The 102,550-nt window shown below is 28.2% G+C and overlaps 8 protein-coding genes, 1 long non-coding RNA gene and 3 pseudogenes across 18 annotated transcripts; 9 read left to right on the top strand and 3 right to left on the bottom strand.

Moving 5' to 3' along the window:
- The first annotated feature begins 4,525 nt into the window (after positions 1-4,525).
- On the top strand, positions 4,526-5,831 carry LOC149886361 (uncharacterized). The gene is made up of 4 exons (XM_090093718.1): positions 4,526-4,702; positions 4,831-4,964; positions 5,142-5,246; positions 5,622-5,831. The coding sequence occupies exons 1-4, from the start codon at positions 4,648-4,650 to the stop codon at positions 5,724-5,726; spliced, it is 399 nt and encodes a 132-aa protein (XP_089949844.1). The 5' UTR covers positions 4,526-4,647; the 3' UTR covers positions 5,727-5,831.
- Positions 5,832-11,286: 5,455 nt separating this feature from the next.
- Positions 11,287-25,107, top strand: LOC145185040 (S-adenosyl-L-methionine-dependent tRNA 4-demethylwyosine synthase TYW1-like). Of its 4 annotated transcripts, none has more exons than XM_090093855.1 (22): positions 11,287-11,567; positions 12,045-12,134; positions 14,887-15,035; positions 15,361-15,435; positions 16,666-16,767; positions 17,246-17,440; positions 17,821-17,917; positions 18,633-18,766; positions 19,449-19,574; positions 21,489-21,513; positions 21,862-21,930; positions 22,011-22,063; positions 22,206-22,324; positions 22,502-22,611; positions 23,233-23,304; positions 23,510-23,615; positions 23,693-23,828; positions 23,921-24,031; positions 24,159-24,227; positions 24,333-24,431; positions 24,531-24,587; positions 24,878-25,107. In XM_090093855.1, the coding sequence occupies exons 2-22, from the start codon at positions 12,065-12,067 to the stop codon at positions 25,037-25,039; spliced, it is 2,136 nt and encodes a 711-aa protein (XP_089949981.1). In that variant the 5' UTR covers positions 11,287-11,567; positions 12,045-12,064; the 3' UTR covers positions 25,040-25,107. The 4 variants fall into 4 exon arrangements, with proteins under 4 accessions (XP_089949981.1, XP_089949980.1, XP_089949979.1 ...); XM_090093854.1 differs by having other exon boundaries at positions 11,298-11,449; XM_090093853.1 differs by lacking the exon at positions 11,287-11,567 and having other exon boundaries at positions 11,987-12,134.
- A 1,186-nt stretch (positions 25,108-26,293) lies between these two features.
- On the bottom strand, positions 26,294-39,867 carry LOC145185041 (proline dehydrogenase 1, mitochondrial-like). The gene is made up of 10 exons (XM_090093852.1): positions 39,539-39,867; positions 38,938-39,131; positions 33,002-33,030; positions 30,675-30,904; positions 28,701-28,832; positions 28,532-28,593; positions 28,360-28,444; positions 27,950-28,042; positions 27,709-27,855; positions 26,294-27,454 (listed from the first exon to the last, which is right to left on the bottom strand). Exons 1-10 carry the CDS (start codon positions 39,803-39,805, stop codon positions 26,885-26,887), a joined length of 1,809 nt encoding a protein of 602 aa, XP_089949978.1. The 5' UTR covers positions 39,806-39,867; the 3' UTR covers positions 26,294-26,884.
- Positions 33,939-35,204, top strand: LOC145186617 (uncharacterized; annotated as a pseudogene).
- On the top strand, positions 35,224-36,927 carry LOC149886360 (uncharacterized; annotated as a pseudogene).
- A 1,372-nt stretch (positions 39,868-41,239) lies between the features above and the next one.
- Positions 41,240-41,806, top strand: LOC149886359 (uncharacterized). The gene is made up of 2 exons (XR_016454079.1): positions 41,240-41,350; positions 41,544-41,806. It is a non-coding gene; the product is annotated as an uncharacterized LOC149886359 (long non-coding RNA).
- Positions 41,807-42,351: 545 nt separating this feature from the next.
- On the bottom strand, positions 42,352-53,821 carry LOC145184514 (kinesin-like protein KIF12). 4 transcript variants are annotated; one of them, XR_016454076.1, is made up of 26 exons: positions 53,542-53,821; positions 53,198-53,413; positions 52,650-52,733; positions 52,497-52,575; positions 51,908-51,982; positions 51,747-51,796; positions 51,143-51,218; positions 50,903-50,952; positions 49,981-50,071; positions 49,472-49,610; positions 48,588-48,679; positions 48,303-48,360; positions 48,118-48,201; positions 47,779-47,897; positions 47,468-47,572; positions 47,106-47,186; positions 46,850-46,970; positions 46,538-46,598; positions 44,976-45,047; positions 44,758-44,812; positions 44,523-44,585; positions 44,200-44,309; positions 43,834-44,037; positions 43,120-43,174; positions 42,821-43,032; positions 42,352-42,623 (listed from the first exon to the last, which is right to left on the bottom strand). XR_016454076.1 is itself a non-coding variant. In XM_090092920.1 (26 exons), the coding sequence occupies exons 1-26, from the start codon at positions 53,703-53,705 to the stop codon at positions 42,517-42,519; spliced, it is 2,613 nt and encodes an 870-aa protein (XP_089949046.1). In that variant the 5' UTR covers positions 53,706-53,821; the 3' UTR covers positions 42,352-42,516. The 4 variants fall into 4 exon arrangements, 1 of the variants encoding a protein (XP_089949046.1); XR_016454077.1 differs by having other exon boundaries at positions 47,468-47,546; XM_090092920.1 differs by having other exon boundaries at positions 44,523-44,575.
- A 3,779-nt stretch (positions 53,822-57,600) lies between these two features.
- LOC149886358 (uncharacterized) lies at positions 57,601-59,787 on the top strand. Its single transcript, XM_090094444.1, has one exon. The coding sequence runs from the start codon at positions 57,741-57,743 to the stop codon at positions 58,746-58,748; it is 1,008 nt and encodes a 335-aa protein (XP_089950570.1). The 5' UTR covers positions 57,601-57,740; the 3' UTR covers positions 58,749-59,787.
- Positions 59,424-62,421, top strand: LOC145185725 (uncharacterized; annotated as a pseudogene). The gene is made up of 6 exons (XR_016454608.1): positions 59,424-60,066; positions 60,228-60,352; positions 61,174-61,346; positions 61,504-61,568; positions 61,789-61,877; positions 62,151-62,421. The product of XR_016454608.1 is annotated as an uncharacterized LOC145185725 (transcript).
- A 2,688-nt stretch (positions 62,422-65,109) lies between these two features.
- On the top strand, positions 65,110-66,613 carry LOC145184076 (histone H2A). Its single transcript, XM_080059640.2, has one exon. It carries the CDS (start codon positions 65,943-65,945, stop codon positions 66,342-66,344), a length of 402 nt encoding a protein of 133 aa, XP_079915766.1. The 5' UTR covers positions 65,110-65,942; the 3' UTR covers positions 66,345-66,613.
- An 8,405-nt stretch (positions 66,614-75,018) lies between these two features.
- Positions 75,019-77,695, bottom strand: LOC149886357 (uncharacterized). Its single transcript, XM_090094113.1, has 2 exons — positions 77,622-77,695; positions 75,019-76,985 (listed from the first exon to the last, which is right to left on the bottom strand). Exon 2 carries the CDS (start codon positions 76,960-76,962, stop codon positions 75,301-75,303), a length of 1,662 nt encoding a protein of 553 aa, XP_089950239.1. The 5' UTR covers positions 76,963-76,985; positions 77,622-77,695; the 3' UTR covers positions 75,019-75,300.
- A 3,169-nt stretch (positions 77,696-80,864) lies between these two features.
- On the top strand, positions 80,865-87,862 carry LOC145185026 (coronin-6-like). Of its 3 annotated transcripts, XM_080060808.2 has the most exons (8): positions 81,665-81,700; positions 82,683-82,782; positions 84,876-85,313; positions 86,099-86,218; positions 86,299-86,406; positions 86,632-86,844; positions 87,027-87,347; positions 87,456-87,862. In XM_080060808.2, exons 2-8 carry the CDS (start codon positions 82,780-82,782, stop codon positions 87,726-87,728), a joined length of 1,476 nt encoding a protein of 491 aa, XP_079916934.2. In that variant the 5' UTR covers positions 81,665-81,700; positions 82,683-82,779; the 3' UTR covers positions 87,729-87,862. The 3 variants fall into 3 exon arrangements, with proteins under 3 accessions (XP_079916931.2, XP_079916933.2, XP_079916934.2); XM_080060805.2 differs by lacking the exons at positions 81,665-81,700; positions 82,683-82,782 and adding an exon at positions 80,865-81,365; XM_080060807.2 differs by lacking the exons at positions 81,665-81,700; positions 82,683-82,782 and adding an exon at positions 81,035-81,365 and having other exon boundaries at positions 87,459-87,862.
- The last annotated feature ends 14,688 nt before the right edge of the window (positions 87,863-102,550 follow it).

Raw genomic sequence — 102,550 nt, 5'->3', positions numbered from 1 at the left:
TTTTCGATTTCCTTTAATTTTCTAGGGCTTGTAATCCGTCCGAAAGATATTGCTATTTGAAGTTTTACAAAATTTTATAAAAGTCAAGTTAAACGTTATAAAAGTCAATTTAAAGCAACGAAGTGGTTAAAAAAAAAACATTAAGAATTTTTATTTTTAAGCAGGTGGTTACACAATTAAACTTGTCCTAATTTACTCTATGTATTATTAAAAATATAATTATATATTAAAAATATGTTTGTATATTAAAACTATTATTATATGTTAAAAAGTATTATAATATTAAAAAAGTATTAAAAAAAAAAGATTATAAAAGTAATAATAATAAAACCTAAGCAACATTTTTTAACTAAAACTTTTATGAACTCTGTGATGCAAATTTTGAAATCTTTTAATTTTGTCCGCGGAAAATAATTTAATTTGAATGTTCAAATTGAGTGAAAGTTTGACTTCATAGTGGATTAATAAAAACACCTGTAGAATGAGAACTATTCTATATAATTTGGTAAAATTGGTGCAAATGCAGCCTATAGCCACACCAAACTCTGGATAAAATTTCAGCTGGATGGGTTAACTAGTTACAAATTTATGGCAGTTTCAGTTTAAATTTTGATTGTTTTTTGTTACTAACAGCTCAAAACGTTACCGATTACTGTGATATTCGGTCACTGTTTTTAAAATAATGTTTACACGAGTGTTCTATTACGTAATACCAAAATTTTTTTATTACAACTGTTTAATTGGTTTATATTCAAAGCGTGGTTTGACTTGGCTTATGCATAGCGCGAAAATCTCAGTATTTCCTAAGGTATAAACTTCTGCTAAAAAAACGCATAAAAATGCTAAAAAAACGCATAAAAATGCTAAAAAAACGCATAAAAATGCTAAAAAAAAAACGCATAAAAATGCTTAAAAAAACGCATAAAAATGCTAAAAAAATGATCAAAAAGTTTTTTTTTAAGGATACATAGAAAATAAAAAATTATTAAATAATTTCTCTTAAAACAGAAAAACTGTGAGAAAACCAAATGTTTTTTATATTGACTAAGATAATTAACTTTTTTTAAAAAAAAAAATTAGATAAGATAACCGCTAAAAGTTCGGAGGGCTAGTCTGAGGAAAATCAATCTTCACAGATTACGGTTGTTTTGAAAGAAAATTTGTAAAAATTTTATAAAAAATAATTGCAGAGTCACAAAAAGAAAAAATCTCTATCAAAAGGTTTTCTAAAAGTGTAATGATTTTTGAAGAGAGAAATGTGATGAAGGGCAGAATAGTCCTTTGAAGAGCGGTAAAAATCGTTTGTAGGATTGTCGGATCAAATAAGATCTCTTCTAAATTGTCATTAAGTGTGAATCATTATCATTAATTTAAATAATTGTAAGTATGTTAATAATTATAATTATGTTAATAATTGTAAGTATGTTAAGTGGATTGTTATCCAATATAAATTTAATTTAAATTTTGTAAAAGGCAGAGTTTGATTTAGTGAAGTTAGATTTAGTGAATTAAAACAAGGCTAAATCAAGCAAAGATTCATGGTGAAAACCGAAAGTTTGTTTGCTTGCTTTGTCAGAAAAAATGTTTAAGACAGCTTACTGTTTTCCGAGCAGATCAAATATGCCAACTGTGCAAGACCAAGATCAATATCAGTGATTCTCGGGTACCAGAAGGGCTCTGCAAATCGTGCAGAACTACTTTGCGTAGGAAACAAGAGAGGAAAGAAGTTGCATTCCCCCTTTATTTGATTTCAAGGTAATACAAGTGAGACTTGAAACAAGAAGCAAGATGTGTTATTGCCTAATCTGCCAAATTGGCTGTTCAAAGCTGCAAGAAGAACCTCATCTTTGAAGAGCAAACCACCATTGAGAAAGAACCAAGTGTGCGCTGCAGTACATCCCTCAGTCCTTTAGGAAAAGGTTTGCCCCACCAATGATCTAAATAAAGTACAGGAAAAACCTTCAATCTTTTGCAGCAAAAAGATGCTAAAGGAGCCGAACAAAATGCATCTCGAGTTATTTCCAATAAAGAATTATCCTCAGAAGGAATAATTCGACTTGCTAAAGCATTGGGCGGGCCTCCACTTACAACAACCCCCGGTAAATATTTATACTTAAATAGTTTTTACATACGCAAATTGAAAGAAAGTCTTGACTATTAACAAATGAGACAAGATAGATTTCAGGAAATATATTTTTACAAGTTTCTAATCTCTTTAAAAACGAATAATTTAAAAGTGTTATCCAAGCATTCTGAACAAAGTTTTAAGACCACTAGCTTTTGTAAATATACAATTAAATACGGGGCGGTCAAATAACGGATTAAAAAAACTTGTCAAAACTGCAAACCAAACATCAAGCAGCAAGATGGTAGAGCTAAATTTTTACATGAATTTCCTAAAAGCAGGTCAACACTTAAGTGATTTCTTAATTGCAGTGACATAAAAATCACCCATGAAAAAAGAAGATTCTGTTAAAGTTCGGTTTGTTGCTCACTGATTTATTAAGTCTTGTGAATCATGTTATTTAGGCTTGCAAAATTTCTGGTGGCTAATTTTTTAAGCTCGGAATTGATGGTAGCAAAGGTTTTCTCTAGTTTTGTCTGGGCATAAGCCAAGTCAAACATCGCTTTAAATAGCAAATCAATACTTTGGTCTATAAAATGAAAACGGTACATGTAGCAATTAAACAAGTATAGTAAAACATGTCGGTACTACATAGTAGAACACTTGGGTAACCATTATTTTGAAAATAGTGACCGAATATCACAGTAATTGGTAACGCTTTGAGCTATAAATTTGTAACTAGTTAACCAATCCAGCTGAAATTTTATTCAAAGTTTAGTGTGGCTATAGGCTGTATTTGCACCAATTTTACCAAATTATATAGAATAGTTCACATTCTACAGGTGTTTTTATTGATGCACTATAAAGTCAAACTTTCACTCAACTTGAAGAGTGAAAGTTTGACTTTATAGTGCATCAATAAAATTAAATTATTTTAAAAGGTTTCAAAATTTCCATCACAGAGTGCCTTGATGAATACGTTATCACCCCATATAAGTGGCGTTCTTGGCTCAACTAGGTTGGCATTATCATGATCCATGATAACCTTGAGGTGTCTATTTCATAATTAATGGAAGTGTCGAAAATAGTTTTATGTTTAGTAATCAGGACTGTCCAAGGTCTTTCGGGTTAGAGGAGAAAGATAAAAAGACACTTAAAATGTATCAACAGTCGGAGGCCGGAGTTATATTTGTTCTAAAATATGAAACAGGAGGAAATGAAGATTTAAAACCAATTTGTATTTCTTTTGGCATCGAATAATTTTTCTGTGAAAAATAATAAAAGTTAGTCAAAAATGAAAAAAAGCGCATTAACTGAAAGGCATTGAGGGGAATAAGCCTTCTTTTTTCCCTCACTTTAGCGTCTCTAATTCTGCCAACCCTAATAATAACAAGTTATAATAATATTAACTAGATCAGACAATATAATTATATAACATATCTATACTTAAATTAAGTTAATGATAATTAATCTGTTAGTTATTGTTAATCCAATTTTATTTACTATTAATCTGGAAATTTGAATTTCAAACCATAAACACTAAGAATACTTAGTTTAATAACCTTTCTCAATAAAAATCTATTTTTAAATACTTTTAAAGTATTTTAAAATAAATAAAATATTCCTTTTGTACTTTATATTTGTTCTTGTATTTTAAATTTTTCATGAAGTATTTGTGTTTCTACTTAAAATACTTTTGAAAACTACTTTGCTCAGCATTGCTGGTCACACATACTACAAAATCTTTTTTAAATTCCCTTCTAGAAATACTTAATTTGAAAGACTTTTCTATTCTGTAACTAATAATATAGACATTTATGTAAAAAGCATATGTAAATACATGACAACTTACTATAGTTTATAATTTTTAATTTCAACGGAAATAAAGCAAAATTCATTTTACTTGAATATATATTTTATATATATATATATATATATATATATATATATATATATATATATATATATATATATATATATATATATATATATATTGCGCAGTTTAAATGCAGCGATTCTTAGATCAGCCTGGTTTAATTCTGGTCGTTGTTTCTTTAAAGAACACGAAGATGTGTTTAGGTAGTAAGTTAAACTCCTGTAAAACAAAAGACATCAGAGAAGAGCTTTAGTCTTAGATAAACCAACTGTTTTTTTATTTGTTAATGCCAAGTTACAAGGCTCCTAACCTCTTATTTAAGTCTGCTTTATCAAAAAATCGCAGTCCTGATCGCATCTGTATCTTTTATAGTTGCTCAATATTTCTCACTATCTTCTCTTCGAATTCTTTACAATAAAGTTGCAGAAATGATTTGTGAAAAATTTGACCCTCGATTGTAAATAAAACCGATTAATTTGTGAGGAAGATGCATAAACCTCGATGACAAAAAAAACTGATTAATTTTTGGAAAGTTTTATGACCTTCGATGATATGCAAACAAAACATTTCTTATGGTAAACATTTTTGTTTCAAGTACTTTGAAACAAAACAAAAAAACATGAATACAACTTTTAAAAATTTCATCGTTGCTTATTGCATCAGCATCTTGAATTAGGTTTAAAACAAACTGGAATCATCTGATACCATGAGAGCTTTTATCTTTTTCTCAGTTGTCGTTGTTAATCTAAACGCTTCATTCGGTACGTTTTTAATTTGTTAATTAAAGTATTTGTTTGTGATGAGAATGATGGCCGATTGTTTCAAAAAAAAACATTGACGTTTTTTGGGGGGGAAAATTTGAAGAGTTTTTGTTTTAAAATTTGTTAAGTTGAAGTAAGGGAACTTGTGATTGAAGAGCACGATGAGCGAAGATCAACAAATTCTTCAACCGCGGTACAAATGATTGAAGGGCTAACAATGGCCCCTCTCACAAAAGTAGTTTCGACTGATTCCCTAAGATTGGTAAATACCTTTATTATTTCGTTTGATGCTTTTTTGTTTGTATAAAAGAGAATTTGCTCTTTGTTGAAGAAACCCAATCGTTGATATTTATTACTTCGTTTGATGCTTTTTTGTTTGTATAAAAGAGAATTTGCTCTCTTTTATACGAACAGAAATCTAACCGTTGATATTTGCTAGTGTAACAAGAAGGTTCACGCATGCGTACAATCTACTCCATTTATGAAGTATAAATGTTTAATGAAATTCAAAAAGTGCGTCTGGAATTACTGTCCAACTCGAAAGGTAAATCAGTTTTTAAATTTTTATCAAATTTTCGTGTTTTTTTTTGCAATTTTTTAGCGTAATTTTTGTCTGTTCCTAAGTACAACGTACATATAACAAGCATACGATGAAACTAGGTAAATCATTAAGTGGTTGTTGTGTATTTCGTAATGTTGAAACTGTTATGTCTTTGTTTACAATTTTAACCGTGTTTATCATCTTTAGTTTTCCAAATAAAATATGAGTTTACTCTTCTATTTATGATGTCATCAGTAAACCATGTTGTGAAACAACTTAGTTTCAATAAAAAAAAACTTGTCGACAATTAATTAACACGCTTTTGTTTAATAAACGATTCTCGTGGTGTTTGCAATTTCTTTAAATTAATTTTTCTAGTGTTTCAGTAAAGCTAGAAAATGTACAATTAACGCCCGCTCTCCAAATCAGATGTTGACATGCATAAGAATATTGAAGAAATGCATGAAGAGAAAAGGTTGCTAATAGAAAATTGTGTTTTTAGATTTTTTTAAAGTATTATATTTTGGTAAATATAATTTTGTAAATATATTTTTATAAAAATATGTCTGTTTAATATACTTTAGAGTTAATTGAGCGCAGTTCAAAAAACCTCAGTGGTGAGGAAAAATTTTAAGCTGTGCGCGGCGACCAAAATAAATTTTTGTCGCAATAACTTACAAACTTTTTCATTGATCGTGAGGAAAATAAAATTTTTTAGAAATATTTTTTTTTGTCTTGTTTCAAAAAGACTTCAAAGTACTTACAAAACTTGTTCGCTAATTTTTGAACCTACTAGGTATTTTTTTGTTTTAATCTTTCGTTGAGTTCGATGTTTTTTACAAAGTAACAAAGATACTTGAACACAGTGACGATTTCATTAGGGGGGCTGGTTGAGCTTACGTTCTCCCTCCCTCTTTAAGGAGTGTGATTCTCAGGAGCCCAGCAAAACTTGTTCATTAAAAAAGCCCAACTGATAGAAACATTTTAATCATAATGTCTGCAGTGTACGTTGCCAACATTATATTGAATATTCCTATTCTCTTTCGCGTCACGAATATGAAAAAAAATTTTCATGCAACTTTCCAATGTTCAATTTGATAATTAGGCGAGAATTACAAATTTATTGTGTAAAATTGTGAAAATACAAGTCCGTATTTAAGAGGAGAATGTTAGCCATTGAACATGGTCATATATGCATCATTAATATTAAGTCATATATGCATCATTGTTAAGTCATATATGCATCATTTTTAAAAAGTCATACATGCATCGGCATTATTAAGTCTACCGGAAAAATCTCTCCGTTTTTCTTCACCTTAAGTATCCTTGAACTAAGAAAATGATTTTACCTTCAAGTGGAAATTTTAAAGTATTATTTTTCTTAAAGAAATTTTTCTTTTTTTTTTTTTTTTCTAAAATATTTATGATAATGCACATTAGTTTTTTTAGTCATTTTCTTAGTAATTTCTTACAAGGACATGAAGTTTCTATAGTGTCCCATCTAACAAGTTATAACAAACAATAAGAAATAAAGCAAACCCGTGCTAATCGTGGTCACACTTTAGAACAAATACAAGATTTTTTTTTTTTATTAACGAAGGAAATTGAAAAATGTACTATTGTATAATTTTTTTTTTTATTTATTTGAACAATAAGTTAAAAAAATCAAAATTAAATTTTAAAAAACTGACTTGTTAGGTAAACTTAAAATGGATAATTGCTTATTACATGTAAAAATAACAATGAAATCAAATTTGAAATTACAATTTAATTTTTTTTTTTTAAAAAAAAATCATCGCGGATGATTCTTTTTTAGAGCAAGCAACCACACTAAACGTTTTCACATGCTAAAATACCCTAGTTGACTATCTTACAGAAAACTTATAAGTCTTGTAGGATGGCAATATTCTTATATTATCCTATAGGATATCCTAAAGGATTCGTAAGATCGTAAGTAAAAACAGAAAAGTTGTTTTGTTAATGTTAATTCTGTAAAATATACTTTTTTCACAAATGAAAAAAAAGCGCGTTTCTTAACTTCACTCAGATAATTAAAGGAGAAATTAAGAAACGCGCTTTTTTAACAATTTCGTTATAAAAATTTCATTTTCATTTGTTATAACAAGGTATATCCTGTTTAATCTATAAAAACGTTTACATTTTGTTTGGTACATGTACATGTTTAGTACATGTACTAAAAAAAAACAATATCTGCTATACTATTTATTTAGTTTTTAATGTGCAAAATTTATTTTACATAGAATGAAATTTTATTTCAATAAGAAAATATTAATTCCAACTTAAACTTACCTATTACGAATCTAAAATTAAATAGCCTACAGCATCCTATGAGAATCCTATTTTGATCCTTCAAGATCTTTTAAAATATTCTTTTAGATCTTACCTTATCCTGTAAGAATTCCTTTAAATCCTACAAGATCCTTCAAAAGGATGCTTATAGGTCTTGCAGGGACTTGTGCAACTCAACCCATAGGATTCTTGTAGGATCTGTAAGATCAGTCAACTAGGGTACCCTAGTTGACTATCTTACAGAAAACTTATAAGTCTTGTAGGATGGCAATATTCTTATATTATCCTATAGGATATCCTAAAGGATTCGTAAGATCGTAAGTAAAAACAGAAAAGTTGTTTTGTTAATGTTAATTCTGTAAAATATACTTTTTTTCACAAATGAAAAAAAGCGCGTTTCTTAACTTCACTCAGATAATTAAAGGAGAAATTAAGAAACGCGCTTTTTTAACAATTTCGTTATAAAAATTTCATTTTCATTTGTTATAACAAGGTATATCCTGTTTAATCAATAAAAACGTTTACATTTTGTTTAGTACATGTACATGTTTAGTACATGTACTAAAAAAAAAACAATATCTGCTATACTATTTATTTAGTTTTTAATGTGCAAAACTTATTTTACACAGAATGAAGTTTTATTTCAATAAGAAAATATTAATTCCAACTTAAACTTACCTATTACGAATCTAAAATTAAATAGCCTACAGCATCCTATGAGAATCCTATTTTGATCCTTCAAGATCTTTTAAAATATTCTTTTAGATCTTACCTTATCCTGTAAGAATTCCTTTAAATCCTACAAGATCTTTCAAAAGGATGCTTATAGGTCTTGCAGGGACTTGTGCAACTCAACCCATAGGATTCTTGTAGGATCTGTAAGATCAGTCAACTAGGGTATCTTCATGAAGCGTTTTTTTTTAAGGGAAAACCAAACATGTTACATATTTTAATATCATTTGTTATCCTCCTTTTTTCCTACTTCCATTATCAAATATTGATCTTACTATGCAAAGAAATTGAAAAATCACCTACGTCACCAGTAAAGAGCAGTTAAAAAATATTGTATCCTTAGGAAAAATGAGGGGCTTTCAAACTTCAAAATCCATATTTCTCATATAAATTAAAAAAAAAATATTCTGCAAACGAATCAAGGCTTCGCCACACTCAATCAGTTTTTTAAATAACGGTTAAAGATTTTCTAAAATTTAAAAATTAAAATGATATTACCAAAATTCTTGCATTTAGTAGGAGTGTGATAAGTAGCGTACTAAGAGAGAGAGAGAGAGAGAGGGGGGGGGGGGTAAGCGATGGGCGGTGAGACGGTCCACCCAGACCTCAACTTCTAGAACAAACAAAAAATACAAAAGTTGGGAAAAAAATTAAATCGCTAGCTAAAAACTTTTCGAAGATATTCGAAGCTCGAAGTCTCTTCAAGACGTGGCTTCATTATTTTAAGATCGTGCAAAAAAACAGTTTGCTTTCGGCAAATACTTAAGAGTTGAAGTTAATTTCATCAAAATTTTCAAACTTTTATGATGAGGTCTCAGAAAATGACAGAATTAGGCTTAGCAATCCTGGTATGCCATAGAACACGAGGCAATACAAAATATAAATTTTGACGTCGTTATTTCAGAGTTTGTTGCGGCCAAAGAAGATATTTTTGTTATAGTCTTATATATAGATATATAGTTATAGTAGATAATTTAGTTATAGTCCAGAAAGAAGATATTTTAATTATGAAATAAAAACACAGTATAAAAATGTGTTTTTGCGTCTTCACTATCACTGTGCTTTAATATTCGTTCAATATTAGAAATGTAAGTATTAATTGTTCCATGAAATACCCAATAAATTTATTGCTTTTGATAGGGTGACACCGCCAACTTTCACCTCGGGTGCAACTTGAGCTAGCTACGCCACTGAGTGTGATAATCGCTAATTATATTTTTTCCATATTAAGAATAGTAATAAAAAATCACGACCAACAGTTGCAAGATATGTGAAGAATGAGCTGGAAGGCATATCAAGTGTATGTTATTATCTTGGCAAATCTTTACAGATTTGAAGGTAATATGTGTTGAGTGACCAACTAAAAGTGTAGTATGTTATCAAGATTTTTTATCAATGGTACAAATGCTTTAAGTAACCATGTAATAAATATATCATTTTCCATCCAAACAAAAACAGAAGTTTTATGTTTTGTACCGGTTGGCCCATTTTTTACTTGACTGTCATACAAAAAAATTTTCGATTTGTATATAATAAACACTGGTAAAAAGACGCAATCAGCGCTGCAGCATTTGCTCACAATGTAACTAGTTTTATCATTGCTACTAGTGAGTTTTAATACGTGCCCAGACTCTTGCCCAAAAATGACAGATATCTTGACTTTATCGCCATTAAAATCCGTTTCATCAGTGTTCCATATTTGCAATGCTTCAGTTGCCAGAAATTTAATTTACTTTAATAAGATTGTCAAAAAAAAGTTCATTGTTCAAGTTCATCATTTCAGTAGTACATGATCCAGGCCTTGATGAGGCTAAATTGCCGGCTTTTCATTCCGAAATTTCATTCGACCATCTACTCATTAATCTTTAAAACCAATCTTTGCTAGGTTCGTTTAAAAAAAAACAACTGTTTTTTGCATTTAAAATAATCAATAACAAAATGATCCCTTTTATTTTTGTTAAACCGTATCCCCAATCACTTACTAGTAGAAGTGTGGTAGCTATAAGCATTTATTTAGCTCTGAATGCTGTTGATCTTACGGAACCATGAAAACCATTATTATCATTATTGTTTGTACGTCTTGTCAATGTTGTTTTTATTTACCCCATTTACTCACGTTCTGTTTTTTTTTTTTTGCGCCATTTAACGCATCAATCACCTCTTTTTCTGTGCAGCTTGAGTTTGCTTTTTGAGATTTTTTTTTTTTAAAAAAAAAAAAAGAACTCTTGTTTGCACTATTTGATTATCAAGTGCAATACTTATTTGATCATAGGTGCATTACTGACAAATATGGAATCAGAAGCACCGCACTCTAACAAATTCTAACTTAATAAACGGTTATATAAATGACTCAATTAACCAGAAAAAGCAAGACATTTTCAATTTTTAATTTTTTTATTTATACTGTATCATCCGTGAAAAACAAACTATATTACAAGAATTGAAATTTTACTATGCAGAAAAGACTACTAAATGTGTTTTTTTGTCTTAAAAAAGTTTCTTTTCTTAAGATGAAAACTCAAAATAAAAAAAATTTTTCCTGAAAAAATAGAAATTAAATGAAATTATTTTTTTACTTCTACTTATAGTTAGAATTCTAAAAATCGTAAAAGTTAGAATTCTAAAAATCTATAAATTTTTTTAATTTGATCTTTTTGTTCAATTGTGAGTTAATTTTTCAATTGTTCAATTGTGAGTCAAGTCTTTAAAAACGCCATGATTCATTTAACCCGGATTTACACTAATAAACTTTAACGGACTTATTCACTTAATCAAGTCACTTTGTTAAGCAGCATCAATATTCGCTCTTTATTTTTTTTTTAAAGGAGAGGGCTTTACCTAAGTAATAAAAATTCTGCCTGAGAACTCTAGAATATTGTATCATTAAGAGTTAAGAAAAATTAAAAAATACAAACCTCTCTTAAAACTTTCTTACTCAATGCGCTAATGTTTACGATTAATTTTTTTAAAAAAAAACCCAACCCTATTTGGCTTCTTCTTTAATAGGACAAAATTCGTTCTCGTGGTCCATGTCAACGCGGTTCATGCATCTAATTAGTCATAATTTTCTATTCCCTCATTTTTGCAAGAGCAAAATAATTATAATAATAAAATAATACAAAACGATGAAGGAAAAAAAAAAAGAGAAAGGATTACAGTAATTTGTGAGAACTTTTTTAAAAAAGATAACGTGTAGATAATCAAGTCATTCATATACTATATGCATGTGTTGTCTTACATTGAAGAATGATAAAATGTATTAATTGATAAGTTTAGATGAAGGTAAAGTGGTTTTACTAGTACAAAACTAAAAAGTGATAAAATGAATCGTAAGCAAACAGAATGAATCTTTTTAACTACCCGAGTTATCAGAAAATTAAAAAAGAAAAAATAGTTAAAATAAAACTTAAGCATACTTTGAAATTATTCTTCTTAAATGTTAAATAAAAAAATTTTCAAAATATATGCAAGACTTTTATACATTAGTTTAAATTGATGATAAAAAAAAAAAAAAAATCTGTAACTAATTTGTATTGATGCAAAATCTGAAATATATTTGTATTTTAAGGTAAAATCTGAATAATTTGAATCTCATGTTTAATCAAGAATTTAGCTAAATTTATTATTTATAATTACTTATTTATTAAGAATTTAGTTATCTAATAAGTTAAATTGGTTTTTTAAAAAAAAGTTTTTCTTTCAAAAAAAGTTGTTTCATTTGTTGTTGTGCTATTGTTTTTTTTATTTTAATAATTATAGCAGAAAGATCAGTAGATAAGATGATTTTCAAGGCTTTTGGCATCGTAAGCCTTATGCTGATGTTTTCATGCTGCTTTTCACAAGGAGAAGGTAAAAATTTCATAAAATCTGTTTAAAACTGAAAAGTTTATTTGTGCATTTAAGTATATACATGTATGTACCACAGTAAGCTCAAGCTTGTGACCCTGATTCCTTAACCAATTACCTGGTACCTGGGCCTTCTATTCTTAAATAATACAAAGACTGTTGCTATATCTGTTATATATATATATATCTATATATATATATATATATATATATATATATATATATATATATATATATATATATATATATATATATATATATATATATATATATATATATATATATATATATATTAGGGTGGTAGTCAAAAATTAAATGTTCAGATTTTGTCTGGGACAACCTCTAGTCCTGTTCCTATTGATCTCATGAACTCATGTGCAAAATTTCATAAAAATATTCTTTCATTAAAGGGTGCCACATGCCAACTGATAAAACCACATGTACGCGATAGAAAAGATAGCCGTGTAAATTAATGTGTTGTTGAATATTATTGAAATCTTTAAATAAATTTTTTTATCTGTAAATCCATTTTGAACACAACCAGATGTCTTTTCAATGAGGTTTACTCTTTATGTTTTTTTTGAGAATCTGACCAGTTGTTAAATTTATCAACTAATTAATGTTCTGTATATGAAAAATATTTATAAATTTCCAAATACAGATAAAAAAAACAGAAATTTTACTTCATAGCATTTTTAGAAATTTGTTACATTCAAATAGTTAAATTTGTGAACTAAGTGAACTAGCTCTGAATCGCTGGTCAATTCGACGCAATAGAATGAAACATAGATACAAAACAATTTTGAAATTGAAGGAAAGTTTTGGTGAAAATATTAGGGATGTTCCACTCGTAGTGCATTGGGACGGCAAGTTACTCCCTGATATATCAGGAAAACATGAAAAAATAGATCGCTTGCCTATTCTTGTTTCAGGTCAAGGTGTAGAACGTCTATTGAATGTGCCTAAGCTCCCAAATGGCACTGGAGAGGCAATGGCAAATGCAGTTGTAACAGCAATCGACGACTGGAATCTTGCAGAGAATATAAAAGCCATGTCTTTTGACACTACAGCCAGTAATTCTGGGATTCGCTCTGGTGCAGCAGTTCTTATTGAACAAAAGATGAATAAAGAGCTGCTCCATCTTGCAAGTCGGCACCATATTTTTGAAGTTGTTTTTGGAGATGTGTTTAACTCATTAGCTGGACCATCTACTGGACCAGACATTTTGATGTTTAAAAGGTTTCAAACAGCATGGCTATCAATCGTTCGTGACAGATATGAAGACGGTATATCAGATCCTGAAACAGCTTTAGTTTTTAACAGCAACAGAGAAATGATGAAAGAAGCTATTGATTTCATTCAAAACTGCTTGCTGACAGAGAACCAGCCTCGTGATGATTATAGGGAACTTTTAGAACTGTCTTTGATCTACCTGGGTCATATTCCTCCTTGCGGGGTTCATTTTATGGCTCCTGGGGCTATGCATCGGGCCAGATGGATGGCCATGGCTATTTATTCAATCAAAATTTTTCTCTTCAGATCCCAGTTTCGCATGACAAAGCGTGAAATAAATTTATCACGTTTCTTGAATATTTTTGTCTGCTTTGTCTATCTCAACTCATGGTTTACTGCTTCGCTGTCCGTTCAAGCTCCACTGAATGATCTCATGTGCCTTAAACGACTCACACAATTCAGGACAATAAATTTAAATGTTGCAAATGTAGCGATAAAGGCATTGTCTTGTCATATGTGGTACCTCAGTGAGGAACTGATTGCCTTTAGTTTTTTTGATGATCGTGTTGATGCAGCTACAAAATACGAGATGGTAAATGCAATGAAAACAAAAACTGGAAATGGAATTCCTGCAAAACGTGTTCAACTACGTGAAAACAACATTTCATCATCAGAGCTTGCTGATTTCATTAACTCGAACACCATGAGGTTTTTTGTTATACTGGGCATCTCAACTTCTTGGCTCGAATTGGATTCATCTTTGTGGAACGAGGACCAAGTTTTTATTGCAGCTAAGCATTTTGTAGCCGGTTTGAGCGTTGTGAATGACAGAGCAGAGAGAGGAGTTGCTCTTATCCAAGACTTTAACCAAATTCTAACAAAAGATGAAGGACAAAAGCAAGCACTTCTCCATGTTGTGTCTGAGCATCGAAAACAGTTTCCAGATGCCAAGAAATCCACTGTTGTTAAACAGGACTAAATAGTCATTTTTCCATTCAAAACAAAATGAAAAACTAAAATGATATTGAAATTATAGTTATTTTTTCATGGTTTTCAATGTTCAATACTTTGTTATTTAAAAACTTTTAAATTAAAATAGTTTATGTAGAAAAAATTTTTTAAAGTGCTTACAGCCATTAGCGTCAACCTTAGTGAAACTTTCAACCCCGTGTGGCACCCCTTAATGATGAAATATCCTTCTCAAATTTTGCACATAAGTTTGTTATGCTAAAAGGAACAAAAATAGAGGTTGTCCCATCAATTTACTTTGAAAAAGTTTTTTGAGCACCACCCTAATATATATATATATATATATATATATATATATATATATATATATATATATATATATATATATATATATATATATATATATATATATATATATATATATATATATATATATATATATATATATATATATATATATATATATATATATATATATATATATATTATTCATGTAGCAATCTTCTTTTCTATTACAGTACACAGATAAAATTTCACAACATATTTTTTTTAGGGCTTGGAGAAAATGCTTATGCTACTGATACATGGCAATATGATTTTGTAGTTTGGTGGAGTTATGCAAAATTCCCTTTAATAGCATTTGTTCTTGGATCCACTTTGATGACATGGCTTTTTGTTTATTATAACAGAGATAGATTTCAAGTAGGCTTTCAATTTTATTTTCCTACACAAGAAAATTTTATTAATTTACATTATTAAAAGGTAGATGAAAACATAAAGACCATAGAGGAAATAATAGCAGAGTATTTTTATTTCTATTAAAACTTTTAAGCAATAAGCTCTTTAAAAGTTATTTGAAGCCACAAACTTTGTGAAACTTTGATTTTTTCCCTTGTGGTTGTTATTAAAAGAAACAGATGCATGAATTGTAAATTCTTCTCTTAACTTTTATTAACTATGTTTTTGAAAGACAAAAATATATATATATTTTTGTTAACTAATTTCAAAGTAGTTTAATTATCTTCAGTTAATAAAGGAAAGTGCTGAAACACAGAATATTCCTTTTAAAGTGTTTTATGGAACTCAAACTGGAAATGCAAAGGTTTGTGAATTTTTTTTTTTTTTTAATTATTGCTTTAGGAAATATTGTGTAACATTTACTCACTTAAAAGTTTAGGGTTTAGTTAGGAACAATTAAAAACAATTCACAGTAAAATCTAGAACAATTATAGATATATTTTTGAATCATTCTGAGTTTGATTAAAATTTTTGAGAGCTTAACATAATGTATATGGGTGTATAAGGCGCAGATGAATGCTTGAAGTGGGCAGTTTTTTGTAAAATTGGCTGGAATTCAGATATTAAGTGAAATTGCAACAAATCAAGAACTTACTTTATGATTTCTGATTGAAATACATACTTTATGATTGCTGATTTAAAAAATTCAGTAAATTGTATGGAAGTGACACACGTTATATTACGTTACCTGTCAACAATGTGTTATTAGTCATTCTAGTTAACCTAAGGTACACTTGAGTTCCAAAAATCTCATTATTTGTATTATTGATCCCTTTTACTAAAGCATTTTAGTATGCATACAACTCATTCTTTATTGCGATACCTTTAATTCAATTTTACATGTTCACTGTTTGGTCATTAGGTTTATTTTACTGTCAATTGAAAAAATGCTCCTGTTTAGAATACAGTTTTAAATCCAAGCCATTCTAATAATTTCCATATCTAATAATTTTTCCATATCTAATAATTTCAATATGTGACTTTCAAAATTTTCTAATAATCAGAATTAGGAAATCTTGAGAATAAAAAAAGTCATTTAACTTTTCAGGATTTTACAAAGGATCCTAAAAACAAAGTTCCACTTATGAGACCTGTTGAGAAAATATTTTGTAATCTGATCTTAAAATCAAAAGCTTCAGATTTTTTTGGTGTTTTGCTTCTAAAAGTGAAAATGTAGATTTCTTTGACAATCTTGGGAGACTTCTTTTTTAAGCAAAAAGAAAACAGTTGTAAAATTTTGTATTCTTTAGCTAAGTATTCAAGGCATTATTTTTAAACAATTCTATTTCACTGTAATTTTCAGAAAATTTGATGAAGGCGTAATAAATTTCTTTGTATGTAAATGTTAGGGAATTAAGTAACCCAACATAATATATGGCTTATCTAGAATACTATGTTAAATGCAAAAAAATTACAAAAGTTGTTTAAGTTTTTATGTTATTTGGTAAAGTAATCCACAGTATGATTATTTATGATATATTATGATACTTATATTTCTGATTTTTACACATTTGATATTTGCTTCTTGTTTTAGTATTTCAGTGAAGTTTTTAAAGAATATGCAGAAAGTAATGGTCTCAAAGTCTCTTTAATAAACATGAAAGATTGTGAACCTGAAGAAGTTCTTATCGAAGAGGTTTTTTGTTTGTATCTTATTAAGTTTTCACTTTAAAATGCTTCAACAAATTATTATACTTTGAGTCTTTTATTTATTTTATTTTTTTACTGTAATTGGTACAGTTACAGTGATAGTAGATGTCTGCTAAACAGTAATTGTTAATTAAAATCTTTCCATTCTGTTAAAATTGCGTTTAGCTACAGTATGAATAGTAAGACTTGGTTAAAATAATTGTACAGTAAGTTGAGAAATCATCCTACAGCAATCATCCTACAAGAAATCCAATTATCTATGGAAGCTAGATAACTTTCCATGGTCTAAAATATTATTTTAGTAAATTTAAAACTAAAAAAAGTGAATTTACTGTGTGTATATATATATATATATATATATATATATATATATATATATATATATATATATATATATATATATATATATATATATAGCTTTTTTAAGTTTGTTTGTTTTCATTTTATTTAAAAAATTTTTTTAGGCAGATGGTAGTTCAGTTTGTATTTTCATCATTTCAACATATATGGATGGTGAACCTCCAGAAAGTGCAAAATGGTTTTGCACTTACTTACAGGAAGCTAGTGATGATTTTCGTGTTCAGAAAAATTTGCTTAAAGGATTGCGATACACAGTGTTTGGCCTTGGCAATTCTATTTATGAAGAGCATTATAATACTGTAAGTATATGCAGGGGGTTTTGCAAGCTTTTTTTAAATAGCAAAATTGTTTTTTGTTATCTAAATGGAAAAAGTTAAAAACTTTTTGTCAAAAAAACAGTACAAGTTTGTATTTAGGGCTTTTTAAAATCTCTTAGAATGACAGTTATAAGTATTTAGGTGCTTCAACAAAAAAAATTTTAATTATTTTGAAAAAATTTTTTAATTGAGTTTTTTAAAAGAGTTTTTTGAAGTTAAAGTTTTTTGCTTTTTATTTTTGATGTTTCAAAAAAGTAATATATAATGCAGAGTAAAGAATTGGTGCAATGGTTTTCAAACTTCACACAATAATTATGTAACAAAATGTTCAAAAGAACCTTATATTGCATGTTTAATATTAGGTTGCCAGTAATTTGGACAAATGGTTGCATAAACTTTCTGCAGATAAAGTTTTTCCGCTGGGACTTGGCGATGAAAATGTGTCAAGAAAAGGAAAAGGTTTTTTTGGGAATTATTTTTTTCAAGTTTTTTTTATTCTTTAAAATAAAAGTGGTATGTAATAATGGTAAAAATGATAATGGTATGTAATAGTGGTAAAAATAATAATGGTTTTTAAAAATAAAAAAAAATTAAAAATATTTTAGACAGGAGGGAGAGCTTTTTTAAATTTAATTTTGTGGTTGACATATTTGAAGGAGAGTCACTGATTTCTAAAAAGCTTAAATCATCAGCATTAATTATAATATGGTAAAAGCCATCCTGGGGTGGTCACAAAAACCCTGTAACTCTTGCTCCAATGCTATTATATTGTGATGCTATAAAAATAATTTTGCTATAAATCTGCAGTGCCAAATCAGATGTGTTTTGGACAACGGGAACTGGATATGTTTGGTTATATTTGTTTTTTACATCTGCCCCATTATAACTTACAACTGGCCAGATTTCAGCATCGTGGCCACACCCACCTTAACAAAAATATAATTAGGTTTTAACAAAAATATAATTTTAAAACAAAAATTTAGTTTTAAACTTTAAAAATCTGAAAATTTTCTTTTCTTGTGGCTGTAAAATTAAATTAAATCTTCATTGAGTGGCTCCTTAGGCTAAACAGCTGCTTAAATTTTATTTTACAGTTTTTTTTGTATTGAGTTCCTTAATAAAGTGTTGTTGTTTTGTTCATCTCTAATACATATATATATATGTTTTTTCTCAGGAACAAACAGTGAAGATTTTAAAAATTGGATGAAAGCATTAGTTCTTGAATATCAACAAAATAACCTAAAAGCTAAAAGTGAGAAACTAAATGTGAGCTTAAGTGGTGAGTCAACGTCCAACAATATGGAAGAGGTGTGTTTGTTTATGTCATTGCTATAATTTTCAGATAAAATTATAATTTCAGATTTCAACCTTAATTTTTTTTTTTTTTTTGATAAAAAAAAAAAAATCATTAAAAGACAATTTAAAACTAAGATTTCAGAGCCTCTCACATTAAACACACCACATTTACTTGTAGAACTAAATAATTTTGATTGAAATCCATTAAAAAAGTTTATTGCTAAAAATATGTTATTTCCAGTTGAAATATGAAAGTTGGCTAAATTCAATGTGAAATGACTTGTCAGTCAGCTCTGACAAGTTTAACAAATTCTTCAAACCCCCTGAATTGTTTTAACATTTTAAAAATGTATTCAGTGACAAATGGAAAAAGAAAAAAAGCTGATTTTAGTAACATTTCAAAGCCTCCAAATTATACCTGTTGAAGTTCAAATATTTTAGCAGTTATTAGTGAAAAAAGGTATATCAGCAATAACATTCGACCAAATAATAAAGTGTTAATAATCAATCAAACAAACCAGTCAATTAATCAAAGACAATTAACCAAATGAGAAAGAAAAAAACTCTAAATCTTCTGCAAAGAAATAATTACTTTCCTAAAAAATTGATAACCTGTGGCAAAAAATAACCTATAAAAGGTATGGAAATAATAAAGTATTTTTAATAAAAATTATGAAATTTTTATTTCTCATAGAAAAAATATGAAAGTGAAAGTGAAGAAGAGACAAACAGTAGTAGTGGTGGATGCAAATCAACCGGCGGTACAAGTGGAGTGATTGATGTTGAAGATATTGGAAAAGTTATGAGTAACCAAACTCAAGTAAACTCAGGTTTCTTTTAAGTGAACTTATGCAGATTATGTTAATTTATACATATATGTTGATTGCTTAATTACTTTTAAATATTATGACAGGAATGTAATCTAATGGTCATCCAATGGGATGATATTTTCATAGGGATAAGTGAAAACTTTCAAATTTCACATTTCTGTTATCAAATTTGAGGTTCTTTTTTAAATCTAAAATTAATAAATTAGTTTTCAAATTGGAGTTTACATGCTAAAAGAAATCATTTTATCTAAATGAATATGCACATGTTTTAAGAAATTCATCTATTTGTTTGATAATAGCTGCAAAAAAAAAACAACAAAAAAAACAGTAACTCAGAATAATATTTAGTGCACTAATTATTATTGCAACATTCAGTGCAACTAAATATTATTATTTAGTGCGCTAAATAATATTCTGAGTTATTATTGCATATCTTCATAATAAAAAATAAATTTTACAAAACTTGAAAAATGTTTAAGTTTTTTTCAATTCTAACCCCTCTGACTCTTTGTTGCCCTATGTTGGTATATTTACTCTAATAATATATTATATCTGGGTATAGATTTTTTTAAATTTGGAATTTGGAAACAACTTTCAAATTTCAGAAGTTATGTTGTTGATGAATATTGCTAACCTCAATAACCAAAATATACAAGTCATATAGGATTATATATCATATATCATACATGAGATATGTAAAACACACAAATGGGACAGGCATGAATATGCTTAAATTTCAAATAAATAAATAATAAATATATGATAAATATATAATTAGTTGTTTTAATTATGTTTATTATGTTTTGTGAAGTGTAAATTATAGAGAAAATTTCAATCTTTTCTTTAAAATTTCAATTAAAAATAGATGACTTTTTTTTTCTCTTATTATATATGATTTTTGTTGTAATTAATTCAAACAATTTATTCTATATTTAAAGTACAAATAAATTAAACAAATAATTTGGAATTTAATAGATGAAATATTTGCTTCAAGTTTCAATCTGACTCAATTAATTTGGGTTAACTGTTGTTAGTACTGACAAAATGATTGATTAATTAATGATTAATTACTTTATTAATTTTCTCGCGAGCTTTTCAAAACTTCCAATATTAACGGAAAAAAAAGCTACAAGCCAATCCTCACTAACAAAAAAAAAAAAAAAAAAAATGTTTCATTTTAAAAGTATCCAAAAATTAAAGAATCAATCATGGTTTAGGATAAACATTTTTAAGAAAATTTTGAAAACTTAGTGGATTAAAATATTTGCTGCCAACCAGTTTAGAAGTTGGTAGGAGCACTGTCCTTTTTTTCAGAGGTTATTTTTAAAAATAAATATTAAATAATTTTGTTACTAACACTGCTAATGATTTAAACTTAATTTATTACAAAAAGAATTATTACAAAACAAAATAATTTCATCATAAAAATAATACTATATATTTAAATTCAAAAACATCAATGCAATAGTAAATATTATTACTAATAAATGATCTGAATTCATATAAAATTTAGAAAATCTCCATAAAAAGCCCCATTATGTTAGTGATGAATGCCAACAAAATTAATTGCTTGAATGTTTGTCACTAACAATATAAAAAATAAATTAATCTCTGTTTCTAAAATATAAATTCTGTTTTTAAAGACAATCAAGTTATAATAAAAATAGAATAAATTTCAATTTTAACTTTGAAATTAAATTGTCTTCTGTTGAGAAGTTGAATTGAAGAGAAAAATTTATTTGTTTTGGCAAATTATAAATATTCTAACGCTAAATTTAACACAACCTTTGATTTAATTTTATCTCTAATAAATGATCCTTCAAAATAGTCGTACAACTATTCTTCACTTTTGTGAGGGTTTTTTTTTTTTTCTTAAGTTTTTTTTCTTTTTTTTTTTTATTTAGAATGAATACGACGAGTCGTTTGTGGGTAAGTTTTTAAAAAAATAAATTCCATTTAATACAGAGTTATTAACCTATTTAAATTTAAACTAAATTTTAGCAGTCATACTGTTAACTTGGATTTTTGCAAAATATTTTTAAAAACAGCTAAAAAAATTTTTTTTTTTTTTTTTTTTTTTTTTCTCTCTTAATTAAAGGTAAACATTCTGTAATAATTTATTTTTCTCTCCATGCTAAAGTAATTTTAATAACTATTTATTATTTATAAATTAAATGTGAGTATATTTATGGTTTGAGGCTTTTAGCTGTTTTTATAAATGTGTTGTTAAAAGTTGGTGGATTTTGAATTGGAATTATGCGGTTCTATTGTTTCTAGGAGAAAAAAATGCACCAGCAAATCGTGAAATGGTTACACCTTTGTTAAAGAAATCACTGGAAAAACAAGGTTCAAATCATAGTTTAAAGAGTTCTGTTTTTGTTGATTGAAGGTTTTTATCTTTGTAAAAACATTTTCTTAATGATTAGGATACAAGATTATTGGAACCCACTCAGGAGTAAAAATTTGTCGATGGACTAAGGTTTTTAAATATTTTGTGACATTCTGTAAAATGTTTAAATTACAAAGAACCCTCCAACTATCTTTTACCTGCTAGAAATCTTAGATTATTGTAACAAAGAATTTTATAAGCAAGAATTTTATTTGAACCCTTTTTATTTTAGTCAATGATGAGAGGCCGAGGAGGTTGTTATAAACACACATTTTATGGAATTGAGAGTCATCGGTGTATGGAAACTACACCAAGTCTTGCTTGTGCAAATAAATGTGTCTTTTGTTGGAGGTCAGGTTTTTTCCAGTTTATCACTATTTTTTCCAATATATCTACATAAAATCCAAAATATATACTGTTAAAAATTCATGTTGTAACTCGGTTAAGAATCAACTACAAAAATCACTTGGATATTTTACTATAAATCAATAATAATAATATTATTTTAGTTGTCTTTTTTATATACAGGCATCATACAAACCCTGTTGGTACTGAATGGAAATGGGCAATGGATGAACCAAATATGATCATTGAAAAAGCCCTTGAAAACCACTACAAAATGATTAAACAGTTTAAAGGTTTGTAAATTGTTTTAATTGTGTAAAAAAAATTATAATAATTTATTTTACTGAATATCAAAAATAAGAACTGATCAAAATATTAACTTGGTGATGTTAGTTATCTGCTTATTTTCCATATTTTCCTTATTTTTTTGTTTGGTTGTGTTTAAAAGAATTCTCAGATGCTGTATATCATCAAAATGAAATTTAAACTTGATGTGAATCTCATTTTTGTTCCTTTTTCAAATTTCATATAATCATGAGCTTTATAGATCTGTTCTGCTTCCATTTTATTATGTAGAATTCTTACAATAAACAAAGCTAAGAAAGACTTCTTGTCAGAATAATAATAGTAAAAAAATATGCATAAAATCTTCTGCAAAAACTCAATTACAAGTAATAAAATACACTTAAACTAACTTGAGAGGCTATTCAAAGTTGACAGTATGAGATTAACACAGGGATTGCTGTGGTAGTGACAGCCAAAATAGTGACCATGATGTACCATGACAAACACTGTTGTTGTTTTGGTGGTCATAGTAATAAAGTGGAAGCAATTAGTTTGTTAGTAGAAATTAAAATTTTGTTTTTTTAAGTTTACTTTTATTTGCAAATTTGAAATTTTATGTAAATTTTCAGGGGTCCCAGGCGTAAAACCAGATAGGTTCCAAGAAGCTATGGATGTACAGCATTGTGCTCTATCTTTAGTGGGTGTGTAATCTAATTAGATGTATGATGTGTTATTTCGTGGTGTAAAATGTATTTTTATCCAACTCAATGTTTTCAATTTTTTTATACTTTTTTTTTTTTCACCTTATTTATCATAATTCACTCATTCTCATCTGATAGCATGGTTTTTGTCTTGTTTCGCTGAAATTACTCTCTGTTTGAGAGTCTCTCCTTATTTTTTCTTTAGGAGAGCCAATCATGTACCCTGAAATTAACAAGTTAGTAGAACTTCTTCACAAGAAGAAAATCTCCACCTTTTTGGTAACTAATGCTCAATTTCCAGATGCTATTAAGTATGTTTTATTTATCATGTGTGATCATTATTTCTAAAGCTTTCAAAGTTTCTTACTTGTAAATGTTTTACTTACAGGCAGTTGAAGCCTGTCACTCAACTTTATGTCAGTGTTGATGCTGCAACAAAGGAGAGTTTGAAAAAAATTGACAGACCTCTATTCAGGGATTTTTGGCAACGTTTTCTAGATAGTTTATCTGCTTTATCTGAAAAGGTTACTGTTTTTTTTGTCTATTTACAATTTGCTGTTAGAATAAGCATTACATTATGGTAAGTTAACTCATCTGAAAACTTTTTGCATTTTAGGGTCAGCGTACAGTGTATAGATTAACACTTGTCAAAGCTTTTAATACTGAAGAAATAGAATCTTATGCAAAATTAGTTAGTCTTGGTCAACCAGGCTTTATTGAAGTCAAAGTAAGCAAATAAATAGCAAAAATAATAATTTTGGTTAAAAAAGCTTGTTTTTAGTTATCCAGTCACGCTTTACAAAATATTGACAAAAGTAACATTTCATGCTATCCTTGCATTATGATTGATGTAGGGTGTAACATATTGCGGAGAGTCAAAAGCTTCAAGTTTGACGATGGACAACATTCCGTGGCACGAAGAGGTAAAATTCTTTACTTATTTCTATATATAAGATTCTCAAATTGACTTAATTTTTTTTGTGTTTTCTGATTCTATATAGATATATTTCTAATATTTTTTATTTTAGGTCGTAAGTTTTGTGAAAACCTTAGCTCAATCTCTCCCTGATTACGAGATAGCATCAGAACACGAACATTCTAACTGTGTCCTACTATGCCATAAAAGGGTTGGAATTTATTTTCTGTTATTTAGAATTTGCAATCATTAATTCTTGTTTTTTTTTTTTGTTTTTTTTCGTTTAATTTTTATTGATCGATTTGTTTAGTTTAAAATAAATAACAAATGGCACACGTGGATTGATTATCCGAAGTATCATGAACTGGTATGTTAATTTCGTGACATAAACTAAGATGCTAAACGGTTTTTCTCAGATAAATGCTGTTTGGTAAAACACACAATAATTTTTAACGTATAAGAATTGAATAGGTTTGTTTAAGGTAAAGCTCGAACAGCGTAATATTAGAATTCGGGTTTTTATTTAGATAAAAAAAGAAGAAAATATAGTTTTTTTTTCTTGATGTGTTGTGTTATGTTATTTTTGGTACATGTTTAATGTTATTTTGTTGTTATGTTCGGTATGTTTCATTTTAACTTTTTGACGTCTCACTTCAGATCAAAGCGTATGAAGATTCAAACGGGAAGAAAACATTTTCCGACATAGATTACTTGGCCCCAACACCTGAATGGGCAGTTTTCGGCGATGATAGGAAGGGTTTTGATCCTAACGAGAGCAGGTGGCATAGAAAAAAGAAAAAAGACATTAGCGGTTGTTAATCAGAAAGAGCTATGTTAACTTTTTGTTAGATTCAGTTTAAAAATGTAAATACTTGTGGTGCTTAAAAGTTTTTGTTTTCTTTTATAGCCGGCAATAGTTGTAAATTTTAAAATGCATTTAACGCTATCTGAACTGAAGCCATTAACATCTTTAAATTCGAACTTCAGTGATTATTTGGTTGATAACGTTATGTAAATTTAACACGAATTTTATACAGTTTTAGAAACATGAAAGTTTCGTGAGCTTTTTAAGAAGCGTAATTGAATTTATCGGAGATATTATAATTAAAAAGAAAATGCATTGAAAATTTCCCTTAAAAAGAGCTGATAATTATGTCACAAAAACCGATTGGGTTGTTATCAAAAGATAAAGATACGTTTAGTAAAAAACAGTTTAAAACAATCATAGCAAGATAAAAGATGTAGGAAAACGTGTCGCAATAATAAATTATAAATACACTCCTGAATTTAATTGTAAGGGAAAGAGGGTGGTGAAAAATTCTACCTACAAAGGTGTGATTTTATGAAAAATCTAGCTAGACCATCCCGCAGATTTTGAAAGAAATGCACCCGCTATTATTAGTTCCGAAAAAGTACACCATTTCTTACTATTATAAAAAGCTAAAAATTGATATTTAATTTTCGAAAGCTTTTGGCCAATCCCACTACACAAAAGGGTTCTATGAAGGAGTTTTTTAAAACCAAGAACAATTTTCTAAAGAAAAGGGTCTATCTAGAATCATCGCTATCGATTATTGATTTGTCTCCGTGTCAATTTCCCATAAACTCCCAAAGTAATAACCGAAAGAATTACATTTTAATCCTTCTATTCATGCTAATAGAATGTTATTCCGTTAAAAAAGCTGTCGCTGAGACTGGTTTTCACACGAACTGGCAAAAATTTGATAAATGTGATTTAAATGCCATTACTATTGCAAACTAATCTAATATTACGATAGTAAAAGAAAATGTTTAAAAGCGGAAACATATTAAAAGTGTAAATGCTAATAAACATTTACCCTAGATATGGAAGCTGTCTTTATAACATCTCAATATAATGTTGACTTTTCTGTAAACCACAGAGGAATAACTGCATGCTGCCCTGTGAAGGTAATTATCAAGACGATTCTTAACTTAATTTTCCAATAAAAACTTTATTTGCACATGCAAAATTTATTCTTAGTTCAATCGATTAGACAAACGATAAGGCATCTCTTGGTAATATAATGCTTTCTTGTAGACAGTAAGAATTACTTTCAAAGGGAAACTAAAACTATATTATCGACATAACTTAAAATCTTACAAAAATTCAATGTAAAAATATCGCTAATTCAAAACTAAAATTAAAAAAAAAATTAAATAAAAAATAATTTAAAAACTCACTTCTATAACCTCCCAAAGTTTATGAGTTACAATTTTATTTATTGTCGTATTCAAAATATCAACTATGGATATATCAACGATGCATATATAACTTATAATTTATTCTGTAGCTCATCCATAACAGAAATAAAAAAGTAACGAATTAATTTTGTTTTTTATGAGTTCGATGTCATTTGAAAATAAATTCTTATCGTCTTTTTTTTTGACAGGAAAAATTCGAAATTTTTAAAAACCTTTGAAATAAATTAAAAAAAACTTACTTTTAAAACCAATAAACTCTGAATAATGTATCATGGTCATTTAAATAATATATCATAATCATTTGTCAACTATTGTAAATGGGTTTCTCTACAACTTCAAAGCTTTCTATATTAGGCAAATTTATTCGTCGGATAAATGATTCATAAATCTTAAAGAACGGACGGATGGTAACAATTAAAGTAGGGAAGCCTAACCTTTTATTTATTGAACTGGGTTAACTTGAATGCTTGGATTATGCCACAAAATCCCTCTTCTAAGCCTTCGAGAAAGTTCTGACCAAAGCATTTTCCTTTCTTTTACAACTCCTTTCATTAAACTGCGATTTTCCATAGCGCGACGCGATAAGTATGGCATTACATCTTCAACTGGTCCGTAAGGAACGTATTTATAAGCAGCATAACCTGCACCTCCTAATGCGTAGGTGATTACGTCACACATTCCAAGAAGCTGACCAAAAAATACAGTCTTATCGTCTGGCTTTATATCGTATTGTCTCATAGTATTGATGGCATGAAGTACGGAAGCTTCATTATGAGTAGCTACCATAACACTTGCCTTTCTATCCCGAACCTCCTGTAACAACAGCGTGAGTGCATTGTTGTAGCATTCGTTTGTAGCTTCGTGGGACGCATGAACGGGATCAGTGTAACCTACGGTATGTGCTCTAAATCTCTCTTGTTCCATATATGCTCCACGAACAAGTTTTACAGCAAAGAAGAAACCTTCACGACGCGCAAGCTCCATGTCTAGGCGTATAGTAGGAATTGTTTCCTAAAAAAACAGAAAAAATTCAAAATAATAATAATAAATTTAAATAAAGCAAAATATCTAATAAAATCAATTACACAGTAAAATTAATTTTATTATATAACAGTATAATAAATAGTAAAATTAAATAAAAATGAACTAGATTTTTATCACCAAATATAAAATCAAGATAACGTAAAATCTCAGTAGAAAAAAAAGACATTGAAATAAAGTTAACTAAAGAATTTCAATGTATAAAAACAAAAATAGATAATTACTTTTAAATAACATTGATAAGTGTTGAAAATTACTGCTGAATCTTTGTTAAAGTTGCGCATCGCTTCAAGTGTCATATGCGAGATGGCTGGCTGAAAGTAAGTCTGTTCAGCGTCGACCATTAGGCGAACTTTCTTTTCCTTGGCTCTCTAGGAAGAAAATAGGTGCATAATAGATTAGTGACGAACTGTTTACATAGCTGCACAAAATATTTCTATAAAATCGTTACATGATTTGAACTACCTCAACTATGCAGTGAAGACGGTCCTGCATCTTCTCCATTTCCTTCACCTCGGGACTGCTCAAATAAGTGAAAACTTCCGCACCAACTTCACCCTGCAAAATGACGTCGCATAATATTTTATTGAATGCAAGATTTTCAACTATTCAGTCATACTAACACCTTTAGGAGCTACTTGAAGTAATGAAACTTTTTTTAAAAGAAGTTTGAAATTTGCAAGGTATCTACTTTCAACCTGCAGTTGAAAGTAAACATCATGGAAGACATGTCACCATTAAACTTTTCCTCTTATGCTATAGCATAGCTTTAAACATAGAATATCCTTTTCAATTAATTACATTCATTATAAATAAATTCTTTTTTTTTTTTTTAAATAATCGCACTTCATTATTCATAGCTATTTGCAATTTACCTCAGCAACAGGTTTAGCACGGAAGATCTTTGATAATTGGAGTTGAGGAGTCAAAAAGTTCTTCCATTCAATCACATCAATCCCTCTGTAAAAAAGAAAGAAAAAGTTTTATAAACAAAGCTTCTCAAAGATCTTAGTAATGTTACTAGCAATTTCAGTAACAAAACCACACCCATTGTTATTTGTGTCAATGATTTTAAAAATTCTGTTTGCTTCTTCTACGCTCATTGAAACCTAAGAGGAAAATAAAATTAACAGAAAATGTCTGATGACAAATAACATCAATGCATAACTATTGCTTTCGAAATTATTCAACATGTTAAAATTGCAAAGCATTTTACTCCAAGTTTGTGAAGTCCTTGAAGGAAACACTGCTCAGCGATGTGTTTTTCCGATAGAGCAACACTTTCATTTTCTGTAGCAATCAGATCAAAGTAATGCTTTGTTTGGTTCAAAATTTGTGACAGACGCAACTAAAAAAAAAAATTGTGCTAAATATAACTAAAAACAAAAAAATTAAAAACAAAAATTGATGTATAAGTGTTAATCTACAAGCAAAAACTATTTATAAACAATAAAAATAAAAAAAAGAATACTGTCATCAGCTTAACACACGATATCACAGGATTAAATCGTTTTGATCTGCTAAAGTTAAACTTTACCAACTGTTTTGAATGTCATGGCTAATTACTTTTAACTTCCTGAATTAAAATGTCTGAACAGTAAAATGTCTGATGCCATTGACATAAACTGGTGGTAATAATTTTATTAGCGGCTCTCAAATCAGAGTAATGGTATTGTTACAGTAACAAATATAAGAACAAATCAAGAAAAATAAAAAATAGAAGGAAAAATTTTAGTGTTAAAAGAGTAACAAGAAACATCCAATCAAAATCATGGATCATTTTTTTACTTAAGTTTTGTTAAATAATGCTCAAATAACATAAGCCAGTGATAAAGAATCTTTTTCAAAAATTTTGCTTGCTTCTTTGTTTTTTTTGAATGTGGCATTTTGTACTAAAACATGCAGTAAGTCTAAATGAAAATGGGTTGTCAGTGGCGGTAAATGGCACCTTCAGTATTGCTCTTTGTTTTTCTGTCTTTGTTCTTAACTTATAGCTGCTTGTTTTCTTTCAGTCCTTCACTTTTCAGCTTTTTGCTGATGTACTCTTTGTATGGTAACTATGGTCGTAAAATTTTCCTAACAGTTGTTTTTATATATGTGATGAGTTTGTTTTAGAAAGCATAGTGTGTTAAGTTAAATAAAATTTGCAGTTAAACAAATTTTAATTTTTTGAAAACTTTTTACCTCATTTTTAAATACAATTGAAATCATATTGTGAGAGAACTTTAGGTGATTTGAAAAAATAAACTGATGCCAGATATAGCTTCAGCACCCAAAATTACATAAGATTCAGCAAATTTACTTGTATTTTACCAAAAAAATAAAACAATAGTTAAAAAAAAAAAGCAAAATTTTAATTTAAAATATCATGTTTCTGAATTTTATGTTAGAAAACCTGTTAAAACTTTTGATATGACAGGTGATGCTGAATGACTACAAAAAAGTGTCTAATCACAAACAACATTTGAAAAGATCAGAGATTAAAGAACAATAAAACGATCAAATTTTAGATGAGTTGTTCTCTAATAAATGGGCAAGTTGAAAGTTTTTTAGACAAATAGTTTATCAAAAAAGCATTAGGTCATACACTTCAATAAGAAAGCCTTTTCTGGATCAAGGTAAATGAAAAATCGGACCTAAGAAAGATTAAATTTGACCATCGAAATTAGAATTAGAAATGTTTTCCATTTTTTATTTATTCATTAAAAAAATAATTGATTTCAAAAAACACCTGTATTAGAAATAACATGAAAAAACAGAAATAATCAGAAATAACAGAATTAATGTAGAATAGTATAAATGTTATGCAACATAAAACAGAAATAAAATGAAATGATTGAAGTATTATGAAAAGTATAAATAACATGAAATATACAACGTAAAGAATATGAAATAACAGAAGTGTTAATAGATGCAGTATAAAATAATTTAAAAAAATGAAGAGACAAAAAGAGAATTAATTCAATCTGCATCAGTTATAAATGATGTTTTCTGCATTTTGATTTCAAAAACTCAGAAATGATTATTTTTATTTAGTTTTTAAATGTTATATTAGTTTATTACCTTTTTTTAAGTACTTTAACAAAAATTTTATTCTGATGATTTTTTAAAGAATTGATTTTCGACAGAACTGTAAAAAACCATAGTACCACTGATTTTAAACTATTATTGTTATTGTTAATTAATGTACCAGCATTAAAGGTCTGCCCAGAGCAGTAACTTTTATTGCTGCAAATCCATTTGAAGAAGTTTCTCCAGTTTTATCTATGCACTTGATGAAAACCTTCATGTTTTCATCACATTTTTCTTCTCCTTCATAAAAATATGTGCGAGCACTAAAAACACGCTGACGTCGATCATTAAACTGCTTGTGTCTCTTAAACTTGTTTTCTATATCAGCTAAGTCAAGTTGAAAACCATCTACAAATAAGAAAAAACAGTAGATAATGAATAATAAGAAAAGGTAAAAAAAAAAAAAATCATAAATAAAAAATAAACTAAAACAAATAATTAAATCAAAGTTTTAGAACTTTGATATGAAGCTTTAATACTTATTTAAAATTTAAAAAATTAGAATATTTCATTCATTTATAAAAATTAAAATTTTAAAAAAAATTTTCAACTAAAAACATTTTTGTGTTTGTATTATGATTTTCAAATTCAAAAGTTGTTGGGATACTGAAATGTCCTAATAATGCTCTTGAGTAAGTGATATGCTACTAAAAATATGCAAAGGGCAGCTGCCACTAATTTCATGCTGTTTGTGAAATATTAGTAAGCAATTACAAGACTAAGTAATTATAAAACAATTTCCAACAAATGATTTAAATACTAAATTAATTATATCAAAATGTTCTAAACAAAGTATTTAAATTCTAAAGTGAGTGGAGGCATGTGAAAGTGGGTTGGGGTGGGTTTTCACTTGGAAGTTTTGAAAATGAGATTCAAAAGTCGTAATTCATTCTTAAAAATAAAATTTGTTGTGAAATGCACTTTTACCACATATTAAAATATTTTTGTGACATTTAAAGCTAAAATGTTAGGTTTTAATTTATGCATTTATAAAACATATTTTGAATATTTTGGATATTAAATGAAAAAAGTGTTCCATCATTTTTGTCTTCAATTTTTGTTGTAACATTAAAAGCAGTTTTATTAGTTTTTTATTCTTAAAATAAATTAACATTAAAATACAAAACGCATTAAATAAAAAAAAAAGAAATTTTTTTTTTTAAAAAAAGGTTAATTAAATTATGGAGTATGGACAGGATAACTCATATCTTTTTAAATACTAATATTTTCTACTAAAAAATGCCTTTAAAATAAGTTGAATTAAAACAAATATTTTGGGTAAGTGACTGATGAACTTCTTTGCAAGTGTTATGTTTTGTAAGAATTATGTTACATTTCTCTGATGCTAGTTGAAAGTTTAATTTTTCTCAACAAAAAAAAAACACTTTGATCTTGTAAATCAATATAAAAATGTAGAAAACCACTTTTTGATGCTGTGTTTTTTTTTTATTATTTGTTGTTGTTTACTGAAATAAGTATCATTTTAAATAAACAATAAAGAAAAACCAATAAGCAGCCATTATGTGCAACTTGATTTCCAGCCTAGTAACTTGACAGCCAAGACACTTGGCTATCAAGTTACCAGACTGAAAATCAAATGGCTAGAAACTAAGAAATTTATACAACTTTATTGTAAAATTTATTTGAATAATAGTTATCCAAAACTAATTAGTTAACATAACTTGAACCCAACAGTACATATTACTACACTCCTGTTATAGCATTATTTTTTCATGAGTCATGAACTCTGAAGTTAATTGCAACCAAGGGTAGATGCAGCTAAAAAATATAAGGTGGGGGAAAAAGAAAAAGAAGAGGAGAATAGTCTTGGTAACAAATGTAGATAAATTAATGCACTATTTTATTCAAAGTAAGTTTTTTTAGTGATTTATCTATAAATGAATTTAGCATACTTTAACTACACCAAGCAGATAAAAGTTAAAAATAGAAGTAAACATAAAAAAATATTGTTTATTTAGTTTATTAGGTTTATTTTGTTAAAATGTTCATTTGTATTTATTTGTATTTATTTGTATTTACGCATGGGTGATACTTGGCAGAGACAAGTCTAACTTGAAAAATATATTTTTAAAAATCATTTTTCTCTAATATTTTCCAAAACTTCATTTTATTTATTGCAGTGTTATGCTATAAAGTTCAGAGGTTCACAAAAAGTGTTTAGATTAATCACTTTTTTACAGTATAACTAGATTTAACATTTAGATTTTAGTTTAATCTTAATGACATTTTTCTTTTAATTTTTTTAAAAAGAAAACGTCATTTTTTTAAAATAAAACAACTTTTACAACTTCAATGTTTAAAAATTTAAAAAACCGTTTTATATGTAGGCTTAAATGTTTTACATGTAGGCTTTTTAAGTGAGATGATTTGATGATAAGATTTATGAGTTCTATGAATCTAAGATCTATGAATGGTAAACCTTACCTATTTTTTCTAATGTCTTTAATGGTGGTCTAAACATAAAAAATACAAAAACAAAAAATAACAAACAATTATTTGGGAAAAATGCAAATAAAAGTAATTTTTTATTTTTAACATTTTTTTAATTGAGAATTTATGTGAATACGTAAATTGTAACATTACTGTTTACTAAATTGAAACTTTAGATGTACAGTTAGCAGCTATTATAAATATTAATAAAATAATATAAAGTGTAACACAATTATAAGCAAACTCTTGGATTTTACCTCAATTAACACACAGAAAAAAACTGAGTTTGAAAGTGTTCAACATTCTAATTGGCCTACACAAATGCTTTTAAGTATTTAGTATTAAAGAGCGGCACACACAAAATTGTATGTAGTGAAAGTAAAGAAATGTGTTTTTAATTTTTAGACAACTTTAAGAATAAATTTTTAAAATTTATTCTTAAAATTGTCTAAATAAAAATACACATGGGTTCCAGAGATATCATCAGTTAAAATAATGCTGACTCAGCATTTTAGTGATTATCTGAAGCGAGTACAAAGCAACTTTGACATATAGTATCTTCATAATGGCTTGGGGGAAATTTCCTAAAATTTGGTACCCCAATAGATTTTAACTTGCAGAATCCAAAAAGAGCACTCTCAAGACTCAATTGTCTCAGGAAATGCCTCATTTATTCAATTTTGTTCAAAACTATTGACTTGTAAATTCATGATTTTTGGAGGTAAAATGAAGGCTGTGGCCCAAAATCCTGAATAAAAAGTTTAATTGTATATCATTATTTTATCTTAGGTCTACTGAAAAAAATTAGATTGATCAATTATCTCTCTAATACTTGATCAAAATTTGCGTTTAAAAATTGTGTCTTTATAGAAAAATTTTAATTTTGTAACAAAAGCACATGAAATGTTTGTGAAACATTTATTTGAATAAAATGTCAAATAGTGTTATTTATTGACTAGTTTAGGACATTTATAGTAGGCCAAGTGAGGGCCAGGGAGTCTCTGACCAATTTTGCTTTGCCCCCCCCCCCCCCCCCAATCTTCCTGGATTTTTTTTTTTTTTTTTTTTTTTTTTTAAATGCGTTAAATGATATATTAATAAATAACTATTAAAATTCAATTTAAAAACATAATTTTTTTTTTTTAGTTCAAGTTTCAGAAACAATTTTTTTTTCATTATTTTAATTCAAATTGGTGAATGCTTACCTCTTATTATATCAAAAATAAGCAAATGTTTTGTTTTGCTCTTTTCAAAGGTTGTACTTTCCTTGTTTGTATTTTTTTAAAGAATGATTGTGAATTTTATTGTTTTTGTATTTTTTTAGCAGGTAAAAATAAAACAAGGTTTTGTTCAATTCAAAGATCTTTCTTGTGAAAAACAAGAAGTAATAATATGGCAAGCAAATTTAAAGGAAAAATATTGTTCAATAAGAGTTATACGTTGCTATCATGAGCAATTCTATGGAAAATATTTTGAGAGAAAAATTACAAAGTGTTGCAATCCTTTTGGAACATACATGGAAAGTAAAAAAATTGCTATAAAAGGTAATCTAAAATTAATTACAACAGAATTTATATGGAAATTAAAATAAAAGAAAAACATTTTGTCATTTATAAAAAATTTTATATTTTCAATTATTTTAAAAACTTAAAACTAAATTTGTTTCTTAGGTAATATAAAGATTTCCCTAGACTTGGCGAAATTTTTGCAACAAAATAATGTTTATGTAACCCCAGGTTGGGAATTGTGCAGTAAATGTTACAAAAAAGCAGTAGAAACAGATGGAGATTTAAATTCACAGGAGGAATGGGAACCAAAAAGTGAGAAAAAGATTAAGTTAGATACCACTACAGAATTGCTTGGAATTTCACCAGTCAAACTAAAAAGCCTTTCAAAACACAGCAAATTGCCTGCAGCAAAACAAAAGTTTGAGAACACTATTGACAGAGTTGCGAAAATGGTCCCATTAGCATATAACATTAAAGAAACTTCTTTAACAACAGAAATAAAAAGCCCCATTTCAAACAACAACATTAACAATGACCATGATCTAGACCTTTTAATGTATGAAATAAAAAAAAAAAATTTCAGGGACTGACTCTTATCCCATAAGGTGCAAATGTTAACACTCGCACCAAAATCATGGACATGTAAAAAGATATCAAGCTACTTTGAAGTGCCTGAGTATCTTGTTTGAACTGCGAGAAAAGTTAAAAATGAACATGGAATTCTATCATTGCCCAAAAAAAAAAAAGGGAAACCCACTTTCACCAGAAACAGTTAATTTAGTGATTAACTTTTATCAAAGTGATGAATTTTTGAGAATGATGCCAGGAAAAAAAGATTTTGTAAGTGTTAGGAAAAACCAACATGTTCAAAAAAGATTATTGCTACTCAACCTTAATGAATTACATGTTGCATTTAAAAAAGACTACCCTAACATCAAAGTCAGTTTGTCAAAGTTTTGTACTCTTAAACCTAAATGGTGTATTACAACTAATGCATCAGGTACTCATAATGTATGTGTATGCATACATCACCAAAATACAAAACTTCTCATTGATGCCATTAGGTGGAATAAAAGTTATAAAGATTTTATGGCATTGATTGCTTGTTCGCTTGAAAATGCAGAATGTATTTTGCATCGATGTAACCAATGCCCTGGTATTGAAGCATTAAAAAGTTTTTTAGTGCAGGAGTTTATGGACCATGAGCTCGAAGAAGATATAGCATTCAAGCAATGGCAGAGTATCGATCGTACAACACTACTATTACAATCATTGCCACTAGATGAATATAATGATTTATTATGTGATAGCATTGACAACCTTACCACTCATTCATATATTGCAAAAACACAAAGTAGATACTTGAAAAACTGTAAAGAAAATCTTAACCAAAACGAATGCTTAATTTTAGCAGATTTTGCTGAAAATTATCAATATGTTGTTCAGGATGAGGTTCAAAGTTATCACTGGAGTAAGAGTCAATGTTCACTTTTTACAATTGTAATTTATTTTATAGAGAAAAAAGTTCTCAAACACAAATCTTTTTGTTACCTTTCAGAAGATGTTAATCATGACACAGGATTTATTTACAAGACTAAGGAAGATATAACTAGATATATTAAAGAAAATCTACCTGATGTATCAAGTGTGAAATACTTTTCCGATGGTTATGCAGCACAATTTAAAAATTTTAAAAACTTTATCAATCTTTGTCATCACAGTAAAGACTTTGATTTAAACGCTGAATGGGTTTTTTTTGCTACCAGTTATGGTAAATCCCCCTGTGATGGTATTGGTGGGACTGTTAAAAGAGTAGTATGTCAAGAAAGTCTAAAACAAATAACTACTGGGCAGATTTTAGATGTTAATTTAATGTACTGCTTTTGTAAAGCCAAGATAAATGGAATTTGTTTTAAATTATTTTCTAAAGATGAAATCGAGCAAACACGAGCACAATTAGAAAAAAGATATTAAGGTGGAAGAACATTTCCTGGCACAAGGACGTATCATCATTTTATTCAAATTGCTTCAAACACTATAAGTTATAAAAAAAAAAGTATTGATACATGTATTGAAATATTTGATATCATTCCAAAAAGCCAACATAACAAAGAGATTTCATTAAACATTAAAAAAATGGATTATATTGCATATTTTTATGACGGATTTTGGTGGGTAGGGATTGCTTAATATGTAAGTGAGCTTAATATAAAAGTCAGATTTTTGCACCCACATGGACCAAGTAAAAATTTCTTTTGGCCAATCAGAAATGACGAGTGTTGGGTGCTCAATTCTGAAGTTATATGTCTAATTTCTACACCCACAACAATATCAGGTCGTACGTACAATATATCTGATTTAGATTTAGAGAATATAAGCAGTTGGTTACAAAAAAAAATTAAATACATTTAAAATTTTGTTGTAATTTTATTTACCTATTTTGCATTTAGAATTTGTCTTTCTATTTTTCTTTTTTTCAAATCCTTGGATCGAAGCCTGAGAACGGTTTAAAAAAATCCCACTGTCCACCTTATTATGTCAATGACTATATTAGTAATAATACCATAAAGATATTGATTGTTAAAATGTTTTAAAAAACATTTCAATATTTTTGGTTTCAAAATTTATGACTTTTAAAATCGTGAAAAGATCTTAGTTTTGAGTGCTTACTTTGAAATTTGATGAATCTAATTTTTTTCAGTAGACCTAAGATAAAATAATGATATACAATTAAACTTTTTATTCAGGATTTTGGGCCACAGCCTTCATTTTACCTCCAAAAATTATGAATTTACAAGTCAATAGTTTTGAACAAAATTGGATAAACGAGGCATTTCCTGAGACAATCGAGTCTTGAGAGTGCTCTTTTTGGGTTCTGCAAGTTAAAATCTATTGGGGTACCAAATTTTAGGAAATTTACCCCAAGCCATTATGAAGATACTATATGTCAAAGTTGCTTTGTACTCGCTTCAGATAATCACTAAAATGCTGAGTCAGCATTATTTTAACTGATGAAATCTTTGGAACCCATGTGTATTTTTAACTAAAATCTTTGCAGTTATTATTTTTTTAATATGGATTGCAAGTGAGGTAAAAATGAACTAATTCTGAGACGAAAAATTCTGAGAGAGTGTCGAAAATGTTTTTTTTTGGATGATTTCATATAGAATTACCCTTGGACAAGGTGTGCCATAAAAGTTTATTGTCATCAAATATAAAAGGAAGTAAGCATTTTTCCTGTGAACTCTGCTAAATATCCGACTGTCTAAAGAGAAATCAGCAGTTATCAGCAGTTTCAACGAAAGCATAAAATAAAATGTGAACTAAAACAACCATTGATGCACCAAAACAGGTACTAAAATGGCTTCCTATGATTTATAATTGCAGAATTGTTTAACATTTAGAACTAGTTCTAGTTTTAAAAATCTACATTTGTAGAACTAGAACTAGTTTTACAAATCTACATTTATTTTCTTCACTTTTTCTGGGAGAACACAGTTCTTCCAGAAACACAGTTCTCCTAGAAAAAGTGAAGAAAATAAAAGTAGATTTGTAAAAAATGGTCTGTGATTCAGTTTTTATAGATATTAAAAACTAATATGAGATAGGACAAAATGTGCTAACTGGTGACCTCCAAAAAAGTGCTAAAGCTCTTTTACAATATTTATGATATAGAATAAATATTGTGAGACAAACCCAGCAAAAATTAAGAATATAAAAACAAATATAGAGGACTTTTCTTTAAACAAATTAATATAAATTAATGTAAATTAAAATAAATTACTTTCTGATTCATTTTTAGATGAAAAACTAAAAAATTGATGCTCCAGCCAAAGAAAGTTTTGAAATTTAAATGCATTCAAATATTTTACATACAATTGTATATTGTTGATACAGAAATACATATAAAGTGGAATTTCCCTGTTTCTAATTGCACATCACTTAAATATAAGCAATGTGTCAATTCAGAAATATACATGAGACTTTGGTAACAAAAAACCTACATATTTAGAATCAAAATTAATTTAAAGGAAAGTTCTCTACATTTATTTAATTTTTTTATATTTAAATTTTATTGAAAGTAAAAACATTTTTTTCTAACTAGTCTAAATGTCTTAAAGTATTTTTTGTGTTTGTTTGTTTGTCTTTTTAATGTATTGGCTTACAGCATTTAAATTCAAATAGTTTTACACGACTTTTTTGCATGTTTAGAATATTTTGCCACTCCATTACTTACTAAGCACTTAAAGATTGATTTTGAATATAATGATTTACTTGGAAAAAAATTCACTTTAGGATGATTAAACTTTCATGTAAACTAACATAAAATCCAGCAAAATATTGTTCAAATTTACTATTTAAGAGATTTTAAAACTAATAGAAATATTTTGTTCCAAACTTTGACAAGATAAAAAAACTCACGGTGGTTCTTTTTGAGGAATATCAGATTCAACTGCATAATCAAGGATTGCACCAACTCCAAACTTTTGCATAAGTTCCAGCTTTGATTTGATATCTTCATGTGATTCTCCTGCAACAAAATGGCCATAGAAAGAACTTTTCATTATGTAGTCGAAACCTTTTTTCCCAAAGATTCTTCGAGAAATTGCCATCAGCTAAATTTGGAAGAAAAAAAATTCAACTAGGGATTAAATGGTAATGACCATGTTTAACTACAAAGGTATCAAATAAAAAATAATAGTAAAATATAACAATATAAACAACAACACTAGTAGCAGTAACCACAGCAATAGCATAAACAAAAAAAATGGTACTAAATAGAAAGATGAAAATATTGTTAATAAACAAATTTATAGCATATTTATAGCATATTTATATTTTTATATTTTATAGACTCAAACAATAATTTATTAGACCATAAAACTAAGAAAATCAACCAGGAATTACTTGATGCATAACTTTAACTCTTTGAAAACATTTTTTTTTTCTAAATTAACATTTAAAGAACAATTACTCAAAATGCTGAAATAATATTTTTTTCTAGTATAAAAGACAAACCAACCTCTTTATTTCTGTTAACAAGGAAATCAATAGAGCATAACTTGTATACAATTAACGCTTTTATTATTTCACCAGTAGTTTTTGCACGAAATGCTTGCTCAAAATTAGTAAAATCAAGCTTAGCTTCTCCATTATTTTTCTTCATATTATCATTAATGTCTTTCTTGTCAGTAAACATCCTTTTTCTTCCAATTTTATTATGCGAAGAAACAGGTAGCAAAGAAAATTGAGTACTTTTCAGCTGCAGAAAGCTTATACATTTTGCCATGTTCTTTAAATATGTATAGCTATGTATTATATAATATACTTAACAAAATATAAGATAAAGTTTCTGATGCCTTACTATCATACTACTCTTACATATCATAAAGAAATAGTTTAAAGAAAATTTTAAATATTTAAAGTAATTTATTTCAAATATCTACAAACATTAACTGTAATTTTTATATACTAAAAATTTCAACCTTGGATTTAATTTATTTTAAAAATTTGTTGATTTTATTACTTTTTTGAAATTTCCACAAAACATATACTATACAATACACTACACAACACTTAGAATTAAATATATCTAAAAAAAAACAACTTTAAAACAATGCCAAAGATATTCTAATTTAAAACAGTGTTTTACTTTTACTGTACTCTTATACACTTTAAAATGAATTTTGTTCTCGCGTTTTTTTCAAGATGTTTTGTTGTCTAACATAAAACATTTAAATTGATTTTCATTAATTTAATTGTGCTTTTATTTCGCTTAAATTTTTTTTTTTTTTTTTGGTTGTTTGTAAAAACAAACAAGAACCGTACATAATGAACAATATGTTCATTGGTGAATAAGAATGCGGGTAGGAAGAGGAGGAAGAGGAGTATTTACTGCATTAACCTGAACAAATAATAAAATTTCATTTATAAAATAATAATAATAATAATAATAGTAATAGTAATAGTAATAATAATAACAATAATAGTAATAGTAATAATAATAATAATAATAATAATAATAATAATAATAATAATAATAATAATAATAATAATAATAATAATAATAATAATAATAATAATAATAATAATAATAATAATAATAATAGTAATAATAATAATAATAATAATAATAGTAATAATAATAATAATAATAATAATAGTAATAATAACAATAATAATAATAATAATAATAATAATAGTAATAATAATAATAATAATAATAATAATAATAATAATAACAATAATAATAATAACAATAATAATAACAATAATAATAATAATAATAATAATAATAATAATAATAATAATAATAATAATAACAATAATAATAATAATAATAATAATAGTAATAATAATAATAATAATAATAATAGTAATAATAACAATAATAATAATAATAATAATAATAGTAATAATAACAATAATAATAATAATAATAATAATAATAATAATAATAATAATAATGATGATGATGATGATGATGATAATAGTGATAATTTTTTTAACTGTCAATCTCTTTAAGTTTGTATTAACGTTGTAGTAACCAAAATTTAGTCCAAAGTCCGGGTTTTAGGCATTTGTAATTTTTTCTATGTTGATTAAAAAAACTTATATTAACTTTGGTAAACTATCGTGACTATATATATGCTAGTGTCGGTTTTACATGAAGACAAATGAAAGCGAATAGAACAGCGTTTATTGTGACAGGTGACTTTCCGGAGAGAAAATTCCTGCTAAAGTGTTTTTCTCAAATAAAATCTTTTTCAGAAAAATATTTTAGTTAAGTTTTAAAGTCTTCGAATTAATTGATTTTAACAATAAACAAACAAAGGTACGTTGAAAAATTCTTATAATAAACAAACTTATTAAATAATCATTTAGTCAGAAGTGAAGTTTAAGTATATAATAAAGATGGTTCGAGGCAAGTAAATAAGTTTCAGAATAATAAATATAAAAAAGTATAAAAATTAAATATAATCTAAAAATCATAATAAAATTTTTAAAAATGTACATTAAAATTTAAGAGTGGGCGGCGAGTAGTCACCATTTCTTCGAGATCGATCAGTAAAAAACATTACCGATAAGCAGCTGTTAGATGGTGATTACGAAAGATATAACGGTATTTTCAATTCATTTTTAATGGCTGCTTCATGACAAACCTGTCGGTATACGTACCTGCCCTTAATTGCTAGTCGTTCGTAATTGCCATCAAAATAATAAAGTATCCTGCTCATCATTAATCGTGGTGAACTCTCTTGCAATCAGCCTCGAATTCGCACTACCAGGCTATGTAAGTTGAACGAACAGTTTATAGATTAACGTAGATGATGGGACTCTTACATTTACTATAAAACACGTTGGCTTCCTTACATCTCGTGACGAAAAAAGCTAAAGATATTTTTAAAAACCTAAAGACAGTTTGTCATTATGTAGAATAGTGTTTAATAATTACTCTTTACCAAAAAATTAGCTGTTGCAATGGTTTTTACTCCATTTTTTTAACTGTGTTTTCTTGTCACAGTTGGTAATATGATCAATTTGTTTTATTACATTAGAGGTTAACTAAAATTATTATGATAGCAAAAAATTTTTATTTTTGTGACATTGTTTTTGAACGATTTTGTTCGTGTTTTTCTTTTCTGAGGATTAATGTGTTTTTTTTAGTAATGATCACAAAAGCAATTCAGGAACCACCTAAGAAAAGAAATCTTTCTTTTTTATTGGACCTCCATTCATTTTTGTATAAATGATTTTTAAACATAATATCGTTGTTCAATCTGACCATCTATGACTCATCATCGATCGATTAAACCAGGCGTTAAAAGAAACAAATGAAAACTTACGAAAAATTTTTCAGAACTTTTCACAGCGTAGAATATTAACAAAATGAAAATTTATTTTTATTTTTCGATAAAATTTTTATAAATAACTTAATAAATTGAAAGACCAACAGCTGAAACAACCATATCCGAAACTTTTTCTAGCTTTCTTCAATTTTTACGATGACCTTTTCCGGTTTTTCTTATTTTGTGAAATTTCTGCTCGGATCTGGCACGCAAGCGATTCTAAATCCAAATGCAATTGATGTGTTTTCTTGTTATAAACTAAAAAAAAAAAAAAAAAAAAGAAATGGAAACTGTTGAAATTAGAATACTACATGCTAAAATCGATATTGTAAAAAAACTCGTATGTAAGTAATAGGCGAGCAATAAAACTCGTATATAAGTAATTAGGGAGCAAAAAAAATCGTATAAACTTAATGAGCGAAACAAAAAACGAATCAAAATAAAAGAAAAATTACTTTCGGCTGATTTGCTCCCACAATAATACTCATAGCAGTTTAAAGGATCGAGGTGGTCAATTGTTGTTGGGGATGAGCTGATACTCACTGGTAATGAAGAGTGTTGAACTTTACCTGGTTGGCGTTTGCAATTACGAAGAAGCAATTCCCGGCGCAAAGCAAACTTAGCAGCATAACCCACAGGTTTATCGATTGGGGCTGAATTTTTCAAACTAAATTTAAATGATGCAAATAATCGTGGTATAACGTTATTAAATATGGTAATAAATTCCAAAAAATTAGAACACTTTAGTTACTACCTCTTCCACAAATGCTTGCTGACAACAGCTTTTTCTTCTCGTCTTCTCATGTCAACTACAAAATTCAGAAAAAGTTCCAAATATGCATCATATAAATAAAAAGTCATTTCTAATAAATATACATCATATAAATAATACTTATTAAATACTATAAATCATCGAAACCCAAAACGCCGAATCATTCAAAAGAAATGCCACAAATGTGCAAATAAACTGGAGTTGTGTTGCTCGAAGATCGAACAGGTTTTTAAGAATTAGGATTCTTTATCGATGCGAAAAAAGAATTTCATGAGCTTTTGTCAAGAAATCCTAACTTTATTAGACACATTTTAACAATTTAAAAAATATTCTTGAACTAATTATGTTATTATATCTTTGTATGGTTGACAGTAAACTCATTAATTGCTTTAAAGTAAAACAGATCAAAGCATGATTGTAAAAAATAAAAGGCTTTAAAAGCTTTGGGGTAACAATAAATGAATAGATTATTTCAAATGTTTAAAAAATGTATAAAAATTTTTAAAAAATATAAATAAAATTTTTTTTCACAAATGATACAAAAAAAGAAAAAAAAAAAAGAAACCTTTATGCAAAACTCTCTCACAAAGGTGCAAACAGAATCAAAATTTTGATACAAGACATAGAATACTTGCTGAGTATTAATTTTGTATTTATTTAAAAGATAAAAATTGAAAATCAAATTTAAAAGTTTACCTTTGTTTAAACTTGTTGATTTAGAGTCCATATTTTGGTTTAAATTAAAAAACCTGATATCTTCAATTTGTCTCTCTTTCTGTTCTTTATTGGTATATTTCTCAAATTCTGTTGCAGGTAAATTATCACAAACATAATTAGGATAGCCCTGCCGAATTTGTGGAAATCTATTTGTTGTACTAAGTTGACTCAATATTGAAACTTCTACAAAATGAAGTAATTCCTTTAAATTTATAAAAAGTTTGAAATAAATTCATTTTTACATATATTTAGACATTCAAAGTTTGTGTGTGCGCGTGCATGCTTTTGTGTACTTTTGTCATAATCTTAGAGAATTCTATTGCGCATATACATATCTTTTCATACCAGTCTGAGTCTGTGTATCAAGAGAAGCAAAGTGATTGTTGGGAGACATTGTAGAGAATATCATTAAAGACTCAGCACTTTGGCAAGAGGAAGTGTTTAAATTATCATTTCTGCAAAATAATAATATGACAAACTATTATTACGTTAAATAAAAAAAAAGTTCAAAACTATAAATCATAGATTATTTATAACAAATTAACGACTTAGATCAATTTTTTTCCTTCTTTTCAAGCAAAGATTTTCATATCATCTTTAACAAGACTTTTATTTGTTCAAAAAAATAATGCAAAAATTTAGAAAAAAAGCAAAAAAAGCTTATTTACCCTCCTAAAGCAGTTAATTTCTCAGATAAGACCTCATTTGCTTGCAACGTAGCCTGAAAGAATCTTTAAAATAGAATGGGCAAAAAAATAATAATGACAACTAACAATTATAAAAGTAATCAATCAAGCGACAAAAAATATTTAGATATTTTTTTGTAATTAGACAATTAAATAATTTGTAATTAAGATGATTAAATAAATAGAAAAGTACAAAAAACAACAGAAATATGAGAACCTGTTCTCTCTCTTGTGCTAAAGATTTTGTATGATAAAGCTCCATATTTTCAGCTCTAAAAAAATTTCTTCTCTCTTAAATTGTTAATTTTGAACAAAATATCTTGAAAAAAGTTGAAGAACGAAGAAAAAATTAAAAGTCTAATTATCTATGCACTAATCTTAATGATTAGGTAATGAAGATAAATTTATGCAAATTTATACAATTATTTTTCATACTTAAGTCTTTCATTTTCATTCATATATTCTTGAATCATCCCATACAAACCATTTCTAGCTCCGAGGGCACAACTAAGAAAAACAACAAAAATTTTGATTAACTTTATAAAAAGAACCTTAAAGATTTTTTTTTTTTTTAACTGATTTAACAAAACGCTGCTAATTTACAAAATAGCATAAGTTATATTCAAGAATGTGCACAATAACCTGATTCTTTTAGCAGAGATTTAGGCCTAAATAAAGTTAACTTTGAAATTAATTTCACTGGAATGAAATACAGTATTGAAGAGAAATTAAATAGGAGAGAGATTTTTTTGAAATCTTTAGATTTAATTATTCAAAAGTAATGAAGTTGTGCATTTAGAATAAAAGTTTCAATGGGGAATCCATTTTTAAGGCTTTAAAATTTTAAACACCTAAAGTTTTTCTAATATTACCAAAATACATATTTTCATGACTAACCAAGGTTGTAGATCACTTTGTGATGAAGAAAACTATACATGTAAAGTTTGATAAATCAATTTAAATTTATTTACAATAAGATTTATTTAAAGAAGAGATCATCTTAGTACTTACAAGTTACAAATTATTACAAGTTTTACACTCAAGTCCAGAAACTTTCCAAATTCTTAATCCCAAGAAGCACGTTTTGCCAAACACCTGAAAAGGTTTGTAATGATAGAATATTTTTTTCCACAACATGCTCAGTGTTAGACTTCATTTATGGTTTGTGTTCTTCACATGTGTTCTTCATCTTTATATGAACACAAACAAGGAACTTTCAAATACCTCATCAATGAAGTCTTAAACTTCACTTGTCAGTAAAGATTCATCGTCAATATCAAATTCTTCTTTAATTCTGTTACTTTGAAGCTCACAAAGCAAAATATAAAAAAAGTCAACAGAAAAAAAAAACTTCTGTAGTTTGCACAAAGGATCTTTTGGTATTATGGGTTACACACTGAATTCATTTGTGTTTATGCTCTGATTTCACACCTTTAAGTTGTTCTAACAAATTTGGGGGTTATTTGCTTTTTTTGCATCTTGCATTGGAGTCCAGATCATTTTTTTCCATTTTGTTTAAAAGTTCGTTAGAATATGTGATTACTGGCTGAACTTAAACTTTTTCAGCTACTGAAAAAATATTCTTCTGTTCATTATTTACATTTTAAAACATTTTTTCTAAAACCTGATTGATATTTGTGGCAAAAATGATAGACAGCAGCTTTTGCTTACTTGGAAGTATTAAGAAATGACCAAGCTAATGAAAATATTGTTGATAGTACTGAGTGTTGATAGTGCTCCTCACAATTAATAATTATTAAATATGATTTTGAGCTTTTTTTCCTCATGGAGTTAATCCCTGTTCAAAAATACAAGACTAACACAAATATTATGCAGAACAAATTTTGCAGAGCTAATTTTTATGGATATGAGAAAAATCTCCAAAAATAAATTGTGGGTAAACAAGTTCTGTAAAAACTTCTTCTGCCAACAATTTCTTTTCTTAAGGTAGGTAATCTCAGTTAGATAACAATGATTAAAAAATTAAATAAACATACATGGCTGTAGTAGCACGTTGCATTGAATCAAAGGATGTCTGATCACTACAGTTACTTTGATCTAAATATTCATCATCATCATCATCATCATCATCATCATCATCATCATCATCATCATCATCATCATCATCATCATCATCATCATCATCATCATCATCATCATCATCATCATCATCAATCAATCAATCAATCAATCAATCAATCACCATCAGTCACCACCAATCACTTTCAATCATCATCATCATCATCATCATCATCATCATCATCATCATCATCATCATCATCATCATCATCATCATCATCATCAATTACCTGAGGAATGAAATGAAGAAAAGGTCTCACTCCCCAACGATGGACTAAGTAAATCATTACAACAAAACTCTTTAACTTGCTTTGGATTCAAAATTTGAGCCTCAGAGATTGGAGCGCTATACTAAAATATAGAAAAATATGTTATAAAAATATTTATAAAAGAAAACATATTACCTATTTTTACCTTCTCCCATAATACTTAAACAATTAGACAACTCACTTAACTATTATTGTTTACTAATTTAATGAAACGTACCTGCTCCCTTAAGTATAAATTTTCAGCTTTCAGAACTTTTATTTTATGCTTAAGTTCCATTAGAAGTTGTTCTTTAGGATCCTAATAAAAAACAAAAGTTAGGTGTTAAATTACTAAGATATTAATATTAAATTACTAAGATATTAATATTAAATTACTAAGATATATTACTAAGATATTAATATTAAATTACTAAGATATTAATATTAAAAGAACATTTTTACATATCAGCTTTATTATCATGTGAGATAAAAATTATATGCTGTTAACACTTTGGTAAACCACTAATTTTTTTTTTTTTTTGTTACACACTCTCTCAGCATTTAAAATCTTTTTTATTTTTGAAGTAATAAAACTTTTACCAATTTAATAACAGGTTTATTTGTGATATTTTTTGCACGATTTGCATATCTAAGGGTATTGATTGAATCTTGAAAATCTCTAGATGCAGGAGAAATACAAGCAATCTAAAATTATAACTTATGTACAATCTAAAATTATAACTTATGTAGATTTTATGACCATAGATGTGCTACATCATTAAAATGATGAAGTTAATGTCTGAAGTTAAATTCTAAATTAAGATCATTTATTGTATTAATTTGATAAGCCAAAATCTGTTTTAAAGAAAATTTTAAAAAAGTTCCTAAAAAGGTTCAGAAAGAAAAATTACCATAAGAGAATAACCTTCTCCTCCAAGGGTATCTGCTAACAGTTTAGTAAGTTTGCTTTCACGATAAGGAATATGACGACAACGTTTTTTTCGATCACCAAGTGCAGAAATACAATTTCCTAAATAATAAGTTTTGGTCTTATAATCAACAAAAACAGACAGAAAAAAAAAGTGAAGTAATTCTTTGGAGAAAAAAAATTTTATTTTTTCCGCTTTGATATCACTTATCAATCACATAATCACTTCTAATGTTTTATAATTTTAGTGACATCACCTATGAATCACTTTTATGAAAAATAAGAAAAGAAAAATAAAGTTTTTATTTCTAATATGCTCTACCTAATGTAAGCAAGCTTTTGTTGATATTGTTGGATTCAACAAGTGCCTCCCCTGCACTTTTTGTAATCTGTACTCTTTCACTCCCTAACAATAATTTAAAAGTTATAAATTTCTTTATGCATCAATAACTAAAAGATATTCAAGTACCTGCCAAATCAACAAATAACTGTTAGATATTCAAGTACCTGCCAAATCAACAAAATTAATCTTTCCATGTTTTAGAACAGAAAAATTTGAAGTAAGCTGCAAAAAAAGGAACAAAATTTTAGAAAATCATAATTATTTGTTTATATTTTTGTTATCAGCATTATTGTTGCTACTAGTTATAACACAATTCTTATTATCAACAATTGTTTTACAATTGTATTGTAATAATGGAGTTAGTATACTATTAATTATTAGTAATGGCTGTATTAACATTATTTGTAGTATAAAAAAAAATTATGAAATAGACTCTAAAGTTTTTATACCTCTTGAGCATCTAAAAACACGATTAACATACTATGACTACGACTGGAATGATCATTTAAAACATGCTGACCAACTTGACGCATTGCACTACCTAATATGAAAAATAACCACTTGTTTATTTTATAAAAAAAAAAATGAAGGTACAAAAAAAAGTAATTTAATTCAAAAAGAAAACTAATTTTTTTTTTATAAAAATTTTAAAATACACTGTTTAACATCACACATTGCACTACCTGAAAAATATGAAAAATAATATGAAAAATAATATGAAAAAAAATTTAATCAAGCTGAAAAGTATAAAGAAAAAAAAAGTTAACTTTAAATGTATGGAAAATAAAAAAAAATTTCATATTTGATTATCTTCTGTTTTTATTGTTAATGTTTTTTTAAAACAAAAAATTATAACAAATTTACAAAACTGAATCTTTTTTCTTTATTGATTTATGTTACACATTTTTACTTCTTTTTGCTTATCACTTTTTAAAAGTAAACATTTTTTTTTAAAAAAAAAAACAAAAAAAAAACTGACTAGTTTTACCCTTTTGTGTGCAAATTAGTTTATCAAAACCCCTTTGACTCTCCTCTATATTTCATATAGAGGTGAAATAAAGATTTGATGATTATAAATATTTGATGATTATAAATATTTGATGATTACAAATATTTCAGAACTTTGAAACACTTGAAATAAATGTTTGGATTGTGTTATTGTTTAATTTTATTTCCCTTGTTATAAACTCATATCATTCTTGGATTTTCTGTAAGGTTGACTAATGAAGAATAAAACAAAATTTTGAAAACAACGCTATTTTAAAAGAAAAATTAGTTTTACATAACAATCCAGTGTTTCTGAACCAACTGCATCATCCAAATTCACACTAACCTTCAACCAACACATTAATAAGATCACTGAGCTTGTCACATTTGACTGTTATTAGATTTTCAGCATAAAATCCTTGGCTTGAAGACCATCTCACAGGAAGTGCATTACGGTTGTTTGAAGTGTTTAGAAGATCTTTAACCTTAATAAAGAATTTTAAAATATATTAAAAAAGGTATTTCTGTTTGAAGTTAAAAATGTCAGCTATCATTTCTTCATTCAACATTTGTTTCTACAAAAACTTTCTGCGAACATGTTCAATATACAAAAATTATTTAATTTGTTAACCATGCTAATAAAAGAAACTACACTTACTAAAAGTTAAATACTTACACTATAAATAAACAGAAGTTAGGTAAATTAATTTTTTGTAGTTATTTAGTAATGTTATAGAACAGTGATAACTATTTTTGATTTAAGTTTATTTGTTTTAATTCCAAATAAAACTAAAATATTTTTTAAAATAATTAAAGGAAATCAACAAAAATTACTTTTTAATTCATATAATTTACCTTTTCATTATAAACTTCAAGAAATGAAGCTTTAATTGAATACTTAACATCAGGTTTAGATTTAATTTGATCAAAGATGTATTTAAAAGATCTAAAGAAAAAAATATCAAGTAATAAATTTTGCTTTAGAAAAAAATTAACTACAGGATGCAACAAAATTACCCACACTAGATGATTTAAATTTTTTAACAAATATCTGAACATCCTGAAGACCAGTGTTTTACCTTAGGCCAATCTCATTTTGGACATCATCAGTGGATTTTTTAGCAGGATAGTGCTCCAAGTCACAATCCTCACTTTGTTTAATTGGTGTGCTCAGAACTTACTAGACATCATTGGTTTTAATGAATGGCCTCTCTCAAGTTCAGATCCAATGGATTATATGGTAGGGAGCATTCTTGAGGCAAAAGCCTGTAAAAAACCACACAAAATATCAATTCTTTGAAGAAACTGTTAGTCAAAGCATGGGATTCTTCATTATGGACTCATTCATAGGTTGTCTTAATACATGCCATAAATCACTATAGACTCTTTCAAAGGTTGTCTTGATACATGCCATAAAGCAAATGGAGACATCTTTGAGGTCTAACTGTTTTTTCTATTGCGATATATTCAATAAATATCGTTACTTTCAAAATACTGACTTTTGGAGTAACTGTAAAATTTTCTGAACTTTTTTTGAGTGCGGGTAATTTTTTTGACACACCCTGTATTTTAGAGCCCAAAAGAGCATTAGTTCCTTTGAAACAAAATTTATTTTTTCTACATTCATAAAAAGATTTTTAACATTCTATGACTGCAATTCTTTCATTTCCCTTTCACACTTAGAAATTGTCAAAAATGAAAATCAACTAGATCCTAAATAAAATTGTACTCAACATACTTTAACTTGATAAAACACAAAAAGAAAAAAAATTTGAACCTTGGTACAAGCCCATACTTGGCATGATCATTTAACATGGTTTCTAGTTTCTAAATTAAAAAGACACTTTTTAACCTTTAGTAATCACTTTGAACTTAAAACTTTTGGGGGATTTTTCGGGGGTAATTGAACTCAACATTTTGCTTATGATAAGCAAGTATTTTAAACAGAAAGAAACAGAAATATTTTAAACAGCCTATAAGATGTAGTCAAGGTCAAGTAAAGAAGGAAGTATTTTACTTGATCTTGAGGTCCAGTAATAGTATGTGTCTTCCCAGACCCTGTAGCCCCAAAAGCAAATGCAGTACAAGAGTAACTAAATTGAAAAATAAAAAGATTTATGTACTTTGCAAAAGAACAAAACTAATCTTAACAATTTAGAAAACTGTAAATGATTTTACAAAATGATCTCTTTGAAGATTCATTTTCTTAATTCATTTTTGTAACTTAACTTTTTGCATATACATAAAGATCTACTTTGTTTACTGAGTTATCTTAAAGATCTACTTTGTTAACTAAGTTATCTTAAAAAAGTTTAAAAAATTTTACAGAATAATTTATTAATAATTTTGGTAGACAAAAAAAAAAAAAAAAAAAAAAAAAAAAAAAAAAAACCTTAAACTTTTTTAAATGTTATTATATTTTAAAGGAATCGGCTGAAAATGGTTCGTTCATCAATTGGTTAACTTGTGGTTTATGAATATGATAAAGTTTGGCATATTAACAAACTACATTTTTAATGCTAATTAAAAATGTAGTTTGTTAATATGCCAAACTTCCTAAATTTGCTTTTCCACACTTTTGTCAGTAAAAATTTTTGCTCTAAAAAATTGTAACAACTTGCCCACATAATGCATGATCAATTAGTTCTGTAATTCCACATTTTTCAAAAAACTAAGAGAAAAAAATGCATCAAAAAAAACAAACAATAAAACTAAAAATGCATTTAAAATTGAAAATGGAAAACAAATTCATTATTTTTCAGATGAAAAAAAAAAAATCTACCAATTCTTGTGCAGAATTCTCATTAAAAACAGCATTAAATTTAAAAGCTTTTGTTTGATTGAAGCCAGATTTAATCTAAATAGGAACTGGAAAGATTTTTAACAGTAAATAATAAAACTAAGGAGTAACAAAACTAAATAATTTTACTTGTAAGCCTAAATATGGTTTTAACTAAAAAAAAAGAAAATAGAATGGTAAAATTACAAAAAGAACTTTTAGGCATTTTTATAACCCTTTGTTTCTGTCTTCAATTAACTTATAAGTATTGAAGCTCTCTCTCCTACTCACATCATATAAAACACAAGAAAAATCTTAGTTTTACAATGCACAAATCACTTTGAATGTATGTGAATGCATGGTTGTGTATAAATACTCCTATTGTTTAAAAAGTCATAAGCTAATTGACTTAATTTAGGGAGAGAAAGATAATAAAGGGGAAAATGTGACTAACAAATGATTTAGTAAAGAAGATAAAAATTAAATAAGGTACCAAAACTTTACAATTTGATAAATGCATGTAAAAAGTTTTAATAAGATAAATTAATGCATATAATACATAAATATCAACAAATATACAAATAAAAATTACCCACAATCCTCCTTCACCAGGATATTCAATAATGCTTCTTTCATTTGTTTCTTTTTCAATTTTCATCATTGGTCTTACTCTAATAATGTGTACTTACATAATTAAAAATGATAGAAAAGTAAAAATGCAAATGATAAAATGTGAAAAATATACCTGACAACAACATTGATATTAGATGAGATCTCAACGGCCACAGATGATGACTCAGAGAATGATGCTGCAATAATTGTGGAACCACTGGAAAGAAAAAATGCAGCTTTGTTAAAATTTGCTATTAAAATGGTTTAAAATTTTACGCTGAAAAATTTGAATTTTTAAAATTTAGACAAAAAAAATTTATGTAAGCCAATTATAAAACTTTTATCTTTCATATTAACTACAGGGTGTGTAAAAAATTTCTGTAGAAAAAAAAAATTTTTTTAAACTATCTGCATGGTGTTTTTTTTAGTTTTTTTTTAATAGATACTTTGTTTTTAATATTATTTTTTTTTTTAGTATTATGTTTTAAATTAAAGTGAATTTTGTTTGTTTTTAAAAAATAATAGTTTTTCTGTTTAGAATTTTGTACAGGAACTTTTTCTGAACTCTGTATTTTTGTATGCACACAAATTGAATTTTTAACAAAATTATGATTTTTAGGCAAAACAAAAAATCAGACATTGATAATTTTGACAAAATAGTTTATAAAACATCTAAACAACCTGTTAGTTTTTCTCTGTCTTTCACTTAAAAGTGGTAGAAAATGGGTAGTTGTATTATCATCTGCTTGTTGATATTTTAATAATTCTGTAGTTAAATTAATATCCTTCATGTAAAATGGAATATCTGTTGCCTGTCTGCTTTTCGATTGCTTATCATTTACCAGAGAATCATTATTCCAAACAGATGTAGGCTCATTTGTGATTAACTTTTCTGTGCTAAAAAAAAGTAAAATCAAGAAAACTCTATAGTGTTATGTAATAACATGCAATTGCAGGGATGTTTCTATGAGAGTAAATACTTTTCTGTATAGATGTATGCTTGTACAAAAAAACACCATTTATACCTCGATGATCTCTTAATGTTAGATGCAGCAATTGAGTTACTTGAAGTATCTTTTCTGGAGATAAGATCAAATTTATCTTTATTAAGAGAGCTATCGCTAAGACTACCAGAAATTCTTCTTTTATGAAGCTGCTGATTTAAAAATTGATAGTTTATTTCAGTCATTTGAGAATCTTGAATACTTGTTTGATAAAATTATTTACTGCCACATTGTTTCATATTGAATTGTTTAACTACATAAGCTTAACTTTTTTATAATTGAATGATGCTGTGCTTACAAAACTAAAGAATAGATAAAAGTCATTTGTTTTAATGAGCATTATGAGCATATACAATAATATAGGAAAGAAAATGCCAAGTACTATGAAAAAAAAATTTTTTTTTAATTTTATAGCCAAATTATTAAAATATTTAATGAAACATAATGAGCTAAAAAGTTATTTTAAAAAAGCATAAAAACAAAGAAAAAGAAAATTGAACTTTTTCTTAAATGTCAAATAATTAGAACTATTATTTCATAATCTAAACAAGTATACAAATAATTATTCATTATAAATAAATATTTGGAGTTTTCCTTTTCAAATTGATCTAATGTTAAAGAACTTGAAAATAATCATTAAATATTGAAGGCTTAGCTTATAGACAAGTTTTATAATCTTTTATTACTTTAAGTATTTCAAAGACAACACCATCAAGCGTAATTTGATAGTACTGTCTTTGAATTACCTAAATTATCTGATTATCTAAAAGTGAAATAATAAAACTTACTTACCCAAATTATCTGATTTTCAGCAAAACAATGAAAATCAGATAATTTAGGTAATTAACTTTTATCATTTCACTCTTTCCTGAATAGATCTTTTTATTTTATTAACAAGATAATGGTTTTTTAATTTAAATATTATTTTTAATGAACTGAAAGTGTCGTACAAAATAGCCGCGATTTCTCAACAAAAAGCAATAGAAAAAGAAATATCTTTGCTCTGTTCCGCATCAATAGAATTACCGGGTGAAAATATTGAATTGCGAGCTTGATGAAATGAGGGAAAAATTTATTATCGAATGAACATTTTTTAAAATAAAGTTAAGTAAAAAGTAATGACTTCATATTTTTAACGTAACAAAGTAATTATACCAATTATGCAAATATATTTTAATTGATCTATGACATATTTAGCAAAAATGTAGTTATGTTTTCAAGCAGGAAAAAAATTTTGCTCATCGAGTTCTATAGCTTTTTAAATCCAATACAAATTCAATTACCTCAAACTTAAATATTTTCAATCTTAAATCAATTATAACCAATATTTTATGGCGATTATAGTTTAAAGTTTGTCAAACTCTATTCTTGAAGGATCCATTGTTAAAGGGCAAACTTTCCATAGCACTTTTATGTTAAAGGCTAACAATAAAATGTCAACTGCGTGGAATTTCGACATCGTCACAAAAACCAATGCGAAATTGATCCGAATTTGACCATTTCATATTTAGAAACCTCATAATTGAGTTTTACGTTTATGTCTCCACAGCAGTGTAAAAAACCAATGTAAAAAATAGCAAACTGGAATTTTATAGCAAAATGTTTCATAAGATCGGGTTTCCTTTTTTTTCCATAAAAAGTCAAAGAACGAAAAGATTTACTTCAAAATTGAGTTTATAAAATCGACCCCAAAATGCCAGTGACTTGATATCCTCGTTAATCTCTTTAACAGCCTGCTTCAAGGAAGAAATCGACAAGAATGCTTTACTATTTTCAGATGCCATCAAATAAAACATCAGAGTGTACTGTGATTTGAACAGTCCAACCACTTGAAGAAATCTTAAATAAAGCTGCATAAAATGTTCTGCAGCAGCAGGACAATAGTATTCATCAGTTAAGTTTTAGCTTCGATGTAGGTAGTTCGAAAGAAACCACCAGAGACCATTATTATTATAAGCAAACCACTACTCATGTGTAAGGTAATATTGCTACAATTTTCAATTCTGGTAATTGTTACAAATTTTATTTGAAACTTAGTGTTGTGGTTGAATTTAAGTTCAAGAATTTCACTCGAATATTTAGTATTTCAAGAATAAAAACCTAAAGAGTTTTGTGTAACTCATTTTAGCTTTTAACTAAAAATTACTACATAACTACTTTACTACATAACTACTTTATTATTACAAAACTACTACATAACTACTACATAATTACTAAATAATTACTTTATTATTTCATAACTACTACATACTTATTACATAATTACTACATAACTACTTTATTATTTCATAACTACAGCATAACTACAACATAATTACTACATGAGTACTTTATTATTTCATAAATATTACACTCTCAAAGATAATTTAGATATTCAATTTCATATCAACATGTAATACATGGGCTTCTTAATTGATATCTTCATTTTCCTTACACTTTTTTAAATAAAAAGCAACAAAATTAGCTTTGAAGGAAATTCTTTCTGCTGTCAACTAATTCTTGTAAACATTTACAATAGCAATTCACAATCAAGAATTATAATAGCGGTTCAGTATGAACCAGACCCATCGAGGGAGGGATGAGGGGTGACAAGAATTTTGAATTTTGCCTGCCAGTTTAAGTGAAAGAAAAAAATTTTTTTCAAACTTTTTTTTCCACGAAATTTTTGTTGATTACCATTACGATAAGTTTTATAAACTTGACAAATACAGCTAACATAAAGAAAGAAGAAAACAAGTAAACATGCTTTATGCTGTTCGTGTTATTCGTGTTATTCGTGTTATTCGTGTTCGTATTTACTGTGAATTGTTTCAAAATAAACAAACTAATTGATATTAAAGAAAGAAGAAAACAAGTAAACATGTTTTATACTGTTCGTATTCGTATTTACTGTGAATTGTTTCAAAATAAACAAACTAATTGATATTAAAAACGTTAAAACGAAGTTGAATTTGTTATTAATATCTCATGTAATATATATTATTTAATGTTTCTATGAATTTATTGGAAATGCTTTATAAATTTATTAGCAATATTTTTATGCAATCAATCATCAAAGGAGAATTGTACTCATGCCTCAATTGGACGTTATTTGTCGTCAATCACACAAAAGAAAAATATTACAAAAAAGTATTATAAAACAAATAATAACAAAAACGAATAGTACGAAATAAATTACACCATAAAATCTTTAAAGAAATAGTGTTACAAAACATAGATATCAGAAAAAGCGGTCAACTTTACATGTGTTGATAACGTAACTTGTTGATCTCGCTCGTATTTATTCTCAATAGCCCAAATGTGTATAGTTAAAACTTGGTATGCACAAAGTTGCTATGAACAATTTTATCATGAACATAAAATCCATTTAAAGATTAAATATATCAGCTTAAAATGATCGCCAGAAATCTATCATTCTATAATGTAAGGTATTGTTTCTCGGCTTTTGTCAGGCACTTTCACACGAAATCTCTCCAAAGTTTATTCCAATCCAAAAGATGCTTCTAAGATTAGACATCTCAAATTCCAGATTTTATATTAATTGGACATCTTTTGATCGACAGCTCAAAGGAAGAAGACCGCCATACAACGATTTTTTTTTTACATGTTGTGAAAACCTGGAACAAGAGAACAATTGCTGTACATCATTTTATAATTTATGGACTCCATGCCAATTCGTTGTCAGGCTAATACTTTGTATTGAAAATGAAATTTAGACTGTTTGATTAAAAAAGAGACAATTTTTTACCTTCGTTGCAATATACTTGTTCGTATATAATTGGCCGTGTGTGATGGTCGCAGTTGACGTTAAATGTAATTAAAAGTTACGAAATGCTACCATAAAATCAAAGAATGCAATTAAATCAGTAGTCGACTGTTTTTACAATGTTTGTGTTTTAGCGTCACAAAGGAAAGAAAAAAACGAAATCACTACCCAGCGGGCACAAGAACATTCAATGTATGTACATTGTACGTCCAAACGTCGTTCGTCCGTTCTCGGACTAGAAATGAACCTTCAAATTTTTTTAAATAGTAGTACCAAAATAGCAACTAAACTTCAAATATATATATACTGAATGTTACTAAAAAAACAAAATTTAGCATTATCAACTATTATGTATTTTCACATGAAAATTGAAAGCGGACATCTTATCTAAATAACGTGGTGTTTTTTTTTAAGATTCAGCATAACTCACATTTGAAATTCAGTTTTTGTTTAAATGGCATCCAATGTAAAAAAATGGAAAGGTATCAATAGAAAAGTAAATGCACTTTTAGATTCACCAAATGAGGATGAGACAGTTGTTGAACAGCATGTTATTGATTTTTCTCTCCTTACAGAAAAATCAACATCGCCTGGTTCTACAACAGTTTCATCTTCATTTGATGACTTATGCTCAGAGAATAGTAACAATGAATTATTGGAGAGTATAAGTATGTCAGACAATATTTTTTTATGTGATAATGCTTACTTAACTGATGACTATTATCCGAACAGTAGTGAATCTGACAGTAACAAAACAGATTGTTACAGTAGTAATGATTCTAATGAGGGTGAAATGTCATCATTAAATAATGAGCTTGCTCAATGTGCAATTAGAAATTGTTGGACTTGTTCATCTATTAATGAACTTTTATCTATCTTTCGTGAAAATGGTTCTTCTCTTCCTAAAGATGCAAGGACTCTTTTTAAAACACCAAGAAAAATACCAACAGAAAGAAAACGTGGTGGGGATTATGCATATTATGGAATATATAAAGGAATTAAAAGTGTTCTAAGTGAAAAAAATGTTGTTGGTAATATCAAGTTGTCAATAAATATTGATGGAATTCCTCTTTTTAAATCATCAAGTATGCAGATTTGGCCAATTCTTGTATGCTTTGATAATTCTGATATATTTATTATTGCTATCTTTTATGGTGGTCATAAACCAGATAATATTAATGAATATTTGTTAGATTTTGTTAACGAATGGAATGAATTAAGACACACTGGCATTATGTTCAATGGAGACCAGCTAAGCATAGAGATTAAATCTTTTGTTTGTGATGCACCTTCCAGAGCCTTTTTAAAGTGTATAGTCCCTCATTCCAGTTATTATTCCTGTGAAAGGTGCATTATTCATGGAACACATGAAGAAAGAGTGGTATTTAATGAAGATGAACACTTTCAATTGAGAGATAAAATTACTTTTGAACAGTTTGGATATCACAATAGTCATCAATGATCAATGTCACCTTTAATTGGAATAGGAATTGATTGCATTTACTCTTTCACACTAGATTACATGCATCTTGTATGTTTAGGTGTAATGCGTCGCATCTTAAATTATCTGAAAAAAGGACCAGGTGGGAAAATATCTGCTGCTCAAATTTCAGAAGTATCTCAAGTATTGGTTGGTAATAATAGATGTATACCAATTGAGTTTGCTCGGCAACCTAGAAGTTTAAATGCCTTGGATAGATGGAAAGAGACAGAATTTAGACAATTTTTGTTATATACTGGTTCAGTTGCATTAAGAGGTATAGTATCAAAGAAGTTGTATGAACATTTTTTGGTCCTAAGTATTGCAATGACCATATTATTAGAGGATGATGACCATCTACGTGTTCCATATTTAGATTATGCAAGTGATTTGCTAAAGTATTTTGTGAATGAAGCTAAACATATATATAGCAACACATTTACAGTGCATAATCTTTTGCAATTAGTTGATGATTGTCGTAATCATTCATGTTCTCTTAACAGAATATCGTGTTTTCCTTTTGAAAACTTTCTTCAAAGAATGAAAAGGAACATACGGAATTCTCTAAAAAAGTTTGAAAACGACAATCTGAGTACCAACATTTTTTTGGAAAATTACCTAAAAAAACTTTAGAAACTAAAGTTTCAGCTAACAGAAAAGATGTTTTTTGCTCCATAACTCTTCTATTGCTTTTGTAAAGGCTAAGAACAATAATGGTACCTTTCAATGTAATGTTATTGCTACTAAATATTTAGACAACGTCTTTGATACTCCAGCTCCATCAATGCAGTTTAACATATCATTGTTTCACACCAAACATTTTAATAAAGTTGTTCAAAAAACATTAAGTTGTGCAGATTTTCAAAGGAAATGTGTTTGTTTGAATGAAAAAAGAGGTTTATCAATATTTCCATTACTGCACAATAATGAAAGAATTTAATTTAATTTTTTTTCTGAACTTGATATGTAGATCTATAAATTAGTTTACTTATATAAACAGTTGGGAGAAAAACTTCTTTCCATGTCTAGAACTCTTTTATATTTGTTTTTATTATGATATAAAACCGCTTTAGCTTCTATTATAGTAAAATAAGTATGTCTTGGTGCAGAGCAGTATGGTTGGAAGGGTCAGTTGAAGAAGAGCTGACAATCCCTTCAGTGTGGATTGAAGGAACTCCAAATGAAAAGCGTTTTGTACGATGGCCTAAAGGTATTAATGTTTTAAAAGCATGTAAACAGCAGCTAATACCTCAGAGTGATTGGTTTTGCTTTCCGCTCCTTAAGGAAAAGTGTCGTCATAGTAAGTATTGTGATATTGATATTTTCTCGATCCCATTTATATGTAAATGATCTATAAAATTTATATATATATATATGTATATATATGTATATATACACACACACACACACACACACACACACACACATACATTCAATTACATGTATCAATAAAAAATTTAGATGACAGAGCAGTATGTGAAGCTTTTGATTTCACAAGTGAAATCAAAAAGAATCTGAAGCACCTTCAAATAAGAAAGAAGTTGAAAATCAGAACATGACTAAAACTCGAAAGATAAATATAATACGTATGCTCTATTGTTTAATTGATTTATATTGTTTGTTTTCAAAATTGTAGTATATATATATATATATATATATATATATATATATATACTACAATTTTTTTTTTGTTTTCAAAATTGTAGTATATATATATATATATATATATATATATATATATATATATATATATATATATATATATATATATATATATATATTAAAGATTTATATATATTGAGAATATTTTTATTTATTTAGCTACATGTCCTAAAAAGCCCACTTTTAACAGAGTTAGGTCTCGATCTCCTTTTAATGTATCTTCCCATACATTAAAAGGTGCAAGTTCTAGAACTGAATGTCTAGATTTCCTCTTCCTATTTTCATTTTTATTTTTTTTTTTAATTTTAGTTTTAAAAAAAAAGCCAATAAACAAAAGACATATTGTAAATATTTATATAAAAATAAGCCATTAAGTTGTTATTGTTTTATTGTTAAATTTTTTGTATTCAACCTTATTTAATTTCTATTAAAACTTAGCCACAACAGCATCACAGCTGTTACACAAATTTGCAATACAATTCAGATTATATCTGGAAAGATAAAAATGCAAGGAGCATAAAATATTTAATCAAATTACATATTGTTATGACGAGCACTCATGAATTGTTCAAATTCCATAATAATTTTTTTTTATAGCAAAAGGTACTCTCCTGATATGCAATTAAAGCCAAAATTTTAGTATTTCCTTAGTATTTCAAGGTTCAATCCGATAATTTTTTTGATGTTTATGTGATTAATATTAATATGATAAATGTCTTTAGAACAATTCAATGTTTATTTTCAGAGTTCCAATATAAAGTAATTCATTTGCTCACACAAATTCTTGAAGAGCAGTGTAAGATTGGGGCACACTATGAACCAGAGCATTCTTCATATCATGTGAAGAAATTTGATAATTTAGAAGAATTTGAAAAGTTTGATGAGGAACTTTCTGATGTAATAAAATATCAGCTTCTAGTAAGTGATTATGTATGTATGTATGTATGTATGTATGTATGTATGTATGTATGTATGTATGTATGTATGTATGTATGTATGTATGTATATGCTTTAATAAGAAAAATTTCTAATATGTAATAATGTGTATTATAATAATGTATCATATTAATTTAAGAAAAAACAATTAACAATGGTTGGTGGCAGTTCCTGTCATGCAAATGTCAAAGCCATCCTCTTAATGTAAGTTTGTTAAATATTGTTCTTTAAAACCTTAGTTGTTAATACCTTGTTTAAAATCTTAGTTATATAAAATTATTTTTTTGCCTTTAAAAAATTTACTGATATCAATATTTTATCATATTTTTAAAAAATAAAATGACATGAAAAAACAGGTCATTTTTAGTTTAAATTATCCAAATGCAGTAAGAAATTTTATCTTAAAACAAAATTTATAAAATAGGTATATGACCAACAAGTTGATGGCTTGTTACAACATGGAGGGTAAACACAAGAAAGCCCTCAAGAAAACAAACATAAGAGTAATTACGGGTACATTATTTTCACATTTTTAATGTGAATATATTTATAATTAATATATTTTTATAATTAATAATTAATATAATGGTCTATTTAGTTTTGAGAAAGTATTAACAATTTAACAAAGTTTAAATATATTTTAAAGATATGCTCGGTCCTTTGGATATATTTGATGTCTTACATAATTAGGCAAGTTAACTTGTTCTCATCTTAAAGAAAAGTAAAATTTCGTTTAAAATTTTACTTGTTTATAATCAGTTAGTATGTAATTATTTTATATTTTAGATTCTATGACGAAGTACACTATAAATGAAGTGCACCATTCAATTGGCAATGTTCTGAAACGTGCTCCTGACAGAAAAGATGGTGGTGGTCGTGGTGGTGGTAAAGCTGTTTTAGAGGAAGACTTTTTCCATAATAAATCTTTATGATCCCACATGAGTTGTTTTATTTATTTTTATTTGTGTGAGTCATTTTACATTAGTCAAGTAAAAGAAAAATTAAAAAATAAAGGTTCTTTACTCAAAATATAATACAATACAGATATAATAAATAAAATATAATACAAGAATGGTTTAATTTGTCTTTGTTACTTTTGTTCCAAATAGGCTCAAAATCTGTTTTTTTCGTATATACGATAACGTACAATAAACGATCTTATTGGACATATGTCTAAAAGATCGTAAACTGTACGTTCTAATTCGGAAGTCTTTCAGTAAATCCATTATGAACCAAAATCGAGCTTAAAATTTACGTACAATTTGGACCGAAATTGTAAGTCCAATTTGAATATACATTGTACGTTCAAATTTGGACGTCATTCAGTATTTCCAATCTGAACCAAAACTGAACTAAAATTGTACGTTCCGTCCGGACGTACAATGTATGTACAATGAACGTACCCGTGCCCGCTGGGTACTTGTTTTTCTTCCACAATGAAAACATCGCAACATCATAAAGTAACAACCTCTGTTGCTGAAGAAAAGTTACAAAAAAGCCAATAAAATATTTGAGCACAACTATGTACGCAATATATAAACAAAAAAATTTATATAGCAATTAAAAAATTAACTAACAAAAAGAAAGAAAAAATGAAATAAATGCTTTTTTGAAGGCTTTGAGGACTTTTTTTGAAGGTGTTTTGAAGGCGTTTAGAAGAATTTTTTAAAGAATAGCAATTTTGTTTGCCTGGTAACATGCAAAGAATAATATTATATTTAGCAATATTTAGGCTACTGTGATGGCTGCAATAATATTTCCAGTATTTAAAAAGTAAATCAAATAAATTTTAATATATCTTTTAAAATTTTTTAATTTTTTTTTTATAAAAAGTTAAAACTTTAAAGTAAAGACTGGTTATGGGCTTACTTATAATTATCTTTATTAGTTAATTATTACTTAAATATTACTTAATTATTACTTAGTTATTACTGTGGGCTAAATTAAAATGACTGGTGTCTCCTGAACCGGAGCTTGGATTTAGATGTTGAAATTTTTTAAGATTATCCACTTTAACAAGTTCTTTAAAAATCAAAAACTATCAATAACAAATTACAAGATACATGGTAATATGGCCTCTACCCCATTTTTTCAAAATTAATGCAGATCGTCGTTTTAAATGAAGAAAATTGGTTTTCTGACCAAACAAAGTACTTTAAGTTAAAGTCTTTAACTGAAACTTAAAGAAAATTAAAAAGCAATCAATTCGTCATTTTGCTCAACACCATTAGTATTATTGCAAAAGGTTTATTCAAAGAAATTTTCTTAAAAAATATTTTGAAGCACTCAATAAACTGTTAGAATCTTCGAATCAGAATAGTTATTGATTTAATTTTCTTGAAACATATTGCAGCAAAATCTCTCTCTCTCTCTCTCTCTGTATATATATATATACATCTATATATCTATATATATATATATTATATATATATCTATATATATATATATATATATATATATATATATATATATATATATATATATACATATGTGTATATATATCTCGTGTTCGTAGAAGAGTGCTCAATATTTTGTATAAATAGAGCGATATATATATATATATATATATATATATATATATATATATATATATATATATATATATATATATATATATATATATATATATATATATATATATATATATATATATATTTAAAACCAAGAAGCAACAACTAAGTATGGTACTTAAAGTTTCATGCCTAACGGCAATCAACAGCCATGAAATGGCTGATGAAAATTTTCATGGCTGATGATTGCCGTTAGGCATGAAACTTTAAGTACCATACTTAGTTGTTGTTTCTTCGTTTTAAATATATATATATATATATATATATATATATATATATATATATATATATATATATATATATATACATGAATATATATATATAATTATGTCAATTGTAAAAAACAGAAAGTTCTCCTGCATGTGCCAGACAAAACATGCGATAGATTTATTTACTGGTTTTGGACTTTATTTAGAGCATTAGATTGTTATGATAGGGTTGATAACTTTCTTAAACTTTTAGATAAAAAAAAAAAGGCTGTTAACTTAGTCAGAAAGAATTTCATTATAACCTTTTACAAACATTTTAGAATGTCTAATAAAATCCATTTGTAAAAACAAAAATAAATAATGAAAAGTTAGAAGCGAATAATGAAATAATGAAATGAGACATTTATAATTGTTATAATTGCTAAAAAAGTTATTCAACTTCAAGCAATAAAAATCAGACTATTTACTGCTTAATATGTAAGTAGTATTTACTGCTTAATATGTAAGTAGTTTTTTGAGTTATGAAATTTACATTGATCATTGTTGAAAAAATGACGAATATTTGCGTTTCAGTAGACTTTTTAATTTTCTCTTCAAAATGAAAAATGTCTAACAACTTTTTTTTTTTTAGTTTAAACGATAATCATTTATAATCTACAATAAAAAGGGGGTTGTAAAAGTGCACTAGCGCCAAAATCAATTTTTATCATATTTTAAACATTCTTCAAGTTTCACTGATGATTATCTCTCTAACGGTTTTATGAAATGACCCCCATATTCAAAATTAGTAATGAATTTAAAATGATGATAATGTTCAATACTCGGCTAAAAGCTTTGCTTTTCTACATCCAATGAGTTTAATGAACTTTACCACTAACAAACCCTCTGGGTCATCTTGTTCAATGACGGCCCTTAACCGACGATCCGAGCTGAATATGAGTAAAATTTACGCGCGCTTCAAGACATTTCATTGAAGCGTTGGTTTGGACGAATATGTCAACCTCTCCAAGCTCCTCAAATCAAAAAGTGTTGCGGAATTAAAAATTTGATGAAAGATAAATGTTTACTTAAATATGTATATATATTTATATATGGTTTGTATCGAATTTATTTTTAAGCAAATCTCGTTTTGATTATCAGCAACATTAATTACGGGTATATTTCAATTAATAAATCAATTTTTGAGCTGTACACACAGAAAAAGTTAAATCGTTTTAATAATTGTAACAGAAAGGTGTAAAAAGAAGAAAAAAAAAAAAAAAAAGTGGCAAATCTAAACTTATTTTTAAATTGAAAGTTGCCTCCACTTAGTAATAGTACATTAATCAACAGTTCTGTTTATTGTTAAAACAGCTACTTTTTTTCTTTATACATTAAAATTTATTTCAAATCTTCATATTGACATACGTAGTAGTAGGATGGCTGATGCCTACCTTTCATTTATTACCTAATACTTTAAACTTTTTAATTAGATTTTATTTAATTTTAGGATTTGCTTTTATGTTTACAAAAGTATTATGATCAAATAGCAGGCTGGTGAACTATAAGCAGAATATAAATTTAATTAAATGTAACTTAAGCTAAAACAAATCTACTCAATATAAAATAGGGCTTGTGGTTTTTTTATTCATTTTTGTTAACTCATTTTTTCTCCCTCAAAAATGCTTAGATTACAAACCAAAATTTAATCTAGCTTTCATTGTAGCATGAAATATTGTTTTGTATTCATAATGTAAATAAAGTTATATTTTTTCTTGTCAAAATTATTAAATTAAACAGATAAATTAAAAGTAAATAGAATGAGTGGACGTGGCAAAGGGGGTAAAAAAAGTGGAAAATCAAAGACCAGATCATCAAGAGCAGGTTTACAATTCCCTGTAGGAAGAATTCATCGTTTTTTACGAAAAGGACATTATGCTGAGCGTATTGGAAGTGGTGCACCTGTTTACCTTGCTGCTGTCTTAGAATATCTATCAGCTGAAATTCTTGAGCTAGCTGGAAATGCTGCTAGAGACAATAAAAAGTCAAGAATTATCCCACGACATTTGCAACTTGCTGTTCGAAATGATGAAGAACTTAACAAACTTTTAAGTGGTGTCACTATAGCTGCTGGTGGTGTTTTGCCCAATATTCAGGCAGTCCTTTTACCCAAGAAAACCAAAGAACCCCAGGGGAAAAGCTCTCAATCACAAGAGTATTGATGTGCCTTCAACTCAATCACAACACCATTTTAACTGTTATTAAGCAAAGATTACAATAGGTTGACTAAAAAACTAAAGAACTAGCCTTAAACAAGGTTTTTGCTGTTTTTACTGTTATTTTAAGTTTGTTTTTGGTTTAATTTGTGTAGCAGTTATTTGATGTTTTGGTTTAAAAATTTATTCTTGTGAAAACTTACATCAAATAATTTTACGATATTTTAAAACCATTTTAACTGTTTTTAAGCTTTTGATATAAGTTATATTTTATATTTATTTTGTTTTTTTATTCCCTTTATATTTTCCTGCTATTATTTCTGAGACAATTTTAGTTACTTGCAATAGAAAAATTAATAAGTATTAAACATAACTTAATCCATGGTTTAGTGATTAAATTCTAAGCAAAGTTGTTTATCACCTAACATATAAGTTATCCACACAAAAGTAATCTAATATTTATAACATATCGTTTTCACTTAAAAAATTACATCCTTATAAGCAAAAAAAAAAAAAAACGAATTACGTTTCACTGCAAAAAATGCGGTGGTTGAAACAAAATGTTAATCTTTTGTAGAACGATATTAAATATGTCGAATTTTACGAGATTTAGAATAACCGTCGACAATTGGCATGACCAAACAGGTTGTTATTGACGTTTCATCGTTCCAACCAAACTTAAGCTATGCATTTAATAAAGGGGTTTAATTTCAAGTTTTTTTCAAATAACCGAATTGGTATGCTACATTTCTGGTTGTATTTTTTGGCACATCCATGATTAGCTAATAAGAATCTCTTTGTGTTGCACCTCGCTGTTTAATGTAGGCATTAAGCATCTGCGTATCGTCTCATCTCCATATCGTTATCATAGTGATATATCGGGAAAAAAAAGTGTCATCGAAATAATTACGACCTAATATCGTTATAAAAATTTTAACCAGCATTGTAGCTAGTTTAAATCTCGGAATATACCGGAACTCTAGTCATTCCGATGATTTTTTTTCTCCCGATATATCGGAATGATATCGATATGGAAATGAAACGATACGCAGACCCTTAGTAGGTATACACTGCATAAAACCTTAAATTTTCACCTTTTAGCATGAAATGCTAAAGAGTCTGGAATGCTATTACTGTCGAATGATATTAAAAGGCTTTTTAAGAATATATCATCAAGATGTGCTACAGTTATAAAGAATAAAAGCTACTTAAGAAAATATTAGTATAAGTTTTGATGTAAGAAGACAAAAAATTATGACAGTTAAAGGTAGTCGTATAGCTGAAAGGAGTTTCGAGAAATGTTGAACAGATCTCTTAACCTGTATATATTCATGTCGATAGCGCACGATTTAAATTCGGAAAGTGAAGAAAACGTTTTTTATGACGAAAGAAACACTTCCTAGCTGCTTGATATGTCTCAGAATTACATAATTTGCTGCTAAGCCAGTGACATGATTAGGCATTTTCCAAACGTCGCTGGGAAAAACTGCAGTTTCTTGTACCCAAGTGGTAACCATATTGTCCTGCAATTGGACGCACCAATTATTAAATAGGTGGTCTGGTTTGGGCTTCCATCATGAAAATGTTGTAACTGCAAGAAAACAGGAGTCGGCTGTTTCAGTTGCATAATGAGGTAGTTAATTAGAAACTTATTGGTATATTCAATCTTCATAGCCTTTAGAATTCCTATTTCACGTAAATACCATTCAAACTTTGCGTTCAACTTAGGTGTTTGTAAAAGTTGGTAATTCAGCGTATCGATTGTCAAGATAGAGGAGAGAGTGATGAACTGAGAAACCCATGCAGCTTCTTATTTTTCAGCTATTCAAAATTTTACAAACCATTTTACTTAGACTTTATTACATCAACTTTGGTTTGATAAAAAAAAGTTAGCATCTGCATGGAAGCTTCCATGCAGGTGTTAGCTTTTTTATCCTTTGTATTTTCTCCCCTGTTCTAGTTTTTCCCACCCTCTCCTACATGGATTTAACAATTCTGGTTTCTTAGAGTTTGTAAATGATCAACGAAAAAATCCACTTTCGTTAATATCTTTGACATCTACGTTGATAGTTTGAGCCTTACATTTCTGTTTTTTAACATCTGGTAGCTCTGAACTAAGTTAATTGTCCTACTTTCCGATGATTTGGGTACCAATTAGGTAACAAAATGATTATAAAATTAAATATTGTCGGGAAAAAAGTTCGTGACGTTTTTTTGTCGCCGTCTATTAGCGAAAACGCGAGGAAAACTTTTTCCCAGACCCAATATATAACCGTTATAATTCAACTGCATCGCACAACTTTACTTGCTGCAGGTAGGTCACTAATGGCATTTCTGTTGTTATTTTTTTTTAGGTAATTCAAAAAAACACGACAAAAACAACGCGACAAAAAAACACGTCGTAAACAATATTTTCTTAAATAATGATAAATTCAAGCACTTCCGATGACCGTTTCGACTAAATTTTCGAATTACTTAAATACAACACAATAAAGTTTTAATTTTACAATATGCTAAAATTAGAACTGCGTTCCATTCTGTCTTCATTGTCACGAGGGAAAATATTAATATTATTGAATTAAGAAGCGCAAAGGGGGTTTACGCTTCTCAATACGTTGGTTATAATATTTTGAGATTACTTTGAAAAAACTTTTAAAAAGTTGTTTATGACTTAAAATTTCTTATCGCAAAGTTTGTTATTTCTTTTTCAAACTAAGTGTTTTTTTATACAAATAAAATTTAACATTTTATTGCATTTTTCTTTTTGTTCCAAAAATTGGATCCCGTCGTTTCATTCAAAGCGCTTAACCGTAGCTTTATTTAAAGAGAATGTTTTGCACCCGTGTTACTTTAATCGTTTAGAATCAGTTAAAAAGCAAGACAGTATTCACGTTAAAGGCGACGATTTGAAATTATTAATCAAATTATTGCAACTTTTAAAAGTTAAATACATTAAAACGCAAGTTATAAGACCACCTAAATGCAACGCCGTTGGTTTGCGTTTTGGAGGAAAAGAAAGAGCGAAGAAGAAGCAGAATAATTTCGAGGAGTTCAAGAAACCAAGTTGTCGTCTTTTTTTCTGGAAAGCAAAAGTTTTCCCGTTTATAAAAATTGGAGAAAACAGAAAAAGTGAAAAAAAATTTTTCCAGCATTTTACAAAGAAATTTATCAAATTAAAAAAATCCTTATTCACGCATTTATTCAATTCTATTACAAACTACTATATACGGTTTCAAATTTCATATTGCCACCTCCGGAAAACTGTATAGAATTCAGTTTAAAACAACCGAATTTCACAGGGGGTTCTCATTTAGTTCAAAATCAATATTTAGGTTGTGTTACATTATAATGTTTAATTGTAAAGTAACAAGAGTTAATGAAATTTACGAGAATAAATGGAATTTCCGCAAGAATATTAACTTATAACAAAGCATTTTCAAGCGACGTCAACTGTTTAAAAACTATTAAAAAGTGAATTAAATCCCTCATAGGAATAAACTCTATCCTTCTCCGCGTTGATAAAAGCGCATTAGAAATAAAAAATACTAACAAGTTTAACTGCGCGGTAAGTTTTTAGTGTTTTTCGAGGAGAAGTAACGCAAAATCTGACTACGTAAAAATCATGTTTAATGCAATAACTAACACCGCCAGACTTGGAGGCAGTTTAGTCGAACTGCGATACAAGCATTCGCCGAAAGTTCAGAGAGCGAGGTCGCATCAAAGCTTAAATCCACCATTAAAGAAAAGCGATTTAAAGGCGTTTCAAGAACGTTTAGAATTATTTAACAGGTGTCATGCTAAACTCAAAGAAGGTTTATGGCAAGCCGATAAAATATATTTTGAATGCAAAGGTGAACTAAGCGTCTCGCAAAGGATGTGTACGAAGTGTAGAGACTCTTTTAAAGAAAATACAAAGACAGACTTTTATTTTGTGAATTTAGCAGAAGTAGCACACGAGAGGACTATCTTATGTTATGGGTGTATGGAAGAAATGCTAAAAGAATCATTCAATAACGATAGATTAACAAATATATCAGAGGAATTGAACCGATTAAGAAATTTACAAACAAAAGAAATTCTATTGGTCAAATAATTCGCACAGATATTTATGAAGGGGTTTTTTTTACTGTTTTTTAAGGCGTGAGAATTTATCGATCCGATTTACATAAAATAACTCGAATTCCCTGCTTGTATTTGTTAACTAACGAATTGGTTTGATAATCGAGCCCATTTAATCTCATCAACTATTTAACTAGAAATTTTTGGTTGTTCGTTTTTAACGATATTTGGTACTAACAATTATATATATTAACTAGATGTCTAACTTCACAAAAGTTCAGTAAGAAAAAGTGAAGCAAGTTTTTAAGGTTTTTAATGCCGGTAGCCGTTTTATTTATATTGACAATAACTCATTTTTGTTTTGCTGTGATATATCATTGCGTCATTTCAGGCTGACAAAACAAACCTGGCTGGCCTAACAAACCTGGCTGGCAAAACAAACCTGGCTGGCAAAAAATTTGCTTAACTGCGGAAGCGCGAGTTAGATATCTTGTTAATATAAATAATTGGGTACTAATAGTTGCTCAGCTTCTGTTTTGTATATACGCTGATCACTTTTGCTGGTATAATTTACAGGTGGTTTTTTCTAAAAGCTTGAAAACCTGTAGTATTTCTTTCAAGCATTTCATTAATTTTATTAAGGAAAAAAAAACAGAAGACAACTTGGAATATAAAAGCGTCCTTTGTGTAAAAATGTTAAAATTCTCTTTATTGTATTACAATACTCTATCTTAAAAATACTGAGATTAACGGATAGACGTCGAAGTAGTCATCCAATAGAACTACCCAATAATCCCTTTAAGTTACATGTCTGCTTGGCCGAGCAAGCCTTGCTGCATAATTAAAACTATAGCCCACTCTTTTTTTTAATATTTCTGACAACTGAAAAAAAAACAACAAGCAAACCCTTTGGTGGTATAATAGCGTGCACCAAGTGGACCAAATATTTACTTTCATTGAAATCCAATCTCTAAGAACGAATAAAAAAAGCTTCGAAATTTCTTATTCTATAGATAAGATAAGCAGCAAATGACAGCCATATTTTGCATTTTTATAGTGTACAAATTAAATTTTTAAAACAAATATTACATTGTTAGACATATTAGTGACAACTTATAGCTGTTATAATGATAAATATAGTATGAAAAGTAAAACAGAATACAACAAGAATAATAATGACACAAAAAAATTCGTTAAGGATAAATATAATCTATGTTGATAAAACTCTATTTTTTGATATTCTAATTTTGAGTTACTTTACTTTTTTCACTAATTTTGCCTTTCATATTAAAAAAAGAAGATGAGTTATTTTTTTTCGAAAATGTTTAAACAAAGCAATCTATTGCCCAGCAAGCACACAAAGTTGAAACAACGTTGAAATAACCTTGATCAACGTCAATCAACGTTATTTCAACGTTGTTTCAACGTTGTGTGCTTGCTGGGCGTTTTTCATTTCATTACATTGAAAATTCGTCAGGTTAGAATTATTTTGTTCTATCTCCAATTTTAAACATTGGGAGAAAATGAATTGTTAATTTTACTAAGTAATGATTACTTTTAAAACAAATTTTTTTTTTTGAAATTTTTTTTCTAAATAGTTTCTTTAAATATAAATTATTTAAAGAACAAGTTATTATTTCTTAAAAAAGTGATAGTAAAATTTTAAATAATTTTTACTTATAGAAAAAAATCAAAAACTTTCTTTCAACGTTTAAAATGGGAGATAGAACAAAATAATTCTAACCTGACGAATTGGCTCCAGTTAGAACACATGAAAAAAGTCGAAGAGTTGTTTGTTTTCTACCCATGAAAAAAGCAAATAGAGAGCTCATAGATATTCTTAGAGTCCTTTTAATATCAATTGATTTTAGTGATACCAGAGTTCTGTCTGGGATTTGCTTTGGTTGCTAAGCAGCATTATGAAAGGCCTCAAAAGAAGAAAAAGTAAATTTGTCTTATTTGTTCAACTTTTAAATGTATTAGACTAGCTAAGATTACATGGTAAAGCAATTTTTGTGAATGCCTCATCTGTGAAACTACAAGAGTAAAAGGCTGGTCAAAAAGCCCAATATCTAGTTATGAGTCTAAAAAAAAGAATGTTTATGACTAATTTGTTCAAAAAAGTTGTTCATATTGTTTTTCCGCCATTGGAGAAACAATTTGAATACCTTATATTTATCTGTAAATGATCTATTGCAACTTCGATCATTTGAGGCAAGTTTTATCATTTTATTTCCAACAATAAAACGATAAAACTTACCTCAACGTTGAATAATGTTTTAGTTCGAGGAATCGTAAGCCTAATTTTCATCCAAAGTTTCAGAAGATCAACAAAAACCTTTTTGACTATTTTACCATCTCCTTAATTTTAAATGAATCTAAATCAAAAACGGTTATGGATTATAAATGTTTGAAAGAACTTCTTGAAGAAATGATTGAAACTAAAAATGTCAACCCAAACCATATTGTCATCTTGGCCATTGATGGTGGAGATGGCTTTCTGAAGGTGAGTTTGGTTTTTCTTGTTAAGGAGCCGATGGGTTTAGCTCCTCTAATAAAACGCCTTTCGACAATAATTTTTTTGAAAACATCAGGTGTTAAAAAAAACTTCTTGTAGCAGTGTGTTCCTTCCAGAAAATTATGAAAAGTCATGTTAAGTCACGGTTGGAAACTCATTGATTCTAAAAAAGTTCAAAATGTACTATCCTGTGACATAAAATTGGGAAATATCTTGTTTGGTATACATCCATTTTGTATTATAATCCCATTCAAGCACACACACCCAACTGCATCAAGCACACACCCTTGCTGCTGATGTAACATTGATTCCTAAAACTTGAACAAGACAGGCCTGCCAAGAACACTTGAAAAATTGAAAAAAAGTGATGAGGGTTTTGTTGATTCGGGGGTTGGCAATATGAAAGCCAAAGAATTCAAAAATGTCATTCATCAACCCGTCGTTTCATCTGATTCCAGAAAATCATTTGCTCTTGATTTAATTCCACCAATGGAGCTCCACCTAATGATGGGAGTTGTAAATCAGCTGATAAGGTTTCTGGGTGGAAAATGGAAAGACCTCTCAATTTGGCCCAAAGAAATGAAAATTGTTTCTCAACCTTACCATGGTCAACGCAAAATATCCATTCTTTGTAAAAATTTAAGAAGGGACGTTTATAGTTGTAAGCAACTTTTATTCTATGTTCGAATGAAAAATATGCAAGTGAGAGTTATATATTACCGCCCATAATTATTCGAATGACATTTAAATACTTTTTAAAGTTTTCAATCTTTTACTTACAAATGAGGGGAAAAACTAAAAAGAAAAATCACTCGAAATATTATTACTATTAATTAAATATAAAACTATTAATTAAAGTTACATAAAAGATAAATTAATCAATTTAATTTATAACTTGATCTCATCTACGTCATCACCTTTAGCACAAATAATCGCTTTAAATATTCGTGGCATTCTGCTTAACAAACTTTCAAATTTTTGAAAGCCTATATTACTCACTTTTAAGCTTTGCCCAAATATCTGTTTCACTCTTGAGCATTAATTTTTTGGTACTTCTGTCTGACTCATTTTAAAAACATTCAATAGGGGAAAAATCAAGTGATTTGAGGAGGCCAAACACCTGATTTTTCCCTTATATATATAAAAAAATAATTCTCTCAATTATTTTATCATTTTCTAGTTCACTTTTAGGAAATTTGTTGGAAATTGTTCCTACAAAATTTTGAGGAAGGCTTTGGATCATTATCTTCTTGAAAAAAAGGAATGGTTCTCCAATTAGGAAGTAACGCCATGATTTTTTTAAATACCCAAATACACATCTTCTCTTTGAAACATGTTTTATATTTTTTTCGAACAAACACTCTTCTCTTGAAACCAAATGTTTAACTTAGACTCGCCGGTAACATGAATATTTGACTGATGATGACTAAAAACAACACGTTTTTAGTCATCGTCAGTCAAATATTCATGTTGTTTAGCCAACTGATATCTTTTTTTTTTATTTTGAGGCCGAACGAGTGGTTTCTTTACGGCTATTCTACCATCAAGCCCTGTTTCCATCAATCGCCTCTTTACTGTTGTACAAAGCATTAAAATTGCCAAACCGTCTGGTTAGAATTATTTTGTTCTAACTCTGCATTTGTTTAAACTGAGATAAATCAATTTGAAGTTTTACACTGTAATGCAGTAGAATTGGCGATATATTTTTCATTAATGAAAACTTTTTTCAATACTTGCCTGTATTCTAAAAAAAATTATTTGTTTTGAAAAAAAAAGTAAGTTGCTCAAATTGCTATTAAGGCCCGACCCTGTTTGGAGATAATTTCGATAGATACATTTCGCGTTAATATTGTTTTGTGCTATCTCCGTATTTTAGTAAATACAATTTAAACTTTTTGCGAAAAGCAAATGAATTACAACAAATTACTTTTAACTTAGGGATTTAAACGCAAATATAGAAACCTAAAACACTTCGTTGGAAAACTTAAATGGATGGGATGATATAATTAGCTTTCTTATTGCTACTTTGACAGAATTCAACTGATATTGCTTCTGGAAGGATGGGCAGCTTTTAACAAGAACTATATTATTTAAAGAAAATCATTTCTATCTAAAAAGATTTATTGAAAATAAACAAACAAAGTTAATACAAATAACATGTTAATAACAGTTTGAGTGAACCTTATACAAAATAAAACTGAATGTTGAAAAATAACATAACTAAAGTATATAAATAAAACAATTAAAATGAAACTTGCTTCCAGATGAAGAGTTGAAAAAAAACTACTGAAATAATATTTTATAGAAACAAACATCTACAGCTGGCATGTATGGGTACATAGAAACAATGTCTTTTACTTTCTCACTAGAAATTTTAATATTATGTCAAAAACAAGATGCCAATGGAATTGATGGTTCTTCAAGATTACTTCCTGATCCTCTAGTGTTTTTTGGCTTAGACAGCTGTACCTCCTTATAAATATCTGTAAAACAATTCTTGAAATACACATGACCAGGAGCATTAGACCTATATACAAGTGTTTTGACATTAAAGTATGGAACCTTTTTGTAGTTCATAAGACAGGCAATTTTTGAGAAATTTTTAATGTCTTTTTTTTGCATTTGGTATACAAAAAATGGTTTACATTGGTTAACATTCAATATTGCTTTTACCAACTCGGGAGGACTGAATATTTCTGCCGAATGTAATGATTTCTCAATCTGACTATGTATATTATCACATTCTTGAATGGAGCTATGCCCTGGCTCACAATACTTTTGTTCAATGATTTTAATATTTGGATGATCAATAAGAAACTCACGTAATGCAGCTGACATATGACTGTTTCTATTTTGTGGAACACAAGAACCAAACCAAAGTAAAAACTTGTCAATATTAGGAAGATCCTTGTAAACTTGATTTAGCATACATATCACACTGTTATTGGAACGACCAGACATACCTTCATGCCATAATACACAATATGCTTTTTTGTTCAGCGAAGAGTAACCTGTTAAATTATAACAACTGAGCTTTCTTTTATAAAAGAAGTTTCCCACATTACTTTTTGGCAAGCTCAAGACATTTTGTAGATCAATACAAACTATGGTTGTGGTAGGGGACTTCAACTTTTGATCCTTATCTCTCTCAATCTTTGTTTCATTTTTTGATGCAATATGCTTGTTATACTTTTGGATTTGTTCTTCACTTGCATTTTCAATAATGCAAAATTGGCATGTATCACATAGATCTTTTTTTGGCTTTTGAAATTCAATATTAAATTTGGTGTTAAAAATACTGCGGTACATACATTCCTTTGCTGGTAAAATTTTATATTGAGTGCAATATGTTAAATACAAATCATAAAGTTTCTTCAAATTTAATGAACCATCAAAGTATTGTTTGCAGGAAATGCTTCGAAAATAATGTGACTCAACTTGTGGAAACAAGTTAATATGATTTTCTATATTCTGTTTAGTCATTTCAAGAACTTTTTTTTTACAATGTTTCCCCCATTTTGTAGGGGCAGGAATACCAGTTTCAAGCTTATTTTCATGATAGTATGATATTTGCCTGCTGCTGATTTCTAATGTAGACAAATAAAACACCTTACATACACAATGTTTGACATTATCAACAAAGAAATTGTAAAAATAAGTATATTTTCTTCTTGATTTGCATACTTTATTGATCTGAGTCATTTTTTTATCTAATCGCTCAGTAGTTTTACTAAAAAAGTGTTGCTTTTCAATCTGAGACATTCCCCACAATCCATTAAATAATTTTTTTCTCTCGTCTTCTGAAATTTTCACGGAACACTTAAACTTGCAACAATTTCCACATTCTTTTTTATTTTTAATACTTTTTGGTTGAATAACCTTGCCCCTGGTATTTATATATTCTTTTCCAGATTGCCTAAGTCGCTTTCTTTTTGACTGTTTCCAGTTATAACAGTTTGCCTGACATTTTCTGGTTTTCCCACCATGCAGAGGTAATCGCAGTTGACCAGCAATTGAAGGATGTGTTGAAACATAGGGAGTAACCATGATATTAGCTTGTTGTGGGTAAACTAAAAATAAAAATGAAACCTAAAAAAGTTATGCAATGCAAATAAGTAAAAATAAGATAATTTCTTCCACATATGAAGCAATTCATTTACATTTGAGTCTTAATTTATTTAGTATATACAACATGTAATAATGATTATATATATATATATATATATATATATATATATATATATATATATATATATATATATATATATATATATATATAACAACAATTATAAATGTATTCTATAAAATAGAGTGCTCAATGATCTTAAAAGAACAGAGCAATAATAAATTATTAGAAATCATTCATTTCAATTTTTTACGCAATGTTTTGTCAATAAAGACTCTTCAGAAATCTTCAGAAATATATATATATATATATATATATATATATATATATATATATATATATATATATATATATATATATATATATATATATATATATATATATATTGTGTTATCATCTTATTAGAACCTCACGGATTCTGTTATATATGTGACATACACACACTAGTGCATATGTCACATATACAAGAGAATCCGTGAGGTTCTAATGAGATGATAACACATTTCCTACTAAAATAATGTGCTGAATTTTTATTAATACTAAAAAAAGCCGATTAGCACTAGAATATATAAGAAAATACCTGTATTTTGGTTTATTACTCCAAGACCTAATTAATATTTTCCGCCATTTTAAAATTTTAAAGAGGAAATAAACAAGAACACGTATTATTTTATGCGATTTATAAACAATTTTATTGGTTGTTGGAAATAAAACAAAATAACAATAACTATCGCTATTTTGCACATAGAACAATCGGTTACACCTAATTTGACACTATTTAGTTTTTTTTTTCAATTTTAAAAGTAATACAGCTAGAAAGAAAATATAACAAAAAAAGAGAAAAAGGTATAAACTCATTTTTTCAAATTTCGAGATAGAACAAAATAATTCTAACCTGACGAAACTCAATTTAGCCATCAGACATCAAGCAGTGGAAAAGGATATTTTAGGAGTGCAACAGGTGACTAAGTTAGCAATAACTAACTTACAAATTTAAGAGAAGGTTTAGGAGTCTACAGATTCAATAAAGAATCTTTTTGTTATCATTTTCTGAAAAGTTATTGCACGGATTGTCAGATGAGTAACACACGACCTTTTTAAAATTTCGTAATCCACTTTGTCATCCAGTAGTTGAATCAATCCTAACACTTTTTTAGGTTTTAAGGAATAATTTACCAAAATAGTTATTTTATGACAGTTCCTGTTACATTATTTAATAACCTTGAAAAGACTCACCATAATAATGAGTTTTAAATAACTTTGGGTGCAGGTTGATGAAGAATGTTTAAAAAAATTGAGTTTACTCAAAACCCATGGCTATTCAGTTGAATAACTTTTTCACCGAAGAAGTAACTAAAATGTATATTTTTTGCAATCAAATGTTTCCGGTAAAAATAATCCTTACAATTAACAAGTAATTGTTCATTTCTTAATTTAAAAAACTTATTCTATATAATATAATTCTTGCAGATGAAACTGTTTCCATTTTTTAGGGTGAAACTTTCCACACTTAACGATATGCAAAAATAAGATACACGCACATTGAATACCATGAATATAAAAGAGTGATACATTACACAACTTTCCTCATGTTAAACTTAGTCAATGTTTTTATGCCCTTCTAATTTAAACTGGGTTTCGACGGGTCCGAGTATAACTTGAAACTGAAATTAATCTGAGCAAAATTTACCAAACGTTAAAATGCGATTTGAAAAAAGACTTTATAATTACTTTACGTGGAATTATCTAATATGATAATTATTGAACAATTTGATAATTATTTTACAAAATAATTAGTTTATGATCCGAATATCCTAAATCCATAAATAGTTCAAAAGTCTCAAATCATTTCGACCATAAGAGTTTGAAAAATATTGCTCTACATGATTGTGAAATTTTTCTATGTAGTGTTATGGATTACTTTGCAAGTGTTCTGTCTTATCTTTGAAGCCTTAAACTTTTGATTGACTTTGATTCTTATTTATCGAAATTTTAAAATATGTACACATTTAGTGTGTATTTAAAAGTTTTTATGTATTTATTATGCATTTATTATGTATTAATTAAGTATATATTATGTATTTTTCAAAATACGACAAAAAAAAAAGGGTATTGGAGAATTTCTCATCATTAAAAATAACAAAATAGAAAAAAGTTAAAATTAGCTCTAGTTCTCTCTTACACTAAAATACTTGATTGTAAAAGGTTTAGAACCTTGGCTTGAGATTTTTTTGTAAATTCTACTTATCTTAAGATTTTTCCACAAAAATTCTGTTGTTCAACATCAATAGATTGAAACAAACAACTTTCATTATACGCTTTTTAAACCTTATTGATGGATCCAAAATGTCTATTGAAGAAAGGTTTCTCTTACTCTGATAATTGCACAAAGAAAAGTGGCAAGGATATTGTAAGTTGTCCTGGAAAATTTAAAATTCCTGAAAAATTTAAAATACCTGAAAAATTTAAAATACCTGAAATAAATTGTATTGTTAGTTCTTATAGTTATTGTTAGTTATATTGTGCACTAAACATTAATTAGTATTAAAGTTTAATAAAAGTATAAAATGTAATTCTGGTGGTTATGGTGACTAAGTGCACCAATTTTTTGATTTTAGGACAAATCATAAAGCTTTATTGCATTTTGCTGACAAACTGTGTGTTCGAAAAACCAAGACTCTTCTTCATTACTTTTGATGAGAGAAGAAAGAAAACCTTTTTTTTTTTTTAAGGAAAACTTTTATTGCAAGACCCAAAATAACGTCTTTAGGTCGCATCTCTTAATTTTTTTCCAGCGCAGAATTCTATTGCATTTTGATAAGAAACGTCTTTAGATCGCATCTCTTAATTTTTTTCCAGCGCAGAATTCTATTGCATTTTGATAAGAAACGTCTTTAGATCGCATCTCTTAATTTTTTTCCAGCGCAGAATTCTATTGCATTTTGATAAGAAACGTCTTTAGATCGCATCTCTTAATTTTTTTCCAGCGCAGAATTCTATTGCATTTTGATAAGAAACGTCTTTAGATCGCATCTCTTAATTTTTTTCCAGCGCAGAATTCTATTGCATTTTGATAAGAAACGTCTTTAGGTCGCATCTCTTAATTTTTTTCCAGCGCAGAATTCTATTGCATTTTGATAAGAAACGTCTTTAGATCGCATCTCTTAATTTTTTTCCAGCGCAGAATTCTATTGCATTTTGATAAGAAACGTCTTTAGATCGCATCTCTTAATTTTTTTCCAGCGCAGAATTCTATTGCATTTTGATAAGAAACGTCTTTAGATCGCATCTCTTAATTTTTTTCCAGCGCAGAATTCTATTGCATTTTGATAAGAAACGTCTTTAGATCGCATCTCTTAATTTTTTTCCAGCGCAGAATTCTATTGCATTTTGATAAGAAACGTCTTTAGATCGCATCTCTTAATTTTTTTCCAGCGCAGAATTCTATTGCATTTTGATAAGAAACGTTTGAGCAAACTCTGACTTGCTCAAGTTTTGAGCAAGTCAGAGTTTGTGCAAATGTTTTTTGTTCTTCCTAGTTTTTGTTTGTTTAACCACGAGCAGAAAACTATTACATGATTGAACCCAAAAGACTCATAAAAGAGAAATATTTAGTTTAAAAAATGATTAAAATAGTTCTAATCTACTCAGCTTCTGGCCACCATCGATAATTAATACCAAACTTATTAAAAGTAATTAATTTAAAATTTGGCAGTGAATAGCCTTTGATTGCTGACGCGGCGGGTGACTTCCTTCAACTTTGAAACTTTATATTAAAAAGTATATTTTAAATATATGTAATGTGAGTTTCCTAATATTATGTGTGATTGAAAAATTACAGAAAAAGAAGCAGCAACACTTTCGGTTCCTGTTTTTTAAAAATCGGATTACACTATCATACAGCATTGAAATGTTCTTTACCTTATATGGGTAAATAGCATAATAGCATTGTTATGCAATGTTGGGTTATTCTTTTGACGCCTAAGAACCAGTCTTCTTTATTGATACTGAAAAGGGAGGAGTGAACTTAAGAACGGCGGCGAATTGGAAACGGCGGTGATAGTAAAGTTATCTTGCTACCAAGCATCATATTTATAATTTCTTTCGATAAGCATTCTTATTTCACATCATGAGTGGCATAGTAAGAAATTCTAAATACAGGCATGTATTCGGCAAGGCAGGAAAGAAAGAAGAATGCTATGAAGCTTTTAACCCCACAAACAGTGCTTCAGATGGTAATTTCATTGCTGCTAACGAAAAGTTTATTGCATGTTGTATTGCTGTTGGTGGTGGAGGTGCATTTATTGTCATTCCTGTTGAAAAAGTAAGTATTATGAACATAAAATACTTTTAATTTGTGAATTTGAATGGGAAATAATCCTCTTCGATCCAATATTTGCATATCAATATATATATGCATGTACAATATGTGAGTATTAAAAATAAACAGCAGCCATCTAGCTGCCTACCAACCTAGTTATTAACTATTAACTTTTCAGCCTAGAGTTTAAGAAGACATTAGATTATAAAATTTAATTCTTAGAACTGATTCTTTGTTTGATTGATGTACTATAAGTAAATTTTTGTGCCAAATATTCATCTCCTTTGTTTTATATAGTGTCAACCCTTACAAATTTGCTGTGCTGACAACTTTGCCAGGTAACCAAAATTACTTCAAACTGAGAATTAGAACATTTTTGGTCCCTAATAAGTTATTTTTTGTGTTCTATGTTAAAGTGCACTCAAAATTTTTTTACATTTTTGTAATCAGCAAAGTAAATTCATTGTGGAAACAATGTTTTAAGGTAGTTTTGGTTTAACTGGCGTTAAAATTACCACCCTCTAAACTTACCATCCTTTTGTGATTATCTTTCGGTTCTTTTCTTTCAGTTTTAATGTTTTAAAAGATTTTTTAACCAAAACACTATTTTTTCTTTAATTAAATTCTCTTCATTTAAATAAAATGTAGATAAAAGAGGCTTTCTGTTATTCTGATCATTATTCTGTTATCTACCCTGTAATTTCAGTTAAAATTTAATTGATTAAGCAAACAGTCAGGATTATGTTTAAACTATACTTAAAGCGTTAAATAATTTTCATTTTAAAAAACTGTGTAGGTAAATTTACCATTTGAAATCTACCTATTCATGACTCTATGGTAAAGTTGTGTACCATACAGTTTTTTTTTTTGAGAGAGAAAGTTTGAATCTCTTGTGTTATGGCTTTTTCTAAACTGCCTTTTAGTGAAGGAGATTTTTTCCCCGTTAAAAGTTTTAATGTTTGTTGTGATAAAAACTATTTTTACTTGTGTAATCGAATTTAAGAGTGAGTTTGTAAGGGTTGACATGTAGTTTTGTTTTCATGCAAAATTACGCTCTAATCTAATTTTATGAGTTATTGTCCTGAATCTATAAAAATATAAAAATATATTAGTTAGTTTTAAAGTATCCTCTTACCATAAACAATTACTTATTGTTTCTATTTAAGTTCTAACTTTATTGTGACCTCATTATTTAAAAAAATTGTCCAACCTGTTGATGGAAAGAAGATAGTTCAGGGAAAGTGTGCATTTAGTTAAGTATCGCTATCTTTTAAAGATTAGTAGTAACATTGGGTTCAATTATTTTTTTGTGTTTTACAGACTGTTTCTTGGCCAAGCTGAGCCTATTTTGAATTTCATCATTGGAGAGAGGATGAAATTTCCCAAGTTTAGTCAATCAACATTCGTTTAATAAAAAATGGTAATTTTTATAGTTTGCATTAATAAACTTCAATTCCCTTTATGCAAAAAGCATAAACTTCAATCCAAACAAAGTCAAAAAATACATTTTTTATGTTTTGAGGTTAGTTTTTACTGAAAAAAATATTTAAAAAACAACAACTTTATAAAAACAGTTTTTTTTGTAAGTTCTAACACTTTCTGTAAATAATCTTATTGTTTTCTTGTGATGAAATAATAAAAGAGGCTGTGTACTGCAGTTCACAAGGCAAAATGACCTAATTGGTTTTAATTAAGAGTTAAATGTTTATTGGGAAGGAAGTTTTTTAATTAACAGTATATCATCTTTAACTCTATGTAATTGGAATTGGGTTACTTTTAGAACTTGAGCAATTTTATTGTTCATTAGTATTAAATTCCATGTATCAAGTAGCCATAAAACAACTTACTGTTGTTTATTAGCTTCTATCTTCTAAAGCACTTTTTGGAACTTCTAGTCTTTTGTTTCTACAGGTTTAACAAGCAGAGTCAAAATAGGCATCAGGCACTATATATGTAAAATCCACAGAATGAAGATTGTATTTAGGATATGTCAAACTATTTTTTACTTGTATTTATTACCATTTTATATAAATTTTTTGAGGAGCATTTTTTTCTTTTCAAGGTGCTTCCAATTAAAGTTAAGTAGTGATTGTTTTTTTATGTTTTTTTTACAAAGCAAACAAATAAAATTAAAGCTTACTCTTGCAATAATAACAGTGATGTATTGTCATAATACTTTTGAAAATCTTACCCTGTTAATTCTCAACAGTTTTAAGTGGTAAGAATTCAGTTTTTGCTTCTAAAAAACTACTTAAAATTTAGTTATAGTCATTTTTTGAAACTTTGTCATATTACTCACCTTATTTACCATTTGAAAAACAAAATAATCCTTGAAGTCTGTTTAAAAGTATTGCACTGAAAAATTGATGTTTTATGAAATATCTTCAAACTTTCAAGTGCTTCTTCAAATGCAATTTTACTGTTTTCTTTTTCACCTTTTTTATTTTGTTGCTGTATTATTTAAATTAATCAACTATTTATATTTTTGGCCAAGATGATTAGCTATCATCTTTATGAAAAGAGCCACTAAAGGCTAATTGATAATTTCAAATGGCTTTCAACATTCTATATATATATTTACACATACATGCATGCATGCGCACATACACACCTTGATACCTTGATATTTGAAAGGCAAAAGGCCCTAAGTGACATTTTTGGTGAAAATGAGTTTTTTTGTGAACTTGTTTGTACTGTTAGTCTACATTTTTTCCCAAGATATGAGCCTTCATATCTAAGATTTAAGACGTTTTAAAATAAGAATTCAAAAAAAATCCAAAAAACTTTTGAATAGAAATGCACAGTTTTTTTAGCTCTCCTGAAAAATTGTGAAAATGTCATCTAAGGCCTTTTACTTTCAGGTATGTATGTATATATATACTTGTGTGTATAATTATATAAACATTTGTAAACAATTATTAGACAGAAGAATTTAATGTGGTACAAGTGGAAATTTACAGATGTTTAGAGTTGGTCAAAAACATTCCTAAAAAATGTCAGAAGATGAAAATATTAATCTGTGTTTCATGTTTTTGTGTATTTACTTTACGAAATTGTAAATTAAAAGCTTGGGAAAAGAATTAGGTCTTTATATTCTATTTTTTCTCGCTATTACTGAGACAAGGCAAGTAATCCCAATATTGCTGTCATGCCAAATAGGCTACTAATTTAAATATGGACCTATCATACACACTGTAATTTGTATCATGATCGTGTTAGGTTACTCAGATCATTTTGTTTTGACTGTGTAATTGATATTGTGAATTATATGTGTAATACCCCATTCACACCAACAAAACTGAGTTTTAATAGCAATCACTTTTAAAACGGTGTTTTATTTAACTACTGTTTTTTTAAACTCATTTATTTGAAACATTTTTTTAAAAAGCAGTGTGAATGGAAAAATGCGTCACAAGTTTTAATAACCATAAATAAAACAAGTTTTATTTTTGGTGTAAATGGGGTATAAGCATATATGTAAAGATTAAATTTCACCTAATTTGATCTTTTTAGACTGGTCGTCTTGAACCAGATTTTCCCAAGGTTGCTGCCCACAAAGAGTTTGTGCTAGATTTACAGTTTAACCCTTTTAATGATAACATGCTAGCGTCATGTAGTGAAGATGGTTCAATTAAGTTGTGGGATATACCTGATAATGGCTTTGTAACCAATGTTGATGACAGTAAGGCACTCCTCACTCTTGAATATCATGAGCGAAAGTGCTGTCAATTAGCATGGCATCCTATTGCATCAAATGTTTTGATGAGTGTTTCACAAGAACCAAAAGTATGCATCTGGAATCTGGAAGAAGGTGTTGCTGAAGTAGAAATCACATCTCATCCTCAACTAGTCTATAGTGCTGCATGGAGTTGCAAAGGAGATAAAATTGTCACCAGTTGCAAAGATAAGAAGTTCAGAATATTTGATGCTCGCTCTGGAGATTGTTTAGTGGTAAGAAGTATACTTTAACCTTCTCAATAATATTGAAGCTTACTTTAATTTTTCAGTAGAAACCTTAGCCATATATATAAATAGAAATATCTTAGCTTATATATATATATATAAGTAGAAACCTTAGCCAAGTTTGAAAAAAAAATAAAGTGTGTTTGAAAATTTGTTATACTATGGCTTTACATAACAGTGTTTCAAAAAAAAATTTAATGAGGTTTTGTGTATTTTTTAGGAATATTAAATTTTTAACTTTGTTTTTTGTCAATTTGGATGAAACTAATGAAATATTTCAATAAAAAAAACAAAAAACTATTAATCTATAAGTTTATCAATATTCATGTTAAGTGTTCAAACAAAATTTCTGAAATATTTTTCTGAAATTAATCTCCTTTGTTTACAGAATATCATTAAAATACCTTTTTGAATTTGCTTATATTATGAATGTTGGATTTGAGTGTACTTCTAGTAATTTGGATTGAAATACTTTTAACATACTATTGTTTTGTTCTTCTAAACAATTGCTGAATTTGAAGAAATTGAACATTAAATTACATTTCCATTTCCATCATGAAATACTTTCTGTTCTACTATTTCTTCCCTTATCAACTAATAACTATCTATTAGTTGAATCAATCATGAATGTCCTTTACTGGCAGTTGTGACTTATAAAGTACTGAATCATTTAATGTAACCATGAAATAAGCATTTATAAAAGGTTTGTAATTTTCTTATATTGTATGATTTAAATGCATTTTTTTAAGTTTTGCATTAAATTTATTGCTTAGGAAGGGCGTGGACATGAAGGATCAAAACCAAGTCGTGTCATTTTTACTTTTGATGACACTCTTCTTTTTTCAACTGGATTTTCAAAGATGAGTGATCGACAATATGCTTGTTGGGAAGTTGTAAGTATTTATCATTTCATTTTAATGGTAGTACTTTGACCTGTTCTAAGATTAAAAACTACTTTTTATTGAAATCTTAGGATGGAAATGAAATAAAAAATCTAGATCAGGTGGATTTGGATACTGCCAACAATGTTTTGATTCCAACGTATGATGCTGATACACAAGTTGTATTCCTTAGTGCTAAGGTAAAAAACTCATAAGACTTTAATTTTCTGGTTTGGGTTTGTGGTAAATCTCCCAAGGTTTCTGGTTTTATTATTAGTTGGTTATAGTTTTAAAGCAAGGAGAATTATCTATTGCTGTATTTTTAAGTGTGATTTGCAAAGCTACCTATCTACCTTTGGTCATGAAAAATGTTCTGTTCAGCTTGTCTGCTAATGTAAATATAGAACTAAAATTGTTGTTTATAGGGTGATAGCAACATCCGTTATTATGAGCTAGTGAATGAAAAGCCATATTTCTACTACATTGACACATATACTACTAATGCACCACAAAGAGGTCTTGGTGCAATACCTAAACGAAATGTAAATGTGAACATTTGTGAGATAGCAAGGTTCTACAAATTACACAGTGTTAAAACTGGTTACATTGAACCTACATCATTTTGTGTTCCAAGAAAGGTGAGTTAACGAAGTTCTTAATCATTAGTTAGGCATGGTTGTTATAAATATAATTTTTTTGATTGAATCTTAAATTCTCCCAATTTTATCGACCACTTAAGCTTTTAAACAAAATTACTTAAAAGGGTTTTTAATTAAAGTCTCTTAACTTTTAATATTATGAGGAGAATTTGTTTTTATAGAGTGAACTTTTTCAATCAGATCTTTACCCAGATTGTATAAGTGTTGAGCCTGCATTGGAAGCTGCCGAATGGTTTGAAGGAAAAGATGTTGAACCTAATCGTCTAGACATGAAAGAGTTGTTTCAATCTAAAACAAAGACTAAGACTGTTGCATCTGGTGGATTAAAAAAGGCTGGTGGTCTGAAAGGTTTGAAAGCTAAAAAAGATGCCAAAACGGCTGCAAAAGCAGATGTTAAAAAATCTGATGATGCTAAGAAAGCCGAACCAGCAGCTGAAGTCCCAGTTGCTGTTGCCCCTCCTAAAGATTCCCAAACTTCGCAGGTAAAACTTATTAAATTAAATTTTCTCGAAGAAAGATCTGAAATACTTAGCAACGGCTTCATTTTGTTTAATTTAGTAATTCACATTATAACAATCGTTTTCATTTAGAAGAGTACTCCTGCTGCAGTAGTATCCCAACCAGCTGCATCTATTGATTCAAAAGAGATCCACGATTTAAAAGAAGACATAAAATTACTGAAAGAAACTGAAAAAAAGAATCAAAAAGAAATCAAGGAGCTGAAGGATAAACTCAAAGATTACGACAAAATTACTAACGACATAAAACTATTGTGTGACGCCGTAAAAAAGAACGACGAAAGAATATCTGTATTAGAAAACATGGTTGAATCTGAAGAAGAACAAGAGGAAGGTGGTGAATAAAAATTTAAACAATATAATATATATCGAACGACGTGCTATAATTGTTATGCGATTGACTTCGGAAGTAACAAAGTATTGAAAATTTAAACTTGATTTTAATGCTCTGTTAGAAAAGATTTCACGAGTACTTTTGATATTTTGTCATGTTCGGGTGAGTTAAAGATCTCTTTTTATAAAGCAATTAAAGTGCGTTATCGTTCGTATGAATAAATTTGTGATTTGGAAAAAAGTAGCATGAAACTATTCTATTAATCGTTTTCAAATCGAGCAATCGAAGTTATGTAGACCTTTCAAAATTGTTGTTAGTGTGTCATTGATATTACAGCTGGATTTCTCTTTCGTTGTTGTAATTTGAATTGATTTTTTTTTCTCGTTGTTTCATTTTTATGTAGGTTTTTTTTTTTTTTTTTTTTTAATATATTTTTTGTTAAATATTTCATCAGATAAAAGTCATGTTTTTAAAGAACTCGACGTTGATGGTATTCAAAAATCTTAAAAAATATTTCTCCTTGTCATTTTATTTAAAAGCTTAATGTCCTAAGGAAAATATTTTTATGCGATAATGGAATTTATTTGTATTTTTATTAAACTGAATTAAAAACTACACGGGGAAAAACCGGGGGAAAATTTCATAAATTTTCGCACCTAGGGTCCTTTTCATCATATACTAGTGCTTATATAAAAGCCAAAAAAACCACCATTTCAGCCATCAAACTTTAAAACGTTTAACACTAAAGATTATTGAAATTTTCAAACAACATTTCCATTTTTCCCACAAGTAATAAGTGGGCAGCTCTGGGTCTTCCTCAATTATCATTTTAGAAAAATTCAGAAAAGGAGGATGGGCGGGGGAGAGGCTAGGAAGTTTATTTACAAAAATATTAATAGCAAATTTAAACTTTGCGTCAAAATCGCGTTAAACCTGTAAGTAAGCAAATCAAATTTTATAAAAAAAAGAATATCTTTTTTCCCGTAGTTATTCTTTGTATTTTATTAGAAATTTTAGAAAAAAAGTCTTAAATGGAATTTAACGTTAGTTAACGTCTCAACCACTCAAATTTTTTAAACATCCCACCACTGATCTCAAAATATAACTGGATAGCGTATTCAATTGCCTTTTTCAAAAAAATTTGAAGCCAAAATTGGCCTCCCAAGATGGCGGCGATCGGAGCTCCTAGCGGTGATCGATGTACATTTTATAAGGCTTTTTACAGAAATATTAAAGAAAATAAATAGAGTTTTGAAAGAAAAACTAGACTATGAAACAAAGTTTTAATGACTTTAAAGAAATGAAATGATTTCTAAAAAAATCTGACAATTAAAGTAATTATTTTGATACTAAGGTACAAAATATTCGATACTTTACGATTAAATAATATTTATGCACAATCTATGTACCTTTTAGTTCTTAGTTACCCAATGCAGTGTGCTAGAAGGTTGATAACATGACTAATGGTAAGCGACAGTGGTGTCTACTTACAATATTGACAAATTTTATATTTTCAATTTTTGTAGCAAGATACCAGATATATACATGCTGCATGAACTATTAGCTGAGTGCTGTGAGTACACGCAACTCAGGGGTTCCTTCTAGGATTATTTAATACATATATGTAATTAATGGATATAGTATTTAATAAAAATATTAGGTATTAAATATTATTTTTTAATATATGTTATTTTACTTATATATTATTCTTTGTAATATTCCAGCTCTCAATAATTGAGTCAATTGTTTTTAACTTGTTATTCAAATCAAATCATGAAGGGAATGTTTTGATAACATATATATTTTGTATGTTATCAAACATTATCAACATTATGTATCTTATCGAAAAATTTATGATACCTAAATTTACAATAAACCATCTGCATTAAATGTTGGATGCATTAGAACTTTCTTATCATTTCGAACAAACCAGTTTTTTAAAATTCAAAGACAGAGAGGGTTTAATTAAACACACCAATAGTGTTGCTATCAAATGCGAAGAAGCTGAAAGATGTTTCTAAAGGTTGCTTGCCTCAATAAATGGCCACCTTCCAAATGAAATAGGAATTCAAAATGCCATTTCTGGTGCTGTTTTGAGATCAGTTGATTACTCAAAAATATTTAATGAACAAACATCTCATATGTTTGACTCAGCTATAACTGATAACCATTTATTTGCACTGATTAAGCTTATTTCAGAAAACTATGCAAATATATATCTTTATCACCTGGGTAAAAAACAAACTGCCAAAATAACTGGAAAAAAGCTTAGAAAGCAATTAACAAAACTTATCCTATTCAAAAACCAGTCAAAAATATTTTTATGATATATATATATATATCATAAAAATATTTTATGATATATATATATATATATATATATATATATATATATATATATATATATATATATATATATATATATATAATAACTCTAGAAGGAACCTCTGAGTTGTGTGTAATCACAGCGCTCAGCTAATAGTTCATGCAGCATTTATAATTTTTTAGTGCCTATCTGATGAACTAATGCCTAAAAAACATTTTATCTTAAAAATAAAATCAGCTGCCTACCATGCTGTTGTGTTATTAACCTTCTAGCACACAGCATTGGGTAGTTAAGAACTAAAAGGTACATAAATTATATAACAAATGCTAACTATTTGAAACTTGAGATTTCTGCACAAGCAAACAAATACTTTTTCTTTACTTTTATTAAACAAACTAAATTAAAGCAAATTAAAATTAAAATTTGTACTTAGTTTTACTGAGAATTTTTATTTTATCATATCTATTCTAAAAAACGAAAATCTGAAAGTTAATATAGAGCAACTTATTGTAAGAATATGTTTTGTTAAATAAAAAAATATTTATATTTGAAATTTTTGTAAATATGTAATATTCCGTTATTTTTATGAATAAAATCTTATGTTAAACAAAAAAACTCGATTTTTATTAGAAAATTATATATTTATCAATATTTGAGCTTATGATATAAAACTTGATTATCATCAGTTTCTTAATTTTCATATCACCATTCCTTAATTCCGCCGCCATCTTGGGAGGCCAAAACTGGCTTCAAAAAATTTTTTCGTATACGCTATCCAGTTATATTTTGAGATCAGTGCATCCCACGCTTTAAAATTCTCAACGTTTCCATCAAGATTAAGTTTATGTACTATATACCGTAGTAGAATTTTTAAAACGTTAACTTTCGTAAATATATAAATTCCTTTGATAAATAGATCAAGAGAATCTTAATACTAACAGGCCGTGTCTATTAATCAATACATTTCGAGTTATGAATGTAACAAAAAACACAGGTCATTGTAAATAGTAGTTCACTAATAAAGTAAAACTTTACAAAAATTTATAAGTAACACCCGTTAAGCAGACTTTTAAAAGAGATAAAATATAGGTCAAATAGTTATTATAGTGTATTTACATATACATGCACAAATACACATACACAAATAAAATATCATAAAATGTACATAAACATAAAGAAAAAAGTTACAGAGGTAAAGAATGAAATTAAGTCTAACTTTTTAGGTTGAAATAATTGAGAGACTATAAGAATAGATTCCTGGACCTGCATACGGACCGGGGGTGCAATAAACTGGGGGCCATTTGTAGTATATACCTGTTTTACGTCTTGCATTGTGGTAACCGTTTTCAAATATATTTCTTTAAAAAAAACACGATGATTTACACAATCTTAGTAAAACTAAGTTTTATACATCTTTATTTAGCAATAAACGTGTTGAACTTATGAGATCAGTAAATGTGTTGTTAGCACAAAACTCATAATTTGAGTATAAAATAGATAAAATGTATATTTAACTAAGGTTTCTTTCAATTAAAGCTACTTGCTATATATACATTGAACAATAGAAACGATGTATTGGGAGATTATTGAGAGAGTCTAGAAACATGGACTTTTTAAAAAGACACTTCAGTAAATGCTATGTTAACACAAAAAAATAAGATTAGATGTAAATACAAACATAAAAAAAGTGTAAAAGTTCTATCTACTTTTACAATTTTAAAACTCTTTGTTTTGGGTCTTTTGATGGTCTGGAACTATATAAAATACAATCGTTTTTAAAGAAATAAATTGCATTAAGTAACACCAATTTTTTTTTTCATCCTGAAACCATAAAAAATCCAAAATTAACATAAGGATATTACACGACTTTTAACATTTACATACAGTATGTTGAGCCTCCATGCTTGATTTCTTTATGATAGCTATTGATAGTTATTGATAGCTATTGATTTTTTTTACAAATTGTTGTCTGATAAAAAGTTTTCACAGTCATGATCTGCTTCATTTTCTGCAAGTTCATCAATATTTATACCCACATCAATTTTTATACCCACATCAATATTTATACCCACATCAATATTACAAAAAACTGTTGGTTCAGCTGCTTGTTCGGCTTTCTTAGCATCATCAGACTTTTTAACATCTGCTTTTGCAGCCGTTTTAGCATCTTTTTTTTAAAATTTGCAAGATTCAATTTGTTTTACATATTCTCATCTTTTCTAAAAAAAATTCCTGAGTGTTTACATATGTCCCACTTGAAGCTTTCCAAACATTTTTTATAAAGGGTCTCTAATAAATTACGGAGTAACATGTATTGAAATTCAAAGTTGGTGAGCAATCATATCTGAAGATATATGCCCAAGTACTTTTCCTGCATCACCTGTGAGCTGACACTGCCTTTGTGCTTTCCTACTAGTTATTTGCTGTGCTATGCTAGCAACTTCAAAAAAAATTATTTCTATAGATATAATTATGATTGCTCTACTATGATTGCAACGAATGTTTGCATATGGACCTTTAGCATTAACAACCTGAAATTTTAATACAATAATTGTATTAAAATTTCAGGTATTAAGTATAATATCAAGTATAAAGCTTCAATAACTGCACGGTACCATCTGCATTAGATACGGTAGAAAAGGTCTTTAGCAAGATTAATGTTTCATCGCAAAATAAAGACATGTAGACGGTATTTGTATTTAAACGGGTTTTAGTACAACATTTTTACGTTTTGAAAGTTCAACTCAACTACCTTTTTCATTTCATGTAAAATTTTAAAATCAGACCATACAGCTGATTTCATTTCTTCATCTATAAACTCTAAGGAGGGATATATTTGATCTAAAAGGGTTTTTCTTAAAGCTTTGATTCAGATTAAAATGTTTTTAGTTTGAAATTGATTTTCTCAGATTTCCCGAAGCACCTTTAAGTAATTTCTAAATTCGATTAGTTTCTCAGAAATCTGTAAAATATGTGCTACCTAGCCATAGGCCCTTTACAGAAATAGTTCAAAATTCTTTTGAATTATTAGTTGGTCTTTTACATATAGTCAACGCAGAAATCCGGAAACATATAATACCAGTAGCTATAAGAGGAGACTATATTTTTAATGTTACTTATACGACTGGCAACTAAAATCGTAATCTGTTCGCTTGCAAAATTCTTGTTCTTTATTAAACTATTTTAAACATCATAACTATTCCTTCCCAAGAACCTTTGATAATACACCCTTTCACAAGAATAATATTCAGTGTATGAGCAACAGCCCATTTTAAAAATGATCTTGCTGGAGCATCACAGAGAAAAGTTCTAACTTTAACAGTGTGTTCAACTGATTTTATTGTCAGACCGGATAACTTTAAACCAAAACAATTCTTGTCATTCTTCCTTAAATGGATATAAAGACGTAGTTAAAAACACAATTAAGGAAGGAATTAAAGCATGGACGTATAAGAGTGGACGTGCAACTTATTACAGTTTAACTTTTTGTATTAATTTAAACTTTTATAGCATCAAAAAAAGCAAAGTTTACTGTTCCCACTTTGATAAAAGGCAGCATGGAGCTAACAACATCGTTTGAAAAAGCAGAATGTCTTAATAAACAATTTGAGTCTGCTTTTTCTAAAATTGACCACAATAACAAGTTTACATTCCCAAACAGGACTGATCAGGTATGCAATTTTGATTAATTTAATCTTAATGAATCTGCGGTTTTTGGTGAGTTGAGTAATTTGAAAAAATACAAAGCAATTGGCCCAGATGGCATAAGTCCTTATGTTCTCAATGAGTGTGCCACTGGATTAGCTTGGGCTATTTCTCTTCTGATAGCTTCATCATTTGAAACAGGTATAATACCTAATAATTGGAAAGAAGCAACTGTGATACCAATATAAAAACAAAAAGGTAAACAAAGCGACCCGTCTGAATATAGACCAATATCTATAACAGCCATAATATGTAAGATCATGTAAAGAATGTTGAAAAAACATATGATGAGTCACCTGGTTCAGAACAAGTTAGTTACTAAGCATCAACATGGCTTCGTTAGACAAAAATCATGTGTTACGAATTTATTAGAGACAATAGACATTACATCAGAGGCACTGAACTTTGGTCTTTACGCAATCATAATCTATCTGGATTTTGCGAAAGCTTTTGATAAAGTCTTTCATGAAGCGTTAGTTGTCAAATTAGAGGCATATGGTTTCAAAGGTAAACTACTGAGATGGCTAAAATCATTTCTTATGGACAGAAAACAAAGAGTTCTTATTGAGGAAAACTACTCTGAGTGGATAAAGGTTCAGAGTGGTGTGCCACAAGGTTCTGTTCTAGGTCCTTTACTGTTTATAATGTACATAAATGACATGCCAGATGTTGTCAAATGCTCACTTAAGCTCTTTGCTGATGACAGCAAACTAATAAATATAATAAAAAATCATTTGAAATTGAACAGCTGCAGACAGATCTTGATGCTGTGGCTAAATGGGCAGACAATTGGGAAATGGAGCTTAATGCTAGCAAATGCAAAGTACTAACAATAAAAAAATCGTCCAAAACAATAATCTATGACCACAAATTTAGTATACAAAATCAAGATAACAGCCGAACATATTTATTGTCTACCAACCAAGAGAGAGATCTTGGAATTTTAATAACTAGCGATCTAAAATGGTCAGCCCAATCAAAATATGCAGCAGTTAAAGCCAGTGCAGCACTAGCTTCACTTAAGCGGACGTTTAGATACTGGAACCCTTCAATGTTTAAAACACTTTATACCACATTTGTGAGACCTCACCTTGAGTATGGAAAGCCTGCATGGGCTCCAATCAACAAAATCGATAAAAAAGTTATCGAACGTGTACAAAGAAGAGCCACTAAATTATGCCATTCATTAAGGGGAAAAAAATATGAAGATAGACTAGCCATACTCAATATCGATCAATCAAAGCACGTAGCATACGAGCAGATGAAATTCAATATTTTAAGGAAAGCACTGGTTTTAATACTACATCCTGGATCCACCCTCCAAACAAGTCCCAATCTGGCGATTGTCCTGGGCCAGCAGCTGCAGTTAGAAGAAATAAGGAAAGAATAATCAAACAGCTTACAAATAGCTGTCGTCAAAGAGAATACTTTTTCTTAAATAGAGTGGTTAATGTTTGGAACACACTTCCGGATGCAGTTAAAAAATCAAAAACCACTAATTCGTTTAAAAACAGTTACGATGCCTATAAAAAAGAAAATAAAACAATATGAAACTTTAAATACAGTTCAGCTGTCATAGTTGACCATATTCATTTGGTCAGCTCCGCTTTATGCCACTGCTCAACCATATTATTATTATTATTATTATTATTATTATTATTATTATTATTATTATTTTTATTATTTTTATTATTTTTATTATTATTATTATTATTATTATTATTGTTATTATTATTATATATATATATTACACACGTCTTTTTAAGCCGTCGTTAATAGGTGTTAAATATGACAACTTTAAGACGTTTTAAATAAGACGACTTACAGTGTTTCATTTGAGACCAGTTTAAGACATCTTTAATACCAATTTCAAGTCGTCTTAAATTTGTCTTTAAGACGACTTGTTGTTGGGTGGGAAACGTCCATGATTAAAGACATCTTAAACTGGTTATTCCGTAAGACGTCTTGTTAAGATGTCTTATGGACGTCTTAAACTGGCTGTACCGATAGACGTCTTGTTAAGATAAGTTAAAGACGTCTTAAACTGGTTATTCTGAAAGACATCTTAAACTGGTTATTCCAAAAGACATCATAAACTGGTTGTTGCAACATACGTCTTGTTAAGATGTGTTAAAGACGTCTTAAAATGGTTGTTCCGACAGACGTCTTGTTCAGATGTCTTGCGGACGTCTTAAACTGGTTGTCGGAAGACGTCTTAATGAGGTGTGGAAAAGCCGTTATAAACACGTCTTTAACTAGTTGCAGACGTCTAGACGAGTTAAAGATAAGTTACATACGTCTTAACGTCGTCTCACGTTGAGTGGGGAGCTAAATTTGGTAACTCTTTTGATAAAGTTTAAATGATACACTTTACGCCACAACAAATTCCCTCACAAGCCAAACAATTTTAAAAATACATCATTAGCCAAACTTTTAACAAAACTTTAGGTAATGATGTATTTGTTGCAAAAAAAGTTGACTGTATGCAAAGTGTATGATTGCTGAGGTTTCAGGTAGGTTTATGCAAAAACTTAAGGCCGGTAGTTTCAACCTCCCTTTTCCGATGCTCGAAATTTACTATTTAATCTCATTGGCTGAAAAAAAAGGGAGTTTATTTGGAATTACATTACACGCTTCAGTAAAAGTTTTAGTTGTTCAAGATAGACCAAGTTTTGTAGAAACAACATTTGGTTTCACTCAAGTAAATACTGAAGATCGGTCCAGGAATCTCTTTTTACCATAGTTTATTATTGTTAGATGATTGGATGGAAATTGTTACTCACATGCAATAGTATTGTACCTATTAGGAATATTATTGTGTGTTATTATAAAAATCAATTGAATACATTCTTCTTTATCATTTGTTAGCCAAAACACTTCTTTACTTTCTTTATTGTAGTTGCCATTACAATTTATCACACAAGATTGCTTTGGCATTTTTCACATTTTATATGACCTATAAATATGAAGGATGCTGTCAAACAACGGTTTGGTTTTTATCGTTTTAACTCTTAAATATACAAATTATGCACTGCTACTTTAACATTAACACTTTCATAATGGAGCCCATACAAAGCAATCATTATACTGACTTAGTATAAAAAATAAAAACTTAGAATAAATAATGTCTTTCATCATTAAGTTTAATCACTCGTCAAATATAATATATTCTGTGAGGAGGGAAAATGAAAGAACTTATAAACATAACGTTTAAGTTTTACTTGTCTCAAACATCGACCAAAAGAAAGTGTGAGACAAAAGAAACACCAGGCGGGCATACAAGTACAATTGCATGTCACACAATTAAAATTAATTTAAAGCAATGGCAACTCAAAACTCAATTAGAACTACACTGATAAAATGATAATAGCTCAATCAGTAAGGTTTTTCTACAATTCTGTAACTATTTTATGATCTTTTAAAACAAGTCAAGACCAAAGACAAACGCTAATCAAAAGATAACTGGTTAAACCTGTTTTAGAGTGCCATGACTAAAAGGTCAAAGCAAAAGCACGAATCAAACAATCAATTTTATTGTTTTTTCAACAAAAAAAAATTGAAGCTAAAATTGGCTTCTCAAGATGGCGAAGATCAGAGCTCTAAGCGGTGACCGATATACATTTCATAAGGTTTTACAGAAATAATTAGAGTTCGTAAAAATATTGAAAGAAATGAAATGATATTTAAAAAATTAGACAATGAAGGAAGTTATTTAAACATTTTAACTAAAAAAACATATTTGTATTTAAAATTTATGTAAATGCGTAACATTCCGTTATTTTTAAGAGAAAAAAAAAATCAAATTTAATCAAAAAAAATAAATTTTTATTTAAAACTTATATATTTATCAATATATGAACAAAAGAATATAAGATATAAACATAATATATGAAATACTTGAACGTAAGAATATAAAACTTCATGACCATCATTTTCTAAATTTTCATGTAGCCAGTCGTTAACTCCGCCGCCATCTAGGGAGACCAAAACAGGCTTTAAAAAATTTGCTGTATACTCTATGCAGCTGAATTTGATTTTGATTTTGAAATCAACGGAGAAGACATACACATGGAGACTTATTCAACCTGCCATATAAATAAACGATAAAGCGAAAAGAAGAAAAGTTAAAAACAACAACCGGGAAAAGGCACGATGATTCATCAATCTTTCACGCAAGTAAATGATACAACGGAAAGAAAAGTTAAAAACAACTGGGAAGAGACCTAAACATGAAGACTCATCAACCTGCCATGTAAATAAATGAAATGGTATCGCAACCGAAAAACAAGCAAAAACTATAAAAGCTCAAAAAAAAAAAAAAAAATGTCTGACGGTTTGAAGAAGAGTTTTAAAAGGAGGGAGGAAGACGAAGTTTTTTAAAGAGAAGTAAATTAGAGTTTTTAAGAAAGTTTTTTTAAGAAGAATTTTCAAAGAGAAAAAAATTTTTGTGGTTGAAAAAATACTTTGATGAAGAAGCAGTTTTTATAAGTGAATAAAAGAGAAAAAGAAGAAGAAATATTCGATAATCAGAAGAAGTAAAGAGTTAAATAGAAATCAGAAGAAATATCGGTTTAAGAAGAATAACTAGAATTTTCAAATAAAGAAGAGATGTTCGTATAGAAAAAGAAGAACAAAAAGAGGAGTAATTGATCAAAAACAGCATCGAACACTACGAATATAAAATAGAGAATACTATTTGTATTTTATCAACTTAATGAATGTAAGAGTGCTAACCATTACGCACTAATAGAATGTTTATTGAGTTTTATTGTATAACAGAATATATTGAGGATGGCAAACACGGCCTTAACCCTTTAACGAATAAACCTTACCTATTCCTAACCAAACTATCCCAAAACCTCGCCCTTTCCTTACCTAGTAATCCCCACGCCATCAACTTCGATCCCAACCCTCCATATAACCCTTCCACATAAACCTAGAGCCAAAAACTCCCTCTCCCTAATCCCTTACCTCATCATCAATCAAAAAACTAACAAACATTTAATAATTTAATTTATGTTAAAAAAAACGCCGCCCTCAGCATAATGATATTAGGATTGTCCTAAATATGATAATTGCATCTTCCACTTCTCCAGTTATATCAACAAAGATCTTAGCATTTTTATATGCCCTTCTAGCAGTGTTCCCATCTCTAGTGTTACCAAAACTCTGTTTGGGGATTTCAACTTTAAGGCTTAGCTCCTCTCTAAACCTCTGTTGAATATTCTTTCTATTTTTTACTAACGCTTTTTCAAAAGAGGATTTGGCAAAGTATGCTTTAAAGTCTATCTTGAATCCCAAATGTAAAGTATACTCAAAATATCTGAGCCAGCAATGCTGTGTTGAAAGCTCTAAAGATAAAGCCTTTTCATTGACTGGTTTAAATCTATATCGATATATTGTTAAACTCACAGAACTTAGCTCCACAAGCATTATATGATTGAGAGGATAGATTGTTAGTGAGAGCATTCACCACTTTACCATCAAATACTGTTAATTCTAGTTTTTAAATTTAAAAGTGATTATTTCAGATTTGCTTCGGGTACTTCTAACTTTAAAGCCTGATCCTGAAAAAATCCGGACACTTTTGATAGCGAAAATAAATATGAAAAAATTAACTATTTAAATACTTTTTAATATTTAAATACCGGCCAAAGCATGCACATTTTAAATAGCTTGATGCATTTTAGTAGCGCTCAATTAGTGACAAAATGTCAACAAAAGAACAAATTTCAATAAAAAATATTTTGCACAAATATCTTGAAAATCCGCAGGCTACTGCAAGACATATTGCAAAACAATTGAAAGTTCTTCGAAGTGCAGTTGGTGATGTTCTAAGACAATATAAAGAAACTCAAAAGAAAGCCTGGTACTGAATGAAAGAGTGGTTTTGTTGATAAAAAGTTAGTTAAAAAAAGTTAAAACCTCAATTGAAAAAAATCTGGATCGGTCAGATTATGATCGTGCAAAAAATTTCAAAATCAGTAAAAGCATTGCAAGACGTGCGAGAATAAAATGTGGCTTTAAAGCATATTGTGCCATTAAGTATCCTAACCGGTCAGAAAAACAAAGAGTTCAATTGAAAAAAATTACAAGAATATTGTATGACAATATTCTTACAACACATGGTGACTGCATAACTATGGATGATAAAACCTGCGTAAAATGTAATTCGAATCAATTGCCCGGTAAAAAACCTTACACTGCATATAATAGTGGAAGGGTTGTGCCAATGTACAAGTACGTTTCAGTGGATAAATTTAGTAAGAAGATGATGATATGGCAATTTATTTGTAGTTGCGGTTAAAAGAGTAAAGTTTTTATAGCTAAGTCAATATGCAGCAAATTATATTTTGATGAGTGTCTTAAAAAGCACTTGCTGCCTTTTATTAAACAACATATAATGCTAGTAGAGGTCCTAATATATTTTGGCCTATTTCACATTACTCTACAAAGACTATTGATTGGTGTAATAAAAATGCAGTAGTATTTGTTCCCAAACACACGAACCCAACAAATTGTCCACAACTTCGCCCAATCGAGATATACTGGGCCATAATGATAAAGTATTTAAAGGAAATGGGTAAAATTGTTTATAATCACACAGAAATGCGTGATAATTGGAATAGAGTAGGAAGACATGCCAAAATACTGTAAAGTAAAAAAACTTTAGTTTTCATATTTAATTTCGTTATCAAAAGTGGATGGAATTTTCTGTACCTTACTTTACCTCAAACTCGACCAGTCTATTCATTTCCGCTTTAAGATGTTCATCTTCATTTCTGATCCTTTTGATATTGGAGATGTAGGGGTCTACAATAATGTGTACTAGAGGGCTTCTTATTCAACCACATTGTTTCCTTCTTGATGGTTAATTTAAGTGAAACAATTAGTGTCCGAAAAAGACTTCGCTCTTGAACTTAGGCCTCGCCAATATTTTTGTTTTTCATCCTTAGTTTCATGAAGTGAAGGATAAATATTTATATTCTGTATTATGGATGAACTTCTGATCATTTGATACTGTTCATCAGAATGATCATACTGAATTTTTGAGCTCAAGGTATCTTCAATCTTCGTTTTTATCGGAAAACTCACCTCCATGGATTTGTTGCAGGATATTCAGTTAACTTGGAAAAACTTAAACAATATTTAATATTTGAGAGAGTGAACAACTTATTGAATTGGTTTGAATTTAACTGTTTATTAATTAATTTAATTAATTAATAAACAGTTGAATAATTAATTCTTTTGCTTCTCTCACTTAGATCTTCCCAGTTCTTGTTCTTTCTACCCGGACCTGCTGCAACGTCATTTCTTTTAACTGTTATTTCTTTATCCAACCAAGTTCGCTCATGTTCCAAAAATCTTGAGAAGGTTCCTAATGTATTTATCAAACCAAGTTCGCTCATGTTCCAGAAATCTTGAGAAGGTTCCTAATGTATTTATCCACTTAAGTTCGCTCATGTTCCAGAAGTCTTGAGAAGGTTCCTAATGTATTTTTATGATGAACGTAACCAATGAACTATTATTCGTTATTTTGTACGCAAGTTTTGTTTTTAAACCTTTGATTCAGGCAGTAGACCGTCAAGTCATGCAAATTTTGGTTTTTGAGGCTTGAAACATTTGTTTGAGAATGAGTTTTTGAATGTTATTTTTTTTAAGTTATGACAAGTTACCACTTTAGTGCTAATGTAAAAAAAAGTATGAAAAGTAATTAATAAGAAATTTTACATTTGAGTTTTTTTTAAAAGGTTGTATATCAATAAAAAAAAAAATCAATTTGGGGCACTTTTTCCAAGATCTTAGAAATCTAAAATCAAAATGCTATGTCAAAAATATTTATAGTTAACAAATATCTTAAACATATTCCTTTAAATTAAATTATTAACTGTTTTTTACCCATATCAACCTTAAAAGCGATAAAAAAAATAAATAAAAGTAAGTGATAGGAAAAGCTGCAAAAATTGGTGAATCCTTAAAATTGGGGGGCGGGTTGCCAATTTTATGGATTTTGACTCATTGTGCGATCGTTTACTTTAAGGGAAAGAGCACTGGTATTATGAGCGTGTTCCGGAAATGGTAATTGAAAACCTTGTAAACATTAAAAAAGTTTATGTTGTATATATTGCTGTCCTTCTAGTATTTTCTTAAATAACATTTTAACAAGAAATCTTCTGAAAAAGTGTAAGTTAAGATTATAAGCTAGGTGTAACGTAAAGGTAACAAAATAAGTTTTATTGAGCATTCAATTTTTTTACTTTTATGTTGATGGCTTACAAGTGATGACAATATTGCACTACTTTTAACTGGTTCAAAACAAAGTGATAGTAGTAACGTTGTTTACAAATTTGTATTCTCTAAATAAGTCTAATATTAATTTATTTTTTGTTTTTAGATGAAATTACTCGTCAAAAATTTGAATTCCATGTGCAGAGTTTGTGGCAAATAGCTTGGAAAAAAACAAAACCCTATGAGTAGTAGCCTAAAACATTTTTTTTGTCAAACTGACAGAAATAGAGAGTGCTCACCCTAAAAGAATATGTCATAAATGTTATTTCACAATTAATAAAAGTTAAAGGAATAAAATGACACCACTACCTTTATTTTCTGACTGGCAACTACACAACAGCAGCTGTGTAATCTGTCAGATGGCTGAGAAACGGCGAAAGGGAGCAATAAGGGGGACACATAATCGATTTTGAAAACAAAGAGAATTTTTTTCGGAAGACCTGGAGAACAATAAAAGCTGTACTGTTGCCATATTTACGTCAATAAAAGAAAGCTTATCACCTATTTTTAGTC

This window comes from Hydra viridissima, unplaced genomic scaffold, assembly GCF_058129835.1.
Source record: "Hydra viridissima isolate aposymbiotic clone 2 unplaced genomic scaffold, HvirCarnegie_v1 scaffold_7, whole genome shotgun sequence".
Taxonomy (NCBI): domain Eukaryota; kingdom Metazoa; phylum Cnidaria; class Hydrozoa; order Anthoathecata; family Hydridae; genus Hydra; species Hydra viridissima.
The sequence above is the reverse complement of the archived record's forward strand: the minus strand, read 5'-3'. Positions and strand labels throughout refer to the sequence as shown.

What these genes read in the sequence shown, in the direction of transcription:
- LOC149886361 (XM_090093718.1), top strand. Translation starts at nt 4,648, where the DNA reads ATGAGAGCTTTTATCTTTTTCTCAGTTGTCGTTGTTAATCTAAACGCT. An exon ending in CGACTGATTCCCTAAGATTG is followed by an intron (nt 4,965 to 5,141) that starts GTAAATACCTTT and finishes GATATTTGCTAG; the next exon opens with TGTAACAAGAAGGTTCACGC. An exon ending in ATTACTGTCCAACTCGAAAG is followed by an intron (nt 5,247 to 5,621) that starts GTAAATCAGTTT and finishes TAATTTTTCTAG; the next exon opens with TGTTTCAGTAAAGCTAGAAA.
- LOC145185040 (XM_090093855.1), top strand. Translation starts at nt 12,065, where the DNA reads ATGATTTTCAAGGCTTTTGGCATCGTAAGCCTTATGCTGATGTTTTCA. An exon ending in CGTCCAACAATATGGAAGAG is followed by an intron (nt 18,767 to 19,448) that starts GTGTGTTTGTTT and finishes TATTTCTCATAG; the next exon opens with AAAAAATATGAAAGTGAAAG. An exon ending in TATCTGCTTTATCTGAAAAG is followed by an intron (nt 23,829 to 23,920) that starts GTTACTGTTTTT and finishes TTTGCATTTTAG; the next exon opens with GGTCAGCGTACAGTGTATAG.
- LOC145185026 (XM_080060805.2), top strand. Translation starts at nt 81,171, where the DNA reads ATGAGTGGCATAGTAAGAAATTCTAAATACAGGCATGTATTCGGCAAG. An exon ending in TTGTCATTCCTGTTGAAAAA is followed by an intron (nt 81,366 to 84,875) that starts GTAAGTATTATG and finishes TGATCTTTTTAG; the next exon opens with ACTGGTCGTCTTGAACCAGA. An exon ending in AAGATTCCCAAACTTCGCAG is followed by an intron (nt 87,348 to 87,455) that starts GTAAAACTTATT and finishes GTTTTCATTTAG; the next exon opens with AAGAGTACTCCTGCTGCAGT.
- LOC145184076 (XM_080059640.2), top strand. Translation starts at nt 65,943, where the DNA reads ATGAGTGGACGTGGCAAAGGGGGTAAAAAAAGTGGAAAATCAAAGACC.
- LOC145184514 (XM_090092920.1), bottom strand. Translation starts at nt 53,705, where the DNA reads ATGACTGAAATAAACTATCAATTTTTAAATCAGCAGCTTCATAAAAGA. An exon ending in AGACAGAGAAAAACTAACAG is followed by an intron (nt 52,734 to 53,197) that starts GTTGTTTAGATG and finishes TTTTCTTTCCAG; the next exon opens with TGGTTCCACAATTATTGCAG. An exon ending in AAGTATGGGCTTGTACCAAG is followed by an intron (nt 50,072 to 50,902) that starts GTTCAAATTTTT and finishes TTTTTTCTTTAG; the next exon opens with ATCTTTTAAATACATCTTTG.
- LOC149886357 (XM_090094113.1), bottom strand. Translation starts at nt 76,962, where the DNA reads ATGGTTACTCCCTATGTTTCAACACATCCTTCAATTGCTGGTCAACTG.
- LOC149886358 (XM_090094444.1), top strand. Translation starts at nt 57,741, where the DNA reads ATGGCATCCAATGTAAAAAAATGGAAAGGTATCAATAGAAAAGTAAAT.
- LOC145185041 (XM_090093852.1), bottom strand. Translation starts at nt 39,805, where the DNA reads ATGGCAAAATGTATAAGCTTTCTGCAGCTGAAAAGTACTCAATTTTCT. An exon ending in AAGGACTTCACAAACTTGGA is followed by an intron (nt 28,594 to 28,700) that starts GTAAAATGCTTT and finishes TTTTCCTCTTAG; the next exon opens with GTTTCAATGAGCGTAGAAGA. An exon ending in ATTGACACAAATAACAATGG is followed by an intron (nt 28,445 to 28,531) that starts GTGTGGTTTTGT and finishes TCTTTTTTACAG; the next exon opens with AGGGATTGATGTGATTGAAT.